This window comes from Cupressus sempervirens, chromosome 3 (assembly GCF_028749045.1).
Source record: "Cupressus sempervirens isolate cs-2001-9-10 chromosome 3, ASM2874904v1, whole genome shotgun sequence".
Lineage (NCBI taxonomy): Eukaryota > Viridiplantae > Streptophyta > Pinopsida > Cupressales > Cupressaceae > Cupressus > Cupressus sempervirens.
This window is the reverse complement of record NC_143120.1, coordinates 523,388,163-523,532,341: the sequence shown is the minus strand read 5'-3', so window position 1 is coordinate 523,532,341 and position 144,179 is coordinate 523,388,163. Positions and strand designations below refer to the sequence as shown.

At 34.4% G+C, this 144,179-nt stretch overlaps 1 protein-coding gene across 1 annotated transcript; it reads right to left on the bottom strand.

Annotated features, from left to right (window-relative positions):
- Positions 1-48,107: 48,107 nt before the first annotated feature.
- Positions 48,108-94,012, bottom strand: CLASP (CLIP-associated protein). Its single transcript, XM_089820668.1, has 22 exons — positions 93,025-94,012; positions 91,421-91,576; positions 91,167-91,229; positions 90,937-91,005; positions 90,562-90,736; positions 80,258-80,419; positions 79,309-79,406; positions 67,985-68,059; positions 67,774-67,842; positions 67,581-67,666; positions 67,377-67,494; positions 66,820-66,918; positions 66,245-66,641; positions 64,283-66,165; positions 63,829-63,930; positions 50,099-50,203; positions 49,871-49,945; positions 49,714-49,782; positions 49,566-49,634; positions 48,962-49,063; positions 48,654-48,776; positions 48,108-48,545 (listed from the first exon to the last, which is right to left on the bottom strand). The coding sequence occupies exons 1-22, from the start codon at positions 93,367-93,369 to the stop codon at positions 48,507-48,509; spliced, it is 4,479 nt and encodes a 1,492-aa protein (XP_089676794.1). The 5' UTR covers positions 93,370-94,012; the 3' UTR covers positions 48,108-48,506.
- Between the last annotated feature and the right edge of the window lie 50,167 nt (positions 94,013-144,179).

Sequence of the window (144,179 nt, the reverse complement as noted above, 5' to 3'; positions counted from 1 at the left end):
GATATAACAATAGACTTCCTTGGAATGTTTAAGGGATTCCAAAAAGAGATAAACCAAAAGTATATAATTCTAAGACCAGGATAAAAGTACAAACATGTGCCACCTTTTATAAAGAAAAAGGACCACATAATGCAGACTATTTAAATTAAATGACATAAAAGTGGCATTTTTATTTAGAATTTGAAGATGGTGTAAACTAATGAAATCTATAAAATTGTATGAATTTTATGCCTATGAATTATTTAATTTTTTTGACAAACAATTTATTCATTTAAAACAAATTGAAATCCTTTTCTTAACTGTGAAAAATATAGAGAGTAGTTCTCGTCATACAAATTTATGCAAATAATATTTTTCTACCCTGATTTCATAATATGTTATAGATGACATGTATAGCTAGTTGAAAAAATGATTATAATTTTTTATATATTTTCTTTGTTATAAGTACTCGAGGTCAACCTTATTATAAATTAATAGTTTTTTTCTCCTGTCAAAGCTTTCCTTTTAAATCTAGACCCTCTAAAAAAAATCCATATTCTTGAAGAGGACTTTCTTCTCTAGTGCTAAATATAAATTTTATTTTATTTGGATATGATTTACTATTTGTTTCATTTTTTTGCAATAGAATCTTCTCGAATGTTAAAATAGCTATACATATTTTAAAATTATAACATATTATAACTAATAAAAAAACTATAAATTTTATATGATGATGATATTGAAGCCAAGATCTATAAAAGGGTATTTCTAGTTTTTGAAGAAGATTGAGTTTTGGCAAAGAAATGAGGTTTGACCAAAATAGGTTTAGATGTCCTAAAAGGTGACACAAATATGAGCTTTTATCTATCAATTGTTGAGAAGTATGTAGAGATAAAAAAATTTATGTTAGAGACAAATAACACTCGCATATAAGTAGTAGAACCAAGATAAATATTCATACACCCAATATGTTATGAAGTGGAAAATGAAACATTAGAAGGTTATGGAGAAGTGATTCTTGCATCACCAAGGGATAATGAGAGTGAGAGATGGAGAACATTAAGGAAAAGTTTAGTTAAGTTAGGGAGAAGATCTATAAGGGGACAAGAAAGAGGAAAGAAGAAAAGATTGTTGAAGATATTGCTAAGAAAGAAGGTATCACTAAAGAAGAATGGGCTGAAATGAAAAAGGAAAGATAAGTTACCATAAGAACTAAGATTGAAGGTATTAGTAGTGAGCAGGTAAATGACCCTATTGAAGAGACAACTAGTACCCAAGATATTGAAGATGTTAAAACTGTTGTACTTGAGGCTAACATCACACTTTGTAGTGTGCCAACAAGATCAACAAGAGCTATGACATCAAAAAAGACAGAACCACAGGTAAAGAGTGAGTGACTAGACACTTAGATAGAAGAAAAAGGCCCAAGGCCCTAGCCCTAAAAATTATAAGGTCATATAAATGAAGAAGACAATAAAATGAAAGAAAATAGTTAAATTAGAAGAACAAGAAGAACTTGACATGATAGACACACCAGAGGAATTTTAGATTGATATTGAAGTAGAAAAGAAGAAGTGGAAATTAGACTTGAAGACCATTGTAAAAAGAATTGAACATGATGGTAAAATGCACTGACTTCATTAATTTTATTGGAAGTATGATGAAGATTGACATAGTTTGATTGAAACCTCAATATTCAATTAATAATTGAATTTAAAAAGGAACTTGGTAGAAATCAAGTGTAGCATCCTTGATCATTTATTCAATAAGTTAGAAGAAAAAAGAATGAGATATTTTGGGGAGAATAAAAATATGAGAGAAGATAAGGTGTGTGAAATTTGCACACTTATCTCATATGATAATATGAAGTAATGGACAACATCAGACCTAAGTTAAGAACCAAGATGAGACTAGTCAAGCTAATGACTGACATGTATGATGAAGTAGGAGTTGAGACTAATAAACTAATAATAGATGTATTTAGTGGTCCTAATCCTAAGAAGCCTAAACCAAAGAAGATTTCAATTGGAATAATAATTAATGAACCTACTGATAAATCCACAAATATGGATGATTGTTGGTAAACAGATTTTTCACAGTAGAATTTGCCCAACGGAGTGTGTGGCAAATCGTTCACAACAGTTGGATAGGCCCTTGATATGCGGCCTTCCTTTGCATTTAGAGGGGCAGCTCCCTCGTATGATATAACTTTTAAAGGGTTTTCAAATAAAGAATCTAAAACTTCAAAGATCAAGCGAAAGTCGTTCAAGAAGAATGCACCACACGCCCTCACAACCTTCTTGGGTAAACAAGAACGATAACAAAGGTGATCAAGAACTACGCTTGAAAGCAACCAGTATTACCAAGCACATTCATTATTCATAAACACTTGCACAATACCATGAGAATGCTTACTACAACTATAACAATTTTGATTTTAGAACAAGAAATCAAAAGCACATCTCATTTCATTTCCTTGCACCAAGAACATAATAGAGATTTTTGATTTCAGAGATATAAACTATACATACTTTCCTAAATTTATCTCTTGATCAAAATTTCAGCATAGTGTTCCCTTATTTTAAAACCAAAAAGTCCCCTTTACAAAGCCCACAAGAGCCTTTATATAGACACGGAGGTTAATAACCACCTTTCTATGGTTAGTAACTACCCCCCAAATATGTGATTTGGGTGAGGTTAATTAACCTCCACAAAATTAACCTTAGATGATGAAGAAGATCACTAATTGAAATGTATGACTTGGAACATGTCTTCAGATGGTTGAATTATTGATTTGTTGAGTTATTTGATACATACTCTTCTTTATGATCATCACCAAATTTGACAAAGAAACAATCATTCACAATATCAATTGCTCATGCACTGACTGTAGTCTAGATAGTGATACTACAACCTTGTCTTCCCATTGATATAGGTTATAGAATTTTCCATCCTCCATACTCGGCATGCATGATAGTAGATCTTGATAAGGTGAGCCTTCTCCTCTCTCTATTTCCTTCCTCCTACCTTCCAATAGTGAGGATAATTGTTTATTAATACGAAAGTGAGTCTTCAAGGCCCTATTAAAGTAGTTCCTGGGATATCCAGAGGAAGAGAATATATATCCTTCACAGCCGTACTAAAATCCTCACCCGATCTCTCCATCTTTTTGTTGTCCTTCAAACCAAATAAGAGATTACAAGCAACATGGAAGGTAAGCTTTTTCATCAATGGCCACAATGTAATACTCTCATTTCATTCCCAACAGTTGGCAAAATGATGTACAATAACTGATTCCATTATGCTCACAAATTTCTGCAAGGCTTCGGGCTTCATGAATTTCATGATAGTAGCTCTCATTCGCTTGTGATCTTCTACTTTGAGTTCAAACAAATTTTTCTCCCCGAGAATCCTCCTTGTTGTGATGGGTTTCTTGGAAAACAACTGCATGTCCTGGAAAAATTTCAAGGCTTCAACAGCGAGCCCATTCTGCGCATGTGTTGAAACCATTGTAGTCCATGTGATGATATTTGGCTCTACACTAGTTAATTGTATTTTATGGAAAAGCTTTAGAGCCTCAACATTAAAACCATTCAGGGCATAACCAAAAATCATCGTATTCCATGAAATGACATCTTTTCGTGACAATCTGTCAGACACACATTGTGCATCCTCTAAATATCCACACTTTGTATACATGTCTATAAGAGAACTCCCCCACCAAAACATCTAATTGGTAACCTCTTCTAATAATATAATTATGCACTTCCTTACCCTGCTTGTGAAATATTAAATCACTGCATACAGATAGAATGCTAGAAATGGTTATTGTGTTGGGTTTTATATCCATTGATTATTTCGTTTAGGAGTTCCAATGTCTCATCTCCATATTTATTTTGAGCAAAAATTGAAATCATCCTGTTATATGTTATTACATTCAGATTTACACCTGCCTGTTGCATTTCCTTAAATAGTTTCACGACTTCTTCCCTATTATGGCCATAACCTACAATCGTCGCAGTCCATGTCACCACATCTCTTTCAGACATTTTGTCAAACACAGAGCGGTCATAAGAAATACAACCACATTTAGAGTACATGTCTATGAGAGTATTCCCAATAAAGAGGTCCAATGAAAATGCCCTTCTAATAATGTAACCATGGGTTTTCTTGTCATCTTGGAGTGTTGAACACATGCTGCAATAACACTGGCAATGGTGACAGAGTCAAGGTCTACACCATTTAAACACATTTGACGGAAGAGTTTAAAGGCCTCTTCTTCGTGTCCTCTCTGTGTATGGCCTGCTTGTTGTCTACTACTTTAAGTGTTTGAAGTGTTTGAAGGTCCATGACTTTTATCAGTGTGTTCGATTTCCTTGACTATAAAAGATAGATCTGCCAACCTCGGTGCCATTTTTATGGTCATATGTAAACCCATTACTCAGAGTGATTCTCATATTAACAAGAGTATTATAAATAGTAGTTTACCACTGCAGGACGATGGACTCATTGGCAACTGCTCTCTCCATCCATGGATACAATTCAGCCCATCCTAGTCGGCAGGTTTGACATACTCAGGTGCTACTCTTGATGTAAAACTCTGCATTGAGGTAACTTTCTCCTCCCAACACACGGGTTCTTTCTTCTTTCTAATAGCAATATTGTAAATTTCTGTGAAAGTGTTGCTGCCAGTGGACATTCTGTTATTCCTCAACAATTTCCATTTTATCATCTACCTTGGGTGATTTCTTCAACTTCTAGTTCTTGACTTTAATTAAACAGAGAGGTTAATAATTGTCTCAAAGAGGTTAATGAATACATGTTTTTGGAGAGGTTAATTAACCTACTCCAAAATACGTAATTTGAATCCTATCATTAACCTTTTTGAGAGGTTAATGGATATGTGTTTTTGGAGAGGTTAATTAACCTACTCCAAAATGCACAATTTGAAAGTTATCATTAACCTATTTGAGAGGTTAATGGTTAATGATAAACTTAAAAATGCATAATTTGGGTCCCTCCATTAACCTGCAATAACTTGGGGCTCAGAAGTCGGATTTTGAAAATTTCAAGTGATGGGCAGAGCTGGGAACGAGCCAGAGATATGAAGATTCAAAAAGTCACAAAAGCTTAGAGATAATATAATCATTTTGATGACCAAAATGGGACATATTTCACACATAATTGGTGGATCAATAAGTTCAAAATTGAAACATTTGATGACCGAGTAACAATGATACAAATCAATTCTTTAGTATTGTGAGACAACCAAATTTATTTATAAATGGATGCCACAAAAGAAGATCTAGAAAAGGATCAACGTGAAGATAATATTAATACTACAACATCTATTGGAACCAATATGAAAGAGGAATTAGATATGGAAAGACAACATAGAACAATGACAAGAAACAAGAGCAAGAAGATGATCAAAAAAAAATCGACATAAGGACATGAAAGTTGATAAAATATAGAATTTATATCTATGAAAAATGAAGATAAATATTCATTTCCCATATTAGATAATTATAATACTAAAATGGAATTTCAAACCACCATGACAATACAAAGGAAAATTGGGAAGGAGAAGGAAATGGTTATACTTGTTACACCAAGATTTTTTTTTCAAATATTGTTTGAAAGTGGTAGTTTTGATGAGGATTTTTTAATTAGTGAAAGAGGATATGGATTAAGATGAATTTATGAAAATCTCATTATTTTCATATGCTAAGGCAAAGGAGAAATCAAAGAAGAATGTGAGGATGCTTGAGAAGTCCTTAGATGGACTTCAAAAGTCCTTACCTTCACCAACACAATTACACTGCACCACTATTGCAAAAGAACTAAATAAGGTAATTGAAGATTTTGATACTCATTTTTCTACATTTACAGAAATTGCTAAAGTTAGAGAAGAGAGGGAGTTTGAGTCTGCATAGTTCCATTGAGTATGTGTGAACATAGAAAATGATATCCTAGACATTGATGAATGTATAAAAGGTATCAAGTGATGCATGAGAAAGGAAAGAGGGTCTACATTACTTATCTTAGGTCAAATGAATATGTAATAGATGTTACTAAATCTATCAAAGAGGATGAGGAAAAGCGAGAGCAACTAGTAAAAGATTTTGAGCAAAAGGCACCAAGTGTTATAGAGATGGACAAAGCAGCCAAAAAAACTAATGATATTATTATTATACTTCAAAGGGATAAAGAAGAAATATTGAGAATATTTACTTTGTTGGGAAGTCTTATAATACCCAAGTAGGAATTGTCGTAGAAAGAACTTGAGACATTGGAATCTTCAAAAAAAAGCTACAAGTCATTCACACCTTTGGGAATTAATGGAGAAAAGATATAACCATGTTTTATTTGTCTTATTATTCAAGAAGAAAAATATATGAAGAGTTCATGGGAAACAAGACTATGAGGAGAAATTTTGTAGACTTAGTAAGGTATGTGGATTAAGTAAATTGGAACTACAATTACATTTTTTATTTGTAAATAGGTAACTCAACTTTTCCATTGATGTCAAAGGGGGAGTGAGTATATAGTTAAAAATACGTAAGAAAATAATTGAATATGTATAAAGGGGAATACGCAAATAGTATAGAGGATAATTAGACATATATAAGGAAGATAAAGTTTTGCATAGACAAATTTTGAAGTTTTGAGAATTTTGACACTTAGTCAAATTTTCACTCAGTGTTGTATCAATGCCAAAGGGGGAGATAGGGTAATTAGTTAGTTATTTCCATTCATGGAAATACTATACATGGTTAAGGCCTCTCATACTAGAGATAATATTTTGGTATGTTAATGTGAAGAAATTGTTGAAGTATAACAAACCAAAACAAATAACAGTCATAAGTTTGCATCAATGAACTTCATTAGAAGTAGATACAAGGAAAAAAAAATTGAATATGATAGTATAGTGTCTTTACTGATGAAATTATGTTCACTAATGATAATTTGATAGTTTGTATGAGTGTTTGATGAAAGACTAAAAGATAATTTGTTATCGCAGAGGCAAAGTACACGAGAAAGATGGGATAATTTGGCTAAGCCATTGAATTATCTTGACAAATCAAGGATTTAAAAGTATAGGGAAGAAATCCTATATGTTTACCCTAACTTATAAGATTGTGATGACAAGTTTTGGAAATGTGTTAGACATTTAGGCTGATTGAACAAAGAGTTAAGAAAAAGGGTATAAAAGAAGACAGTTTTTAGATGCAAAGATATACATCATTATGTTATGCTATAATTATGTTATGCGAGATTTATTTTCATTTTCATCCAAATTTCTTGATGGTTGGAGTAAAGAAGTGTTATTTGGGTATTTGGGCATGATTAGATACTAGGGATACACAAGTACTAATTAGATATTGTGGATATCAGTATAGTTAACTTTTGGCACTTTCTCTATACTACTTGTGATAGTTGTATATTGTTGTAAGGTCCATGAGCTTATTTTGTATTATGACTCCTAATAGGGTTGGGGCCTATAAAAAGGTCAAAGTCCTCTAACATTTATAGATACACTATATGTATGCAATATACTCCTAACAAGGTCAAAACATTTTGCAAGGCACTTTTGATAATTAGATCATTTTGTGGGTACCGTCCTCACCAAGGTTTTCCATTGGCCAATGTTTCCCTATTTAAAAAAATATGGTGTTATGATTTTCTTTGTGGGGTATTAATTTTTTTTTCTATTTATTTGTTTAAGCATATTTACTTTTTATTTTTGAAATTCAATATAGGACAAAAAAATGTTGGAATATTGATTCACCCCCCTTCTCATTATTTCCTATTTCTAACAATAGGGAGGAAGGCTTGAAAATGTTGACCTAAGTGTTAAAGACTAATCAGTAGATAGACCGATAAACTTAGTCATCAAAGGTGTTGTCATTGCTAGCAACACAATAAAAGGGATCATGATCAATAGAAATGCACAATTAGCAAGGCATGTCAACATGCGACCCTAACACTCAAAGAAAATTAGGAAAGATGAAAAGCCCATTGGAAGCTATGAAAAAATCAATCCACTTAGACAGAACATGCTAAGTAAAGTTCACACTAGAAAAAGAGAGCCAAGTGGTAGAAACTGTAGATAGAATAGCAAGGTGACTTGGTATGATGAGCACAAAGAAAGATAACCATGACTATGTAGTCATGTATAGGGTAAGAGTGCAATCAAAATCACACTGAATGAGGATGGGAGAAAGGAACAAGGAATAGTTGGGAGAATTAAAATTTAAGTTCTTTAAAACTAAAGCTAGTCACTAGAAACACACTACACTTGTGAATCTTGTATGAATATGCCACAACCTAACAAGGGTGACACACCACTACAATAGGTAACTGAGTGAGTAATAGGTAGGGAGCTCAAACTTTGAATTATTAGATCAATGCTTCCAATAAATGAAAGAAGGAGAGTATACAAGAAAATTAAAATGAAAGGGGGGGAAAGGTTAGATTTCCAAGTGAATATCCTGAGAGCCAGAAGTGCCAAGCTAAAGTGGAATCTCATAAAGAGAAGAAGAGTGATCAGAGAGAGATCATCTTCAAGGTATTAATTGTGATGGGAAGAGGAGAGTGAGCATAAAATAGCACAAAGGAATATCTTGTGCTCAAGTTGAGAGAGTAAAGTACACCAACAATCAAAACTTGAAGAGCCCAAGGAAGGCAAAGCACAGTTCTAAGATTGGTCAAGTAAGTGAACGAAGTATCTAAATCAAGCTAATTTTAGTAGCTAAATTGATAGGTCATTTTTCTATATTTCAATCATCTATACAACAAAAAATCCCATAGAGGGTGGACTCTAACAAGTTCTTTAAACAAATCCCCTAATAGGGTGACACTTTAACTTGTGTTTCAAAGTCCTCTAACTAGGATTCCCAATAGAGAAAGATCCTAATAGGTCTTATTCAAATCCCCTAATAGGGTGACATCTCATAGTGTCATTGTAATATTTTAACAAGGATAAGCTCTTGACCAAGCACACTTCAGAAAAGTGCAAACTAGTGAGGATCAACTCACACACCATGGTTTTTACCCTAGATAGGTTTTAATGAGATAAACATTATGTTGTGTGTTTATATTTTCATGTGATATGTTTTTACTTAACCCTGACCAGTTGAGTTACAACCTACATTAACTTGTAGAGAAGAAGTGAGTGTGACTTTAAAAAAAGTTCAAGATGTTTAAAAGAGATGCACCAAAGTTCTCTAGGGAAAACTACAACTTAATGGTGTAGAAATATGTGCTTACATATGAAGACTCTTAGAGATTCTTAATGGACTCATGTAGAGGTAAAATTGTTGAACCAACTAGCCCACTAAATGTTGACCAATTAAAGTAGAAGGAGATACACATGGCTACAATGGATGCTCTAGCGAGAACTGTTTTATGCTCTAAATATAAAGATATAGAGGAACTGGAGACAACCAACAAAACATGGGAGAAGATGAAGGTCATCCATGGTAGAGACAAGAATGTTATGAGGGTTAAGCCTAAAATTCTATGAGGAAAGTTTGACGACATGAGAATGCAAGAAGGTGAAGAGATTGAAGCCTATGGAAAGTGAGTGAAGGACATCATGGCATCCATCAGAACATGCAGAGGAGTAATATCAAAAGATAAGTGTATGAGAAAGATGCTAAGAACTTTGTTATCTAAGTATGTCATAAGGGTGTTAGTCATCCAAGAGATAATAATCATTGACATAATGGAGGTGTCACTTGATGCATTAATATAAAATTTTACTATGTTCAAACTTAAATTTTTTTAATAGCACTCAACCACCTAAGGTCAAAACTACATTCAAGGCATCAGTTGCACTAGCTACAATGCTAAGAGAAAGAAGAGAACCAAGATCATCTAGACATAGAAAGGAGTTGGAGAGACTATATGCTAAAGGAGTCAAACAACAAGAGCTAGATACTTTCTCCACAAAAAGAATGGTCAGAGGTAAAGGGAAGTACAAGGGTAAGCTTCCTTTCAAATTCTTTAACTATAAAAAGGTAGGACATTATGCTACTAGATATTTAGAACCTATTAGAAAGGAGACTAGTGATTAGAAATAAAATGACAACTGGAAAGGTTCTAGCAAGAAGTGGTCAAAGGAAAAATAGGAGTGGTGATGCATCACAAAGGAAGGTGTGATTGATGAAGAGTAAACCAATGACTAGGAAGATGACGAGGCTAAAGTTTCCTTTTTGCTATCACAAAAGAAAGGGTGGAGAGAGCCTTGATAAAAAAAGTGTCAGTATCTTGAAAAAGTAGATAATAGATAGTGGTTTCTCAACAAGTTCCATGAGTTTGAGGCCTATGATGGAGGAATGGTGAAATTCATAAACAACACACCATGCATGGTGGTAGATAGGGTACAGTAGCCCTAAATGAATCAACTTTCTGTGAAGATGTGTAATTAGTTGAGGGATTGAAATACAACCTATTGAGAATGACTTATCAAATGGACAAAGGCTACAAGTTCTATTTCAATAAAATGTCTTGCAAAATATTTGACAAGATAGGCAAGCTACTAGCTACAAGAAAAAAAATTAGAGGTAACATTTTCTACCTCAATATTTCTAGTAATACTTGCATGATAGCTAGAAATGATTATAGTTTGTTATGGAATATGAGGCTATTTCATATAAATTTTGAAAGCATTTTCAAAGAAGGAAGGAGAACTAAGTAAGGGGTTTACCCCCTATTACTAAACCTAACAATGTTATGTGTAAAGATTGTCAATTAGGAAAGTTGGAAACTTATGCTTTTCTAGCAAGTCATTTATGTTAGAATATGCATTAGATCTAGTTCATACTGACTTGTGCGGACCTATGAGGACAAAGAGTGTATCCAGTGATAAATAATTTATGTTGTTTATTAATGACTTTTCTACAATGACATGGACTATTTATCTAAAAGATAAGTTAAAAGCCTTTCACATGTTCAAAGGGTACAAGGAAAAGGTGGAAAGAGAGACTAGTAGAGCACTAAAGTGCTTGAGATCATACTAGGGAGGTAAAGTCACCTCACAAGAATTTGAAAGTTGTTGTGAGAAGCATAAAATCAAAAGGAAAATGTCAGCTCCTACAACACCACAATAGAATGGTGTCGCTGAAGGAAGAAACAAAACAAACATAGATTGTGTTAGAACATTAATGATCCAAAACAATTTTGCATAGATCTACTAGAGAGAAGTTGTAAGAATAAAAATGTACACCTTAAATTGGGTACAAGTAAAGAAATGGATTAAGAAAACTCCCTATGAGCTATGGTTTGGCCACACACCATCCATTAGCTACTTCAAGGTATTTGAAAGAATTTTTTATATCAAGAGAAATGGATACCAATGTAAGTTTGAGCCTAAGATCAATGAAGGTATCATTTTAGGACACTCTACCAAGAGCAAAGCATACTGATGTCCAAATATTTGGACAAACAAAATTGTAGAATATGAAAATGTAAAGGTTGATGAGTTCATAGAGAAGAATGGGGAAGATATCAAAAAAGAAGTAGAGGATTACAAAACAAATTATTATATTCCACTAAGTAATATAGTGGAATGGGTACTGGTTGAGTTAGAACCTACAAAATAAGTTGTGTCAATTTGAGTAGAAGAAGCTAGAATTAAAGAGCATAGGGTAGAAGCACCCGAAGGGGAAGCAGTGCTAGCCAAGTATGTGAGAAGACACCACTCATAAAACCAGACTATTGGAGACAAGGATGCTAGAGTAATGAGTAGGAGAAAGGCAAGAGATACAATATATTTACTCTCACACATAGAGCCTAGGGCTACTAGAGAATATATGAAGGATGAAGATTGGAGGAAGGCCATGGAGGAAGAAATTAACTAGTTAGTGAAAATGAATCATGGTCCTTAGTAGCCTGGCCAAATGACAAAAATGTCATCAACACAAAGTGGATGTTTCAAAACAAAATGAATTATGACAGAGAGGTGGTTAGAAATAAGGCTAGAATTTTTTACAAGGGATATGCCAAGAAGAAGGTATATATTATGGAAAAAACTTCACACCAGTGGCCAAATTGGAAGGAGTTAGGATACTCCTAGCATTTACTACACACAAAAATTTCAAAGTATACTAGATGGATGTAAAATCCACATTCCTGAATGGAGTTTTTGAAGAGGAAGTTTGTATCAAGAAACTTGAGGGATTTGAGAATGAACAGGAAAGAACCAAGTGTGTAGATTGAGATGGATTGAAACAAACACTAAGAGCATGGTACGAAAGGCTACACTCATGCTTTCTAAAGATTAGGTTTGTAAGAACTAGTGACAACTATAATATATACATGAAGAAAGAGATAGAAACAAGCATACTGATCACATAAATCTTTGTAGATGATATCATCTTTGGTGGATATGACAAGCTAAGTGATGATTTTGCTAAAGAAATGAAGGAGTTCAAAATGTCTATGATAAGAGAAATCAAGATCTTTGTTGGACTTCGAGTATCCATACTAAAAAGGGGTATCTTCTAATGAAAAGTGTTCCCCTTAATACCTCAAACACATAACATAAACAAAGAAATAACAAGAATTTATGAGAATAAAATATGGGCTTCTTATTATCATTGAAAATGCAGAATTATAGAATTTAGAATTACAATATGCTAACCCACTTGGGCTCCTTCATTGTAGTAATCTGCAAGACAAAGTTGTGAACTATCACCCAAAGTTGTCCTAGACAATGTATGAGCATTTCTTAAATAGATAATTTTATGTCGTTTGGGAAGGTTCTAGACACAAACTTAATACCTAGGGCTGACACACCTTGATAATACATATGGAGTCGGCCAAATACACCTTTGACATTTATTTTGGAAGTTTTTATCAAACCAACTTTAGAAAGGCCATAATTTTTGAACCATTACTTTAATTGGATATTATAATCACTTTTTAGAATCCTCAGTTTCTAATCTACAGACTCAAATCCATGCAAATTCCCATCCATCAAGATTTTGGGCCTCATCCAAGTATGGTTAGGCCTTTAATGGTGAGCCTAAAATTTTTCATACCAAAAATCCACAATAAATCCATGAATACTAATGATTTGGAACTAAGCCTCAACTGGTAGGTTGATATATCCAAGATGAACAACCACTACTCAAATTAGGACATTCTAAGCTCATATGACTGACTTACTGAGTAGAAAGCTTCCACAAATAAAAAATTTGCATTAACCCAACCTTTATTTAGATAATTGAAATGAAATAATTTTGGTTGGTGCAAGAATGCTCTTACACCCAGGATGCTCATGCATTAGACACTCGAGGTAATTTGAAAAGTGACCCCATCACGTCTTAGGTATTTAGACGAAAAACAAGATGGTTAACCTCCTCCCTTGCTAGCCATGATGAATCTTTTATTGACCTCCCTTTCCATTTGACTAGGTATTCTTCATAAGTTCTATTCCTTGTACTTTTGCTAACACAACTATCTAATATCTCCTCAATCTCCTTTTTAGCTGAACTAGCTACTAGAATATTACACTAAGCTTTTGCAACTTTATCTCTATCTCCTCCTTCATAATACTCTATCAAATCTAAAATATTTTTTATTAACGAAAATAGGTTTTGAAGGGTGTCTGCAACCCTTTACAAATCAAAATATTTTCAATGAAGCCTGAACAAAAAATATAATAGCCCAAGGGTGAAACAAGTCGCCAACCAAAATAAGGTGATTAGGGTGGCCTCACAGATAACATAGTACACTTCTACCACCAAAATAGGCTTTGAATGAGTGCCCGAAACCCCATGGTTATGAAAGAAATAGAAAATTAGTCTTGAACCATGTCAAACTACAAATAACAATAGGCCAAAAAGGCCAAGAGATCCAAACAAAAAGGGACAGCCTCAAAAAACCAGGCGAGCAATAGGTGATGAAAACCAAGTCTCGATATTTACATTTTGGTCTCATCTTTTGAGAATGTAAAGACATTCAAATCTGAAATGTTAAATATTGGTGAAATATTCAATTTAGCAGGGAACTCCACTTCATAGTCTTTTCCACAACCATGCATTTTCACTATCTTATATAGTCCAAACTTCTTCATTTTCAGCTTATTATATGAACCCATTGGAAAAGACTTCTTTCTCCAATGAACCATGACTTCATCACCAATATGAAAGTCCTTATACCTCCTTTTCACATCTACTTTATCCTTATACTGTGTATTCATCATTATAATGTGCTTCTTCACCTCCTCATGGATGTTCTTCAAATGTTTAACGAACTCTTCTTTTTCATCACTACTTATTTCTCCTTAATCCAACTGTCTCAATTCAGAAGCATTTCAAGGATTACTCCCATATATAATCTAGAATGGTGATTTACAAGTACTCCTATTGACAGAATTATTATATGCTAATTCTTCCTGTGGTAAAATTAGATCTCATCCTTTTGGTTTATCTCCAACCAAACATCTCAACAAGTTCCCAATATTGTGATTTAAAACTTATGTATGTCCATTAGTCTATGGATGATGTAATGAACTGAACTTCAAATTTGTCTTCAACTTTTTCCACTATGTATGCCAAAAATACCCAATATTTGATATCTCGATTTGAAACTATAGTTGTTTGGCAGACCATGTAGTCTCACCACTTCTCTGAAAAACAACTCTACCACATGAACAACATCACTAGTCTTCTTGCAAGAAATGAAATGTGTCATCTTTGAAAACTTATCAACTACTACAAAAATAGAATCTTTTCCTCACTGAGTCCTTGGCAATCCAAGAATAAAGTCCATGTTGACATCCTCCGACAACTTCTCTGGTACAAGTAATGGTTGATACAACCTAGTATTCTGCTTCATTCATTTTGCCATTTGACATACTCGGCAACTCTACACAAACTTCTTCACATCTTGCTACAACTATAGCCAGTAATATTTCTTAGTAACCAAGGAATTGGTCTCATCTCTCCCAAAATGTCCAACCAATCCTCCACTATGCTTCTCTTAGATGATATTCTCTCTCATAGAACTTTTGGAAATGCATAAATGACTTCCTTTGAACATTATATGATCTTGAATTACGAAATCCAAGCACTTTTTCCTTTCAAGTGTAACAAGTTTTGTACAAGCCTTCCAAGCTTTTCCAAAATCAAGATCCTTTGGATACATATTATTGAGTTCCTTGAACCCAACCACCATAACTTGCATCTCTATCAGCAAAATGTGTCTTCTACTAAGAGCATTTGCAACTCTGTTAGACTTCCCAATCTTGTGTTTCAAAAAAAATGTATAACTGTACAAAAACTCAAACCACTTCAAATGCCTTTGGTTTAATTTCCCTTTACTATTCAAATATTAAAAAGCTTGATGATGAGTATACAAAAAAAACTTGTTAGGAAGAAGATAGTGTCTCCACTTCTTCAATGCCTAAACTATAGCATAAAATTCCTGACCATAGACATAATGTTTTCTTTTGGTATCATTCAAATTCTCACTAAAATAAGCAATAGGTCTACCTCCTTGGCTCAAAATAGCTCCTACTGTAGTACCACTAGCATCACAATCTACTCGAAATACCTTGTTGAAATCTAGAAGTGCTAAATCCTTGTGTCTTTTGTTCTCTTTTGTGTGATTTATTATTTTCTGATATTGGTTATATTTGCATTTAACTATTATTTATGTCTATGGTTAATTCTAACATTGAGTACACTAGAAATTACAAAAATAATTCCAAATCCAAACTAATAATAGATTTCATAATGATAGTCTAATAATGATACAATCCTAACCTTAATAATGGGTCTCTGACATAGAGTTGGACCAAAGACTAAGAATTCTATGATCCAAAATTCAATAGTGATTGGAACAAGGAATGATTTAAACTTTGAAAATCTTCAAGAATAGGAGTAGTAGAACTATGAGGATGAACTATTGTTCTAGATTATACTTATCCTAAAATGTAGTGTTCTATTTTTTAGAAAGGCGGTAGCAATCACAACTTCTTAGCAATCACAACTTCTTGATATTGTAGCCAACTTCAATGGCTTCAATGGTCTATTTAATGCATAAGCAACCACAAACAAACAAATTATCACAATCTTAATTGAATCAATATAGTCAAGTCTTCAGTGTTGGGTAATTATAGGCTCTTAATAATAAGTATTATAATCGTGAACATGAAGCCTATAAAAATTTTTTTTTTTTTTGAGATTTGCATCATGTATGGTCACCAACACACTAACCATTTAAGAAGAATATCTCTATACTGAGTAAGTAGAAGCACCCAATGATGTAGATAGATATATCATTGTGTAGGTATGACACTACATCCTTTGAATCGATCCATCAAACAGTATGAGATTGGTTGTGATGAGTCCAACTTTGCCTAATTGTTTTTCTTCTCTAGATGGTTGTGAGTATGTCTTCAACTGGATTATGACTTGATAATGAGATTTTACAATAATACAAATTGTATCGTATTAAAATGGATGTTCATTATTTAAGACCTTTTAGCTGTTGTCTTTAAGCAACCTTATGGATCATGGATGGATTTGTGCTTGATCATCTCTTTCTCCTATTCTACTCTAGATTCTCCACTTTCACTAATGCAGCCTTTGAGACCTCAAGGTTGGCTCCCTATGGGCCAACCCTAGAACAAGTTGACCCAAGTTATATTGTTCTCCAAGGATTTTAAATCTCATTCCCAATTTTGTCTAGGGTATTCAATTTAAAAATTGGGTGATCCTATCAACTTACTTTGTTTTCATGCCAAAAATTAGTATAAAAGGAAGCCTAGGCACCTCATCTTCACATCAAGTAATAATAAGACACTACGCATCAACTATAAATCAAGCTCAAGTACTCAAGCATTTGTAATGTCCCCTTTTTGGGACATTAGAAATATTGAAGCCTTATTTAATATAATGTTAAAATTGACTCTGAAACATAGACTCAAAATATTAAAAGGTAAACTTAATTTATAAAGATAGAAAAAAGTCAAGGAGAAATAAGACAAATAATTAGAGGGAAGTTGAAGAGTCACAAAGGAATAGGACAAAATCCAGAGGGGAGTCAAAGAGTCTTAGTTTGTGTATTAAAAGGGGAAAGAGGCTCATTTCTGGATATGCTTAATTTATTATTCTAAATTTTAGTTCTCTCTTATGAGAGTATTTGGAAAGCTTCAGCTTTCAGCTAGTATGAAGACATAACCCCTCGTACTGATAGACAATGGATGCAAACCCGTTGTCTAGGGAGACATCAGTTTAGGTGTTTCATACGTGCTTACAAATTCTTATTCTAGTATTCCAATCTGATTGTTAATCTATATTTAAAATTGGGTTGTCTAGTGTTGGTTATTGTATTGCTATTATATAATGCAATAACATGTTTACGAAGTTGTACAAGAGTTTTCTGGTTTTATATTACTTGTTTGTGATGTACTTTCATATGTTCAAATCCTAAATAGTATCTTGGAAAGACAATTTTTTTTTTGTGGACAATTTGTTGGTTTTATTGTTGTATCATATTATATCTATCTATGTTGAGTTTGAATATTATATGTAAGAATAAGTTGGTTAAATATCTATTGGGATTTCTACTAGTTTTGATTGTGTCAAAATACATCTACAATTTTTTATTTCTGAATATATTGTTGATGGAGAAATCTAGCAAATGTCTGGTTAGGGATATTTCAGTGGTATCAAAGCTGGTTTTCCTGCTAGCCTATGAGATTGTACAAAGTTTGCTATCAGAAGTATCAATGTTTTTGCATTTAGAATGTCGGTAAGAAATAAGGGTTACTAACTTCTATTGTTGCAAATCGAAAGGCTATGAGTTGTGAAGAACACAAAGTTTCTATGACTAAATATTTCTAAGCGCAAGTTTATCTGCAAATTTGAGTGATTTATGCAACAGGACTACTAAAGTATGTTACATGACATTACTGTTGGATTAATTTTGTCTGGAGTTGATTCCCTCATGGATTTTGCATCACATTTTTAGTTAGCTAATCCTTTATAAGAGATTCAAACTATTGTGTCATTGTAGTTATGATTTCTAGTTTAAAGCTATGTGATAGTCAGACCACAGCTAGAGGTGTATCATGGCTCTAGCAAAGAATTTTTGACAATATGAATAATGACCTGAACACTATAGTTTATCCTTTTACAATAGCGGCAATCACCCACAAGGAGGTGCGGGTTGCAGTGTGGAACACGGGCACCTTAGAAGACTGATTGAGAAGCAAACCCATCCTCGCAGTACACCCAGATCACACACGGCATAGGTAGTAAGTCTAGAGAAGATAGAGAAAGCGTTGCAGTCAAGGTGAAGTCCAAATGGAGTTGTAGATGTCGGGAATGAAGTAGAGAGTGTTGCAGGACATCCCAGGTTGTATGGGAGTCAATACAGTTAGACTCGTGATAGATATCCACCACAGGTCACCACTACGGGAAGCGCTCAAATCATGAACTCTTGAAATGTTCACTCCAGTTGCTACAGTCACAAAAATTAAAGAGGTTAAAATATCGAGAGGTATCACTAAGATCTATTGTCATGTTAATCCTCTCAAAAGGGAAGCCTCAAAGACGAGTTGTAAAACCCTCGCGAATGTAACAACAATTATCGGGAATAGGTTAATTAAGTTTCTGGATGTGGTGAAGGCACATGCATGGTATACTAGAAATTTTTGCACCATCATCATGTTCAAAAAAAGTTGAATATGACAACTACTTGGAAGCATTAATTCTGGAGGTTATAATCTTAAAAATTGGTGCAACAGATGAATGTTACACATCAGAGTAATGCTTGTGTAGAAGAATATTAAGGTGAACAGCATGTCCAAAGAATTATAAAATCACTTCAAAAATACCTTTGAGTAGTTAAGACGGTGGTGTTTTTAAAACGAGCGTGTTAGAACATTGCGAGAGTTCTAGAACTATAACTTTGAAATTGTCATTACCTATTAACATGTGGAAGACAACGTTGGAGTTGCAAGGCACATAGAACAAAGGAAAATTGGATTTATTTTGACCATCAATGAAATCCTTAAGTTCTCGAGCTCAAAGTTCTAGTAGAGGGAGATTACAGTCAATATTAAAATGTTGTGTGAGGGTCTCAAACCAACTATTTTGTATCTATCATCCAAACATCTCTAGTTGGTTCAAGATTCTTTGAAGCTAGCCCTTGAAGCCCATGTTGGATAGAAAAGGAGTGGGGGAGCTCATCATCATACATCCAGTAGAAGTGCTTGGAATAAATTGCAGCGGGTTTGTTACATGACACTGTGGACGGCAGTAACGTTGTTCACTTTGAAGTATTAGAAGATGGGTTTGATCCAGTTATTCGCAAGATTATATGTTGGGTAATGGCAGTAATATTTTTAGAGGAAGAGTTTTGAATCCTCTTTGTGCCACACATTCATGGGTAAGGCATTCTTTTGGCATCACAACAACGAGTAATTGGAATATGGGTTGACAATTACAATGGGGAGTCACGATAGGTGATGCTTTCATTTGGCTTTCAAAAAGGACATGATTGTTTCTCCCTCAAACCATCGGAGGCTTCATCACAATCACCACCTATAGGATGCAAACAGGGGCAGCAGGGCTATTGAAAATAAGGAAAGAACTTTTCATGAAGTAGCTTTAGTGTGATTAGGAAGATCAGTTGGTGGTGTAGTTACTAAAACTTGAAGTTGTCATACCAAAATTTGCAATTACAGCATGTACTCAAAAATCTGAGAACAATATTGCTCAAATCAGTGAGATGCCAAGGGCAACAATTAACTTGCTTGAAGTTAAACTTGGATTTGAGAAATTAGTTGAAATATCAGGGTCTTCAGAGAAAATACACTGAGTTCAGAGTCTACCTCACTCACTCATTATCAAAGCATAAGAAATATCTGTGACAGCTTGAGCTGCACAACCAGATGGAAAAATTGAAGTATCAACTAGAAAATGAGTAGGGATGGGACATAGCAGCTCAAATTTAAAATTGATAACATATCTAAGTAAATTCCAAGAGGGACTAAAAAGGGTAGGAAATAAAGAGGCAGAAGTAGAACCATCAATGAATGAATTTAGATAGGAACTTGAGGAAATAAAGAGGCAGAAGTAGAACCATCAATGAATGAATTTAGATAGGAACTTGAGGAAATAAAAAAGAAGCTAAGGAGCTGAAATCAAAGGCAGATGAGTGCAAAAGTGTTATATAGGAACTGAAAAAAGTAAGCTAGTAATGTTATGGAAAACATTACAAAATAGAAGCAACAAATTACAGTGAAGGAGACACAACTTGAACAGCTAAAATCTCAAAAGTAGGAGTTACTTGAGAACTATGAATTTGAACAGATAAAACTTCCTACCTTATCAAGCCCAATGGAAACCAAGTCGTCAGGGCCCAACTACCTAGTGGCAAATTTTGATTACTCAAAACTTTACCTATCTCATCAACAAGATCTGAGATCAGCTGATCGAGATATAGGGGATAGGAGGGATAACTATGCCAAGGGAAAAGTAAGGAAAATCAATGAATATGAAAGGAAGATTTATGATAAACATGGACATCCACAACATGCTAATGACAAGCTAGCCTATAGAAGTGGAAATTCTGATATAAGAGTAGAAATTCTCAACATTTATAGAGGATATAAATAACTTCCCAACCAATTTCAGAATAACTTACCATTCAGTGATTACTTGGAGCTTCGTCTAGAGCAACAAAATAATATGGATATGACAAAAAGAAAGTATTTGGAAGTGGTGTAGGTTCTCCTTGCAAAAGATTAGTGCAAGAATGTGTATGAAGAATGTCTAATAGACCAAAGCCATCTAATAGAGGTTCTTGAAAAAGAAGAGTAGTCAACTACCATTGATTTGCAGCCTCCCATCGACCATGTCAAAAATGTTAGTTTTTATGTTGGTGATTTCGAGGCTAGTGTTGACAAACAGGTGGATGAGGACGGTTGCACACAAGGTAATAAAAGATTGGAAATTGTGTGTGATGAACCATATATTACCTACGTCCATGACAAAAATACAGAGGAATAATCCAATATAATACTACAGGACAATGAAATGATTTAGTAAGATATTAATGACATGCATACCTTAAGGAATCAATGGAAGGTTAGTAATGACATGGTTGTAGCATTGTTGGTTTGTTATAATAGCATTCACAAGATGGTGGAAGATCTCTACAAAAAGGCTCAAAAGGGAGTGGAAGCAGATTGGTTTGTTTCTGATTTGCAAGTGATCAAAGCAACTCTTGAAACTATGAAATCAAATTATTTGTATTTTCTTTCTGACAAGGATAACATTCTTAAGGTTGTTGAAACACATGTTGATCAACTGAATAAAGAAAGGAATGAGATTAAGGAGGAAACATGGGAGGCATTGAATGATGCTCGATTTTTCCTTCAGGAAGCAGAAAATCAAATTAGAATCGCAAATCACTCTTAGGAGTAGGAGGATAAAGAGAGGTAGGAATTTTTCCTAGAGGTGATTAATGAATTTGATATCATTCAGCAAACATATGCTTTGGGAGATTGCCCCAAGAAATCAAGTACCAAAGTTTCATATCACTTTCAATTCATCAATAACCTTGTGTTTGAAGTTGATGTTGATTGGATTTCCAATAATCCCCTATTTGAGGTAAACAAGGACTCTCCTTTTGACTATTATGAAGCAGATGATTCTGATCTTAGAATATGGAATCCTAGTACGAATCCTAGCTAGGAATATGAGTTATAGGATGGAAGTGGTGATTTGACTACAATTGTGCATCATAGGATCAGTCCACCATGGGTTCCTGATTTCACATCATGCAGGAGTTGGTTGGATTATTTGCATCAGCCCTTGGATTTTTTTGGTGTAGTTTTGAGGAGAGTTATGTGTTGATCATAGGGAATGCCCTTTCATCTTCATTCTTATTCATAATACCTATGTAATCAGAGATTCTCCAAATTAAAGATGACATTTGGGTCTTTGTGGCACCTAGAATGTTACACTTAGCTTTTTAGTGACTTGTTTATTACATCATCTATTTTGGTTGAGTTGTCTTCATCTACTAGGTTGTGCATAGTTCACTGATACATTTCTATCTTATCATATCATCTGGTTACAACAACAGGGTTTGGGATCCAAGTGTTGGACAGAGATTTTTTTGGCTTGTTGAGGACCTTGTTTTACTTCTTCTCAGCTTGAGGTCGGATTCAATGGTATCAGTGATGATCATAGTTATTCAGTTTTTAGGTGCAAAGTTTTTTCAGAGAGTTACATGGGATCCAAGGATCCGGTTGAGAGATAGATTTTTGAGTGACAACATGCTTCGCAGTGTGGCCAGAATTCTTTCCAATTTGGGCTACAAGGCTACCTGCAAACTCGTATAGGATCCTGGTACTAATCCCTTGAGGACAAGCAATTTTAAGGAGGGGAGATTTGTAATGTCCCCTTTTTGGGACATTAGAAATTTTGAAGCCTTATTTAATATAATGTTAAAATTGACTCTGAGAAACAGACTCAAAATATTAAAAGGTCAATTTAATGTTATAAAGAGGATAAAAGGTCAAGGAGGAATAAGACAAATAATCAGTAGGAAGTTGAAGAGTCACAAGAGAATAGGACGAAAGCCAGAGGGGAGTTGAAGAGTCTTAGTTTGTGTATTAAAAGGGGAAAGAGACTCATTTCTGGATATGCTTGATTTAGTATTCCAGATTTTAGTTCTCTCTTGTCAAAGTATTTGGAAAGCTTCAAATTTTAGCTAGTATGAGGACGTAGCCCCTCATGCTAGCAGATAGTGGATGGAAGCCCATTGTCCTAAGAGACATCAGTTTAGATGTTTCATATGTGCTTATAGGTTCTTATTCTAGTATTCCAATTTAACTGTTAATCTATATTTAAGATTGGGTTTTCTAGTGTTGGTTAGTGTATTGTTGTTGTATAATGCAATAACGTGTTTATGAAGTTGTACAAAAAAAATTTGGTTTTATATTACTAGTTTGTGATGTACTTTCATATGTTCAAATCCTGAATTGTATCTTGGAAAGACAGTTATTTTCTTATGCAAAATTTGTTGGTTCTATTGTTGTATCATATTATATGTTTATGTTTAGTTTGAATATTATATGTCAGAAGAAGTTGGTTAAATATTTGTTGGGATTTCTACTAGTTTCTATTGTGTCGAAGTACATCTACAATGTTTTATTTCCAAATATATTGTTGATAGAGAAATCTACAAATATCTAGTTAGGGATTTTGTAAGGAAACTTGCAACAAATAATATAACCATTTCCACATAACTCATAATAGATCTGAAATAAATATGCAATTAAATCCACATGCAAGAGAATAGACAACATACCCACAAAAATGTAACACAAGATATACCCTAAGAAACCCTCATTGAGGGAAAAAGCCAACCTCCAAAAGCATCCATCACCATGTATTATTCAGCAAAAACACCATCGCAATACAACCATGGAAGCCTTCAAAGCCATAGCCACATCCAAGCAATCCATGTGAACAAGCATGAATCCACACATCCCATGCCATGCTTTCAACCTTCACAAATGCTCCCTTGGCTAACCTGTCAAGCCTTGTCCTGCTCGGCTCTTGCCTTTTTCCCTTCTATCTTCTCACACCAAAAACTACCCTTGCGGTTGCTTATATAGTAGCAAGTCCCACAAAACCATCAAGTGGTCTTACATAAACCATTTGCTAAAATCATGTGCTACCTAACCCACTGACCTCACATTTAATATTGAAAATTTAATTCTTTTCCCTAATATTAAATAATTACATAAAATATTATCACAATGTTACAATACGATTCATCAAGTATATCCCATGGGAATCTTTACATGTTGCACATCCATCTAGGTGAAACATTACATAATAAAATAAAATAAAATAAAATCATACAATATAACAATATTATGCAATGTGTGCAACACTCATTATCTCAATAATCTCCCACTTGTATACATTGCATAGGGTCGATCCATAGCCACATAAATGAACAAGGGAACAATCCCTCCCAGCACATTCACCGTCATGGATCAAAGTACACCATGTGCTCCATCTTGGTACCTGCAACAAAATCAAAGTATCCAACATCACAAACATGAATGATCTCACCTCCTATTATACCATTGCCACAAAACATACATAGAAGCCATCCAAAGAGAAAACCACCCAACTTGTCACATTAGAAGATCATAAAATCTTGTACCACCTAAACTGTCAAGCACAAAAAACCTGATCCAAAGGTGATCACATGTATCCGTAGTTGTCAAAATATCCATAGCTAAAATAGCACCCACAGCAAGTGTCAAACCCATCCAACTATCCATACCTCCAAAGACATACCAAGTGAATCTCACATCATCAACATATCCAATCTATAACCTACAATCACAAGCCTCAAGAGCAATATCTGCCACATATATACCAAGAAGCTCCCATAACAAAAGATAATGTCAAATCTATAACTAATCCACTAACAACATCACAAAGAAGTGAATCCATGTAGTCTCAAGGACATTCCCAACACATAAACCAATAACCTGCAAGAACAACTCTCATAAAAAATCTTCAACAGTCTCTCAAGCTCTCCATAACCAATAGAGAAAAGAGATAAAAGAACAACCATGTCATCTCTTACATGGCATACATGAGCACAAACTAGTGATCACAATCTCTAACAAATCTCAAATCCAGTGTAAGTAAAACCAAACATCTAGGAAGATAACCAAGACCAAAGTGAAACCATGCAAATCATAACCTGTATCATGTCCTTCTACACACACCTCTAGATGTAAATTGTGCAAGTATGATCTCCTCCATAAAACCCCAACCAAGAAGCCACAACAACACCCCAACCATATCATATAACTAATCATGGATGTAAGTCTCTCACAAGAAGATATACCTTGGTGGAGAACAGTAGAGAACCACTAGTTGTATCAAGTTCTCTTAGGGTTAGTGTTGTGACAGTTGATACAGGACAATTTACTAGTAGCTCCTGTGTCACAATGGTGGATTTTTCTGAGAGTTGTGTGGTAGTACACGACACTACTCCGTCATCCACATAGGGCATTCGCAAAGTGTCATCCGGTTGGGAGGATAGCTCTCATGTTGATTTGTTTCCATCCCCTAGAAGCAAATCTGTCACTTTTTCCATGCAGCTGATTTTCGATGCCGACTGGTTGATTTCAGAGTCAGAGGGATCAGCTATTTGATTCAAATGTTTTTAGTGATGAGCCATTGACAAAGGTTGGAGCATTTTATTGCAAATACACAATGAGGAGTGCTCATCATTTTTCTTTTGACCCATGCACGAAGGACTTGATGATGAATCGGTGTGGGTTGGTTCCAGAATTATATCATCCTTTGTGGGATGGGTATTCACCATCTTCGGAAGGTGGGATTAGCGGATGCAAGCATCCAACTCAGCTGTTTGTGGGGGATTACTTGCAGGGAAAGCTGTTGGTTATACATCATGCTGATATGTATCTAACATGGTTTTCCACTTCTTTGTCACAGAGTTCTCTTATGGTTACATGGTTACAAGATGACTATGGTGTCAATTGGCATGATGGTTTGGTTAGTTATCACATCCATGGGAGTTTAGTGACAGTTGTAGAGAGATGTTATGTTATGGATGCTACCAGGTATTTTTACCTCTGTATGGTGAATGGATATGGGGTTCGATTGTTTTGGGATCTAGGTGGCGACATGTTTGACATGATGTACTGGTTAATTGGGGATCCAGGTGTTCTAGTGGATTATGTTGTGACTATGATCTGTGTGTTTCAGCTTTCTAACACATCAAAGTTCCAGAGATTAGGATTACTCTGTTTCCACCAAGGTGATATAGTGGTAGAGTCAGATTGGCTGGATCTACCATTGGCATCGGTATGGATATTGTCGGAGTGGTACAATGGTACAATGGTGCAGATACTATAGGAGCTAGTTAGTGGTATCTCAGTCAGCACACGAGTTCCCATTTGGGATCCAGGGGGAGCATCCCTATGCACATTATCATCTTGGGGTGGATATTGGTATATTGTCAAGCTCCCATCATCACTTGACAGTACAGACTCGCAGGGGCACTCGTGGAGTGAGGCATTCATTCTGACTGAGAGTAGTGGCACACGAGGCAATGGCACATGGTCGTTGGTGTCCCTTTATGGTGAGGCTTGGAATCTTGGCATTTAGTTATCAGGTACATTGATTCTATTGTACTGTTTCACCATTTTGAGTTTGGGAATATGCATACTGGGGTACATCGGCTGAGGAGTAAAATCGCATTCTCAAGGTAAGTATGGGATCTTGGCATTTGGTTTCTACAGGTATGAGTGAATTTCTTGAGGGCAAGCAATCTTTGAGAGAGGAGGCTTTCTAATGTCCCCTTTTTCTAAGACATTATTATTATGTGTGGCTAGCCCACTTCACCTAGGTTTCGAGGGAGAAAGGGTCCTTTTTAAGGTTCAGTTCGAGATTTGGCCTAGACATCTCCAGTTCCACACCCATCAGAGCAGTTTTAGCAGGTTGTCCAGATGCTTACTATTTTTATAAGTAAGTAACCAGAGCTTAGTATTTTCAGTACCTCAGTGCTGGGTTGGAAGCGTCTCGTCGAGAGCTTTCCAATGAGCTATTGCACATGCTTATCCGAGTTCATTTTGTCAATTATTTTAATGTCTGATGAGTATATGGGTTCCTGACTAAGTGACTATTAAAGTCATTTAACTTGTCACTTTATTTTAAAAAGTTACTATGTTCACTTAAGTGACTAAAGGACAAAAAAGGTACTTTATCCCACATTGCCTAAAAGAGCGTGCATTGCATTGGGAAAAGGCATTAAGGTACAACAAACTCCACTTGGAAGGAAATATATATGAAAATTATAATATTCAAGCGAATATTAATCTGAGAACTGGAAACAGTTGTTGGTTTCTTCTTCTAGGATGCAAACCCTTGGAGAAGCGTTTGAAGGTTGGACGCAAACCTAGCCTTCTTACAAGTTTCATTTATATTTTCAATATGATTGTCATTTTCTATTTATAAGATTGGATTACTTGAGTTGTTGCACGTTATTGTATTGTTGATGTATAATACAGTACCACATTTTGAGTTATTGAGTTAACTCCTGGTTTTAATATGTACCTCTGATTATTGGAGAAATAAAACAAGTTTTTCTAAGTTTCTTTGAATGCAAATCTGCGGGTTACAAATTGTTTTAAGTTCTGAAATTTATATCAGGCGTTAGTTTATTGTTTGGTTTTAAATCTGCAAGTCTATATCTTGGGTTTTAGTAGAATATCTGGAAAGGGATATTTTACTAGTATCAGAGCCAAGAATCATGCCATCCTATGGAATCACACAATATAAGGAGGTTCAAATTTTGACATTGAAGTACCATTTAAGTTTATGCAGTTGAAAATAGCTAAATACAGTTGAATACTATAGATTTATGGGCAGAGTTATTTCCAGTTGGATAAAATAATATTGTGGAAATTTATCCAGATGTCTTGAGTGGTGAAATGATAGTGGAGATTGACAACTTGGAAAGTATTAACTCCATTGTTGGACAAAAGAATTGGCAAGAGACAGATGTTCAAAAAATTGAAGTCTGTGAAGGTATGAGCAAGTTAGCAATCCTAGATTTTTGAATCAGTGGTTTTTAGTTCAAGTTCAAATCACAGGTGCAGAGGTTGAACATAGTCTCAGCTTCGCATTAAGAGTGGAATCACCCAAATTTCACCATTGGTCTTCAAGGTTCGATTTTGGAGTGTTATGTGAACAGGCAGTGGTAGCGTATAATGGTTGATGGATGATAGTTGGTTTTCATACCCGCTAAAGGAATGCTAGCAATTTCCATATGCAAACACAGCCAGTGAGGTGTTGTGAAGTGGTACCAGCCATCAAGTAGAGCCTTTGTGATAGGAGGTAGCCGCTATTCAATACCTGACAGGTATCCTGTGGACAGCAAAGTGGGAGTCAGGGGTTCAAAGAAATCATGGGAAACACCATGAAAGCACTGCAATGACTGACTGTAGTTAACGCCAAAATTTGTAGCTACAAGCGACACTATAGACCCGTGTGTGTGAAGGTCGCATTTGTGCAAAACGCAAAGGCCAGTAACGACTGAAGAAACTTAGATTCCAGTTGTAAACTCATGCCCAAGTTTGAATTCATTCATGGCACTGCAGTCACGGTTATTGCAATTGAAAAGGGGAAAACACAGTTTGAAACCCTCTTATTATACCTTACGAGAGTGTGGGCAATATAAGAAAAACATGAGCAGGTTGTTCTGGGCAGGTATTACCATCACGTATTCATTCAAACACCTCAGTAAGGAATTTCGCATAGTAGTGAAGTGTTTGTTTTACATGTCAGAAGAGGAGGTAAGAGCATTCGAGCAAGCTAACGAAGAGACCAAGGGAGAGTAGCGTAGTGTGGAAATACAAGAACACAAATAGGAGGGCACCATTTTCAATTCAACCGTAGATCAGTCTATGTTGGTGATTGCTACGCATGGCAATATATCTTCAACATTGGAAGTTACAGGAGGAAATCTTATGGGTCGAGGGTTAATATAACACTCACGAGTCAGGAGGAGTGCAGTTCGTAGGTCACAAAGATAGTATATGCATCACCAAGTCGTGTTAACTTTTAGTTAAATTCTAAGAAGGCTTCTGAAACAATTCCAGCATATCCAAATATTTGTTTTGTTGTTGATGACTTTGATGATACATTTCATGCAGTGGTCCTCATAGAAAGAGATCATTGTTACTGTGTAATCCTAAATGCTCAATGATGACATAAAGCAACAACGGATACTAGACTGTAAACATTGAGATTATTTGCACGAGTCCCATGTTGATGTCAAATATCAAATGCATTACTGTGTAAATGAATTTTAGCACAACTCTTTTGCAGGAAGTCTTAAGTGTTATATCATTTGCAAGACTATGAATTAATGTAATAGTTACTGTAGACACCTAAAAACCTTTAGAAAATAAAGTATTTTTATTTTCTGAAAAAGTCCTGATGACATCATCATTTATTAATTAATTAATTATTTAATTAATTAATTAATTTTTATGCCATTAAATCTCTTTATCTTAATTAAAAATATTTAATTAAGGAATCCCTCTCAAAAATGTTTAAATCTTATTTAAACATTATTTCCTTATTTATTAATTATTTAATTAATAAATTGACCAAAAATCCTAAAATAAATTAAAAAATTATTTTTTGCCCAAAACTTGGCCAATTTCCTTAATACCACTAACCTCTTCCAAAATCTTCTAATCCTTCTTTAATTTTAATTAAAGGCTAATCCCATCATTTCCTACCCCTAATCCCAACTCAAAATATTTAATTAAGATTAAATATTAATCCTCATGTTTATTAAAAAAAATTTAATAAATATCTCAACCCAAACCCTTGAAATAAATAAAACTTTATTTATTTCCTAAAAATCTAATTTATCCTCACCCTAAGAAGTTCTAGACTCTTCTAGAAAGTCTTCATCCTCATCCTAAGAAATTCTAGACTATTCTAGAAAGTCTTTATCCTCATCCAAAGTCTAGACTCTTCTAGAAGATGTCTTTAAAACTAATCCTAAACCATCCTAATCCATCCTCTAATCATTTGCACAAGCCTAAGCAATATTAAAACCCTCCTAATCAAGTCCAAGTCGAAATTGCTCTCATCACCCTCAAAATATCTCAACCATAAAACTTTATGAAGTCCACTAGGTCATAAATGACTCTTACAAGCCCTTTTATTGCTCTTACAAGTCATTATGAGGGTCTTTATGAAGATTTTATCCCTTGAGCCTCCTTTGTTGACTCATCCTTCCCCTTTCCTCCATCCTCTCACCATGTGACATGTGTCACTCCTTGATTGGCTATAAGGAAGCACAATCCATGTGCTCTCCTCTCATGCAATCTGAGCCCTCCATAAGCTTTTTCCCATCCTTGCATCTTAGCCCTCAATCCCTCAAGCCTCTTGCCTATAAATTGGATCCTTCCCCTTTGCAAAATAACACAATCCATGAAGTAAAGTCATAATGCCATTTTGAGAAGCCATTTTACATCAAAACCATACACTCACACCCAAATTCCAACTCCATTTGAAGCCCTTTTTGAAGCATAAGCTTGAGCATACATCCTATCTATTTAGACAAAGCTACTCAACAAGAGAGCTTCTCATTGAGAGAGCCCATTAATGGCTCATATTCTCAATTGAGAGTTCATCTTAGTCTATCTTGAAGTTTATGAATTTTTTTTAGTTTGTAGAAGCTTTATTTAAATTTGGTTTCTATTAGCATACTAACATTGCTCATATACATTTTGGCACGCCCGGTGGGACCCCGCATGGGTCATCTTCATTAGCTTTTTTAGTCAAGTTTTGTATGTCATTTGCTGATTTTGGCTAATTTTGCTTGTTTTTGTGATTGGTAGGATTGTATAAATTGGTTTTGTAGGTCCACATGAGCATGAAGAAGACAAAGGAACTCGTAGTCTATCTCATAGTATTTGCAGATTTTTCAAGCTTATAGGTGGACAAAGCACTTGGAATTCTTCTTCCTCTTCTTGTCTATATTCTTCTTGTTCCATCTACTTCTTCTTCTTCTTCTTGTGGGAGATCTTGGCCATTTTTTTTTTAAGGAAGCAAAATCATACACACTTCTTTTTAGTGCTTAAAATGAACCCCCAAATCATACTTAAATCTATTAAAAAATTAAAAATTTGCAAAAAAAGAAAAAATCTTTTAACAAGTGAAACTAAACCAATCTAATCATTTTCATCCTTGCAACATCAAGGTTTTAGATGCATTCATGCAAAGTTAGGAACACTTCATTTTTGGAAATTTAAAAAGAACTTCAAGTTTCCATTTCAAAAGGTTCAAAATCAACACTAAGTGCACACTAAAATCTAAATCAAACTCAAAGCATCAATCAAGGATAAAATGAACCTTATTTGCAAATATGTTAAAGTTCTTTTAAAAATCTCATGAAAACTAAGAGTCCTAAATGGTTGCCAAAATTGTCCTAAAAAGCTTTGTTATTTGTTCCAAACAAATGTCTTGTTGCAAAATCTTGAATGTTTTTTAGGTTTTTCATGCATCAAAACAATCTAGGATTATCATTTTTGGGCTTAAAACATGCAAACTAGAACACAAAATCTTGAATGAAAAACAAAGTCCAAAGAGTCATTTTCATTTTTGAGTCCAAAAACAATCTTGAATGATCTAAGGTTAAAAAAAAGCACTTCAAAGTTCTTAAAACAACACACAAAATCTCAATCTTGAATGCTCAAAGGAAAAAATTTGAATGTTTAATCACTTGTCTTTGAATGCATATTGCTAAAATCACTCTTGAGTGCCATGGATTAAAATCAAAGTTTGTTTTTTTTATGAATGCATGATTAAAACAACAAATCCAATCTTGAATGCCATAGATCAAATAATCATCTTTTGGAGCATAAAAAGAATCTACATTTTTGTAATCTTTTAAGTTATAAAAACAAATAAAAATGCTTTGAGTGAGTTTGTCATTGGACTCACCCTCTTTAATCACCCATCAATTTAACCATTGGTTGCAATCTCAGTGCCATCTATGGGGATGGCTCCACCTAAGAGGGTGTTAAGTGCTCCACAAAGATCAAACTCCACTCACTTGGGTCTTTAGTGGTTTTTCTAAGTTAGAAAATTCCTTGAATGCGCATTAATCTCGCTCACACTTCATTTGGGCATAAAAATTGGACAAATCTTGACGTGGAGGGCCTCCGGGCGCGTGCTTGAAAAATCGAGTTTCACATATCTTTGTTTTGGGCTTAAAAGAAACTCACACTCAATCTTGAATGCCTAACAATCAATGAACATTGCATGGTTTTGACGCATTTTCAATGACGCTCGCATTTCTTATGTTGACGATCTCTCGACTTCCATTATGCTAACAATGCTGTTAAATTGGAATGAACATTGTATGCCATAATCACAAGTGTCTTCAATCATAGCTTACAAAATTTAAATCATCAATCGGAATAAACGCGTGTCTTTTAAAGCCCAAGATCATGTATGTGGTCTTGTTTTACACTTTTTAGGAGGCCTGCTTGGGGATTTCATCACCCCTTGGGACGACCTCAACTTCAGCATTCCGGCGGAGTATAAAGATCGGGAGGTGAATCCAAAGACACCTCTCTTGGGATCAAAATTTTGTCACTCGGGCTAAGCCTCAAGGAACTTTATACCCTTGAGAAATGAAAGAGGAGAAGTGGGTTACCGCTCCTCTCGGCTGTGTGACATCTTTTTGGTTTCATCTACGGATTTGGGCCTCACGTACCTTGCGTATATCGAGGACTCCCTAGCTATAACAAATTTCATCCTTGTAGAAAGCTTCCTAGGATGTTGGTGTGTTTGACGTGCTTACTCAAAACTTTTGTCTGCTTATTTGTTCATAGCTTTTGAATGAATGTTTGCCAACTTTGGTCAAAATCCAAAAAAAGAAAACTCTTCCAGCTCAAGGCATACTTAGTGTAGTCATTGCCTTATCAGAAAATTATCCAAGCTCCCCCGCTGCAACCGAATCTATGTAGTTCTTTGCCTTAGAACAATCCCAAATCCAAAGTCCATCCAAATCATCCCCCCAGCAAGCTAGCAACCCAATCCAAAATCACGCCCAAGCCTTTAGAGAGTTATTGTCATTCTGCCAAAATTTGCTATCCAATCAATCCGACCAATACACCAGTCTCACCAAAGTTATCCCTCTGACAGAGCATTGTCTAGGGTAATCTAGCTTTGTCACTTGCATCCCTCATCACCTTGAGCTAAAGGTTGGGATCCACAAGTGGTCAATCTCGTGTCATGCCATAGGATCACTAGTCTATCCTTAAAGTTGACACAATCACCACGAATCCTGCACATAGGAAAGCAAAACTCTCACTTTTTGATAGCATACCATTGAAGTCTTCCACCCATAAGAAAGCCAAAAATATCCAGCCAATCCTCCTTAGGTCTGTCATACAGCTTTGACTCTCCCTAGGAAATCTTTCATCAGCCAATCCAAAATCTGTGCTTAATCCAAATCCAACCATGAGCTTCCGTGTTCATCCATATGCAAGACCCCATCCCCATCAAACTCACCTTCAAAGCATGAAGTACCAATCCTATCATGATGTGTTTGGTCACATTGTCCTTGCTCCCGCCACCTCCTATTCCAATGATGATGAAAATCTTATTGACTATGACGGGTATATTGAAAGCCTTAGAAACATTCCCCCAAGCACCCCCCAAAATCCAAGAGTTATTCCAAACTATCTAGTCATGCCATCTGATATTCCAGCTTCCCCTCTGTCACCCCATCAACCAAGCTTCCAATCTTCCACCCCCATCACACTAGCTATTCCTGTCAATCCACCTCCACCTTCGACACACGAGTCTCCAAGGAATCTCCTAGAGGAAATACAATAAAAGTTGCCTCCAACAGTCGATAAGCCATGTCATCTAATCCAACCATGTGAAGTAGTCAGTGATGAAGCTTCCCCATCTATAATATCACCTCCATCTCCCATAGCTATCATCCCCATACCATCCATCAAATTGCTTAAAATCCTTCCACTTCCCGCAAGCATCAAAATCCCACCACCTATCAAATCCCTCCAAATCCTATCCACATCGCCTCCAAGAATTTCCCAAATCTCTCGTAATGACCCTTATGCATCCATCTTCTACTCACCCATCTCTACTACTGAATCTCCCATCTATCCATCCGCTGCCTTTGAAGAATCCATCCCTTCACCTCCTATCGCACCATCCACTCCAAACCAATCCTATCAAGATCCTGCCCAAAAGCATGTTGACATCCCCCAAAGCATAAATGAAGATATCATCGTACCATGTCTTCCATCCATAGTGCAATCACCATCTCCTCCATCTCCAAAACCTCAAGCCATATCTCCTCCACTACAAGATATCTTGTCATCCCACCAGCTACATCAAGATCTTATCCTTCCATCTCCCCCGCTCCATGCTTCCATCTTACCACCTATCCAAGCTATTCCACCATCTATAATCTACCCTCTTGGTTCACTTACATTCATCCATGGTGGCCCTCTCTCAGCAGAAGAATTAAGAATAGTATCTCCCCATTGCAATACACCTAATAAATCACTTCTACCATTTTCTGCAAGCAAAAAGTTTCCTCAGCTTGTTCAAATGCTCAATCGATGGCATTATCAAGGTCAAGGTTTAGGACCACAAGAGCAAGGAATCAGAGAGCCTATTATTGCACAAAAAAATCTAGGATTTCATGGTCTTGGATATGTATCCAAAGGCTCACCATCTAAAGGTGTTGGTACACCACACCCCCAAACCAAGCCTATCTCCAAGCCCACCATGCCAGCCTCCCATCACTCCTTCAAGAAATCTTATGTCATCCCCCCTCCACCATCTTTGCAACCCAAAACAACCTACCATATCCCTCCTTCATCCGCTAAATCCATTTTGGGTCCCTATGTTCCAAAATCTACCATCCTCCATCCTCCTATTAGCCATCATAAAAATCCTATTCCATCCATTCCTATGCAAGATCAACAAAGGCACATATCAGGGCACATCATCCATCATCATCCCCCTACATGCTCTTTCATATCCTCTCCATCTCACAAAGCTTCTCCTAACCATCTTCCCAAAGCTTACCACAACAATGTAAATGCCAACTTCAAAATGCATAAAGCTAAAAATCCACATCCTAGGCAATCATATGTCTATTCTAAAAGACATACTCCAAAAAGGCAAAATCCAATCAAAGAATGCAAAACAATGGAAAAGCCTATGAAAAGAAAATCCAAAACCATGTGGATCCCCAAGAAAAAATTTGAAACCCAATGCATAATGGCATCCACCATTGCTAATCCCCCATCTAGTGACTCATGTCTCCCATCTCCTAACTCCATCTTGGGTGCCTATATCCCCAAGCATGCTTCCACAAATCCTCCATCACGCCCGCATCTACCATCTATCCCCCATATGCTCTTTTCACACCCGTCCCAACATGTGCCAATGTTGCTCTTGCAAGCATCCCCATCTCATGCTCCTTTCCAGCATTTTCATCCCTCCATCTCCTACCATCAATCCCATCTAATCCGATCTATTGCATAAATCACACATCCAGTGTACCAACAACTAGCAACAAAATTGAACATTCCAACAGCCAGTGAAAAATCCCAAAAAAGCCAAAATAGCTGAAGAAAGCCAAAATCATTCCAGCTAAGTCCAAAGTCAAAAAGTCAAAAAAAGAAAAGAAAATAAAGCGTCCACTAGTGAAAACTTGGCAATTCAAGCACCTTGGACAAGTACCATGATGAAAACTTGGCAAACAAGCGTCATGCGTAATCCCGCCATCCCCAGCTTAGCCTATCACCCTCATGCTTTTGGTCATCTCTTGACATCCAACTCCATCTTCCAATCTATCCACCTATCCTCCATTCTCCAGCTTCCATCTCACACCATCCACTAATCTTATGCAGCTTCAGCCAATCATCTCAACTATCATCCATCTCCCTAGCCCCTTCAACTTTTTCCATCCTAGCTTCAATCCTATCACATCCATCATAAGACCTCCTTCCGCATGTTATCTTTTGATTGGGGGCACTATATTCCTTGGAGATCTTGTCTTGTCCATCCTCCCTTGTCATTGGTATCTAGCTCTAGGCTATCCTCATGCAAACCCAATGTCATCTCTTTATATCCATCATAATCCTAGCTATCTACCATCCTATCCAGCCATCTCATCCTGCTCCTCTAGCTATCCTTGGTCACAAAATCTCTCATCATCATTGGATGCATCCTGCCAAATCCATATCTTTCGCTATCACCTCATCCTTAGTTTCTGCATCTTACACAAAATCGAGCTATCCAGCTATCCTATCATCCTGAGCCTTTTCCTTCTTGTAACTATCTTGGTCAGCTTCAGCTTGTAAATATCTTGGTCCGTTAGCTTGTACATCCTCTTTAGCTTAGTACCATTGTATCTATCCAGCATTCATGTCAGTTTGTCCTTGATCAGCATCTTGCACCCATCGCACATCTTGGTTAGCTATTCCAATGCATCGTTTAGCTAGATTTCCTATCACCAAAGTGTTATCTTTCTTAGTTCAGCTTGCCAGACGCATCACTCATCCAAATCCACCAGCTTAGGTGCTCTCTGATAGGTCCTTGCAGGATATAGCTTTCCTCATGTCTGATCTTGGTCCGTTAGTACCTCGTCCTACCCATCTCGTTGGCAAACAGTTCTCTTTTGGATTTTCACTTTCTTTTGATTTGGAATCTTCCCTATTGGATCTTGAAATATCTTTTCCAAGAAATCTCCTTGTTCCCTCCTCAAGGTTGCCACGATCTTCCATATCATGGTATACATGAATGGGGCAATCAGAGCGTAAGGTCTTGATCATGTCTTTTGCTTGTTTTCTTTTTTGCTTGTGGGTTCTCCAGTGTCGTTTCCACGCTGCTTCCTCTAGGATTCATGTGTGATGCTGGGGCAATCCTTGCATGTTTATTTTGAGTCAGTCCGTCAGTCCTCTGGATAGTTGGTGAAAAGGCCTTGATGTTCTTGGTAACCTTGGCAATTAACCAACAGTCCTATAGCAAATCTAGTGCTCAACTACGTGGTGGTACTTCTCTTTGAAGTATCCCCCCCGCTCAAAAAGCTTCAATGGTTTTCCTTCATCTCCATTATCCCCCATCTATATCTAGCATCCGTCTCTCCTACCCCAGCTTATGCATCAGTATCTCTTTGAATCACTCCTCACCTTTAGCTTTAGAGATCCACAATCCTAGTCTTAGGGATCCACTAATCCAAATCAATCCACCAAGCCTCATCTTTCGAGATCCACAATCCTACTCCTAGGGATCTTCAAAACCCATCTTTCGCCAATTTGACTCTTTGAAATCCTGTTGCATCAACTTTTTAATCCCCTCATCCATCTCCCCATCCTGGATTCCTTTTTATAGCACTCTGCTCCTTCATCCTCTGCAATCCCTGAGATCTTAAGCTTGCTTCCTCTTATGCATCTGATTCTCCTTTATCATTCTCCCATAGTGAGAGTTTGAGCTAATTCAGCCCCTTCTCTTTGCCAATCTGAGTCTCCTTGCTCATCTCAGATTCTTGTACTTTTCAAGAAGCCATCGAGCCTCGCTTTCTCTCCTCGCTACCTTCTTGAGGGGGCATCTCACAGTCCATTCTCTCCTCTTCTGCTCTAGCCTTGGGCATCTTATTTTCTTATCTTTGATGCCATGCCACTTGCGGCATCACATCAAAGAGGGGCAAAATGTAGACACCTAAAAACCTTTAGAAAATAAAGTATTTTTATTTTCTGAAAAAGTTCTGATGACATCATCATTTATTAATTAATTAATTATTTAATTAATTAATTAATTTTTATGCCATTAAATCCCTTTATCTTAATTAAAAATATTTAATTAAGGAATCCCTCCCAAAAATGTTTAAATCTTATTTAAACATTATTTCCTTATTTATTAATTATTTAATTAATAAATTGACCAAAAATCCTAAAATAAATAAAAAATTTATTTTTTGCCCAAAACTTGGCCAATTTCCTTAATACCACTAACCTCTTCCAAAATCTTCTAATCCTTCTTTAATTTTAATTAAAGGCTAATCCCATCATTTCCTACCCCTAATCCCAACTCAAAATATTTAATTAAGATTAAATATTAATCCTCATGTTTATTAAAAAAGTTTTAATAAATATCTCAACCCAAACCCTTGAAATAAATAAAACTTTATTTATTTCCTAAAAATCTAATTTATACTCACCCTAAGAAGTTCTAGACTCTTCTAGAAAGTCTTCATCCTCATCCTAAGAAATTCTAGACTATTCTAGAAAGTCTTTATCCTCATCCAAAGTCTAGACTCTTCTAGAAGATGTCTTTAAAACTAATCCTAAACCATCCTAATCCATCCTCTAATCATTTGCACAAGCCTAAGCAAGATTAAAACCCTCCTAATCAAGTCCAAGTCGAAATTGCTCTCATCACCCTCAAAATATCTCAACCATAAAACTTTATGAAGTCCACTAGGGAAAATAGGGAAAATACAAATACATGTCCGACTTCTAGAGTTACAGCGACATAGAACATATACAGGTTGCATGGGAACTGTTTGACTAAATTCCCCTTAATAGTATAACCAGTATTTTGACTTACAACTAAAACAAAGATCAATTCAATATGGCCTATTTGATATAATTTCTATCCACAGTGATCAACAGTTTGAACTCATAATTGGGATAGAGAATATTATAGTGGTATTTCAAGTGTGACTCTTGAAAAGAAATTTAAGTACATTGGTGGCGTTCAAGATCATTGGAGTTAAATGCCCAGCTAAAGCAAGTGGTCCTATTGCTGAGTTGCATTTAGATACTAGGAATGGCATGAGTACAATAGAGGACATGGAAAGCCCCTGATGAGCAATTATGAATTCATTGATTGAAAATTAAGTTTTTTTTTGTGGCATGTGATTTCTATCGGTCAACCGCAACCCTTGGAGGGAAATCTTCGTATTTTTGTGGCATTTGGGATCATGGGTGTTGACCACTCAACTGTAGTATGTTGTTGAGTTGGAAAGGCTCTCTTTATTGCCAATTGAAAATCTAAGTTTTCACACCAACTATCTGACCAAATACTTCAAGGGCAGTTTGGAATTGTTGTCCAAAAACAGTTTAGATTATTATATGGAGTTTACAAACTCATCCAGGAGAAGGTACGATCGAGTGTGGTTATAACACAATGGCATGAGCTCACGATACCTTGGCCACGTCCATCAAATCATTTCACACCAGTAATGAAATCTGTGATATCAAATGCAAATGCGTGAAAGGGGCCAGGATCATTTTTAAGTCCTCTTCTTCATACAACAGTGTTAGAATTTAAAACTCAGAATGGTCGGAGATCATTGCAGCATTTGAATCAGTTAGTTAATCATGTTTACTCCAAGTAGCCAGAAGCAGTGGGACAAGAGTATGGAGAAACTTAATCAAAGTTTGAAAAAGTTGGATGAAAATCAAAAAAGGATGAATGAACTGATTTTAGACCTTGCAAAACTAGATAAAGTAGCATGAGGTATGGTTTCCATTATTAAGAGGACTACATCATAGAACAAAGAGAAAGAGCAACACGAGGTCTCTATAGTATCTAGAAGCTTCTATGATGAATTTCCAGCAGTTAGTGACCATTATACAATTGACCTTATGGAGAGCAAAAATTAGATCTTGGAAAATGAATCAAAAAATCTGTTTGATGACAATGAATCCCAAGATCATGATGTGGATGGACACACAACCACCTTGGAAGTGGAAGAGTGTGAAGATATTGTTATAACAGCAGCTTCAGGCTCGTCAGTTGAGCCATCCTATGAGGTGCATAGCAACAAAACCCTAGATATTGAGGAGTGCCTAGATGATAGCATACACGATGTTGCTTATCATATGATGAGTGACATTGATTCAGCCTCATATCACAGTGTGGATGACAAATTGGAATATTTGTGTGGAATTGTTTCGTCACAAGGGGATTATCATTTAGCAAGCCAATTGAAAGTTAATGACAGGATGGTTGCCACAAACCATTAAGCATTTTGATGTTGCTCATCAAATGTTGGCCACCTATGGTTCGAGTACTCCTTTGACAGATGAGCATGGTGATAGTTTTTTTTCCCTTGTAGAGATACATGCACTCCAAGAAGTGATTGGAATGATGAAACAAAATTACCTACAACTACTTGTAGATAGAAATTTTCTTCACGAGTGGGATTGCATTTATTATGTTGCATTATAGGGAAATGAGGAGAAGGTTGATAAGCTCACTCATGAGCTTGAGGTGACTATCGACTCTTTTTCGAGTGCCCACTTGGCCCTTGAAGAGTCACAATTACAGATTGAGAAGCTTATAGAGGAGTTGACTTTGGCACAGCCTCCATCAACTACAGATATAGTACAGTTACATATAGAATCAGTTGATAAGAATTTTATATCCATGGGTTGTAGTAGGGATGTGGTTACATCTATCATAGATATTCCAGCTGGGACGAGTACCTTGGTGGAGAACAGTAGAGAACCACTAGTTGTATCGAGTTCTCCTGGGGTTAGTGTCGTGACAGTTGATACAGGACAATTTACTAATAGCTCTTGTGTCACAATGGTAGATTCTCTTGAGAGTTGTGTGGTAGTACACAACACTACTCCACCATCCACACAGGGCATTCGCAGAGTGTCATCTGGTCGGGAGGATAGCTCTAATGTTGATTTGTTTCCATCCCCTGGAAGAAAATTTGTCACTTCATTCCATGCAGTTGATTTTGAATGTCGGCTGGTTGATTTTCAGAGTCAGCGGAATCAGCTGTCTGATTCAAGTGTTTTTAGTGATGAGCCATTGACAAAGGTTGGAGCATTCTACCGTGAATACACAATGAGGAGTGCTCATCATTTTTCTTTTGACCCATGCACAGAGCACTTGATGATGCATCGGTGTGGGTTGGTTCCAGAATTATATCATCCTTTGTGGGATGGGTATTCTCCATCTTCAGAAGGTGGGATTAGCGGATGCAAGCATCCAACTTAGCTGTCTGTGGGGGATTACTTGCAGGGAAAGCTGTTGGTTATACATCATGCTGATATTTATCCAACATGGTTTGCCACTTCTTTGTCACAGAGTTCTCTTATGGGTACATGGTTACAGGATGACTGTGGTGTCAGTTGGCACGATGGTTTGGTTAGTTATCACATCCATGGGAGTTTAGCGGTAGCTGTAGAGAGATGTTGTGTTACGGATGCTACCGGGTATTTTTACCTCTATATGGCGAATGGATATGGGGTTCGATTTTTTTGGGATCCATGTGGCAACAGGTTTGACACGATGTATTGGTTAATTGGGGATCCAGGTGTTCTAGTGGATTATGTTGTGACTATGATCTGTATGTTTCAGCTTTCTGACACATCAGAGTTCCAAAGATTAGGATTACTCTGTTTCCACCAGGGTGATATAGTGGTGGAGTTAGATTGGCTGGATCTACCATTGGCATTGCTACGGATATTGCCTGAGTGGTACAGTGGTGCAGATACTACATGAGCTAGTTAGTGGTATCTCAGTCAGCGCACGAGTTCCCATTTGGGATCTAGGGGGAGCATCCCTATGCACATTATCATCTTGGGGTGGATATTGGTATATTGTTGAGCTCCCATCATCACTTGACAATACAGACTCATAGGGGCACTCATGGAGTGAGGCATTCATTCTGACTGAGGGTAGTGGCACACGGGGCAGTGGCACATGGTCGTTGGTGTCCCTTTATGGTGAGACTTGGAATCTTGGCATTCAGTTATCAGGTACATTGATTCCTATTGTATTGTTTCACCATTCTGAGTTTGGAAATATGCATACTGGGGTACATCGGCTGAGGAGTAAAATCGCATTCTCAAGGCGAGTATGGGATCATGGCATTTGGTTTCTACAAGTATGAGCGGTTTGCTTGACGACAAGCAATCTTTGAGAGGGGAGGCTTTGCAATGTTCCCTTTTTCTAGGACATTATTATTCTGTGTGGCCAGCCCACTTTGCCTAGGTTTCGAGGGCGAAAGGGTTCTTTTCAAGATTTAGTTCGAGATTTGGCCAAGACATCTCTAGTTCCAGACCCATCATAGCAGTTTGGCAAGTTGTCCAGATGCTTACTATTTTTAGTAAGTAACCAAAGCTCAGTATTTTCAGTACCTTAGTGTTGGGTTGGAAGCATCTCGTCGAAAGCTTTCCAACGAGCTATTGCACATGCTTATCCAAGTTCATTTGGTCAGTTATTTTAATGCTTGATGAGTATATGGGTTCCTAACTAAGTGACTATTAAAGTCATTTAACTTGTCACTTTATTTTAAAAAGTTACAATGTTCACTTAAGTGACTAAAGGACAAAAATGGTACTTTGTCCCACATTGCCTAAAAGAGTGTGCATCGCATTGGGAAAAGGCATAAAGGTACAACGAACTCCACTTGGGAGGAAATATTTATGAAGATTATAATATTCAAGCGAATATTAATCTGGGAACTGGAAACAGTTGCTAGTTTCTTCTTCTAGGACGCAAACCCTTGGAGAAGCATTTGAAGGTTGGACGCAAACTTAGCCTTCTTACAGGTTTTATTTATATTTCCAATCTGATTGTCATTTTCTGTTTATAAGATTGGATTACTTGAGTTGTTGCACATTATTGTATTGCTGATGTATAATATAGTAGCACATTTTGAGTTATTGAGTTAACTCCTGGTTTTAATATGTACCTCTGATTATTGGAAAAATAAAACAAGTTTTTCTGAGTTTCTTTGAATGCAAATCTGCGGGTTACAAATTGTTTTAAGTTCTGAAATTTATATCAAGCGTCAGTTTATTGTTCGGTTTTAAATTTGGAAGTCTATATCTCAGGTTTTAGTAGAATATCCAGAAAGGGATATTTTAAAGTGTCAATACCAAGTGAAACCAAGAAGATACACACCAAACTAAGAACTAATCCTGCACTGTCACCTCATCACTATCACAAGCTCCCACTGAACTATGTATCTAAGCTATCCATGACATCATGATGAAAAAACCATCTTTTAACCATGAGAATCATCCAAGGCATCAAATCATCAAAGAACTCAAAGTGCACATCATGAGCTCCTCAAAAGAAACCAAATAACAATGATCCTCAACCAAGAAGATATATCGTAATAACCAAATCAAGAATCCAAACCAATGAACATAAAGGATGTGTCTGTATATCCAATCATGTCACGCCAAAATCTATGGCACCATGATCACATCCATGAATCGAGCAACTAACTCTCAATATGTCCAACATGTCAGCATAAAATAGTCAACAACAATCCTCCACCATGACTATACCTAATAACATCTCATCCCTTCTAATAAAGAAAAAAATCAACAAATCATGTGACTTAGGGCATAGACAACCCAAATCCAAGCCACAAATTTGAATATGCATCAATAATGAAAGATCAAGGGGCAAAGACAACCCATAAACAAGCTATAAATCCAACCTGTAAATGTAGACTGCTTACAACAGTACACAACTTGTAGACCCAACAAATCATCATGTATATCCAAACCAAATTTTGATAATCGTATCATCATGAGACCAATCTGAAATATGAATTGAGTATACAATGACATCAAATCTTAATTCTCCAAATATCCAATGTCATAAACTCACAATGCTACCATAGTCAATATATATCATAAATTGTTTAGATCAATATATCACCAAATAAATCATGTCAAACCTGCACCAAATCTAAACCAATTTGTAGAGCTCTCCAAGAGCTTTCCATTGACTACTCTAAGTTCAAAATTCGACTTCGTATGCCCAAGTTATGCCCTAATCGGTGCTCAAAATAAATAACATCTGACTTTTGTGCTCTTAAAACCTGACAAAATATCAAAATCATAAAACCAAACCTACATCAAGTTGTAGTGCTTTGAATTAGCTTTCCGACGCCTGTTAGAAGTCTGAAATATGATATCCTAAGAGAAAGTTATGGTCATTTTACCAAAACAAACTTTTTACCATTTCCACTACAATTTTATTTTTTTGTGATGAAAATTCTCACAAAATTAAATTTGACAGCCATCATGAGCTAAAATTAAAAAACTTTTTCATTTCCTCTAAACACGGCCAAAATAGGGCATATTATATATCAAAATTTATGTAACATCGACTTGGATCTAATGATGAGGTTTGTTTTTACCTAGGAGGTCATTTCAACAAGCTCCCTCTAAAACCCTCATTTAAATGAAACATCCAAAAAATTCTTTTGACCAACAATTTCACATGTCCAAAATCTACTAATATCTCATCATAACAGCAAACCCAAAATCCTCAAGTCTACAATAAACAACTCATGTATCTTATCATTTATTTTATCCTCTCATGTATTCACATGGATTCAATCTAGGGTTACACTAATAAAACCATAGCTCTAATATCACTTGTAAGGAAACTTGCAACAAATAATATAACAGTGTCCACATAACACATAATAGATCTAAAATAAATATGCAATTAAATCCATATGCAAGAGAATAGACAACATACCCACAAAAATGTGACACAAGATATACATTAGGAAACCCTCATTGAAGGAAAAACCTAGCCTCCAAAAGAATCTATCAACAAAAATATCATTGCAATACAACCATGGAAGCCTTCAAAACTATAGCCACATCCAAGCAATCTATGTGAACAAGCATGAATCCACACATCCCATGCCATGCTTCCAACCTTCACAAATGCTCCCTTGGCTAACTTGTCAAGCCTTGTCTCGCTCGACTCTTGACTTTTTCCCTTCTATCTTCTCACACCAACTACCCTTATGGCTGCTTATATGGTATCAAGTCCCACAAAATCACCAAGTGGTATTACATAAACCATGTGCTATCTAATCCACTGACCCCACATTTAATATTGAAAATTTAATTATTTTCCCTAATATTAAATAATTACATGAAATATTATCACAATATTATAATACAACTCATCAAGTATATTCTATGAGAATCTTTACATGTTGCATGTCCATCTAGGTGAAACATTACATAATAAAATAAAATAATACAATATAACAATATTATGCAATGTGTGCAACACCCATTATCTCAACAGATATTTCAGCATTCAAGTAAGTAGATTTTCATCAAGCATCCAAGGTGTCCAAAGATCCAAGGATCTTTTATGAGCATTTTACTCTTTAAGATCTAGCGCTTTGTTAGGCATCAAGGGAGGAGATCTAAATTGAGGCATTTATCATTCTCTTCATTGATGCACATTTACATCCATGGCTCTGTGATGTGGTTTTGGTAGATCCATTAAATTTGTGGAGATATCCTATATCCTTTAGCAAATTCAACATTCAAACATTGCAAATCCTTATTGACAGGAGTTGCCAAGTGTAAGGTGAATATTTATATTTGTCTTTCTTTCATTTACACATCTTCATTTCAATTTCAAGGTTGATTCCTCAATCTAGGGCTTTCACCAAACAAACCCCCATCCACCCAAAACAAAATAAAAATAAGATTTTATGTGTGCAAGAGCAGGATAGAAAAATTACTACAAATGCAAAAAAAACATTCGTCAAACTATTTTCGAATAATTTAGGTAAATAATGCTACAATGCCCTAGGAACACGATGGCTTCATCCTAAAGCATGTTGAAAGCAATGACTTGCTCGACTTCTTGAGACCCTTTGAAAAATAACATTTTCCAAGTTTTTGGTTGTGAGCAAATTTGCAATCAAAAGTTCCCTCGCAATTTCAGACACATTTTCCAAAGAGAAATCATATTCTACACATTTCAAAGAGAGTACTTTATTTATTTCATCTTTCTGTCTGAACATGTTTTTGTATCTTAATTGGGTTGATTGCTTACATTCAGCCCCTAGACCTATCTTATACTTCTCATTTAATCAATTAAACTTTTACATTTACACATTTTTAATCAAAATTTACGTTGCATGAAAGAGGACTTCCTTGATGTAATTCAAGTTTAGCATTAGCATCCTTTATCTCCTCGGGTTTTGTAATCTAACTTGAATGCTATTGAAAGTTATGTTTTAAAACCCCTCTCTTGTATTGAATGACTTAGTGTGAAATTGGTAGTCACTTAATTCATCTCGTCTAATTGATATTGTCAAATTCATTGATTCCAATTCCCCCAAAGCATTTTGGTGAACCTGATTTGTGCCCTTTTTCTTGGAGTTCAATTGTTTAGAATTGGTTTTTAACCTTCTTTTGGTGAATCCAACACATTTCTTTTTCATTTTTGGAGTTATGATTTAACTGTATTCATCTGGTTAGTTATTTTCTTTTTTTGTTGGTAATGTTGGGCATGGTGTTTCTCCTAGCTAGAGGAGGCCAGCCTTGGTTGCAATATGATAACTATTATTGTTGGCCTTGTCAAGCATAATATTGTCGTGAATGTTGTCACTAGTTTTGTCCAACAAAATGTTAGTCATTCCTCTGACAAAGAACCTCAATGTTGGTCTTGTTCAAAACTCTCTTGTTGATCCTATTGTGGTTGGCTCTTCTTGTGCTCCTATCGTGGGTTCTCAAGATTGGCAAGAGAAGGCTTCTCTAGTGGAGGGGTGGATCCCAGTTATTGGAAAACACTACAAGAAGTCCCCTCCTCATTTTGACATGACACTACGCTCCTAGAAGAAAGGGGGCATAGAAAAATTGTACTTTTTTTCTTGTTTCTTTCAAGTTGAGATTCTTGGTTCTAAAGTTCTAAAGAGTTTCAAGTCCTTTCAAAACATGTTTTTAAATTAATCGAAAAACAATATATTTTGTTGAAAAGAATACTCAAAAGGCGACAAAAAATTAAAAAGATGCAGAATATAAAATATTTGAAAAATTTGTATCATCACATTATATAGGGGTTCGTGCAACTTTCTTTTGAAAAAAAAAAATGCCTCCAATTAAACTTCCACTTAATTTAGTTGAACTTAATAATCATGATTTACTGAAACCGCCTCACAAATGCAACAATAAGCTCTAATTTAACGTGCAATGCTCTTGAAGATTGTTGATCCTCATATTTGCAAATATGACACCTTCAAGCGCACTGAGATCCCCTCTAATTAGGTTAAACAGTGGCACTCTACATGTTTTGATACATGTAAGACTTTGCAAAAAGCAATTAACCCATGAATGAATAGCACAAAAACGAGATGATATGGACAAAAAGAATGTATATTCATATCAAGATGTAATCACTGAAATCAATACATAATTGATGAATTCATTTGCAATGTAGCTATGTTTGCTTATATAGGTAACAAGAGACCATGATCAATAGAAGATAACTTATTGCCCACGCATGATTGAATATGTCCACTAAAGATAAATGATCCTTCATTGTGCATTGGAGGAAGTGTAATATGTGGAGGTGATAAGTGCCCTAAAGGTGGAGACACTATGAAGGGGAATGTAATATCTACTATCGCCACTTAAAATATTGTTTCTCCTAAATAAATGTGCAAACTTCTAAGTGTTTACCGTATATACATTATACAAATGAATTTAACAGTAATTATGTGAATAATTAATTATACCAACAATTGTACTAACTTTGCTTGTTAATTTGTTCTTTATGATTGAATATTCTAACATTTCTTCGCTTGTTAAATTTGTTCTTTGTGATTGAATATTCTACCATTTTATTAGAACGCACAAAATGTAGTAATGACTGTGATCGATGTTAAAACATCAAGTCTACTAAAAAAATAACTTAACCCCACTTGAAAAAATTAGCACATTTGTTTATAAATATATCAGAAATATTCATTCACAATGATAGCGTTTATGTCTGGCTTATTTAATCACTAACAATACAGACATGGAATCAGCATTTGGTTTTGAATATAACTTAAATATTGCTTTAAAGCGATAGCATTTATGTCTGACTTGTTCGATTGCTAATGACTCTTTCCCAGTCCGCTTGTATTTAAGAATCCCTCTCAACTTGTTTTTTATTGCACTTCATTTACTAAATTGATAGTCCCGTGGGCTATTACCACTAGGTAAAATACTAATTAATGTTTGCCTTTACTAAAAACATGGTACAATCTGGATATGCTATGCCATTTCTTTGTAGCATGGTACAATCTGCATATACTACGCATAAACAATATATTTCCTTTATTGACTACATCATGTTTCCAGCTACCTAATTCGTTCAGAAAATTAGTCTAGCTTAAAATGTTTCCAACTCCAAGCATTCGCCGGAAAATCTCACCTTTTAAAAGTATCTATAATCAGCATTCTTGTTGCTTTTTGGAGACGATCTAAATTTAGTCCAACTTAAAAACTAGCGCCTTCATTACAATACTCTCATCACGATGTTAGCCTGAATGGTGATATCAATATACACACTGGCAAAAGTTGAGTGAAGAGATCTACATGAGATATCTCTAGACTAAATGAAGTGAAATGAAAAACTTGCTCCACTGTCAGAAAGTCGTTTTCTATATTTCAGTTACAGCCTGAGAAAACTCACAAAACTAGTAAGTTGAACAAATGAGCCTTTTACATAAAACTCAACATTCCAACATACAGAATAAATTATTTAAGAGGACCAGTACGTCACTGAACAGCAGCTGAATCCTAATCTACACGAAAAACTTTACAGAGAAACAAGAAAGTCTTGCTTCTAATTTACCAGCCAGGGTATGGAACACCTTGACTGGTTGATTCTGAACAAGATTGAAAAAATAATCCACTCAAAACAATTCTGTAGCAAATCGAATCACCTCACAGAAGTATACAAGGGACTAACCGTGATAGGGTACACTCTAATATAACATTTTTGGTATGCAGTATCTGAGATTCTGAAGTTCCAAGAGCTTTTAGGAAGGCATTCTCGTCAGTTTCTTTTCTGTAGTCATATTTTGGACCACAACCTATAGCTTTAAGCATGATTTGAATCCACAGTAGCACCTGATCTTGCCTGCAAATGGAGATAATCAATTTCAGAGGAACAAAAGAAAAGAAAAATCCTTGCAAAATCTTTATAAAGTATATTCATCAGCACAGATTTTCAGCTTATATATTGCACCTGTGAAATTCTATTTGCATAAATTGTTACAAGTCGCAGTTGGGTACTGCTCAGGCTTCCAAGATAAGGTAAGAATGCTTTTCCGAGGACAATATATATGTCCACTAGACAGAAAACGACCGTCTGTACAAGCAGAGAAATCAAAGACTTGAAAATACCCATTTTCGTCATTCTGATCAACATATTATTCAGGCATGAAGATAAAATAGCTTAAGCAAAGAAAATATTAACAAGGCAGAAAATTTACAGCAACTACATTTAGTAGCAACAAATAAATATATTTGGAAGCCTAAAAAACAAAAGCCTACCTTCCGAACATCTGCACTTTGGTTCCCAAAAGCATCAAATAAGGCAGGTAAAAATGAAGGTAACTGAGCCATAAGTTCCTCCGATGGAAGTCGACCAACAAGCTGTGGAAACAAATATTGTCGTTCACTTCTTAATCACTGAAACATGAACTGGTACAAATAAAACCATAGCACAATGTGGCATTGATAATGGTGCTTGCTTTTACAGCAAAGTTAGGTGACGGGTTTTGAGGGGCCTCTACTAAGCTAAAATGGCATTAGCATCAATCCTAATTCTGTGAAATAGAATGATGCTTTATGCAGTAGCCAGTTGACATAAGTGTGTGCCCACTGTAAAGAACTTTATATACACCATCAAAAATAGCTCAAATCAATACTTCCTGGAACATATCAAGCAAGCCTGTCTGGCCATCTCAGTCTAGACTCTAAAACCAATGTATTGAGAGTTCCAAATTCACGCACCTCAAATTATTTTATCCTCATATGGACCCCAACAGATTTACCAAGAAGAATATTTATGGCTTACTGTTCACAATTGGAAATGAGTAGATGTTTAAAACCACTACAAATTTTTCATCTACATAAAAACACGACTCTCACCTACCTTAGTTAAACAGCCGATACAAGTCACCAAAGTTTTATCATCTTCGCTGACCAAAAGAGGTACCACAACCTGAAATTAAATCAAACAATATTCAAGCTTTGAATATCTAACCAGACTTGATGTAGTAGAACAAAAGAATAGATCGTACTGTGAGGCACCGATAAGGATCATATTGAGATAACACAGTAGTTGCACACCGATCTGCTTCACTGGAAACCTGAATCAGACGGATGACATTTGGAATAAGGATAATAAGACATCATATAAAAGTATAATCCACCTAGTTTTCAACTTTCAAATTCTACCTTTGCAACTGGATCTTTTGTTGCATGCAGCAGCTTCTCCAGCAAAATTTCAACAGAATCCTCTAGAATATCTTTCTGAATCACAAAATAGAAAGAATATTTTTTGCTGAAATTAGGGCATCATATTACAGACATCCATAAAAAAATCCAAATTCTCACACTAAGTGGAACAACAATTTCTAGAATGTAATATAAAAAATCACAGATGCAGAATGAAGCTTGCCAGACCTGATTATTAAGCATTTCAACAATAACAGAAAGTGCAAGCTCCCTAACAGAAGAATCAGGATCATCGAGTATCTCAAGCACACTTGTTAATATCTGGTTGAAGAACTGCAAGAAGCAAAGAAGCTTGAATGTAATATAATAATAAAAATAGTCATACAATATGCACATTTTCAATTATGATAGTACTTTCTTACTACTCAGAATCATGCAAATTGAAGATAACAAGATATAATTTGCACTTGCTAAAATAGATAACAAAAATAATTGCTCTTGTATAGAGCAACTTATATGCTTTAATCACTGATTGCACCTCTTAGCAGCCCTTTTTATATCGTCTGGTTGAAAACATTTAGCAACATTGGAACAAAGAAGAAATAAGACAGCTTTAAAAAGTGTGCTCAAACTAAATGCTACCTTTTAAGAAAAAAACAGGATATGTAAACCTACAATCACTAACAAGCAGCTACAAGAAAATGCAGTGTCTCCAAATTTGAAATTTACCTGTTTTTGCATCGCACATAAACAATAATTCCGACAATAACGCACTAAATGAACTTTGTTAGCCATTAACAATTTTAAGAAATATTGAACACATACATCAGTAAGAGAATAAGCCTGAGGAGATTGAGATAGGCATTACAAATAGCTATCTAATAATCTATCTAATAACCAATCATTAATTTGTCTTGGTACGAAACTCAAAAGAGCGCTAGTAAACTGCCCAGCACAACTAAGCCCAAGAACATGCAACATTCACATCATGGCAACTTGTCCCTTCTCCCATAGGGAGCAAGAACATCCAACTATGACCAGTTCCATCCCTTGGGGTAATGAATTCGCCTTTGGGCCCACAAGAGGCTAGAATGTCCAACTATCACCAATTCCATCCCTTGTGGTGGCATACTTAGTTCAGGGGGACTGGTAAACTGCACCTCCCTTACATACTTCCTCCGACATACATATATATATATATATATCTTGTGGTGGCATACTTATTTTGGGGGGACCGGTAAACCGCACCTCCCTTACATACTTCCTCCAACATACACACACACACACATATATATAAGCAGACTGTATTAAGTTACTCAGAAATCAGTATCTATAAATGAACATGGGCAGATTGATTGCATAAAGCTATTAATCATTCATACCAAATTACATATATAATGTTCATGTTCTGTATGTCTGCATAAGATGCTGTAAGTCATATCTGATTCCTTTGACATGTCTTATATTGATTGATCATTCCATTGTTATTAAATGATTGATATTTGTAAGAATGATTGATTGATGGTTTGGTGATTCAAGTTATTCGTGAGTTATGATTAAGTATTTGTCAATTAGATGATTGAAAAGTGACAATTTAATAAATGCTACTTTGACATATTGATGGATGGTTATTGGATGAATGATTGATTTGATTGAGTGGTATGTGATAGCTGAATTGTGTTTCTTTTTAATCCCCAAGATGAAGTGATGATTGATGTGAATTTGATGATTGTTTGCTTAATCTGGCTGATAGATTGTTTGTTTGATTTCTTTAGAGATGATGGATGAAGGATGATGATAGATAAGTTCTTCAATACTTGGAATGAAATCTCCTTTGTTGGTGAAAGGGTCACCACCTTCACTATGAATTGAGTCGCCTTGCCTTCCAGGATAATATGCCATTCCCCATATTGATATCCTGTGAACGTCCTCCTAAAATGAAACCTTCATCCCTTTATACCTCCCAATGTGGGAGAGAGCCACACCTCTTCATCATGTCTTCACTTTGCAATAGTCACAACCTTTCACAATAATGACCCTTCAAAAGAGTCACCACCCTTCACCATTGTTGCCCTTTACCAGCTTTTGAGAGAGCCACAACCCTTCATCATTGCTGCCCTTCGCAAGAGTCACAACCTTTCATAATTGCAAGTTCTTTGAAAGAGTCCCAACCCTTCATCATTGCTGTCCTTTGAAAGCGTCACTACATTTCATAGCTTCGCCTTTTGAAAGAGTCCCTTTCTTAGTTTCTTCTTTTTTCTATTCCAATATTTTCTAACAAGCAATCCTTGTAAAAAGCATTACATGAGGGTATGGATGCAAAAACATGAGTGTAATGTCCCCTATCAGATTATTCCTATATTTTGCCTTCAAATCATAAATTAACAAATGGGGTACATATAAGAAATGCAGAATTACCAACTTTTATATCTTCTTTTATGTAACCAAGTTAGTTATCGTTTCTAATGTAATTGATGATGATTTTCTAAAATTTATGAAAGATTCATATAATCAATAATATTATAAGGAGAATCTTAATCCTTGCATAGTAGAATCAATAATATTATGAGGAGAATCCTAATTGTTAAATCAGCATTGCATGTTACATGCTGTGCATGTGGGATTCCTAATACTTACACCAACATTGCATGTTACATGATGTGCGTGTGGGATTCAATTAAACTATTTCCCTAACAAGTAACAACCAATCCACACTACAGAATCCCTCAGATAATCATATAAGGTGCCAGGAGCCTGTTCTTTCCAATCAAGTCCAAGAGCAATGAATGAACACCCAATCATTCGGCCTCTTGGCCCCACCTAGGAGTTGGTGTACTTGACGGGGGACTCAACGTTGATGCTACTTGCTTTGATGCAACCCTTAGAATCTTCTATACATCTATCTTAAGGAACCTCCCCAAATCATCTTGAAGGTCTGCTCTTTCTCTATCTTGTAACAGCTCTTAGTTCTGCTCCAACTCTGCATAGAGATCTAATTCTAACTCTGCCATAATCTTGTTTATAGATTAACTTTTCTTTTCTCCCACGAGTCTCTCCATGATCTCATAATAACATATAATCAAATTTCCAAAAAAAATAACTTTTGTTTTGACTATTGTTTTGGACAATTTAACTTATAAATCTGAGGGTTTCTGGTAAACTTGTAAATCTTGCGCAGATCATGTACAGTTTTTTGAATAAATGGTTGTGTACAGTTTTTTTTAATATTTATTGTATTGTTGGGCTTTTATTTTGATGGCATGCTTGTCTGCGACATGACAAAACTTCAGTCTTGGAATAGCTGTCGAGGGGAAAATGTGTTTGAGCCATTTGAAGGCATTTTCTTCTGAAATGGTAACAAGTTATTAAAATTATACCTTGTCTGTGCATTTGTCTGCACAATGAGTGAGGGTTTTTCTAAGATCTCTGTGACTGGATGTAGAGCAAGCAGTTTATTTTACGCTACTAATAAGCAAGTTAGGGTTTTTGCATAAATATAAAGAAAATCAACATATAATCTTAGCTTGTGTACATGAGATACAGCCAATTTGTTTTTACAAGTGAGAAAAATGAGGTGGAAAGATCATTGACCCTCGCATAATACATTACTCATAGGTATCAAAACCCCCCGGAATACAACAGCAAAGCAAATGTAACAAACAAAAAACTTAGCCAGATTATCAAATCGGCAAGCTTTATGATATACATGCTAATAATTATACATATCCTCAACATTCCTCTACTAGAGGTCGTTTTGTATCTGCTACGTATTTGAAGAGCTTATGAACAGATCAAAATCAAGCCCATCTTCTTCCATATATAGATATGTGATCTTAGCATTTTATATATATTGCGTTAAAAGTCTCAGATTTTATGAGCTAATTTTGGACAGATCGGTAAAAGAACACACAATGAATATTCACGAGTACTACTAACCATCAGCTAAGTCTGTCAGACCACAACTGAGATTTTTGTGTGCTGGTCAACAAAAACTTACAACTATTACTATGATTTCCATACATATAAATGCTTAAAATGGGGCCAAATCAATCCTTCGTTTGCTATGGAACTATGTGACAGTTGAAACTTCAATGCTGCCCTTCCTGATTTACAGTACTGAGGTTTATACTCAACGTTAAAAATAATTCAATTTCACAGTAGCGAACATGATTAGTCTCTATCTAGATTTTCCCTATAAAAAAAAATCATATTTCTGATGGGTTTTCATTTTTTTTTTCCTTTAAAAGAAAAATTCTCAAGGTTTCTATTAAATTACCCTTAAAATTTTATGATTTTGTAATTCGCAAAGTTGTGTGGAATTTTCCTTTGTGGGTTTGTAATTTTTCCCTCAAAAATTATCTATAGGGTTCTACCTTTTTTCCTATAAAAAAATACAAAGCTTTGTAATGTCAAGTTTTGATTGTTTTTTCACCTCAAAAATCATGTTAGGTTTTGATTGATTTTTCACCACAAAATTCATGTTGGATTTTAATTGATTTTTCACCTCAAAAATTATGTTGGGTTTTGATTGATTTTTCACCACAAAAATCATGTTGGGTTTTGATTGATTTTTCACCTCAAAAATCATGACTTTTTTTCAGCCTGTTTTGGAGCATTATGCTCATCTGCAAAGTTTTGGAGCATTATCCAAAGTACCTCTTGGTTCCCAAAACCGCAGATTGGAAATCCAAGAGCTTGTCACTTCTCCAATAGGATTCTGCAATCAATTCTGGCCAACGAACGAGAATCACCTTGATTCCCCTACACTTCAGGCTCCACTACACCTAGGCAAGTAGACCTTCTCCTCGAACCTGATCACTTGGTTCAGAGCTTTTTTAAAGCAAATTTAAGCTTTGGAGTTCTCCGACTAGCAAGGTCCTTGAACTCAATGAAACTGAAACTAACTGTTGAGTACTTGAAATAATTGAATGTTTTGTATAAGGTTTGTTAATAATGAATTTGATGCTTGTAGGAAGGAAGATATAGATTTTCTGACTTCAATAATAGAAAGACCAGTGCCTCTACTCATCCGGGCAATAAAGTCAACTTCAGTGAATTTTCACGTACAACTTTATAATGTTCTATGCACTCATACTGCCAACAATTAAATAATCAAGATGCAATAGATCAAATATTATGCAATCTTAAATTAGTCCAAAATGAACTTTAACTCCTCTGGTAGGTAGATAAACTAGACACAGATATGGAAACAATTTAACATTTCACAATATTTATGATGATCGAATTTTAAAGCCTAAATGACCATGTCCACTTATCTAACATTTAAATTGTATACAGAATTCAAAAAAATAATTACAAAAGACGATTCATCTGCAGTTCAAATCTCTACGCTATTTAAAAATAAACAAAAGACATTTTATTTTGTTATAAAAATAAAATAATTGAATTTATATTACAAAGTCATAATGTTGCTCCTTAATCCTCCATACAATAAATGTTTTTTGTTCTTATATTAGATGTTGAATATATCTTTTGTTTCTTGAATTCTCATTGCTTATATCTATTAAAGTGACTCTTCAAAAAGCCATGTCCCTCTAAATATATTTAACAAAGAATTAATAATATACAAATAAGCGGTAAACATATTGTTTAGGTAATTTAATACTCCCAATTTATATTTTATATCTCCAAAACCACGTAACTTCATATGCTCTTCTAAGCATGACTTGTGAGTTTGATTATTGTCGTCTCTTTAATACTATCGTTCCACATACACAGAGGATTTTCTAGGTTTGGTTTAAATTTGATGGACATCGACGGCACACTCATTCCACTTGTTTCAGAGCATCCATTTGCTATCGTAGTTTCCACTTCAGACAGCCTCTTCTTTGGCAACGATTGAAATCCCAAAAGAATTTCCTTGTGCACTGAGAAAGGATTTATTAGCATCGTATCCAACTCCCGATGGTCAACACCATGATACCATCTTCTACGCGTTGATTTTTAAAACATTGGCATATGTGTTCAAATCTAGGCACGAATAACAGTTGGAATTCTCACAATTTTTGGGGAGACTATATCTGTCAATGGTCACTCATCGCTATTCCCTTGATTTTCATCCATGATTGCAACTCTGTCCCCTTGCGGGCGCATTTTATTTCCAGAATGCTCCACTATTTGTATTTGTTCACTCTAATATTTTAAATCTCAATCTTATGAAGTTTTCAATGTCCCTTACGAGTTTGGAGATTCATGGTGAAGATGTGAATTGAATTCCAGCATCATCATAATCTTTTTTTTTTAAATATCTTTCACTGTGTATTGTCGATAGCTTGATGATAATGAAGTCCAAGTTGTTGATACTGGTGGGTTGTTGAGCATTAAAAAGGGCCTGAACAACATGGAGAAGATTCTGAATTAACATAAGTAGCTAGGGTAAAGTTGAACGTCCCTCAATATATCAAATCCTTGATGATTTGTGGCCTCTGTTGTAGACAATATGCCATCTATATCACCTCTTATCAGTGCCAAACTAGAAGCCCAATCTGGAGCATGTGGATGACCGTAAAGTTTTCTGGGTGTGTTCATGGTATTTGCAGCACTACAGACTTGTGATTTTTAATGATTGGAACCACTTCTACTTTGTTGTCAACCATCCAAGCACCAATTTTCTGATTAAACATCTCTTTCTACCTCCAGTTATTGCGACTATGTTCTCCCGAGATTGGTAAAACCATAGACAATGAAATGTCTGACTGCAGTCCTTAGGACAATAATCTTCAACAACAACAATGTCAATCCCTTCACACCAATCTCAAATTATACAAACTTCTCAATAAATTCATGAAAATATGATGCCCGTGTTTAATCGATCTTCAAGAAGTAATGTCCATCTACCTAGAGCACACATAGATCACATCTAGTTCATCCTTTTATAATTTATTGAAGAGCGTATACTTCCTTGAGAAAGCGCTGCTATGCAATAATATGTTTCTATCTTTTATCCATCTGCATTGATTGATGCATTGGTCACATTAGTCGTTTCTTTTATTCATCAGGAATTCTCAAGCCATGCTACTGATAGCAGCGTCATAATTTTCACCTTGTAGATATGCAACTCTTCTATAGAGTCTCTATCAGGCTGTAAGTTCATCATCAACTATTACCAATGGAAATGATATTCTTAGTGTTATTGACATCCATGAAAAAAAATTCTTTAAGTCTCCAACATCATAAGTGGAGGCCCTGATTTTTGCCAAAAATAGGGTTCCATCAGTACCATCAGCAATCTTCTCAGTAGACATCCTCTGCTCCAAACTCAGAAGGCTCCCTGAAGAAAAGCATTCAATGCAACTATTGCCACAACTTTGGGCACATGAAGGTTGAATGTCAGAATCGCTTAGCTGCCCTATTTAAGCAATTAGGTTCGCAGCCCACAGCGAACAGTGCAAAGCACCTTGAGCAGAGAGAATTTGTCTTTTTACACTTTTTGATAGCTTCGTGCTCTAGATATTTCTAGAAAAGAATGTTTTTGTTATTTACAATTGTTTCTTAAGGAAACGTCGTTCAGTCTCTTGTATAAATTGATCTCTTGATCACTGTTAATAACAAGCAAATAGCTTCCAATTACTTTGTAATATATTTTACCCCCTGCTCCAAACACTCCTCAAGATATAATTGGGAAGGACCATTTTGTTCCATACTTTAAGGTAAATCTCCTAGTGGCACATATTTGACTGCTTCTTGAGTCTTAATCTTATTACTACATATTTGATAATAAATTTGCTCACTATAGGATTTTATTGGAGCAATTGATGGCTCCCATATACCAGTCACAATCGATGTGAACATACTAGCTAAATATCACAATAGTAAAGGCAACTTGCCACAAAATATTATGGGTATGTGTTTGTTTGATTATAAGTTTCAATACATTCTTGCTAGTTGGGAAGGGTCTACCACGGATAGTCATGTTCTTGCTTCAGCTTTCTCGAGATCAGTTCCATTGGTAGTTTCCCCCTGGTATGTCAAATTACATTGTAAATGATTATATAATGAAGCTTACGAGAAATGTTACAACATTATAAACAAAATACTTTTTTTTAAGTAGGAAATTATTATTTAGTCAATGTTGGATATCCAAATGTACTAGGATTTCTCACCCCTTTTCATTGTACACTTTACCACCTAAAGGAGTTTTCAAGAGATAACCAAATAAACACACATTGGGATTTTGAGGCACCGTTTTCCTATCCCTAGGCATGTGATGTCTTATCAAATCATGACACAAACAAATATTGTTTTGGCATGTTGCATACTACACAACATCATTACAATAGAGGACAATGTTCCATCCGAAGTAGAAATTGAAGAGGATGATGGTTGTCACTGGATAAATGTACCAATACTTGAGGCATATGTGTTGAGCTAGTGAGATAGACATGATTGGGGAAAGTTTCGAGATGAAATAGCATGAAGGATGTAGGAAGACTATGAATCTCAAGAGTTGTAAAAAAAACAAATGAACATTAAATTTGCAGGTTGTAGTAAATTGGTAACTGTCACATCGATTTCTTAGTAACCTGCAATTGAAACAAATTCACATGCTTCTCATTATATCTTAATTTGATTGTATCTGTTTTTTAATGGATCTGTGATATTGTTAGATGTTATAACACAATCAATGAAAAGACAATGGAAATGATACTTTTGTTCCACTCTCTGAATGTAGTACCATTTTAACTGTATTTTAAGTCATATTAAATGGAGTCCAACCATCTATTTCGTAAGCTATATTTTAGCAAACTGTAATCAATCTAGAAGCAAATCTGCATATTCATTTGATTGCTTCTCTTCCTAATTAATTCTAGTCACTGTCATAAAGTCTATTTCTTTTCCATATTAATCCCTGCCATATAGTAGATTTCTAGCAAGTTTTACTGATTACCTGAGAGAGGGAACCATCTGTTCCACAGACTTAGAATGTGCATTGCTTTGCTGAGATTGTTTCAATGGCAAAAGCTGAAATAATCTTTCTACGATGCATTCTTTTGGTTGTAATTGGACTTCTTTGTTGGGACCATATGCCTAAAGGTACTTAAAAGAGAGGAAACTTTCGTATGACTGCTCTATTCATTTTCTGGTTGTCGTCACAAATCTTGGATATTGTAACTTTTTAACGATTTTGTATAAATACGTTGGACAAATTTATAGTAATGTCATGACTATTTTGGAGTTTTCAACTTGTTTAAGATTTTGTCTAGAACAATTTTAAACATTAAAATGATTTTTTAAAAACTCTAAAAATTGAACTTGTTCAAAAATTAAAAGTTAAAATAAAACTAAAACATTTATTCCAATTCCAATTCCAGGAACCCAACACAGAAAATGCATCTTCTCACTCATCTTCCAGGTGAACCAAACAGTTCCAGCCATGTTCCAAAAACCATTTTCCGGATTTAAAACTTCATTCTGTAATTCCAGCAACCAAATGGACTCTATGTGTTTAGTTAAATAATGTTGAGTGACCTCTAAAATGGTAGGCTGTATTTCATGACAGAGCGGCCTATATTTTTACGACCGAAGTGGGGATGGCAGGCAACAGAAAATGACCAGACAACCCCTAGTTGTTTGGTGTCCTCTGGTGATATTGGAACATGTCACCTTTATAATTTCAAATAAAAAGCTGCTGTTTAAAAAAAAAATAGTAAAAAGGAAGAAAATGGGAGTGTTGTAAACTTTTTAGGCTCTCCCACAAACCTACTTGCCCATTTACACTGCCACTCACAATTACCACAATGATTTAGTACTTGCAAGTTGCGACTGTGAACTTGAAGAGCAGGAGGAAAGTAGAAGGAAGTACACATAGTTTTTGACTAGTCACCCTTTTATATTCACGCTGCTCACACTAATCAAGATTGGCTTGAAGGCATAAAATTTAAACTACGTGTAGGAAACTTGTCATCCACTTCATGGGTTTTTTTTTTCCAAACTAGTCCTCTAAAGGTAAACTAGCCAATTGTCATGGCTGAGTTTTCGGCCAGTAGTGACATGGAGAATTGCCAGATACTAGAGGAGATTGTGCAAATCTATCTGAAAAGCTTGTAAGATGCAGTTTGGGCATGGTTCAAATGCTGGACAAGATTTTTGAAGTGTGGCTTTTGTCTTTCTAAAAAACATGAAAATGGCATGCACTGTGAAAGTTTGTGGTTTTGAAGGTCTTCAATTTGTTGTGGTGACTGGTCCTGAGCCCCTCAACCCCATCCTGTACTGCAACATGAAACATGTCGAAGGCACTGCTCCCAGACCCCTAAAAGGGGCACTGTTCTTTGAGCCCATTGGAGGAATTGCCCCAAACCTTTGCCAAGAGCATTTGATGCATTTTGTGGCTATGTTTTGCATAGATGTTATGTTTTATCTCAAAAAATTATGTGCCTTTTTAAGTTTTTGAGTTTTTGCTGGGTTAAAAACTGTCTTTGAGTTTGAGTTGCAAATTATAATTTAAACTGCACCTTGCTCAACCCCTGATATGCTTCCTCAAGAAGTTGTATACAACAGTTTACTAGACATATTTGATGACGTCCACCCCCCTTCCCTCACTCCAACCTATTATTAGTTCCTGTCACAGGCAGGTATACTTATGAATCCATTAAGATGCTAATATGCTATTATAGTTTACCCAATGAAATCTAAGAATTTTCCCAAGTTTATAGTCTCTATTATATTAGTTATTACTTCTTAAATACTTTTAAATATACAAAAAGACTATTTATTTAATCTTTGATTGGCTCCGACGAAAAAAGGCAAGCAGAAAAATATTTTTCAGAGGCTAAAATTACAAAGAAATTAAAACATACAACTGTACTCCAAATAGTATTGGCGTGGATCCAGAAAGTGAAAAGCGTCAGTCATTTGAATTAAATGTGCATTAATATACAACTTATCAGTCTTTATCTCGACCATTCTGTGTTTCCAAATGTGCATTAATATAACTTATCCATCTTTTCATCTAGATCATTCTCTATCTTTTTTATCATATTTTTCTCCATCATCGCCGTTGTCATGGCATCTCCATTCTCTTGTTTTAACCCCACTTCCTAACCAATGCGAGTCAAAATATTGAAAGCTTCTGTCCACTTGCAGCCATGATTTATGATACAGTAAAAACTGTCATACAATGACAGTACTTTCAATTAAACCTTCCTTTGCACAGCAAGCGAGGGTTTGGCGTCACCGCAGTTCTATTCCCAACATAGTTGTTTTTTATTACATCTGAGGTAATGATTTGTGCTTTTTGCTTTTGTTACTCTGTTTTATACCGTGGTCTGTGTCCTTCAAGGTTTTTGAAGACAGAATTTTTCTTGCTATAATTTTGTGTTCTTCATTTTTTTCATAGTCAATTTAATTTGCTAATTTTTATTATAATGGACATTCAGATGTTAATTTTAGCTTTAATTTCTTTCTATTTTCAAGAGTTTTATTGTCATTTTTAATTTTGGTATTTTAATTCTAAGATTTTCTTTAGTTGGTATTTTATATCTAAGATTGTCTTTAGTTACATTTAAAAGGCATTGCTTTAGTTGCTTTCTCTGTATGTTGATTTCTGTGTCATTTTCAATATTTGATATTTTTATAAATTCTGATGGCCTTGTTTGGTTTGTTTTATTTATGTATAATACTTAGAAGTTGTACCTTTTTTTAAGAAGTGCGTTTTCTTTAAATTCCTGTTTTATATTTTTGACAAGTAGATCTTTTATTTACAATTTCCAAAAGTTCTTTTAATATAAAAAAACTTAAAAGACTTAATTTCAGTTTTTCTCAAAACACAATTATTGCAATAACATATTCTGTAAATATTAATATTCAATTAAGTGAAGGGATCTTGGAATTACCTTAGAGAGTTAGATTGGACTGAATAAAAGTATTTTATATGATGCACTACAGTTTTAATTGCTGATGATCGATGTTGTTAAGCTTTATTTATAGCATTTTATCTGACTTCTAGATTTATAAAAATGATCTAATTTTTATGATTTATACTTTTTGATGTAACATTTTTTTAAAGGTTCTTGAACTCATAGATGAACTTTTTGGAGAAAACTACATGTCACTTTATAATTATTATAGAATATGTTATCGTGATAATTATATCTTTTCTATTAAGTTTTCTTATTTAAAATTTATATTTTATAACATGAATATTTATTATTTATGCTTTTTCAAAGTCTAATACTTTTTATTTTTTATTTGTCTTTCTATCTCTTCTATCATTATTTCCATTGTTGTCTTTATAAATCTTTTCCTATCTCTATTTTTATATTTATCTCTATCTATTACATATCTTTCTATATTTCTCTACATTTTTCCCTCTCTAACTATTGGCGGGAACTTTGACGCATTGTGTCTCTTGTTGTTTTTGACCCCTTAGGTTATCTAAAATACATCCATCCCTCCATCCCATACAGTGCCCACCCCAAATACACCATGGAACATAACTACAATGGTATTGAATTCCACATTGCTTGCTCTCATAATTATTATGAGGTTGTGTACAATGGGCCTTGTTATTTTCAGCAAGGGGTGGCAATAGTCAGAATTGATGTCCCAGATATTAACTATTCCAAGATAATGTAATAAAGAAATGAACAATGAACCCACTGACATCGGCAAATTTCTGGCCATAGTTACACTGCCCTGGAGGAACAGGGGTACAGAGGGGTCTTAATTTGGGGATGATGGGAAGATGATGCAGGGACGGTAGCGGGGGATAGGAGGGGTTCTATATACTATACATATGGTACTTAAAATGATATTTATGAAAAGATGTATAGCGATATATGATATAAAGATGTTAAAGAGTAAATTATTGAACATTGCATTAAATTGGAACATCGAATATTGAACATAAATAGTCGAATCAGAAAATAGTCAACTCCGGGATGCCCCCCCATCCTCAGCGGAGGTGGCAGAATCTGTTAGCGCCACTGCGGATGGGGGAACGGAGTCCACAAGTCCCCAATGCATCCCCGTCTCTAGGACATGGGGCAAAAGTGGGGGGACGCATCCCTGTGTTACTATGTTTCTGGATCAAACAGGTTGTACCTAATGCAAGATATATGTAAACGTTTATCTGCAATCAGCACATCACGTGCACTACTTCAGTCCTCTAGTGAATTTACCTTTAACTGTAGGTGTTGATCATGATGCAGAAGTGTATGCTCGCACAATGATGTGGAAAAACAAAATATTTAGAGCTGTATTGTTTCTTAGAAAATCATTGCTGACATATCTTTCTTCACTAAACCTACAATCAGTGCCTTCACAAAAATGGCATTTGACCTATCCAGTTTGCAGAGAGCAATGTTATATAAGTAAAGCCTAAATCACACAAAATCAGAGCTGCAGAAGTGTGGCATTTATAGATATGGACCAGACAGCAGACTGCAGGTAGTGCATACATTGTGGATAGCAACCAGCAAATGTAGTTAGGCAAGCAAACTGCCAAGTTGAATATTTGTCATTTTCCAGCATTAATATTTTAGAAAATTCTGGAGAGATTTTGAGTACATAAGAAAACAGATGTCTCATCAAACTCAAATTTGAAGGCACAAAGAACTAAAAAAATGACATTAACCAACTCCAAAAAGACAAAACATTTCACGGTAAACTTGCAAAAAATGACCACAATGGATATCTTCTGGCTTCTTTTACATTCGATTCTGTACGGCATTTTTGTTTGCATTTCACTTTTTATCCAAACAATGAGAAACTCACCATCAAGACTCAAGACAAGTTAACAAATTTCAAAGACGAGGAAATACACTTTTGAGTCTCTAACAAATTATTAGAATATACATCTGTAAAAAATTGCCCAACAATTGGTTCCATATCAGATAACGAGAAACTATTTTGAAGACCAGATAGAATACAAGCATTCCACTTTATCTTCTACTTAAATAAACAAGAAACCATATTCTTCTTTAAGCAAGTAGACAAACCTTGGACCAAATGGATGCATCATTTGTCCTGGATACTTCAACCAACATTTGAAGAGCTTCTCGTTTATTTCTCACAGATAATTCATCATTACCATTGCACATCTGTAGAAATTGGAACATCACAACCTATCAGGACAGACAACAAAGATGTTTGCATTGCCGATCATGTGTACCTCAATATATCATTATAAACTATGTCTCTAAAACATAGGTAGAACCAGAGCCAGTGTAAGATTAGTATACTTACAAGTTATTACAAGTCTGATATAAAAATCCTTTACGATACTATGGTGTATGGGTCTAAAGTCTTTTTTGTATAGGGCTTGATGGTAGAAATTTTACATGTACTGGGGGTTTAAACTTTATATCTTTGAGTGAAGGTGCATGGTTCCTCATAAGGTACTCTGTTTTTTTTTCTATATGTAATTAAAAAAATAGATTCATCAAGACATACCTGGTGGATAAGTGTAGGTATACTAGGTCCAGATTCCTGCAGAGGTCTATCTGCAATATTCTCATTTATCAACTCTTCCTCGGGATGTGGTTCACTGAATTTGGTGTCTAAGACTCCTTGCTGTGTATCAATCTTTGTAAATTCATGAGGTTCTAGACATGGGTTCCCAATAGAAGTCTCATATTCAAGCCTTGCATCAAGGTTGGGAGGAAGACTATCATCAATCCATGTCGCTAATTTTTCTTTTGCTACCTCTATACTATTTCTAGAATCCTTAGTTTTAACATAACTATGAACCTCCTCAAGATTGATTGAAGACTCATAGTTTTGATAAACATGTTTCTGCTGTTCTTCTGCCACAGTCTCCCTAGAAACATTGCTGCTAAACTGCATTGGTTCTTGAACAGAACTCCATTTCCTTCCACCATCGCTGTCAACAGATCCAGAGGAATATCTTCCATAAAACTGAGTTTTCCTTGTCCCTGTACCTGGATATCCTTCTTCAGAAGATGTCCCAACAATATCAGATTGGTCATATAAAGATTTAGAGCGTGTACGTTGGTTCTTACTTTGCATAAAATTCATGAGATCAACCTCAATCCTTGGTGTATATTGCTTTAGAGCTCGGCGCAAGGTGCTTTGCTCCTCAATAGAAAGGCCCAGTATAAAATTTAGGACAGATGTTGAATCAAAATGAGTATAAACAGATATAATGCCAGTAACAGCTGTCTCCTTGAGTTTTGTGTTCTTATCATTTGCTAGTGGAGCCAACTTTGCAAGCCATAGCTTTAGTGAACCACTTCCACTAGAAGTTTCCCCATTCATTCCTAGTTTTGTAAATGAGGATATAGCAAACTCTATAACAGCGACCTTGGCCTTTGGTGACCGCTGCTCATCAAGTGATCGCAACAAGGCTGGAAGAATGAGCTCAATACTATAAGTATTTCCTACAATTTCCAACAATGATGAACAAAGTTGCCTAATAGCCTCCTTGGGATCAACCAGCCGTGAAAAAACATGTGGTAGAATTCTTTCAAGGTAGCTATCAAATGGTTTTCGACAAGATGGAACCAATTCAGTAAGTGTAGAGAGGGCTGCCTGGGCTACTTTATGATGTGGATCATCCAAATGCTGGAAAAACAACTTCATGATCTTCTCAAAATTTTGTACCACATCCTGGACACCTTTTGGCCCTTGTTGTAATAGTTTTTTTATGTAGTTAAACGCTGCAACTCTAGCAGACCAATCTGCACTAACACTAAGTCCCTCTGTAAGGGCATCATTGAGAGACATGAGACCATCCATGTAGTTATACATTTCTCCAACTGGGAGTTGGTTATCTTCAATACTTGATCTATTGCTTGCAGATGACCTTCCAGTTCCATACTTACGCAAGAGTGGCCTCTGGAAATTCGGTATTGAATTATACTGTGAATCCTTGTGACTCATATCCTTATAAGGGGTATCTAGATATAGTTTTTCCATCTGGTGTTCCAATCTGAGAACACGCCTTGGTACTTTAATATCATTCTCTTCAAAAGAACTTCGCTGATTCGACCTCTCGTATGTCAGTGGAACTCTTTTTGCAGTGTAGGATGTAGTCAATGCAGATGACGTATCATTGTTCACACCACCCGGATAAGACGTTCTTCCAATGTCTACAGAAGCAGGAACTTGAGAAGGTGTCACATCAAGATAGTCACCAATTAAGGCACTACCACGAGCACCAGATTTATACATATTAGTGCTGGTAGATGTTCTGTTAGCAATCTGAGCCATTGTAGAAGCAGAAGCAGGAAATGGTGGATCACGAGAAGATGGAGGATCAACTCCACTGCGGATAGGAAAACTAGATGATTGTATCCTCCGGTAGCTTCCTCCCACTGTCAGTGAACTGTGGTATAAGTTAATGGGAAAAAGAGGGATAACAAAATTCACAAAATGATTCCCATTTGCACATACCTTCATTAACGGGATCCTTGAAAGCGGGCCTTGTAATTGTAGAACCACTTCCTTTGTCAGAAGAATCTAAGCCTCTCAACATACTTTCTATGGCACTGACTTGCTGTTTACTAGCTTGAAGAACACTTTCAAGGCTTCTTTCAGACGCATGTTCCGAATGTTTTCTTTGTGATGCCAGTGAACTCGCGTGCATGGGTAATGATGGTCCTGACGATAAACTTGCACTACGGTCCATAGCCACAATGGCAGAGGTTCCGTATCCTGGGACTGTTGACGTTGCCAAAGGCTGTATATTTGTGTTTGTTGATACTGGATTGCGCAAGGGCTGTGCAGCCCTATCACGAATTGATGGAGAGGCATATCTCTTATGAATACCACCTTCCTCCTCATTTATAAGCTGGCAACAGGTACATGCAGTGCATCAAACAAATGGGTTTTACTATTTGACTGAAAGTAATTGAAATTTGAAATGCTATTACAATATAAGGTAGTTACCATTTTAGATTTGCCTCACCTATATACTGATAACAGGAAGACAGAAACATTGCTATTTACACATCACATGCATTGCTTACCCTCTGGACTGTATGATCAAAACATAAAAAGAGGCGGCGAGAACGCTCTGGCCATGTCTTTGCAAACATTCGGTAACACATCCTTGCTGTTGATCGAACCTGCAAATCTAAATTGATTTTCAATGGTACTAAACTACAGTAGCAGACATAACTTCCTACCAATGGATCGCAGAAAGAACACATCTTAGGAACAATTTCTCATTTACAACAATGTGCTAAAAATCAGGGAACATTAGTAAAGCTCAAATCAGATAAATAAATACATTAAAAGACTTTTTTGAGCCCAATATGTTGAAATAAACACAGGATAAAGAATTTTAATGTCAATTAGGCAATAGGAATTCCAGAGCAGCTACATTCATTTTGTTTGAGACAAGAAGTTAAGTGAAATGATGGTCAAGTTCACAATGGAACGATAGCTTTTAGAGCCCAGAAAAGTCATGAAATGGAAAGGAAAACATGACCATAATTTAAAAGGAGAACATCCAAGATTAGTTGATAGGTTACACAACATTTAAGAAGGAAACTAAGATGATGACTATCATCAGAACCCACACCTCACTTATAGCATCCCCTACACAGCACTTTATGAGGTCTTCGTAAAGATCAGCTGCACGTTGTATTTCAGGAGCATCAGCCCAATATTCTAGGACCAGCAATGCATACTCACAACACCTGTAGAACCAGAAAGAATACATATAAAACACCAAAGCATTAGATGCAACGATTTTTCATGTACATCTCCTCAATAGTGCTTCTACCTGGCACGAAGAACAGCATTACGATCATTCTTGGCAGTATCAGCTATACGAGGAAGAATTCGAGAAACTTTGCAGTTACGCAGCATCTGAATGACCAAAATTGATGAAACTTCAAGAAATAGATCACAAATAACACATGAAATTCAATAAGAAAAAATATTCACAATATATGTTCATATAAGAGCAACCCTACCGTCTTTATGCAATTATCAGCAGATTCAGCAATAACAAGGACTGTTATGACAACAAGTTTAAAAAGAGCCTGGCACAAAAAAAAAAGAGGGTAGATTATAAAAGCTATAGCCATCAAGCCATTACATCAAAGTTAAATGTAAATCTAATTTAAAAACATAAGTGCCATAAAAATAAAATGTAAGATGCAGAAGACAAAGGATTGCACTTACAGGTATAAACAATTCAGCACAAGCTTCAAAATCTCCCAGAAGCTCTTTTGACAAAAAGCTCAACAAATGGCATGCCTAAATGAATTCAGAATTTTGATTAGTATTTAAATATGTAAAGAATGTGCGGCAGCATCAATTTCAGGGTTCAGGTAACTTTGTATTCACCAAAATGGAAGTATATGAACATAGATGTAATACAACATGCAACTAAAGCTATTAAAAATAGATCAAAAAATAAACTGATAAATCCATGATTTGCTAGTTTAACCACAATCCTACCTTCCAACCATCTTTTGCATTCATTTAAATAAAAATGTATCAGAGTTGGTAATTATTCATTTCCATTGTATTTATTTAAGTGTTTAATGCAAGGCGTATTCCATCCAGCATATATTCATAGAATCATAGACGATATTCATGCTAAAAGAATACTTTCAGCAGATATAAAATCAAGAAATGTGTGCTAGCATAAATCCTACAAGAACCTAATTTAGTCACCAAACATCAAACTGTTCCTTCATAAATTCAATCTACAAAACATTGTTAAGTTACAAAAGCTGTTTGCAAATAACCAGCAGGAAGCAGGGTTACTTTCAAATGGTTTCAGCCATGGAAATTCAAACTTTAGAAGTGTCCCATTTTTTGTTGTACATTTAAATTTTAATGCAGTTCATTCATTAAGTTAACAGATTGATTGACTCCTACAGAACAAGATGCGGGGTGTTTTTATTTTCTAATGATGTGTCTCTCTCTAAAGGATACATCAGTAAGGAAATGATAAGCCAATATGCTTAAGAATATGAAGCAGATATTAATTCTCATAAATATGCTTTCAATAATAACAGACATATGACACATTCTAGGTTGGAAATAAAATAAATTGCAAGATTGACATGGAAAATTGGATGGGGCTGACTGCAAGATTAATCAACGATATGGTTAATTCATTAAGTCCGTCAGCTTTCTAAATATTAACCACTAAATTCACCCAGAATATTTAGCCTTTGCCAAGTTCATGCATTAAAGACTAAGTTACCAAAATAAGTTATATTTCAGGTTCAGGTTCAGCAGTTCAGTCAGCAGATTTGGACCCCAAAAATTGGGGTTGGGTTCATCTTGAGTTCCTCGACGCAAAAAACATATACAAATTACAAATATATACATATTTACAACCTAATAATTTAATAGCAAAATATAAATATCTTTAAATCTTATGACCTTATACAATATTATTTGAAAAATTATAAATTATAAATAAATTTTATACAAATAAACAAACAGCTAAATAATATTTATATGACCTTATACACAATTATTAATTATAATGAAGAATTATAATAATTTTAAATAAATAAACAAATAGCTTAAAAAAAATTATATTGTACCATGGTAATTTCCCATAGTACATGAACTGAATAAAAATATAAAATTTAAATAATCAAACAAAGTTAAAAGTTCATACCAGGAGACCATACTGCCCACTACTTAAACCTGTGATTATTATTGATTGAAATGAAACCAATTGAATTATTACATATTTTATATAGATAGATAATCATTTAGAATAAATAATAAATGATAATTAATAGTTAATAATTAAATAAAACTATTGTTAAGTTGGTTGCTGGGAAGTTACTTTTTTCCTATATAAGTTTGAGAAGTATGTGACAGGAAACAAAGGCTTTATAAAGCCATATTGACCATTTTAATCAATTATTTTCTGTTGCAGTCATGGGTTGAAGTTAATAAGATTTCTTTGCTCACCAATTCAATATAGTATTGAAGCAACTACCATCCATGTGCCTGTTGGATATTTTAATTGTCATAATGATTCCATAGTCATTTCGCTGTTGTTCTGAGCATCCAAATCTTTTGTTGAGTGTGGAACTCATCCTTTGATAGCTAAAATCCATGCTCGATTGTAACAAGTGGATATTGAGGGATTCAAAATTTGTTGGCAGTATTAATTCAATGCTAGACATTTAAAATCTTTTCCAAATGGCAGAGGACTCCAATCAGCATATCTAATGAATATTACTAATACTTAATTAATATTTTGATTCAGGATATAAAGCAACAAAATAGTGGTGCGAATTTTATACACAGCTGCATTAAAAGGTATGAAAGGGTCTTAAAAATATTTGAAAATTTTACCTTTTTTATATAAGGAATTAGGGAGGTATAAGTATTGTAAAGAGTTGATGCAAACCTTATTTAATATAGAAACAGTTTTTAAGATCTCAACTTTTGAAGCTGTTTAGACTTTTTGCAGTTATAAGGTTATTGAAATGGAAAAATCAATCACCATTGCTTAATTTTAAGGGCACAATATTCACATATGGAAACTAGGGAACAGCTACTTATAATTTTAAACAAAAAGCTATGGAAAATTGTGATTGCATCTATTAAAAAACCATGAGAAGGTGCATTGTTCTCTTTGGGTACCATTTGGTATCCTTGCTATGAGCTGGACCATTGTGTTTGATTTGGCAGTCCCTTTGACCCCCTTTTGTGGTCATTTGTTGGACATTAATAAAATTTCTTATCTTACCTATCTTACAAAGTATGAAGAATGATGACTGTCAGGATGTGGGGTTTGTTGCAGATGTTGGACTCAACATGTGTCACATGTTCGTGTCATTTTTCAACTTGAAATTGTTATTTGCAAAAGGAAAATTCTGTCAAAAGTTCCCCCCAGCTTGGCGTAAATGTTGTTGAGTAGAAATCTAAGTCTTGTGAATCAAATGTTTGTGATGGATTATGTTTTTCTTCTAAAAAAGAGTTTTAATAACTTGTCAACATCTAGTGTTCTTAGATGCAGGTTTTGGTGCAGTCTCTAGTGGAGAATGCCAGAATTCATGCATGTATGTCCATCTTGCATCTTGAATCAATCAAATCAGATGCACCGTTGAGTTGATCTCTGTACAAGTGAAAATTGGAGATGTTTCAAGTGTTTACACCGGCTTGTTGAATTCTAGTAGATGTGCCTTTAGTCTTGACAGCAAGAACAAGTTTGTCAATCGTATGCCCTGGCTATCGTTGACAGCGTCAATGTTAAATTACTGGTGTACCTAAGATAAAAACATTCTGTGATCAATGAATCTTTGTATGGCTATTCTATCGGGTTATTTTTTATGTATAACTTTATGGTGATACTTCAGCTCAAAAGCTTGAGAATTCAAATTGTAATGGTCATCTACCATTGACTGTATATGATCAAAGCTTAATTGGCCATGAACATTTTTATAGACATTAAACTGCTACACTGGAAATTTTCTTCTTGTTATCATCATTGTACCATATACAATGATCTATATTAAATCTCTTAAACTAACGTTCTGCTAGGAATGATGAACACATAACACTCAATGGATAAGAGACTTTAGTGACTAGCTAATGTCTAATGTTTCTTCCTTCCTAAAGGGGGCATGTATCTTAAGGGGCTATAAGGATTCATGGCGATGGATTAATAAAAAGTTCTATGATGATTCAAACACCAAAGGCGAACACTTTCATCGAGTTTAATGTATGTGGCCAAATAATTTTGTTTAATTAAGTTTGTGCAATAATATTTGTTCTCCTGCAGTGCTTTGGTCCCATATTCGAAGAAAAACTATACCCCATCAAGTGCTACATTAAAAGATGAACTCTGTAGTTGATGGTAAAGCAATCCCATAAAACTTTCTATCTCAAATTACATGAAGATGATTATTTATAACACTTGATTTAGTTCATTATTTTCAGTTGTGTCAACCCACAGCTACCAAACCCAAGAAGGGTAAATCAGCAAACCACCTAACCAAAACCTCAAACCTGAATCTGAAATTGACCTGAACCAGCAACTTAGCCGATTTATAGTTATCATCACTCAATCAGATAGGAACAATGGATAACAAACAAATATAGATATCAGCTAAAATTTGTTGCCTCATGCCTTATTCTCTTTCGCAATATCGCTTTCCTTTGCTTTGCTCTTTCCGGGCACCATTTACTGATCTTGTTCTTGTAGCCTCCTTGATTGTACACTTTCAGTCCCTCAGACCCTTTTCATGGTCTCTTGTTGGACCTTAATACATTTATCTTATCTCATCTTATAGTGACCCATTTCATATCATAAAGTGAAAATCAATTCCAAATATTTAGAACCACAATATGACATCGCAAAATATGATCTTCATACTGAGATGGGTCATGTTGTGAGGTTTTCACACCATCGCCCCAAAAATTTTGGGGACCCCTTTTTTTATCGCCTTGGCAATAATTTTTGAAGTTGTCCAAAAAATTCCGATTTTAGAAAACTTTACGCCTTGGACGCCTTCAGGTCAAGAGGGAGGAGGTTAAATTTATTTTTCACCTGATCTTAGCTCGATTTTCCGGAACTGGCAATTTTATCCTTAGGCCGAACAAATTTCAAAGAGGACATTTTTTTCGATGGTTAGAGCAATATTTGGCGGGGTAAAGTTACAAGTCTTTGGGACTTAGACGATTTATTTCGAAAATTGGATATAATTGTATAGACTTGAACATTTTCATAATGGCTTTTTTTAGATTTAATTGTTTCAGAAAATCTTCAATTTTTTGGTGAAAAGAAAATTTTGTAATAGTGAAAGTAAATTGGAAAGGTCGATTTTGGAATGCTAGAAAAATGATTTATCTTTAATTTTATTTTTATTTTTATTTTTTTAAAAATTTTGCATTGCAAAATCGAAATGGACTTAATTGCAAATTTTTGCATTAAATTAGGTAAAATTGCCTTGAAGATTTTTAAAATATTTAAAGAGATTGGTAAATTAAAATTGAAAAATCGATTTTAGCTTGCTAAATCCGATTTTAAATGATATTTTAATTACTAAAACGTTATTAAATGGAAATTTTAACATCTCCAAGGCTTTCTTAATTTTATTTTGCAATTTTGGTCCTAACCGGCAATTAAATATGTTAATTTCACTATGGAAGACGTAATTTTAATGATGCATTTAAATTTGGACCATGAATGGTGGCCTAATTTTATTTTTGTCTCTCCCAGGGCAAGTCGGCCAACTTGGAGGATTAGTGAAATGTTGGTATAAGAGAGGCTCCCCCCTCTTTCATTTCCCATTGCATCTTCCTCCTCGTGTTGGGCGAAATTTGTGGAGAGGCAATTTCCAACCTAGGCGATTTTCGTCTTGGAGCAGATTTTAATTGTTTGGAGGCTTTTTTCTTCTTCTTCCATCTTAGGTGAATTTCTGCCCTAGGCGATTTTGCGGCAAATTCAGATTTTTCTTGCTTGGGCGAACTTTGTCGAGGCCTGAATTTTTTTTCTTGCAAAGGGGCTGCAATTTTATATCAGATCTGTTCATAGAGAGCGAGCTAGGGTTTTGAGGCATGTGCAAGCATCTAGGTTTTTGGCGCCTCCATTGTGGACTGTTTTGGGCAGAGCCTTTGATTCATTTTCAAATCTGATCCTTTGGCGTCAATTCCAGTCTTCATAAGGCAGCAAAATCCATCACATTTGAGCACCTTCATTTTGGGCAATTTGCATGTGCATGTTAGAGTTTTATTGGCAGCAACTTCTAGGGCATTTTGGACAGAATTTGGATAGTGTTTTGGAGGTCTGATTTATATCATTTATGACAAATTTGAGGGCCTGATTTGACAATTTTTATTGCAGCACTTCATGCCCTAGCTGGGTCATAACCAAACTCTACCAATTTTTATTGACATCTACTATTGGCACCTTTTTTGAAGGATATTGAAGGCAGATCTGAGGACATTGTTTTGTGCCCTAGATCAAGTATTTCAATGACAATTTCCAAAATTTGATCAACTCTGATTTGGACAACATAAAGGCAGATTTTCACACATTTTGGTGCCCTAGACAAGGAGTTTTAATAAGCATTTTCAGTATTTGCATAAGGTGGACAGAATTCCAAGGTCTTATTTCACTTGCCATGACTTCACATTCTTGCTTGGAGGACTAAATTTTCACATGCCGGACAAATTTCCAAAGGTGTTTTTTGTTGGTAGAAGGATGAACTTCATTCCGTGTTTGGAGGCCGCTCTAAGGGCAAGGTTGTCTCTCTCTTGTTCTTTCTTGGTTTCGTTCCTTTTCTCTTGCTTGTACTTTTCATCCACCACTTCATCATCCCATTGATAGGTTGGAGTTGGGAGATATAAGTGTAGTTTTCATGATAGGTCACTTGGAGAGGCAGAAATAAGCTAGACCACCCTACGAATGAAGTTGGGAGATATAAGTGTAGTCCATCCTAAGGTAACGACGAGGAAGAAAAAAGTGGTAGTCCCACCCCTAAGTTGAAGATTGGAGATTGATAAGTGTAGTGATAGGACTTGGTGAGGCAAAAATAAGTTAGAATACATCAATAGAAAGAAGGTTGGAGATTGATAAGGGTAGTCCATATCACTTAGAACGAAAGGGCTGAAATAAGTGTATAAATGATAGATGTTAGTGCAAGCAAGAACCCAAGAGGAACATATACAAAAACAGACAAGATATGATATCAAAGACCGCCTCCTTCTTGAAATTGAAGCAAGTCTGTGACACCAACAGTGGCACTATATACATGATACAGTTGAAAGACAAAGAAAGGATCAGGGTGCCAAGTTCCACCAGGATAATCAAGATGCCTACTTCACTCTCCTAAAACAGAATTGGGTACATGAAGGCAAGAAGGGAGTCACCAAGGCGTCAAGGTTCACCCGAACAGACTTCAAATCAAAGTATGGCGACCTCATTGTGCTGCTCAACTGAGTCATGGGTGTCTCACAAGGTATGCAATTCGAGAATTGGATGTATTACTTTATTGATGAAATTGTAAATGGAAAGGGCAAATTTGATTGGGCTAGAATTATATGTGAAAATCTAGAATTACAACTTAGGGCAATGCAAAACAAGAAGCAATTCCACATGGGGTCCTAGCCCTTCTATTTGATTGCAAGCCAACAAAGGTTGAAGTGCGAGCTTTGGTGAAGAATGAAATTGGGTGAAAGGCGAATTTGATTGAAGCTTGAGATTCAAGAAGCCCCGCAATTTCAAGAAAGAGCGGATTAGGAGAAGAGATTTGAAAATATTTGAGGCTAAGCAAGGCTTGGCTATTCGTGCAAGCTAGCTTGGTTGGATTCGAATGGGAAGGTTGGAAGACTAGGAAGGTTAAGGAAGGCAAGGATAATGGGGGAGGTTAAGTTCAATTTCAAGGTAGTGGCCAAGAGCAAGGCTCTCAAGTTGCTAAGTTCACATCCAAGGAAGCCATCGAGGCCAAGGCAAGATTACCCCAAGTGCATGAAGACCTCATCCTTTCAAGGTCAGGACATCAAGTACAAGCAAGTTCAAGTGGTGATGAGAAAGTTTCTAAGGACAAGCTCAAGCATCCAAGGCTTCGCCTTATCTCAAGGATTGAATATCTTTGTAAGATAAGGTTGATGATGTAGCACTTTCATGTGCATGCAATCAAAACATGCCAAGTGTCCTATGTTCTCATTGGTTGACAAATTATTGTAATCTTCTCATTGGCCCACAAAGTTGGTGCCCTCATGTAATTGGTTGAATAATGGTAACCCTAATTAGGGTTTGTAAGATATAATCTTGGCCATTGATTTTGCCTCTTAATCTCATCTATTCACTCTAATTTGGAGCCTCTATATAAGGCCATTTTGCTCTCATTTGTAATAGAGTTATGTTGGAGAATTGTTGCCAAAATACTATCAAAATTGTTCTCTATTCATTGTTGTGGCTTGCATGGTGGATATACATTATCATTTTGGTGTATTGCATGGTTCTTCTCATCTCTCAAATTAAAGTAGGATTTCATTTCATGTTGTTAGAGTAGAAGTAGATGGCTAATTGTATGGTGATGTTAGTGAATGTTTGAGAGGGACCTATATACTAGGCCACTAGCATCCTAGCGGCTTCTTAGGAAGCCTTGTGTGGTAATCTAGTCCAATCGCTCCTAAGTTCTACCTGCATATCATCTTTCCGCTTGTACTTCAAGTTGGGTTGGAAGATAGGTTTCAGTGTAAAAATCCTAAGAGTATCCCTTAGAATCATCGCACTAATGGAGGTAGCGCCATTGGCAAGCTTTCATTTGGTTAGATCCCCGTCCATTTCCTAGTTTCTCCATCCATAGGAGTAGTAGTAGTAGAGCAATAAGCATTTAGTGGTAGGAGTAGTTGAAAGTGAAAGTGATCAAGGAGAAAAAAACAAGTCAAGCAAGGAAGTACTACCAAGTTATCTTCGAATGAATAACGTAAGCCTGCCTACGTAATTACCAGCAAATCACATTGATATACTGAGTTAGTATCCACAATTGTAAGGAACATTGGAGTTTTGCTTATGTTCGAATGAGTATTAACTTTTCAAGAGAGGAATTGAAGATTTGATATTCTATATCAAGTATTCGATTGCTATATGTTATGTAGTGGTACAAAACTAACATCAACAGGTCATTACATAGATATGGTTTCAAGGCTATGTTCCATGGTGATGCATTCCCTATTTTTGGTCTTCCAGGAAACATCCAGGAAACTCTTCCCCTTCCATGCCCCCATCCCAGCCCCCTAAATGTGGAGGAACATTTTAAAAACCAATAGAAGTCAATGTTTTTCTAAGACAGCAAAGTAGAAACAAATTCAACTGGGCTTTAAAATTAACTAATGGCTCTAAGCTGTCACTAAGTCAAATCTACGTTTCATGCATGCATCAAAGTGTTGGAGTTGCAGGCTTATTTTGTGTCTCAGACAAGACATTTTCTGATTTCACCATAAATGTTGTCATTAAAAGTTATATAAAACATATAATATATTAACATATTTTTAAAAAATTATATATGTATGTCTTCTGCTGTCCACTATATTTGGCCCTCTAGGAAACGTCCTGGAAACGTTTTCCCCCATCCCCCCATCTCCATCCCCAAAACATTGTGGAACATAGTTTCAAGGTATACAAACTAACTTCATAGCTTCCATTTGTTTCTCAAATAGTTTGCAAGCATCCAATTACTGTGTTATAAAACGAATAATGACAGACAACTAGAGCATTAGAACATTTTTAAATACAATTGCTCAAAGAGAGTAGAGTTAAAATATAAAAGAAAGAAATCACCAATTCTCTTCACCTTCTAATTAGATATTTTTATGTTCTCTTAACCTTTATATAGTCAGTCTTGTCCCAACACAAAATATAGTAATGTTTAACTAAAATACCAAGCATAATGGCATCCAACAAAGTTAAACTCAAAATTAGAAAATGTCTCAACTAGCTAAATCATAATACCAATCACCCAGCCAGGCACTAGCCGAATGCAAATTAAGCAACTGGGCATGACAAAGATGGAATAAAAAGAAATTGAAGGTAACTCTTTCTGGCCACCCATTTTAATTTTTTGATACAAAACTGTCATAAAGCACAACCAGTAAGTTCACTGATTTTCAAAGATTCAAATGTTCACATGCTATACTTAAACTCCTCTTAATTAAACCTACATCGAAATTCAGCCATACGATATCAGATCCTATTAAAAATGCCATATTGCTTCCTCAAGAATTAAAATATGATTTGGATAAAATTCAGATGAGTAACCATTGATGAATAAACTCTGAAACCCAGCTATAGATTCTACACAGGCTCATGTAGTCTATGTATAGAGAAATCCATACAGAAACGGTAAACGGAAATTTTTAGCATGGAATAAAATCTATTCAATCTCAAATTGGCTTATAATGGACAAATTGTCTAACTCAGTGGAACCAGTCTGCCATCAGCCAACAAAATCGTCTAACCAAAAGCCAAAGTTCTGAAAGATGACACCTTCATTATGGCCTGAAGCCTATTTGCAATCTACACGGACCTTTGTCACTAACCTCAGATGACGTGTTTCCCATACTTCCACATTTTTAACAAATTTTAAACTAGCAAAAATTATATGTATTGGAATGTATAGCAACTGACAATGACGATAAAAACAAGATAACCCCTACTACAGGGTCGGGGAACTTCAAGAGGAATTTCTGGTAACAACTGAAAATCCCTAGGTAGCCTGTTCAGTAAAGCTTAAACAAAAATAAGGCTTATACAAGGATATAATCATATATAGTAGTGGAGCTAGCAGCAGGAGGGTAGGAAGACAGTAGATAGGAACTACTGGGTGCCAGTGTTGCAAAAACCTGGGCGTTGTTTATACTTTATAACAAGTTGGCAGAGGCCTTATCCCAGAAACTTTTCTCATTGCCCACATGACATCCTCTCAATTTCTTAGTATGAAGGTAGAGACAGCCTAATTGACACAAATATTGAAAATGTCCACATCCTCGTGGCTGCATTCACAAAAAATCTTATTGATGACCGGACATTTGAAAAGATTAACAAAATAGCATTAGAATGTAATTATAACTTTATACTTGCAGGAAATTATGCAGCAGATCAGCTTGTAGATGAAAAATGGCAATAACATTTTCAACTCTAGACCTTGGATACTCACCTGGAGTAGTCAACTATGGTTAGGATGTTCCATGTAATCCATTCAAGCCTCCTTCTACTTCTAGGACTATCTTCACAGAACTTTCTGAACCCCTATAATACTTAATAAAATCAGCTCTAAGGAGGTTATCTTGTAAGTAACATTTATTTTTTCTCTTCTCCATTTCATGCTCAAGAAAAGGCCCAAAAGACCCCCATTCTGAAGTAACAATCTTGCTTCTTTTAGTAATTTAATTGCAACCTCATTGTCCAATTTTCGTTTTATTTCTCCCTTATATCTTCATTTAGCTCTTATTTACATTGGATGATTTGTATTCTACTTTCTGCTCCTAACAAAGATTCTTAATTGTGTAAAAAGCTTTTCAGAGTTGTGATAATGCCCTCTTTCCTGTGTCTTGTCATCACTTCAGTTTGTCATTCTCTAAATGGTAATTAACGAACTGTTTTAAAATCTTTTGGCAACTTCTTTGCGAAGTGTACTCCATGGGTCCAATACCTGTGTTGGTCTTCCCATAAATATATTTTTTGCTCCTAAATCAATTGACCGTATAAACGCCAAGAATGATAAAAGAAGCAGAACTACCGACTTCAAAGGACCTTAGATAAATTACAAACTAAGGAATTATATTGCTATCACATCTTGTTACTCACTTCTCATTGTTACAGCTATGCTAAATCCTACATGATTAACAAGTAACAAGATGGCTAAGGCATGTATTCTACCTAATGTACAAATAAAAATTAGGAGCAATAAGCGATGTCAGTGTATAAACACAAATGGAGATAAAATTGATTCAAAGATGTCCAAACAACTTTTCACAAATAAGGCAGAAATATAAAAAATATGACACACAACCTGCTTTACAACACTAGAACGACGATCAGAGAGTTGAACAGTCAAAGGTCCCACTAGCTGTTTCAGAAGTGCTGGAAAGCATGCATAATCAGGAGCGCCTGGAGGAAAAGAGGAAAAATTAGTGGAAGATTATTCATGCATTTGTTACTTTACCTGCTTGACTTATTTCTATGCATGCAAGAACAAATTTGTAGATATTTTCTGCTCAGATGCTGTCATTGAAACTACAAAATTGACATAATATAATGTTATAACTAGGATACTTGAAAAAAATTCAACTGTAAACATCTAGCTTCAACAGTGTGTTGCAACATTTTTCCATCCAAACAGTTACCTGATATCAATTTGACCCATGAGAATATACAAATGTAACAAGAACTGTCTTCTAATAGAAACCACTTCTAAATATGGCATCCTATGGAATCTCTTATGATGAACAGTAATCCTAATAGGTAGTTTAATTAGTGATACTTAATACATAATAATCCTTAAAGATAACATAAAACTAAATTAACTATTGTAATTAACTTTTTTATATTAAGATCGTTTACATATTGGGTGCTCCTTAAGAGCAACGATTACAACTTATTCAAACTCCTTTTGAGCAATCACGCTAGAAACAACAATTGGAAGACCAAGAGTCACAACTTAGAATCCACTTCTTACAAATGAGACAAATACAACCAATAGAAGACCAAGAGTCACTAACTTAGAATTCCACAAAGATGTCCCTCTTGGGATTTGAACCAGGGTGTCCACAATGAGAACTCATTGATTCAACCAACTAAGCTAAACCCCTTGGACATATTGTAGTTAACTTTCAATAATGGAGATTAAGTGAATAAACAAGGTGGTGCTGACCAACAAATATAAAGCTTATAAGTATAGAATCAAAGTAAATCTATATAAACGCCAAGCTGACTGATACATTAATGCCAGACATACTAACCTCCATAAACAAGCCCTTCAATTCTTTGCATGGCTGTGATCCTTACCAACCAGTCCTGGTCTGCTGCAAGCATTCCAATAATCTTATCTATTTCCCTCAAAAGCTCTTTCTCAGAATATACTTTCACAGGGTCAACAGGCTTCTCGGTAACTTCATTATCCCCTGCCGTTCATATTAAGAATGAGTTACTAATCCTAATTATCCTACATATGTAAAACTAAACTTTAAAGACATCATCTCTCATTGAAATTATAACATACTCTAAAGAAAGAGATGAAGAACTGTTCTAATGCATGTCCCTTAACCAAACAGACCTAAGATAAAAATCCAGTTCATAAAGTATGCTCATTGTATTAAAATCTTAAAATCGCACTGATGCATATGTTCCTTCACAAAACAAGATGTCTGATTAAAGTTCAGTTCATCAAGTAGAGTCAGTGTATTACAATGTTAAAGACAGACAACACAATGCAAGTCCCCCAACCGAATCAAAAGATAAAAGATAATAAAATGTTAATTAAGACTTATCTAAGGGTACTGCAAAGAAGTACTCAAGATGATCTTTCAAAAAGAGCGGAAAAGAAAGGGAGTGACAGAAAATCTACATAATTAAATTCAAGCGCAAACTCATATAAAAAAATTGTGATCCAACTGCAACTTTGGGCTCACAGTAACATAAGAATCATAGCGAAGATGATTTTAAGAAATTTGTTTTCTACTCAGCATTATCAAGCCAAGTATCAAATAAATTTAATACTTGGGTGATTGATAGTGGGTCATCAAGACACATCACAGGTTTCAGAGAGCACTTAGATACTATGGTAGAAGAAATTGATGAATAAGTAACAACTGGGGATGACTCTGCACATCGAGTAAAAGGGGTTGGAACTTGCACCATCAAATTGAAAGCTAGCCTCTCTATTCAACTCACTAGGGCGTTATATGTTCCAAGAATTAAGAGGAACTTAGTATCCATATCTACCCTTGAAGATAACAGGTATAGGGTTTACCTTCAGGGGTGGGAAAATTCTAGCATGACCAAAGAACTTCACCATAAAGAAAGCTCAAACTATAGGCATGAGACTAGAATACCTATACAAACTTTGTACTGAGAAAAATCAAGCCATTATTCATGAGACTTCTAACTCAAATGAAATCTGGCATCGAAGACTATAACACATTCATTTTCATGCCCTAACCTCAATGGAAAAATTGGTAACAAGACTACCCAAACTAAATCAAATTCATAATGGGGCATGCAAAAGTTGTGCATTGGGGAAGAACACTAAGGGAACTTTTCAAAACAGTTTAAGTAGAATAAAAGACATATGAGAGTTAGTCCACTCTGACTTGTGGACCCATGTCTTTACTCTCTATGGGAGGATTTCTATATTATATAATTTGTGGATAACTACTCCAGAAAGACTTGGATATATTTCCTGAAGTGTAAAGAGTCAGAAGAAATCCTTAAAAGGTTCAAGGAGTTCAAAGCCCTAACAAAAAACTCTTTCGGAAAGAGAATTAAAACACTGAGAACAGACAATGGGAAGGAGTACACCTCAGAAACCTTGAAGGAATTTTGTAGTAATGTCAAGATTAAGAGGGAGTTTACTATACCATATAATCCACAACAAAATGGGGTTGCTAAGAGGAAAAATAGAACTATTGTAGAGGCTGCCAAAGCAATGTTGTATGACCAAAACATAAAAACCTCATTTTGGGCAAAAGGATCTAGAACAATTGTTTACATTCAAAACAGGTGTCCCCATTCACATCTTGATAACAAAACTCCTAAAGAGACATTTACTACTGTAAAACCTGACATAAGTCACTTAAGAATATTTGGTTGCCATGTTTACATCCATGTGCCTAAAGAGAAGAGGTCAAAACTAGAGCCTTCCAAAAGGAAAGGATTTTTTTGTGGGCTATAGTGAAACCTCAAAAGCCTACAAAACATACATACCTAGACAGAGACAAATAAAACTAAGTAGAGATGTCATCTTTGAGGACACTGCCTTCAAGAGGGCAAGGAGTTGTAATGAGCCAGAAAATTCAGAATTCACCCAAAGATATGGAGGAAGATCCTGCTCCTGAGTATCAGAGGGAGTATCCAAAAGCTATCAAAAATGAAAACCAAACTGCTCCTCACATTCAACGGGAGCATCAAGAGGAAAACCAAAATAATAACTACAAAAAGAGACCACTTTGGGCCAGAAAAATGATTGAGAAAGTGAAAAATCATGCAACACCCAAAGGAACTTTGAGAGGAAGTAAGAAGCCCAACAGATTCTCAAGTTATGTTGCCTTAATGAGTGAGATCATTATCTCAGAACCTATGAGTGTAAGAGAAGCTCTCAAACATCAAGAATGGAAAGATGTCATAATAGAGGAGTATCAATCCATTTTGAAAAATTATGTACAAGATATAGTACCTAGACCTAAAGAGAAAATTGTTGTCTCCTCCAAATGGCTCTTCAAAATCCAACATGTTGCAAATGGCAATATAGAGACACAAAGCAAGTTTTGCTGCCAAAGGGTTCTCACAAAAGGAATGTACTAATTGCAAAGAGACATGTGCCCCTATTGCCTAATACACTTCTATTAAGTCATAGTCATTGCAGCAGCTAAAGGCTAGACGATCCATCAAATGGATGTGAAAACTACATTCTTAAATGGGACTATTGAAGATAAAGTCTATCTAGAACAAACAAAAAATTTTGTGATTCATAATGCAGCCTCACATGTATGCAAATTGAAGAAAGCCCTATACGGACTTAAATAGGCTCCCCAAGCCTTGGTATAAAAGAATCGATAGCTATCTTATACAACTAGGATATACAAGGAATGATGCAAACTCAAATCTCTATTTCAAACTTATTAAAGGTGATATGCTAATACTAATTCTATATGTTGATGAACTGCTAATTACAAGGGAAGATCACCTTATTGTCCAATGTAAGGACTTGGCCTCAAAATTCGACATGAAGGACATGGATATTTTACACTACTTCCTTGGATTGGAAGTCTAGCAGAAATGTGATGGTATTCTTTTGAATCGAGAAAAATATATTTTGATATTTTGAAGAGATTTGGTGTTAAATTGTAGACCAATGTCTACACCCATAAAACCAACTTACATAAGTTGAAAGAGGTGGCAACAAAATCAATATTTCAAATCCTACTCTTTATAGCCTGGTTAACACTCGCCTAGATATTTGTTATGTAGCGAATGTTTGAGCCAGTTTATGTGTGAACCATGAGAGATACACCTTATTGCTACAAAGCATATATTGAGGTACCTTGTTAAATTGTACACCGATGTCTACACCCATGGAAACCAACTTACATAAGTTGAAAGAGGCAGCAACAAAATCTAGATTTGTAGATCCTACTCTTTATAGACGGATAATTGGATCACTGATGTACCTGGTTAACACTCACCTAGATATTTGTTATGCAGCGAATGCTTTGAGCCAATTTATGTGTAAACCACGAGAGATAGACCTTGTTGCTACAAAGCATATATTGAAGTACCTTCAAGGTACTATTGGATATGGTCTTAAGGATAGAAACGCTGACCTAGATCTACATGGATACTCCAATTCAGCTTGGGTTGGAAGTGTAACTAATCAAGAAAAGCACATCAAGATGTTGCTTCAGTTTGGTATCAGCTATGATTTCTTGGATAAGCAGGAAATGGTCTTCAGTAGTATGACATTCAATGGGAGAAAGAGAAGTAGTATGGCTTCAAAAGTTGATTGTGGGACTATTTGGTTAGCCCCTGAAACCTGCTATTATTCACTATGATAATCGGAGTTGTATTAAGCTGTCAGTGAATCCAATATTCCATGGTTGACCAAAGCATATAGAGATTTCTTACCACTGTGTGAGAGACATGGTAAAAAGGAATGTGATCCAGTTGAAGTATACTAATACAAGCAACCAAACAAAAGACATTCTCACCAAGACTCTCTCCAAAGTTAAGTTGAACCCTTCTGGAAGAAACTTGGTATGGTTAAAATGTAAGTTATTGAGATTGAGTCTCAAGTTGTTTATCTGTAATATATATATATATATATATATATATATATATAAAAGATGTTTAATGTGTAAACTCTTTTTGTCATACGTGTGACTCTATGACTTTATGGGCCCCAATATGTACATTATTGAAAGGTGACAATCTTTCAGATAATGAACACTTGTATCTAACATTGAAAGGTGAAGACTTTACCATGATAAGTTCTATATCAGTGACTTGATATTCGTGGGCATACCATGATAGTTAGTACCTCTTGAACATTTGATAGATATCATGAGACTTGATATCAGTTGCAGATCATTATGTTCTTTGTGAGATATCATGGTGGATATGCCATGACTTGTTGTGGTGGACATCATGAGATGTTATGCCAGTTCACATACCATAACATTGATATATATGTATATATAAGAAGAATGTCATGTGACTTGATATTCTTGAGCATATTATATCCTTGGATATCACGATCTGGTGATGTCTCTTTTCACAATAGATGAGCCCATTGTGATATATATACTTGGTTAGACCTTTATTGTCCTAGCTAAGAGGGAGTGTTAAAGTATGATACCTATGGTCAGATACGTGATTGATATTTATGCATACACACACAAACACATATATATATGTCAGTACATATATATGTATATATAGACTGAAAACTATCCATCATTCACATACCTGATTGTAACTCTCAAGTCCAAGTATATTATCAAATCTGTTTGTACAGATTACGAGTATTTCATGTTCTATTGATTGCATATGATAACGGATCAGATTAAGTCTAATCAATCTCTCCACATTCAGCAATCTGAGATATATATATATATATATATATATATAATTTTGTTAAGAATAAAGTCTTAACTAATAATCCCTATTAAGGCTCAGGTCTCTTCCTCGAATCGAATCGATGCTTATTAAAGGACATGTCCAAAATGGACTCATCTCTACCATGTCGAGACATGCCTATTCAAGTAATATATATATCCTTAAAGCGATCAGCCTAGACACTTTGAAATTCATAAATGTTATCTAGAGCAGATCAAGCATAATCAAAATTATATCAGACTTGCAATATTCAGTATTTGTAAGTACTAAATTTGCATTTCTCCTACATTTGGCATAAGATCGAGATACTCATTCTTCTAATTTAAGCCTGCACATATCAAATCTGTGATTAGTAAATTCAATCCTGACGTATAAAAGATATCCATTAGTCTAAATGTATCTCTAATCATTGTGTATTTGGCTGCACAACATTCATGCACATTCCCAAGCAGCAAAGAAATGATCTTGATAAAGAACTCTATGAAATGTATTCTTCTTGGTTAAAGTAATGAGTCTAAGGGCTATCATATTGTGAATCCTACCACAAAGAAGAAATACATCGGTAGAGATGTCATTTTTATTAGAAGAGTGAGCTAAGTACACCTCCCACTTCATTACTTCATCCAAATAGTGCTCCTATATTCACAATGGACGGATATAGTTGGGGATGTTAATAGTAAAACTAAGTCAACATCCATAAATGTCAAACATCCTACCATGCATAAGTGGTATACTAGAACCATTCGCAATTCAAAGCTAGATTGAGTTTCAGATACTTAAACTTCAAGACCGAGGACTTGTAGCACAGCTCGCTCTGGTTAAATCTTCAAATAATGAGTTCAATTGCTGATAATTTTCAACCATTAAATGTTCAGGGAGTACTAAAATCAAAGCCTTGAAAAAAGCCAATGGCTACAAAGTATTAATCCTCAGGTAAGAAAGCCATTGGATACAAAGGGATTTTCAAAACTATGTATAATATTGACGGTAGTATAGATAAGGCTAGACTTGTGGCTAAAGGTTATGCCACATAAAGATGAGATTGACTATGAGTAAACATTTGTTCCCAAAGTGAAGGTCAAAACCATCTTTAAAAAACTTTATTTTAGCTGCAGAATTTGGATGGAAGCTATTTATCTAATGGACATAAAGAGGAAATTTCTCATTTCTCAAATAGAGCTCAAGGAGAAGGTCCATGTGACCCAACTAGAGGGATAAATTGCACTTGGTAAAGAAGACAAAGAATGTAAACATGTTTAGTCTCTCTATGGTCTCAAACAAGCTCCTAGAACTCGATATGTTAATATTAATGAAGTTTTGCTACAACATGGTATATAGGCATCCATATGATCCAAATCTCTACCCCAAAGGAAAAAATTGTCATTATTAATGTATATGTTGATCATCTAGTTATCACATGAAGCTCAAAAACAATGTTTGAGAAAACTTATAGGAAAGAGCTCGAGCTCCTTCATTATATTCTTGGCTTGGAGGTATGGAAAACCAGTCAATATACCTTTGTATCTCAAAGAAAATATGCCAAGATACTACTTGAGGAGTTCTAAATGATGCATTCCAAAGCCGTCTACACCCATGGAATCAGGATTTCAATTATTTGTTTGCGATCCATCTCCTTGCGTACATGCAACTATCTATCAACAAATGATTGGAGGTTCTATTCAATTGAATTGGACTACACCAGAATTTAGTTTTGTTGCTAGTTAGCTTTCAAGATTCGTGCAAGAACCAAACAGGTGTTACTGGAAAGCAACAAAATGAGTTTTAAGGCATATAAATGGTAGAATGAATCATGATTTGGAATATCAAAGGAAAGATCAATTCTTCTAAACAAGACACCCAAATGCAAATTATGCTAGCTTTGTTGATAGAGAATCCATATTGAGGTATATTTTCTTATTAGGTTCAGATCCCATTTCTTGGGGAATTATGAAGCAAGCCAGAGTTGCTTAGTCTTCAATAAAAGCAAAATATTGTGCAACAATTTGTGAAGCAGTTTGGCTACATCACACATTATAAGGATTGGGAGTACGTCAAAATTAACCCACAATCCTTTATTGTAACAATCAAAGTGTTCTCAGGCTTCTTAGCAATCCAGCATTTCACGAACGAACTAAGCACTCAAGGTTGATTGCCACTTCATTTGAGAACACATTCAACACGTTCATTGCCACTTCAGCTCCAATTTTGCTCTGTTCTGGAATAACATGCTGACATTTTCACCATACCTCTTGGAAGTGCAACATTTGATACTCTTGAGTCTTCAAAATTCAACTATAAGTAGTTTAAGACAATAATGTAATAAGGGAGGAATGTTGGCATATTCCATCATGTAGTACAAGTTGTTTGTTTTAGGTTTGTTATTGTTTATTATCAAACTTAGGAAATTGTTATTATTTGATGAGAACATTAGTGTCAACTAATGCACGTGGTTCACAACTATTTTCATGTACGAGTTTCCTCCACAATGCAAATGTGAATAAATCTGTGGCATTCAATTCAATTTGAAACTCTGATACAATCTCCACCTAATTTTTTACATTCAACTCAATTTGAAACTCTGATACAATCTCCACCTAATTTTTTACATTCATTTTGGTCTCTACTCCCCTAATGTGGTTTTAGACCATTCCACCGCATCAACAGAAGGATAGTGCAAGTGATCCCAACCTTAGAAACCTGTTAACAATTAGAGCTAAATATCTGGAATCTTGATGGTGTAAGATGCCACCAGCAGCTAGACATCCATATTCTGGTCACTAGTATCCATGTTCATATTTCAAAAGCTGACATTATATACCCCTTCGTGTCTGAACTATATTTTGAATGGTAACTTAATCGAAAACATAGTAGAGGCTGGTTTATAAACCTTTTTTTCCCCTCCAACTTCCTAACAATGCATCATTTAGAAAACTCAGTAACACTTGTTTCTCTTTCAACATTTAGGTAAATTACAAAGAATCCATTGAGAGTTTCATTAACTACAAATGTTCTACTTGTAAGTTAAATGTTAGGGTTTTAAGATCTAATATATTTCTAATATCCTAATAGAAACCTGTAATGGTTTTACTATATCTATATTAGATTATTATTAATTAGAAAAAGAAATTGCATTTTGACAAAAGTCCCACATAAAAGCGTGAAAGTCAAGCATTATTAAAAAGGTTTAGTCATGAAGCTTAGTTAGAAACAGTCAATTTTTGAAGGTTTGTGTGGCTTCAAAGGCTTTAATTTTGGGGAGCCCCCTGACCCCAAAAGGAGTGCTGCCCCTCCACCTGCTGGGCACATTGCCCCTAGATGTATCACGTGGGCCCACTTGCCCTTGACCCCACTGCGTCTGTTGCCCCCAAATGCCCATAACCATTAATTGCTGCAGGAGGCGTTGCCCCTCAACCATGCTTGGTGCTGCCACCTTAGATCCCCAGTCTCATTTTCATTTTCTATCTCTATGCTATTAAAATGCTTACAAATTAAATCATGGTAGTTTTTTAAATATGTTTTTCAATACTCCGTTTTCACCTTTAATTTTTCTTATATTTTGAAAAAATCTTATAGTTTTCGTTTGCTGATATTTCCCCAAAATGTTTTTGCTGCTATGGAACTCTGCCCCTTCTTTCTAGAGAAAATGTTATTGACAAAATTGCAAGGATACCTCAATGACCATGACAAAATAAAGATGGCTATCTAAAGCAAATCTTTTTCAGGAACAGTTCAAGTGGACCACAGCAGAGACATCTAGAAAACCATCACAGTCGGCAATTGTTAGTGTAGTGATTGATGCTAACAAAATCAAACTGCCGCTGTTGAAATCATCTTTAGGCAATCTCCAGTTCACTGGAAATCAGCATTTCATGTGCAGAACTTTTTTAGAAATGCTATTCCAGATATTAAGCACAATTTTTCACAGAAGAAAGACTAATTTAGGAAGATAATTTTAGAATTTTATTTACTATTTAGTTACTAATTTTGAGGTGGAGTAGCTGTGTTTAGCTTAAGTTGTACTATTCATAATTGCCCAGGTTTAGCGCATTACTTTATCATTTTATCACCCGATTTACCACTGCATAATTAGCTGCACAAAAGGTGACTATGTGTGGATTCTTTTATCAATTATTTTGGAGAGTTCAGAACTCTATAAGAACATTTCCTATTGCTAACAAATTGATTCAGGACATAATATCAACATGTTTATGGAAATTTTGTTGATCGCCCAATTTCAGATCTATTTATGACAGTTTACTATCTGATGTGAGTTGTTCATTATGTTGAATAATAATTAAATATTATATACTGCAAGTATTTTTTCTTAGTGCAAAAAGAATTTTGAATTGGCATATAAGAAAAGTGAGATTAACTTAAAATCTTCACCAATTTCATCTACTGCAGACATCAAGAAGCAAAACAAGGATGAAGATCTGTCCAATGCCAGTAGAGATCTTTCAAACCAGTAAACTAGATTTGATGCAGTGACTAGGTCCACAAGGTAGTCAAGCAAAATCAAGTGAAGATCGAAGTCATTTTTTATCCTGCTACAAAAAAAACAGCAAGTAAATAAAAGAGGCACCATATGCTGAAAGTCAACAAAAATTTAGAGGCCGAGTTTGAGGCTAATTTAACTGTGGGTACAGCTCTTTTGATCTGGCTCAAACTGGAGTTTCTACTAATAATTTAAATTGACTTTTCTAGGTGCAACTTGCTACGACTATAACTTTTTTGGCCGACAAAATACAATAATATCTAGTTCTTAAACAACCCTAAGCTGTCTTATGTTTGTTATGATATAATCAGTCTATTACTGGATATTGCATTGGTGGCATGTTCTTTGGAATCCAATTTTGATCTTCTCGTATAAAAATGTGAAACTGCCAAAACCTAGACCTCTGCAATATTTTAGGTTTTCTTTTTTCATGCCTCTCCAGAATCTATTATCTAACTTTATATTACTGGTTCCATTTATATTAAAATAATGAGATTCTATTCCTAGCTACCATAGTGGTATATGTTTTTTTTGAAACAAGTAAGATAATGAACAGCTCATTTTATGTGTTTTAATAGAATGCTGGAGCCACAAAATATATGTACTGGCACCAAGTTTTTGAAAGGGTTTTATAATCAGAAACATTTAAGCGTGAATCTCCAGATCCAAGAAACAGAAACAGCACACCAAGCCTTCTAAGACGTTTAAAAGTTATATACACTTTGAAGCACAAACCCTTCAACACTCTATGTAAACACAGCTGTTAAACATTTAACCCGAGAACATAGCCAAAACCTACCATACAGTGCTGTGGAAGAATTGACTTCTTCTTTAATAATATTAGCAAAACACTAAAAGTTAGTCATGACTTGTAGAAGCCAATAAAAAGTTGGCCATTTCACAGTAAACATAAGATGAAGCCACACCAACACCACTAACCAGCAAGTGATGCTTCACGAACTGCAGCCTTTGCCTTTGGACTGTTTCGCTTGTTGCCCAGAAGAGGGAGACTTGCAGATGACTTTATTTCTGAAGATGCACCATTACCACCCAACGCATCAAATGGCCGCAACTTTGGTTCTATCTTCTCTAATCTGGCATTTATCTCCTTCACCTGAACTAAACAAATGTTAACATGGCAGCAACAGAAATATCTAATTTAATTTGCTCTTGAAAAAATATGAATTTTAATAACATAAATGATAATGGTAGTATCCCAATGCATCTCCAGCCAAACAAAGCACTAAGCAAGGATTATCCAACATATGTGCCTGGCAAGAAAGGAAAAAATTACAAATATATTATGTAGAAGACCTGGCTAGGACGAAGACTATGTCGTTGGAGCTCTTCACGGAACTGAGGTCCTCCATGCTGATACATTTCCTGAAGAAAGACAGTAACAGTATATCTTATGGAATAATATAAAATAAATTGCCAGTACAACCTATTCTGAACAAACTTACAAAAAAAAAGTGGTGAAGTGCAAAATGATAAATACAGTTTGATGTACATGACGCTTAAAATCCAAAAATGTGTTACCCTACCTCAAAACATAATATAGCTGCTTCCCTGGCATTGCTGTTTGGGTCATCAAGTAATTGCAAAACCTGAAATACTAAAAAGCATTAAGACATAGAATGGTGATACAGCAAGGGATGACGAGAGTTAAAAATAACCAAATGACATTACATTGACAAGGTCACTGAAGACTTTGTGATTAAAACATTGGAAGCATGATTTTAAATATAAAAAAATTGCAGAACATGATTTCAAAGACAATGATGGAGAATTTCATTACTGATGGAAGCAACACACGCTGAAAAGGAAGCTCAGTAGCAGCAAAAAGACTAATGGCATTTGCAACAGTTCGAGCAAACTCTTCACGAACTCGCCAATTCTTGTGTGTCCAAGCATAGCTCCCTGCTCTCTCCACAATTATTGTTGGAGATGAAACCTAAAGACAAAACCTGTGTTTTTTAAAACCATGTAATGAACAAAACCAATTCTGCAATTTTCACCACTTCAAAACAATGCATTAGACTGATTTCAAACCACACAGAATGTGAATTTTGAGTTACCAGAACCATCTTCTACCCAAAATTTATGATATTTCTGAAAACAATCTTTGTCAATATGGCATAGAATATCAAATGCCATATTAAAGTAGAAATGTTTAATCAGGTCTGTTTCAGATCATTGATAAAGGAAACAAATGAAGTTTAGAAGGGTTTCTGAAATATTATATCTGCCTCCAAGCCTATACGTTCTAATTTATTAACAACTATCCCAGGCGCATAACTCACATAATCAACTGAAGACATGGATAGAGGTGTGACATGGCAGATACAGGAATGGGGGCAGGTATGTTATTTTGATATAGGGAACAATATATATAAGATCCAGCGACATTATATTTAAACATAATAATCAGGAGGTAGGAGTGTCAGCTTGATGACCGTATTAAACTTTGGCAGCATTTATTTTTGCAAACGCTGCTATGAGATATACAGGCTATGTTACATCACAGTTGCCATGCAACATACAAAAAAAATTGATAATCATATCAGGTGAAAAATATAGCCCAATTGATGAGGATGTTGCTCTGTCGTAACATAATTCCCAGAGGACCAGGGTCAATCCGTGGGTAACCCTACCTAAATGTATTCAGCCTGGTCACCCTGGTCATTGCAGCTCAACCAAAGAAGAAATCTAGCGCCATTGTACACTTATAAAACGTGTTGTAATCAGGTAATATCTTATTATCGGTTGTGTTTGTGTGTGCGTATACATACATAACTTAAATTATTTAGATGAAAAAAGGGTTATAACTTCCGGTACTACATGTTCTAAACATACCAAACTCCAGTAATCCAAGGAGTGAGAAATGGTCCAATTCAGTGCTATAAGAAAATCCAACACGTGCAAATCTGATTTAAAAGCATTAAACGAAACCTCAATTTGCACAACAAAAACCCTCCTATCACCAGGAATATTGCAAATGACAGGGCGCGGATAATTATAAGCAATTTATATTGGCTTCTGAAAAAATGTACCTAAAGCAAATATTCGTGGCACTCGGAATTATAAGCAATTATCTAAGCTTCTGAGAAAAGTAGCTTAACCAAATATCCGTGGCACCGTAGCACAGAATTCATAGTAAACGCTATTTTCATCGTTCTCGTGACGAATAAACATAAAAGCCAATGATACGCATATCAGATGAAAAATATGCGGAATGTTGCAATTTTAGGTATATACGGTTCCGTCAAATTCGAGGCAAAATAGAATCTGAAAAGTATAAGATTGATTTAGCGGTACCAATCTAAACCTCAATTTATACAAGCCTCTCCCCAGCCTCTAACAACATAGCAAATTATATGTGCTCCATTCATATAATGTTACCTCCATGAGAGCGAGCAGCAGCCTACGAGCCGCATCACGCACCGGCTGCTTCCCATCGCCGAGCCGTTCAACAATGGCAGGAAGCAACGCATTAAAATGTAGCTTCAAATGTTCCCCTGACAAAGCCGCAGCAGAGGCCAAGGCCTGCAGAGCGCCCTGACTGACCCGGAAATTGTTATCCTTCAAAAGCGCGAGCGAGGCATCCACGAGATTGCTTACTTCCGCCGCATTCAGCGCCTTCGTCGAATGTTCCAGAAGCTGCTGCAGTCTCTCCACCCCTGCCATCCTCTCCTTGGTGTCCTTCGCCTGCACCATTTCTATCGCTTCCTCCATTCTGCTTCCCATTCACCAACATCTGGACGCCACGGATCCACCTACTCCAGATCTCCCAGCCTCTGCCTAAATGCACAACTCCATTCAACTGCAATCAAACCCAATGCTCCCCAAATCCTAGGGTTACCAAAATTCAGACTTCAAAACTTGGATCTAACAAAAATCGACGAGAACAACCCCCTGCTCTAATCTGATCCAGAATCTTAGGGCATCAGTTCATTTCAATCCGCCATGACTCTTGCACTTCCTCCTCGCCAGCATTTGCTTACATACGCAGACCTCTCTTGCTCTGCACTCGCCCAAAAAGCAAGAAAGAGGGGAGCTCTAGAGAGAGAAAACAACAAGGACAACAACAACAAATTGGCATTCTTTTTCACCAACAAAAAAAAACGATTATTTCCAGCCAATCTTCAAACCCCACCTTTTCAGAACTCCCCAGTAGGCCGTCAAACGCACTCTGGCAGCCTGTCAAAGTGAGGTTAAGATTAAATCTTTCTTATATTTTTTTAAAGCTCTTAAAATGGTTGCTGTGATAAGATGTTTAATTTGGCTTTCGTAATCAATCTGCGTCAAAAGGCTGGCTGTATGCTTCAATTTAAAGCTGCCTTCTCGCTCCTTCCCTGCGTGTATTGCTTTTGCCATTACTCCAATGTGTAGTTGTATAGTGTTCTACGGGTATTTTATTGGTCGTTGGTAGTTAGCCACGTACGATTTGTGTTGTGTGAAAAAAGTGAAAGGGTTTTGGGCTAGTCGTGGAGTTAATCATTGTGACTAACGAATGTGAACCACTTTCTATTCCTTCAAAATGAATCCATGTCGATCAAACTTCGACGCCAATCATTACATACAAATGTGAGACAACTATTTCCTACGCCTTTTCATGCCGTTTCTTCTCTCTCCAATGAAATCGGACGTCCACGACAAAGAGCAAAGTGAGTCCAAAACTACATATGAATTGGGATGATCTTCATTTGTATCACTTTCGAGAGAAATCAAAAGGTTTATGTGGTTTATTTATAAAATAGTGGGTGGGAAAACATAGTTGTTTATAAGGTAGAATTTTAATCAACATTTAATGAGATAAAAAAAAACAAGGAGTTAAGTCACTAATAAATGAATGTGAGCATTTAATACATCATCATTTAAGTAAAATCATTGAGAATATTTGGCATAGTTATTCATTCTTAAAAACAATGAGTTGATAGGCAAGAGCCTACAACACGATGGTAAATTGTGAGCTTCTTATTGGAGAGGTCTTGGGTTCGACTCTACACAAACTTAATAACTAATAATAAATCACATAATAATAATAAATCTTGACTTTGGCCTCTTACCAAACATAATATATATATAACAAAGATTTGATAATGTCCATTTGTATAGGATGAATAACCAACCAAAGCATGTCATAATGTGGCAAGAATTCAAGCAAAATGAGTTTTGCTAGAGATGTTTAGTAGAGTAACTGGTCTCTAACTTCAAATGTCTTTTAAATCTCTAAAGTTTAGTTTTAAATTTCATATTTCATTTACTAATAGTATTACTTAGAGAAATGGAGTGAAAGACCTTAAGATAGACTTTAAAGAGATCCTTACTAACCAAATCTCATAAAGAATTCTAGAATTCATAAGGGAGACCATCACAACCTAGAGGCTTATCATTAGCCATGGAGCAAATAGCTTCCATAGATCCTTTAAAATTAGGTAGAGTCTTAATCGACATTTAATGAGATTTAAAAAATAGGAGTTGAGCCACTAACAAAAGGATGAAAGACCACTTAATTTATTATCAGATTATAATACTTGGCATATTATATTCATTCCTGAACAACAATGATATTATTATCAAGATTATATTTGGATTTAATGATACTATTTGTTTAGGATGAATAATCAACAAAAGCATATGCTAAAATATGAGTGAGAACTCTAACAAAGGTTTTGCTAGAGACGTTGAGTAGACTAATTGGTCTCCAACTGTATATGTCTTTTAAATCTCTAGATTTAGGTATAAATTTGAAATATTAACAAGTGACGCGTAGCGTCATAGTTCCTGCCATATGCGTGATAGAAATAGGTTATGCCATTAGGTGATATGTTGACTAAAAAATAGACAATAAACATTTATCCCTTCAGTGTGATTATAAGTTTGGATCTATAATACAGATGATGTTAAATAGATATGTGAATATCCTCATTGATCAAATGGAAATCAAAGTCTTAAAATAGCATATTTGAAGAAGGAGAATATCATAAATAAAAGTGCATCAATAATTTTACTAGAGGTATGTTTATGATCTTCATAGGCAAGGGAATGACAAAAACAGCCATAAATAAGGCATTTAAATCATAATGACATTAAAAACTTGACAGTTGCAAGAGGACTTTACAATAGACGAATACATTGAAATTTTTGAAAGCAAGGGAAACTTTTCATTAAAAAACAGTTTTAATGAATCTAATAAAACTTAAAATAAGTGCAGATATGCTTAACATTTTAAAGTTTAGATTATTTTATATGCAAGTTTACTCAAGTAGGGCAGAGCATAAACCAATTTAAATGTAGAAAAAGCATATTCCAAATACTTAATTCACAATGTCTTTAATTGAGTCTTTAACTAGGTATTTTTTCAAAGTAAAAAGCTTATTGTCTTGAATCTATACATACAAATTTGGTTACTTTAGAAACAATATATATACATATAATTGAGCCAGATATTTTGACTTAACAAAACTTTGATGTAGTGGGAGATACATAAAAGAAATTTTTACATTCAATGTAATAGGGAGGTGTATTATTTTGGTGGCCAAACGTGCTACCTACAAAATTGGTAACATTATCAGTGCATTGTAAATGATGTTTAATAGGGAAAAAGTAATTGATTTTTGTAATTAAAAAGAGACAAGTATAAAGAATAAGTACCTTTGTTGTTTGATGCCTAGTTTAGTGATTCATAAGGACTACACGGGTGATGTTATTGTACTAGTTGAGAGTGTATGCGCCAACCGCTGAAAAGTCTCGAAGCATAAATATTACTTCTGATTTGTCATCAATGTATTGTTGATAATTTATGTCTTTAAGAGCAGGAAGTAATTGTTGTACAATATTGTCTTCGATAGAGCAATGAACTAGTTGTTGGCTATCATTTGTGATAATTGCTTTTAGGTACAATGAATACTTGTATCGGACATGTTCTTTGCATCGGTTGCAGTATCCTTTTTCTCCATTCAATGCTCCATAGCTTTCAAATCTGCGACTGCATTTTGAGCAAAAAGCATGGAATGGACTTGAGTATGTATTTTCTACAATCAAATTTCCCATGACCTGTTTATAATGTGCATGTATTAGTATGCTTTAAAACATGAAAGGTAAAAAGATAAAGTAAAATGACAAAGGATCTGAAATCACTTACCTCAACTGAAGTCTACAGCAGCCCATGGAGTGCATCTAATGTTCTTTTGTTATGTAGGTTGCAAATAAATGTTGTTGGAGTTGTTCGTAGAGCTGGTTTTTGATCAATTTTTTTAGCTATGTTTCTAAAGAGCAGTGATGGTATTTCATTTCTTTCAAGTTGGTGGTGTATCTGAATATATTGGGGTGCGAAAGCTGGATGCATGTATAGCTGCTCACAAGTAATAGAGTTAGTTTTCTAGTTTTAGAAGTTGACATAGTAAAATCGTAAAATGTAATAGAAAGAAGGAAATAAAGATTTATTTTCATAGATGTATCAATGAAGTTTCTTGTATGAGCTTACTAATGATTTGCTCATGTTGTTGCTTCCATCTTTGATTTCAAGCACATTTTGAGTACCTTTTTGTATGCTGCTAAAATGATAGCACCAATTGTTCCAGTGGTGTAATCAGTTGTGCTTGTCAGTAATTGCTTCATAGTTGTACCAGGAATGAATTTGTATTCATGCAATATAGCTGGTATTGTTTCAACTATGCTGGACTCTTTTAGAATTAGTATGCAATCACTATCTCCTTGATCAAAATCTGATTTTGGTTCTATGTCAAAGTCTATTATGTCTGCTGAGAAGATTGATGTTACTGATATTCAATGTTATAGTAAGCTCTCCTTTGGAGTCTGTAAGATCAGCACATAGTACTTCACATGTTTTATTCACTTTGTCCAGGAAGGCTTTGTAAACCACCAAGACATCACCTTTGAAAGTTTGGCCTGCCTTTTTTGCATTTAGATCTTCTATTAATGTACATGGTTCATTGTCCTCTTTTGTCTTGCAACAGTTAAAGGAAAAAAAAATTAATGTTCAAATCTTTGGAAGCATGTAAAGGTTGGAAGAATGAAGAGATTGCAAAGTTTAGATTTAAAATACCTTTTGATGGGTTCATGTTGATCTTGTGGTGGTTCACTTGCTAGTTGCTTTGGTGGAGTCATTGCTGTTGTACACATAACCCAAGTTAGAATTAAATTGCATATAGGTGAATGAATGTTGCAAGATGGTCTATCTAGTATGCTTCAATTTTGTTGATACAGCATATACTTGCTGGTGTATTTGTCCATACATGGTCAATGATTGGTTTGTTTATGTTGTGTTTTTGAGCTAGCATGAATTGAATATTATATTTTTGCATATGTTTTATGAGTGTTGTTGAAGTTATGTTTTGTGTGAACATGTCTATGTTGAAATCTCCAACAATGTAAAACTTGTTTTTTGATATGTAGCTTGTAGCTATTTCAGTAATTAGTGTTTTGATTTCAGCAATTGTTGTATGTGGTCGTATGTAAACATTAGAAACACTGAGTTGAGAATTTGTTTGTTTGAGGGTAATTGTTATAGCTTCAATATTTTTAGATCTATGTTCTATTGAATTGGTTATGAGGAGATTGCTTGAAGTAAGTATTGTTATACCGTGTATATGATACATTGAATGGCTATTGTATCTTCCAAAAAGAATATCAATGTTGCGTGGGAGGAAAATAAGTTCCTGTAGACATATGATATCAGTGGACATGATATCCCAATCATTTGAAATATCATTTGCATGAGCATGTAGGCTACGTGTGTTCAGTGTGCATAGCAATATGTGTTCATTGTGAGCTGTACAATGTAGTTGACTTTCAAGTTTCCATGTTGCCTCTGAGTATAGCCGAGACATTTCATGATGGATTTTTTTGTGGATTTTGAAATTTGTTGGAATCAAAGGTTTTAAGAGATACAACGAATTAATTGTTCTTGTTCTTGAAAGTGATGTGTATGTTAAGCCATGTTGTGTTATGTCACTAGGATCAAATGCAAGACCATCCATTGTGAGACCTTGGGCTCTATGTACTGTCCTAGCACATGCTACTTGTATTGAAAATTATTTTCTGATTTGAACTTGTAGTGCCTGCCCCTGGTTCGCATTTTGTTATCATTGTTGAACTCTTTTAGGGTTAGTTTTATGTTGATGGTTAGCAACATTGTTTTGAGATTATCAGATATTGTGTTATGGATTTAGTTTATTATGTGATGAGATTACTTAGACTCTACATTTCATGTATGTACGATGATTATTTTTAGTGTTCGCAATTATTGATGATGATTATTACATTGCTTCCAGTTATTAATGATGATTAGTAAGATGATTTATTATCATATGTGTTTTCTTATGGATACTTACCTCGTACTTGCATGTGTATGGTGCGGGTGTTTTCTTTGTGTGTTTGCTTTTGTATGGCGTGTCTGATGTGGTTAAGGAAGGGAGTCGTAGTCACCTGCTAGTCGGGATCTACACGATGCACCACTTCCTGCCATTGCCTGTTTAGCTTATATATTGTGCTTGTACATGCATGGTTTTTATACAGGTTGCAGGTACCGGGTATCGACTTCCCTGAATTGCCAGGATGAGCGCACCCTATCACATTATCTCAATGATAAGAGAGGGGAGATAAATTCTCAAGTCCAAATCTCAACTCTTTAAGCCATTTGTTCTAATTGGAAAATTAGGACAAGAATCTGAGTTGAGTACCCTCCGAATGCGTAAGATGATGTAATTCGTGATTTAAACCCTTGGTTTGATTTTGTATGTATTTTGGCTATGATGGATTTTCATATTTTTCTTTTGTGAGTCTTTGGAGTATTTTCTATTAATTAAGCCTAATTAAAAGATTTTATTAATGGTTTAATTTAATAGAAAATTAATATAATATTTTAATATTTATTTTATTTAATTAATTGAGAAATTAATTAAATAAAATAATTAAATTTGAAAATAAAAAGTTAAAAGTTTAAATTTGGAATGTGACAATATTTATTTTAATAATAATATATTTGGAGTTCATTTTTGAATAAATGACTAAATAATATTATTATTAAAGCTAATAAATATTTTAGCAATTAAGTTTTGGAAAATGAAATTTGAAAGTGGAAAATATATTTTAAATTATTAAAAGATTCTAGATTTCATGTGCTTAAAATATAAATATATTAAGATTGAAAAGTGGAGATATTAAAGTTAGTGCATGAGACTTAATAAATAAATTAATTAAATTGGAAAGAGTAAAGTAAATATTATATTAATGATTGTGCATTATTTGAATATTTGCTCACATAGGAGTTTGTGAATTTTCGAGAGTTGTCATGTAGACAACACAAGAGTTTGCACTCTAAAAATGCACAAGTTGTCTACACTTAGAAGTTAGCATTTTATTTGAGCACATGGTGTCTACAACCTTAAGACTCGTCTAGAAGGTTGGAGAAGACCTATGCTTGGTTGTCATGTTTATCTTCTAGTTGTTTCTAGAGACACTCTAGATGCATCTTAGAGGCCTTTAAATAGAGGCTCTCCTAGTGTGTTTGGACAAGCTTAATGGAAGCTACAAGCTACAAGCTTCAAGCTAAAAATGGAAGCTTCAAGCTTACATGCTCATATTCTTCTTCATACTCATATGCTCCTTCATGCTCATATGTTTCTACATGTTCATATATTTTTACATGCTCATATGCTTCTATATGCTTCCATGCTTCTTCTAGCACTTCTAGTAACTTGGAAGATTCGGTTGGCTTGGATCTTGGAGGAATTGTGAATGATGGAGAAGGAAGGGATTTTCTATGGATTTTTGAGGCATGGCAGATTACCATCAGTGTCTCGGTACACTTGTGATATTCACATATTCTCTTTGCACTATTTCTCTTCCTATCTTCATCGTGTCTGTTATATGTGTCTGAATACTCATTGTGGTTGAATCTACAATTTGAATTGGAATCTAGATATTTTATTTGGTTGAGAAGAAAACAATAGAAAACCCTAGATCCAATTAAGGAGAAATAATTAGATATGAGTCGGGTTTGGGTTCGAATTTATATTAAATTAGAAAGACAAGATTTGGAATTAAAATAGAAATTTTATGGTGAAAATTCGAATGATTAGATGTAATCATTCTATCAATTATATTTTTAGATGCGTATGAATAAACCCTTTTATGGTTAAATTTAGAGAACAATTATTTTAAGAGGAAATTCTTAATTCGTCACAAATTGTCTTGGCGCTGCCCCTTGGATAGACCCGAACTCAGTCATTCATAACTTTTTATCGTGATCGAATTTATTCGATCGCTCCGATCAGAATTGGCACAACTTGGCCCTCTCCAACATATTTCAATTTCAGCCCGATCCAACAGTTCATTAGAAAAATATGGCCGTCGTACTGAGACTATTTTATTCAAGGACAGATATTTCTCCATTTCCCATAACCAAGAGTTCTTTATGCTTAAACTTCACAAAAATAATATATCAAAGCATGAAATGAATTAAAGATATTATTGCAATCTTCCCTTAGTAGAATCTTATTAATATGCATTAGTTTTATATGGTTTATTATCTAATCTAATTAAATCAAATTTAATTAAGATTAGTTAATAGTAGAAGAAGTGTAATTAATTATTAGTCAATCTAAGTAAATGGATTTTTAAATGAGAGAAAATTAAAAGAAAAGAGATTTTAATATAGTTTATATAGTGGACTTTTTATAATGTATATTGAATACTATTTAATATATATTAAACAATTTTAGAATTGTTTAATGAAAATGATAATGTTAAGAATTTGGAGATTATTCATGTTAAAATCTACAATGAGTCTTATTGGTTTGTGATAGGGATCTTTTTCAAACAACGTTTATATAGACAAAATATTATTAGAACAATTAGAAAATGGAGTCTAATGATTGATTTTAATATTGATTAAATAATTGTAAGATGATAATTTATATTATGTTGATTTAAATTTAGAAACTCTGAATGATATTGGATTACGACTGAATTATTATGTTATTAGTTAATACGTTTGAATACCTTAATAGAATTAAGAGTTAGCCAAATATTAACTAATGAGTTTATGGAAGGATTCTATAAATCAAATATTTATAGTTTGAGGAGTTTATTATTTATTAATGTTTGTAAGAACTAGCAAACTATTAATAAATAATGGTTGAAATAGATATCAACAAATTTGATTAGAGTTAATCTAGTGGAGATTATTTATTGATTGAAATTTTGTAAAAGATAATAATTTTTGGAGTTGGATTATAATTGATTTTAATCAATTGATATTCATTTAGTTGTCAATATAATTATATTATGCGATAGAGTTTTAACTTGAAATGATTATCATTAATACGAAATCGTTAAGAAAGATGAATGTAGTCATTATGGATAAGATTTTCAAAATAATTTGTTAATATTATTATTATTAAAATATTAATATTTGTGTATTGGATTGAAGTTGACTTTGACGTACAAACTATTGTTAGTCAACTAATACTCATTGGGTTGATGGTTTAGTTGTGAAATTATTAATTAAATCAATTAACTAGAGCTAATTGGATTTAATTAATAATTAAGTTATGTACTAGAGATTTAATTAATATAATTCTTTTAATGAGATTGTAGAAATATTGATATGAAGTTGATAGGTCTTATTCTTATGACTTGAATTATGACTTTAGATATTATATGGTTGTCAACGATGGTGACAATTAAATTAAAAGACTCAAACTTTAGTAATACTTAATTAAGTTTCTATTTGAAAACTAATAAGATGTTAATAGGTCATAGATGGTGTACCTATGTTAACAGATTGAAATAAATAAAGTTATCTTCTTATTATTTGAAGATTGATAATTGGTCCTCTTATAACGAATAATGATCCTAAAAAAGTTGAAAGGTTAATCAATTAGAATATGGATCATGGTTAAATATAGAGAACAATTTAATTAAAGGTCAATGATGATCGATTTAGTGAATATTTATCCTTAAGTTATTCTTAGAATGTAATTCTTAATAATGGAAGGATAATGCTATCGGGGAACAATTGGGTTGACTTGTAGGTCAAATGATGAAACTTAAGATACTTGAAAGTATACTTGCAAACAGAAAATTGGAAACCCCTACACATTATTCAACTATGTGAATTTAGTAAACCAAAACATGTGTTTGCATTGTGTATTCTATATGCTTCTTGTTTTGAGTTTTGGGTTAACTAGTGTTGACCAATCCTAGGTTGTTACTAGAGGCTCGAGGGTTATGAGATGTGATGGCATGTTGATTTTATTTGGTCTCGATCTTTATAAGCCCAACCATGGTAATGTGATCGTATGCTCTATGAACTGTTTGTATTTACTGTTTGTATTTGTTCATCAGTCTTCATGTGTGAAGCTGAGATGTATGTGTATGAGACACTTGAGCTAATCATTTTTGAGTCATCGATCAGTTATCCTTGGATTACTTTCTAGTCACCATGATGGGACTGAAATGTTGATTTATTTCTTGATGATGTCATGTTGTGACATGTTTGACTCAACCATTTTGGAGTCTTCGATCAGTATGATTTTGAGATATTCTTGGTTTCTTGTTGAGAACCAATGGATATTGTGATTTATTTTGAGATATATTTTGGTTATTGAGAACTAATGATTATTATGATTATCAGTGATGCCTTCAGTTGCCAATAGAGAACTGTTGTGGTCATGATTTTCTATGGATGTTTTTCCAGATGCTCATGAAAATTGATGATTCTTAACTTGGAGATTTGATGATTCTTATTATGGATATTTGATGCTTTTATGCATATTTGATGATTTTATTATGGATTATCTTTTTTGATTTTGAGATTTATGATTCCATGAGCTTAGAGTAGGTTGTCTACTTGTAGTGTCGGGAAGTGGCTTGCAATGGGGGTCGGGGCCCTAAGTGGCTGCCAGGGTAACTCATTGTAAGTTTGGTTAATAAGTGATAACATTTACACACTAAATGAGGATTAAATGAACCTAAAAAGATAATTGTTTTGGTTGCTTGTACAGGCTAGGATGGGAGTAGTGAGAACGCATGGTTGCGACCTTACATTCCGTAGTATGCCTCGTTAATATGAGAGGATACTAGTGGCCGCATGAGATCAATATAGACCCGTGGAGTTTAGCTAACTACCAGGGTACGTGATAAATGTGATGACACTTTTCCGCTTGTAGAGTAGGTTTCCTACATGTCATTGTGTGCCTCTGGGAATTAGATGTCGATTTTGTGTGGTGGAACCTTTGAGTTAGTATACTTTTAGGATTCTTGGACTTATAGAGATTTGTGCTTTGTGAATTGATATCCTATTTGGGACTTGAGATTATCTCCTCAACACGGTGGGAGTGGACCACTTAGGTTCCACGCGGTCGGGTGGTAGTGTTTTATCACTCTTATCATTTGAGATCCGTCCGAGACACCGTGGCTGAAGCTTTCTTGGTTGGTATTTATCTTCATTATGATCTTGGAGCATTATGATAGATGATATACCTTATGATGGATGCATTTATTGGTATGTTTCTTATATTGATGATTTGCATATATTAGATGATGGTATCCTATGCTTTACTTTGCATGTTAGTAGGATGTTTTAGGAGTGACATTCCTACTATGTTAATACCGATGATCTCTTCGGTGCTTTAGAATGTTACGCACGAAAGGATGGCTAAGATCCACGATGGTCTAATAATGCTATTTATGGTTGGGAGGAACTGTGCACTTAGTTATTTATGTTTGTGATATATGGTTATCTTTTATGATGTATGTTTATATTTTTTGTGATGATGTATCATGTATGATATGTGATTTCATTTATGTAATTGCATCATGGATTAATATTGGATGATGATGTACTTTATTTATATGGATGTTTACTCTTTTAAGCTTTTTCATACCTTGTAACTTGTACAGTGGATGATTGAGCTAAACTAAAATATAACTACAAAAGGACACTTGTATATTGTTTAAGAACATTGGATGTATCATTGTTATTTCATAAGGATGTGATGTTAGATGAATAGTTAGATTAGATGTAATCCAACGTTAAGAGATCTTTAAAGAATGTAATATGTTATGTATATTATGTTTACTTTCATTTGACTTGTTACTATTGCTTTCGCAAATGTTATGAATGGTTTATCTTTCATGTTTTAAAAAAAATTGTTTGGCAAACTTAGTGAAATTTTAGATTAATTCTTTGGATCCCTTGGCGGAGCATTACAGAACTTTTCCAGTAGTTGATATTTTGGGAATGGTTCTTACAATTCGAAGAATCGAAACCCAATCTTTTTGAATGCCTTGAATGTAATATTGGCATAATTTGTTTCTTTGTTCCTGGCCTATTTTTGCATTGTTGAATTGTATCCAAACTATGTCAACTTGTTGTTGTTTGGTATATGCCTTAAATATTCTGTCTGACCCATTTACTAGCCCATCCTTTGTGTTGTAGTTTTTTGAAAAAAATTCGACAAGAATATTTGGCTTTACAACTATTTGGACTAGTAGAATCATTGTCAGTGTATACAGTCGCATTGCGTTAAAATTTTCATCTTCGAAGTCTACTGCATCTAATATAGTATAATCTCCAAGAACTTTGGAAAGCATATTGTTGTTGTGTGTAGCCACATCTTTTTTTTGTAAAATAGATATGGAAATGTTGGATCGATAGGTGGTGGTCGTAGACAAGTTTCATTGAGATAGTCTATATCATCTTATGTATGTTGCCCTAAACGTATGTTATTTAGAATCGAAATAAATTTCTCATCTTTCTGACGCATTGTACTGTTTAGTGAATAACATTTCACATTATCAGTCCAAAAATTATAGGGCATTAATTCTATTGTCGATGGTTTGTTATCAAAAATAGTTGAGTCAAGTACTGGAAGTGCTTAATAGAAATCCCCACAGAAAATTGTGTCTAGATTGCCCAAGTATGATGTTGGCAATTGCATTATGTCGCACAATCATTTGTCAATGTAACGTAAGAAGGTGGAACCTACTAGTGAAATTTTATCTACGAGGAGCACATGTAATTGACTATAATTCTTCGACATTGTATCCAATGTTTTCGTACTGAGTGGGATGAAATCTGATTTGTTAAAAGGTATGTGAAAAGTTGAATGCAATGTACTTCCACCTATATTGTATGTCGCTTTTCTTGTATATGTAGTTATTAAGCCTTTAGGTTTGTTTGGATCGTTGTCAATGAGATTACTGTAAATGCGAATAAGCACCTGAAAAATGGCTACTGTTGTAAAAAAAATTCCAGTTCCAGCACCTCTGGTTAGGAAAAGATGCAGAGGAGTTTTTATGTCCTTAAGCTTTTTCATCACAATATCCTTGACGATTGTTTGTTGCTCTCCATTCAACTTTCTCCTTAAGTTATAGTACTCATTATTGCTCATTATTTGAGGGAGTTGTATAAGCTTAAAAGATTTTGGACTTGTATTTTTGGAGCTGTCAAAATTTTTGGTTTTCATATCTTCATGCATGTCATATTTTTCGTCAAGTGTTTCAATTATTGGTCGTTGGCAAATATTGTCTTTGGTTTCTTCGCTATTATCTATTTCATTAATAGCATGATCAATATCAGCCCATGTTGAATTTGTGTTGTGTGAAACCTTCACTCGATTCTGCTGAATTATATCTACATTATGCATATTAGCTTTTTCCCATGAGCCATACGTTTGTCTGAATGTATCTTCAACCATAATGAATGGAACATATAGCAATAATTGTTCTCTACAATAGTTTTCTAGCTATAAATGTTTATTGAAATTAATGAAACGTATAATGTTTGGTTTAGCTTTTGGTTCAAGCTTAGTTCCATCTTTTTTATAGCTTGATACAAATTCTGCTAGACATAAATTAGCAATAGCTTGTGGCCGGCATAGGTAATATTCAATTAATGATTTGCACATCACAATTTCGGAGTTGTCATGTTCTTTCTTTAATTACTCTATTGATTTTAGTACAAATGTACGATCATTATGTGACCGTGTGTCAATAAAGATGCATTTTCTAGAGCTAGAGTGTAGTGGTAGGGCTAAAACTAAATGAGCTGCTTGTTGAACAGACATTTGTTGTAAGTTTAGTAGAGCGTTTCCAATTCTGGCTATCATTTTGAGTGCATCTATATTGTCTCGTTGATGATTTTAATGCCCCGCCAAGGGATCCAAAGAATTTCACTAAGTTTGCCAAACAATTTTTTTTAAAACATGAATGGAAGCAATAGTAACAATTCAAATGAAATTAAACATAACATACTTAACAGTTACATTCTTTAAAGATCTATTAACGTTGAATTACATCTACACTAACTATTCATCTAACATCACATCCTTATGAAATAACCATAATCCATCCAACATTCTTAACCATATACAAGTGTCCTTTGAAATTTACATTTTAGTTTAGCTCAATTATCCACTGTACATGTTACAAGGTATGAAAAGCTTGAAAGAATAAACATCTATGTAAATAAAGTACATCAACATCCAATATTAATCCATGATGCAACTAAAGTAAATGAAATCACATATCATACATGATACATCATCACAAAAGATATAAACATCCATCATAAAAGATAACCATATAACACAAACAAAAATAATTAAGTGCACGATTCCTCCCAACCGTAAATAGCATCATTAGACCATCGTAGATCTTAGCCATCCCTTCGTGCGTAACATTCCAAAGCACCGAAGAGATCATCGGTATTAACATAGTAGGAATGTCACTCCTAAAACATCCTACTAACATGCAAAGTAAAGCATAAGATAACATCATCTAACATATGCAAAACACCAATATAAGAAACATACCAGTAAATACATCCATCTTAAGGTATATCATCAATCATAATGATTCAAGAACATAATGAAGATAATTACTAACTAAAAATACTCCAGCCATGGTGTCTCAGACGGATTTCAAATGATAAGAGTAGAAAATACACTACCACCCAATCGCGTGGAACCTAAGTGGTCCACTCCCACCGTGCTGAGGAGATAATCTCAAGTCCCAAACATGATATCAATTCACAAAGCACAAATCTCTATAAGTCCAAGAATCCTAAAAGTATACTACTCAAAGGTTCCAACACACACAAAATCGACATCTAATTCCCAGAGGCACACAATGACATGTAGGAAACCTACTCTGCAAGCAGGAAAGTGTTATCGCATTTATCACGTACAAGTTACCCTGGCAGTTAGCTAAACTCCACGTGTCCATACTGATCTCATGCGGCCACTAGTATCCTCTCATACTGACGAGGCATACTACGGAATGCACGGTCGCAACCATGCGTTCTCACTACTCCCATCCTAGCCTGTACAAGCGCTCAAGGCATGGGCAAGAACATCAAAACAATTATCTTTTTAGGTTCATTTAATCCCCATTTAGTGTGTAAATGTTATCACTTATTAACCAAACTTACAATGAGTTACCCTCGCAGCCACTTAGGGCCCCGGCCCCCATTGCAAGCCACTTCCTGACACTACAAGTAGATTACCTACCCTAAGCTCATGGAATCATAAAATCACCACAGTCATGTACAAGCAACTGTAAAGAAAATTCAAAAGATAATCCATAAAAAAGAATCATCAAATATCCACAATATAAGCATCAAATATCCATAATAAGAATCATCAAATCTCCAAGATAAGAATCATCAAATCTTCATGAGCATCTGAAAAATATCCATAGAAAATCATGACCACAACAGTTCTCTATTGGCAACTAAAGGCATCATTGATAATCATAATAATCATTGGTTCTCAATAACCAAAATATATCTCAAAATAAATCACCATATCCATTGGTTTTGAACAAGCAACCAAGAATATCTCAAAATCATACCGATCGAAGACTCCAAAATGGTTGAGTCAAAACATATCACAACATGACATCATCAATAAATAAATCCACATTTCAATCCCATCATGGCAACTAGAAAGTAATCCAAAAATAACTGATCGATGACTCAAAAATGATTAGCTCAAGTGTCTCATACACATACATCTCAGCGTCACACATGAAGACTGATGAACAATAACAATCAGTAAATACAAACATTTCATAGAGAATACGATCACATTACCATGGTTGGGCTTATAAAGATCGAGACCAAATAAGATAAATCATGTCATCATATCTCATAACCCCCGAGCCTCTGGTAACAACCTAAGACTGGTCAACACTAATCAACCCAAAAATTCAAAACAAGAAGCATATAGAATACACAATGCAAACACATGTTTTGATTTTACTAAAATCTCATAGTTGAATCAAGTGTAGGGGGTTTTCAATTTTCTATTTGCAAGTATATTTTCAAGTGTCTTAAGTTTCATCATTTGACCTACAAGTCAACCCATTTGTTCCTCGATAACATTATCCTAAGAATAACTTAAGGATAAATATTCACTAAAACTAATCATCATTGACCTTTAATTAAATTGTCCTCTATATTTAACCATGATCCATATTCTAATTGATTAACTCTTCTTTTAATGTTACTTCAACTTTCAAAATAAATCAAAGATCATTATTCATTTATAAAAGAACCAATTATCAATCTTCGAATAAGAAGAAGATAACTTTATTTATCTCAATCCATTAACATAGGTACACTATCCATGACCTATTAACATCTTATTAGTTTTCAATTAGAAACTTAATTAAGTATTACTAAAGTTTGAGTCTTTTAATTTAATCATCACCATCGTTGACAATCATATAATATCTAAAGTCATAATTCAAGTCATAAGAATAAGACCTATCAACTTGATATCAATATTTCTACAATCCGATTAAAAGAATTATATCAATTAAATCTCTATTACATAACTTAATTATTAATTAAATCCAATTAGCTCTAGTTAATTGATTTAATTAATAATTTCACAACCAAACCATCAATCCAATGAGTATTAGTTGACTAACAATAGTTTGTATGTCAAAGTCAACTTCAATCCAATACACAAATATTAATATTTTAATAATAATAATATTAACAAGTTATTTTAAAAATCTTATCTATAATGACTACATTAATCTTTCTTAACAATTTCGTATTAATGATAATCATTTCAAGTTAAAACTCTATCGCATAATATAATTATATTGACAACTCAATGAATATCAATTGATTAAAAATCAATCATACTCCAAACCAAAAACTAATATCTTTTTTACAAAATTTTAATCATTAAATAATCTCCACTAAATTATCTCTAATCAAATTTGTTGATAACTATTTAAACCATTTATACTATTATTTATTAATAGTTTGTTAGACCCAACAAACATTAATAAATAATAAACTCATCAAAATTATTATTAATCGATCTAGAGAACTTTACATAAGTTTCATTAGCTAACTTTTAATACCATTAAAGTATATCAATAATTTAGTTAATAATATATAACGTATTAATAATATCATAATAATTCAAATTATAACAATGTTATAACCGTGACTCCATGTCAATTAAATCTTAATCCATTATCATTAAAGTCTCCTCATTTAAAAACGTAATATAAAATTACCATCTCTAAATTATTTAATATATATTAAATAGTATTTAATATATATTATAAAAGTCCACTATATAAACTATATTAAAATCTCTTTTCTTTTAATTTTCTCTCATTTAAAAATTCATTTACTTAGATTGACTAATAATTAATTACACTTCTTCTACTATTAACTAATCTTAATTAAATTTGATTTAATTAGATTAGATAATAAACCATATAAAATTAATGCATATTAATAAGATTATAATAAGGGAAGATTACAATAATATCTTTAATTCATTCCATACTTTGATATATTATTTTTGTGAAGTTTAAGCATAAAGAACTCTTGGTTATGGAAAATGGAGAAATATTCGTCCTTGAATAAAACAGTCCCAGTACGAGGGCCATATCTCACTAATGAACCATTGGACCGGGCTGAAATTGAAATATGTTGGAGAGGGCCAAGTTGTGCCACTTCTGACTGGAGCGATCGAATAAATTCGATTGCGATAAAAAGTTATGAATGACTGATTTCGGGTCTATCCAAAGGGCAATGACATGGCAGTTTGTGATGAATTAAGAATTTCTCCTAAAAGGTAATTGTTCTCTAAATTTACCCATTTATCCATCTAATAGGTTTATCCATACGCATCTGAAAATATAATTTGATAGAAAGATTACATCTAACCATTCAAATTTTTAACTTAGAATTTCTATTTTAATTACAAATCTTGTCTATCTAATTTCACAATATAAATTCGAACCCAAACCTGATTCAGATCTAATTTCTTTTTTAAATTGAAGCTAGGGTTTTTCTATTGTTTTCTTCTCAACCAAATAAAATATCTAGATTCCAATTTCAAATTGTAGATTCAATCACAGAGAGTATTCAGACACATATAACAAACAAGATGAAGACAGGAAGAGAAATAGTGCAAAGAGAGTATGTGAATATCACGAGTGCACCTAGACACTGATGCTAAATTTTCCATGCCTCAAAAGTCCATAGAAAATCTCTTCCTTCTCCATCATTCACAATTTCTCCAAGATCCAAGCCAATCGAATCCTCCAAGTGACTAGAAGTGTTAGAAGAAGCATAGTAGCATGTAGAAACATATGAGCATATGAGCTTCTCCAATGCATGTAAGCTTTGAAGCTTCCATTGTAGCTTGTAGCTTGTAGCTTCCATTAAGCTTTTTGCTTGACCAAACACACTAGGAGAGCCTCTATTTAAAGGCCTCTAAGATGCATCTAGAGTGTCTCTAGAAACAACTAGAAGATAAGCATGACAACCAAGCATGGGTCTTCTCCAACTTTCTAAATAAGTCTTAAGGTTGTAGACACCATGTGCTTAAATAAAATGCCAACTTCTAAGTGTAGACAACTTGTGCATACTTAGAGTGCAAACTCCTGTGTTGTCTACATGACAACTCTCGAGAATTCACAAACTCCTATGTGAGCAAATATTAAAATAATGCACAATCATTAATATAATATTTACTTTACTCTTTCCAATTTTATTTATTTATTTATTAAGTCTCATGCACTAACTTTAATATCTCCACTTTTCAATCTTAATATATTTATATTTTAAGCACATGAAATCTAGAATCTTTTAATAATTTAAAATATATTTTCCACTTTTAAATTTTATTTTCCAAAACTTAATTGCTAAAATATTTATTAGCTTTAATAATAATATTATTTAGTCATTTATTTAAAAATGAACTCCAAATATATTATTATTAAAATAAATATTGTCACATTCCAAATTTAAACTTTTAACTTTTATTTTCAAATTTAATTATTTTATTTATTTAATTTCTCAATTAATTAAATAAAATAAATATTAAAATACCATATTAATTTTCTATTTAATTAAATCATTAATTAAATCTTTTAATTAGGCTTAATTAATAGAAAATACATCAAAGACTCATAAGGTAAAAATATGAAAATCCATCATTGCCAAAATACATACAAAATCAAACCAAGGGTTTATATCACGAATTACGTTATCCAACGTATTCGGAGGGTACTCAACTCGGATACTTGTCCTAATTTTCCAATTAGGACAAATGGCTTAAAGGGTAGGGATTTGGACTTGAGAATTTATCTCCCCTCTCTTATCATTGAGATAATGTGATAGAGTACACTCATCCTGGCAATTCAGGGAAGTCGATACCCAGTACCTGCAATCTACATAAAAATCATGCATGTACAAGCACAATATATACTAAACTAAACAGGCAATGACAGGAAGTGGTGCATCGTGTAGATCCCGACTAGCAGGTGACTACGACTCCCTTCCTTAACCACATCAGACACGCCATACAAAAGCAAACACGCAAAGCAAACACACACACCATACACATGCAAGTATGGGGTAAGTATCCATAAGAAAACACATATGATAATAAATCATCTTACTAATCATCATTAATAACTGAAAATAATGTAATAATCATCATCAATAATTGCGAACACTAAAAATAATCATCATACATACATGAAATGTATAGTCTAAGTAATCTCATCACATAATAAACTGAATCCATAGCACAATATCTGATAGTCTCAAAATAATGTTGCTAACCAACAACATAAAACTAGCTCTAAAAGAGTTCAGCAACGATAACAAAATGCGAACCAGGGGCAGGCACTACAATGATCATCACGTATTTTTTTGAAAGCATTTGTCATAGACCTATCAACTTTTGCTATGTATGAACTGCAATACATTGCAGCTGCATACGCATTAAGAATAAACTATGCATCTTTATTGGCTTTCCATAGAAGAGGTATCTTTTTGCCAAAGCTATTATTCCAAATTTGTGAGGGCTTTCTTTGGAGAGAGATTGTTGGTCTTTGAATTGTTGAGCTCAGAGCAACTATGTAATTTTTTTCAGTTATGTCTATTTCACTCAGGAAGCTGTCAAATGTGAAAGATGTATCATACGTTGCAACTTCAAGTTTGCACTTAATTTTGTTGGCTATTGAGCTTATGCTTTTGTCTTTTTCAGGCAAGGGCTCAAGTATTATTGTTTTTCTGATTGGTGAAAATGGAAAGCTATGTCTACAATGTTTATTTATTGATCTTTTGCATTTCTTTGTATGACGATGTCTATGGAGAATAGCAATATCAGGATCAAATTTTTTTGTTTCACATGTAAGATATGTATTGATGAAATGTGTAATACTTTCATTGCTTTGTTTTCCATAGACAGGTGCATCCTTCACCCATATGAGAAAGTGATTGTGTTCATTTCCACGATTCTAAAATTCTGTTACTGAAAATAAATCTAATACATTTCTAAAAGAAGATTTGTCTAAAAGTATCATTTTCTTTAGGGCATTTATCCGATGTCTATAGTATTGCACACAAGTTATTGGATCCTTCTTAATTAGTTCATATGTGGTAAGTTCTTTTGTCATATTTGATATGTTATGTGTTGTTGACTGGTGATTGTTATATAGTTGTTTGAGCATCTTCATTAAAGTGTTCCAATTTTGTTCAACACTTGTAAATGTAAAGAAAAATGTTAGAGGTCCTAGTTGTCGTATCATAGTGAAGACGTCTTTTTTTAGTTGATGTGCATAGTCTGGAGATATATGAATTCTCTTGAAGTCAACGTACCCTATATCTGATTTTAGTATTTTTTCTAGGTTTGGTTTGTGTTTAACATCTCTTGCTAATAGCTTCCTTCTTTTTAGTTGTCCTTTACGAATTCTTATCCACATTATGGACATGACTTGATCAATGAGTATTTTTATTGTTTTGAAGAAAAGATTTGTTGTGTGATATGAAAAATGTTTTAGTGAGTGCAACAATTTCCACTTTGCAATTTTTTGATATGATAGTTGCTGGTCGATGTCATGGTCACATGGATTACCAAAAAATAGTGTTGGAAAATTCATTTCTTCTGCATAATTATCTTTGAATATTCCAATTGGGCATTGGTTTTGTGTAGGTGCAATTTCCACTAGTTTGTCTTGTAGTTTATGTATGTTTATAGATTCTGTGAATCCATGTACCAAAGTTTCACAAGGGTCATTCTCAACATCACTTTCACATTCAGTTTCAGTGTTATCTATGTCATTTTTTTCAACAAACTCATTATTTGTTTCTAGAACTTGTTTCCAATCTCTATTGAGTTTAACATGTTGCATTTTGTACAATGTTCTTGTTAGTAGTTGTTGAAGAGCCTGCATAATAATTTTTGGTCGCACCATTCCCTTTTGAAATGCATTTTTGTATTCTAGTCTTCTTTTCAAGGATACAACAATTGTTGTTGTATCAGTAGTTGATAAAGGCAAAACTCTTTGTGTAACATTATTATCTACAGGAACATTGATTATTGAACCGGTTAAGCCAACTTGAGATCTTTTGTGTCCCAATTCCCAAATTTGTGCACATGCAATTCGCAATGAAACAAGACGTTCTTCTAATTGTGTTAGCATATGCACATACTGCATTGGCTTGTTCATTTGAATGTTATATGGTGTAGCGTATTGAGGAATCTTGTATTTCTTTAATGCAGTATTACAGTTGTGACAAATGAAATTTGATAATGTATTACAATTTGATTTGACTAATCTAGAATAAGTTTGCTTTTGTTCAAGCCAAAATTTTTTAATATTTTTTTAAAAATGTAATGTTTGACAAATACTACACATGTGTATTGGTGTGTTTGCAATTGCATTTTGGAATACTTCAGTTGCAGATAATGCTCTTTTCCTTTTTTTAAAGAGTTGTTCTGGATTGTTGTTTCGAATGCTTTTTTTTCAATCTTTGAAGAGAAGTTGTTTGTTTTGTAAGTTGTTTTTGTTGATTGGTGTCTCGAATACTATTTTTTATTTTTTGGAGGCAAGTGTTGTGTTTTACGAGCTCCTTTTGGTTATTGTTTGCTTGTTTATGGCTTTGATCTATGCTAGTTGTAGTTTTTATGCGTAGTTGTTGCTGGTTCTGCAAACTTGGTGTCACTATTTCTATTAGTGGTTCAAAATGATCAGAAAGTGGGTTAGCATCATGGAAAAGAAGCGAGTATGGTTTATTCGCTAAAGATTCGTTGAAATGCAAAAAAAATTTGCCCGTTGTAGATGACCAAATGCGTATTCCTATATTCAACCATTTCGACAACCATTGTATGCAGAATATATCTCCCTAAAGACCTTGTTCATTATTACTTATGCTAGGATTTGCAAATTTTTGCATTCTTCGCAAATATGTTTCACGGTCCCTAACTTTATGCAATTTGTAAAGTATCTCTGGATATAATTCATGGTTGTAAGAATCAATTGCCTTTGATACTTATTTTTTTAGACTGTTCAAAAAGTGTTCAATAGTTCCTCTGCGAAGATCAGTTGATGTACACTGATTCCCAAGCAAAAGTTGTAATGAATCAAATGAGCAATCTCCAACATTATATGTAAATGTTGGAATCCTAGACAATCCTTGTTGATTAAGTACGTTGTCAATGTTGAAGAATGGCTTTAAGCTTTTGTTTTTGTAGTTCTCTATATCTACAGTTTCAGTGCTTTCTATTTTCCTTTTTTCTGGTGGCACCATCTTTTGTAATTATTTTGGCTTTGGTTGTAGAATCTAACTCTAGCTATTATCTTGAGGAAAACAAAATACTAAGTTTCTTATATCAGGAAAACATAGATATGACTATTAGATTTAGAAAACATGACAAAACAATGATTTAAAATTCAAACCAACCAAACACTTTAATTACAACTTTTTACATGCGATAAAGAAACCAATAGTTTACCTGGTGCCTGTGTATTTGCAACCAAATGCTTTGGATGATCTGAAATTTGTTACAAGGGTAAGCAATATCAACTGTCATCTTTGTACAGTATTACATATTTAATCAACAACATAAAACACTTGTCTAAAAGTAATGGAGCTAAGATTCAAGATAGAAATGTGGGAAAAAATAGTAAAATAAAATAAGGCTAAAATATTATTGAAATTTAGTTGATAACTTTATGGAAATATAGTGTAAATATTTAGTGGAATACATTAGAGGTCATAGAAAATGATAGAAGATAAAATGAATATAAAGCATATAGAGATATATGTATGCATAAATTGAAGAGAAAATAATAACAAATATTCTAAAAATTGTGAGGGAAAAGATGTGAAATTTTATTCCATCTAAACAACACATACACAAATCTAGTATGCCATATCTTATAGGACAAAAATATCGTAACGTTGTTCATAAAGAACAGTTAAGATTAGAGTTCTAATTATTAAGTAAACTAAATTGTATATAAATATTTATATATATTTAAATAGTTGCTGGGTTGATTAATTTTTTATTTTTTTATAATAATTTGTGTCCTTTTTATATTTAGTTTGTTAAAAATATTACCCTTATCAATATATTTATAATCAGTTATAAATAAATCAAATTATAAATATATCTACACACCTCAATGAGTGTGTGTGTGTGTGTGTGTATTCATTTAAAAAATATATACTTATATTTCTATCTTATCAATTCATTTGATTTTTTATTAGTCCATTTATATTTATATTTCTTATTAATATTTAAGTATAACTATAACTATATCAAAAGTTACATTTTTAATAGTTAAATCATGACCAAATTATTAAGAAAGACATAAACATAATTCAAGAATCTATTTCACATTTAAAAAACTAAAGACCAAAATATTATAACAATGTTCATATAGAATAATTAAGATTAGAATTCTAATTATTAAGTAAGCTAAATTAAATATAAATATTTATATTTGACCAAATTATTAAGGAAACATAAACATAATTCAAGAATATATTGCACATTTAAGAAACTAAATACAAAAATATCATAACATTGTTCATATAGAATAATTAAGATTAGAATTCTAATTATTAAGTAAACTAAATTAGATATAAATATTTATAGTTATTTAAATGTTTGCTAGTTTGATTAATTTTTTATACTTTCTTTAATATTTTGTGTCTTTTTTATATTTAGTTTGTTAAAAATATTACCTTTATTAATATATTTATAATTAATTATAAATAAATCAAATTATAAGTATATCCACACACTTCAATTAGTGTATACCTTATTTATTATTAAAGTTACAAGTAAAACTAAATTTACAAAATTAAAAAATAAAATAAAATGATAGTAGTTAATTTTTTTTCATTTTGAATATATAATAATCAATCTACCCTATTATTCAAGTTGCTCAAGAAATTAACAACGTTTTAAAAGGAAAACTAAATGTAGTAGAAAGGGCTTTAGCTCCTTACGTGACTTAGAATATGGACTGACACTATAAACCTTCTAGAGTCAGCCTCCTTCACTATTGACTAATTTTTTTAATGGCCAACTCTTTTATTAGGCTTCTAGTCATCCTTTTCTAAATTGTGGCATGTACATGACTTAACCAAACATGGGCATTTGATATATCATCGTAGACTCTTCAACATATTATTATTGGATAGTAACATCGTAATGGTAACACTGTATCAGTATAATAGATATTGAGTATCAATAGTACATTACTTTAACTAAATAGAGAACTAGATTATGGATTCCGTGGTAATGGCCTTTAAAAACAAAGTGTATGCAGCCACAAAAAATTCAGAACAAATCCGATGATGGTGAGTATCATTTTCTTGAACCCTAGACAGTAATTCAAATTTTATTTACTAAAATTTAAAAGTATTAAGAAATAGTCATTATCAACTGTTAAAATTTTAAGGGCAGATAAGCATATGGCCTGGCTTATCAACACATTATAGAAAGTTTGTTCTAACTCCAGCTAGCAATTTAATAAAACCTTGTTTACAATTTTTCAGTAGCATGAATAACTCTGGTTTGTTCATTCTACACTAGTTGTCTGCCTTAAGGTTGACTACTGGAGTAAAATGAGGGAGAAAACTAGTTTTATCTAAATATAAGCTTTTCTATTCATGTTCTGATGGCCAAGATATTCTTATGGCCGTTATTATTGTAGAGGTCTCCAATTTAATGGCAACGTTGAAGCTAAATGACAGCCTGTGCCTTCTAAGTATTAAAATATGTACTGTTGTTGCAGCACAACATTGGAAATGCTTATATTTTATGAATATTCAAGTATAGCGATTATGCCCACCATTTAATGAATATTTGGCTGTCAATGTAGGGCAAGGTTTTATTTAACTTCTTGAATTGCTCATCAGTTGGAGAATTGTTTGGGTGCAACAATTGTTTGGAGGGAAGTGGATGGGAGGGGTCAAGAGGCCAGGTATGCGACCAATTTTGGGTTTCATTTTCAATGCTATTCATCTCCTAAAAATGATGATGAGTATCACTTGCTTATTCATATGAGACAAGCTATGGATGGTTACGGGAGCTACCACGAGCCCTTTGTGAACAGTTCTTCATTTTATGTGGTGCCAAAATTTTTAGCTTGGATTAGATCATTTTTCCATTTCCATGAGCGAGTGACGTGATTTTTGACATTTGCTAATGTGCTTTACCTCAAGTTCAAAATTTTACATAGAAGACATATTTGAGAGACTATAACTTAGATGCTGTGATGAATTGTCATAATTGTTTTGTAATTTGAGACCTTTTTTAGTTATGTAAATGCCTTCTATTATGAATGCTTTTGTTAAAATATATAGTTATAAACAAATGCTCTGTTGTTAAGTTTGATGGATCAGATAATATGGAAGATAGTGAGTATTGAGGGTTGTTTTTTAAGTGAATGTTGGAATTTTAGACAATCCTTGTTGCCTAAGTGCGTTGTCAATGTCGAAGGACATTTCACCGTTTTCTAGAATTAAAATTTCACGTAGTGGCCTTAATTTTTTAATTGGACTTATAAGGAAATTAGTCTACAGTGAGGTGGTCATGAAAGCTAGTTTTTTTTTTTGAAATGGAAGAGCAAAATTATAAAAAGGAAAACCTCTAACAAAAAGGAATGTAACGCTGAAATTATACCTTATAATAGTATTAATGTATAAACAGAACTGAAGAAAGTAAATAACAATAGCTTTTTTTTTCAATAATCTTATCTGAACGTAGAAGCTTTTGTTGATACAATGCCTGGGACAATTTACCTACTTCAACTGATTGTACCAAAACGCTCAAAGGGAATGAAGTAGCACCTGATAAGCTGTTCAGAGAAAGAAAAGCACAAGTAAATGTCAGGAAAAAATATCATTGCATCAAATAATTAGTAAAGTAAAAATGGTAAGGAAAAAATTATAACAAGTATATGTTTAGAAATAATTGAGAATTGATTAAATTAAGAAAATGTATAAATAAATATAGATTAATTCATTGAATAAATTGTTATATCTAAATTCATATATATATATATATATATATATATATATATATATATATATATATATATATATAACTTATAAAAAAATATAAATTCCTATAAAAAATTATCTTAAAATTAAAGCAAAAAATAAATTAATCTAAGTCTACTTACAAATGAATGCTCTCCTATATGATAAAACTCAAAAGCAAAAAATAAATTAATCTAGCAAGAGTGAAATGAGACATTAATTAACCTAATTTTGGACAAAAAAAAAGAGTGTTTGATTTAATTTATAAGAAAAATATTTTAAATATATTTATTCTATGTAACTAGTGTTTTTAAATCTTAAAACTTATAATGTTCAATCATTTTCTACATCTAAATGTATATTTTTATAATAGATGTTATCAATTAATTAATTAATTAATATATTTTGTACCTTAATTTAATTTTTAAGTTAAATATGAAATACTTATTGTAAATAGTTTTAGATACGTTAAAAAACATTATACAAAATGTGAAATAAAATATTTTTACGATATTTTTTTTTGTTATATATAATTTTTTACAATAAAATAACAGATTTTAATAGATGTCAATTAAGGTTTTGTGCTAAAAAATGGCAAAATTCAGCACTCGAGCAAAAAAAGCAAGGCAAAAGTCGATCAATCAAAACTATAGCAAGAACACTAAATCAATACATTATACTGAAAACAAACACAAAGGAAAGGGCAATATACAATCTCCCGCGGGCAAGCAGGATCTTCCTCATTCAAAATACACAGTGTCAAAGAATTCCTAGGCTGAAAATCCTTTGATAGCTTTAAAGAATCTAGCCAGATTCCATGCACAACCCTTTTTTACTTTGGATAGTTTGGAAAACCAACTTAAGACTTCAAATTTGAGGATGAAGGCCATTATGCCCATATAGAGAACCTGTACTTTTCTTAATTTGGGCATATTATTTGAAGAGGTTGAGTGGTTGTTATAAATAGTTTTAAAATTACCAACTACACAAACAAAAAATGTATAGAGAAAGCACCTTTTTTGGGGGTGCATAAAAATATACCAAAAATAACATATTGAACAACATATTCATCCAGAAATAGAAACAGTTCCAACAGAATTAACAAGTTCTAGAGGCCCACGCATGATTCACTTTTCATCTTTGATTGTTGAAAAACATAGCATCCAAACCACCCATTTTATTATAGTCAGGGAAAACTGCGACGTCTCAGAATAAATATCTTCGATAATAATTTTCAGAGGTATCCAACAGCATCCATGGAGGAAAGGGGCTGCTATGAAACCAATGCAATTTTTTTTAAAAAAATTGAAATGCATCGAGCTGGGAATGGAACTATTGTAGAACTCGAATTTAAAAACGTTCTGGAGTGCAAAATGCTATTATTTTTAGCATAAAAAATTACAAAACCTAACCTAAATTTTGATTTAGTAAATGAGTTGACCAATGCCTTAATTAAAAGTAAGCAACAAACAAGTCATTCTGCGTACCCTTAAACATTATGAAAAACTTCAAACAATGGCGTCGATTGCTCTATCGGGGTCTACACCAAGAGAAACACAATCTCTACAACCCACAATTTCCCAAAGACAACAAAGATAAAAGGACTATCATTGAGTAGTTTTACAGGATGTCTCTGCACTCGAATTCACTTATTCAACTAACGCACTGGTTTTTGCATTGAATTGTAGATAAGAACAACACTAATGACCATTTATTAGACATAAATATTTCTGACAAAGCTTTTATTACACATAAATATTCTGACAGAGCTTTTTGGCACCGCCTCATCCTGGAATTTCAGCCTAATTTCTATTGAAGACAAATATTTTTTTCCTTGCCTAATTTCCTGCAACCAATGACATGGCTAAGAAAATTGTATTTCAATATATTTTAAATACATTTTAATTCAAAAACTTCTAGTGCAACTTAAGGTTAGAGAAAATAGTCAAAATTCATTGGTTCAAAAAGAAAAACTAATAACATAAATAAATGAATGCATAAGTATTTCCCGCCTTTAGGCAAGAACTAATAATATTACTTAGAGAATTAGAGTGAAAGGCCTTGAGATGGACTTTATGGAGATCCTTACCAACCAAATCTCATAAGGGAGGTCAACATAACTTGGAGCCTTGTCATTAGCCATGGAGCAAATAGCTTCTTATAGATTCTTTAGAGTAAGGAATTGCTCATAGAAACTGTGTTGAGAGAGTGAAAAATAATGAGAGACTACACTCAAATAATGTTGTAAGACATTAGCTCATCTAAAGTTTCATCTTGAGCTTTGAAATTTTTTGTAATAGCACACAAAAGCATGAATGATAACTATTGGCTTATAACTGGAAATTTTAGCATCTTATAAATAGAGAATGTCACACATTAGAAATATTTATCAACTGTCTTACATTGAATATTTAAGTGTAAAGTGTATTAAACCTTAAACATTATAAATAACCTTTCCCTATGGCTTGTTAAGAGTTACATACTTAACCAAAAGAGTTTTGAAACTACCCAATTAAATTATTGGTTATCAAAACTAACCAAAGAGTTACATAACTATTCTACAAAATGCATTCCATGCCAAGAGTATTGAAACTACACAATTAAATTATTGATTGTTGTGTCTTCTATTATCTAAAGCATACCCACCTTCTTCTAAGTCCCTAATCAAATTGTAAATATTTTGAGGAATTATTTGAGGGGAAGAGGAGGGTAAGTAAAGAAAATATTTTGGTTTAGAAGGTATAATTGGTGTTCTAGTAGAGTTTTAATTTGACTTGTTGATAGATAACACATTGGAAGGAATAATAGTATAACCCTTTTGTTGGTAATATGGTCAGTCAGATTTCTAGAGTGTTGTCATTTATGGCAACATACATTTAGTATTTCATTTATGTCTTTAGAGTTAGAAAATTGTCTAAGTGTTAGACAGTTTGCAACAATACAGAGATAGATGTGATGTGTACGGATGACACACTTTGAGTTAGCTCATGCATAATTGAGGATAGTTATATATTACAATGTCATGATGACGTAAGTCAGTGCACAAATGTGTATAGATAGTATAGTGCAAGTTACAGTTGATTTACTAGTTCAAGTATTTAACAAGACAAAATAAAGCATATCATAAATATGAGTTGTACGACTTAAGGAATTATTTAAGTGACAAAATAATTACCAAGTCATGATGAGTGAACATTAAAAATATTAATCCTTAAGTGATTTTATATCAAGTTAGTTGTATGGAGACATGAAGGTCGACTAAGCAGAGATTTGTTAATTTGAGAGATATAAGTAAAGATCTTATATTGCACAAATAATGTGATGAAGTTGTGTAAGATGTGCGATATGTGAACTATTGTGAAGATAGCTTGAAATATATGTGAGCCTTATGTGATATGATCAAGTGTGAGTTTCAACAATGAGAAAGTATTGTATGTATACCTATACTTGTGAAGAACTTGATTATGTTAGGGCAATGGGCTCTTCTTGCACACATTATATTTGATCTACCAACTATTAACAAGGTTGAGGCTTTTAATAGAGCCTAGTCCTCTAACAAGGACTTGACACAGTATATGTACTTCATAGACTCCTAACAGGGTCAATATCCTTAATAGGATTCTTTTGCTTAGTTAATCATCCACTGGGTATCATCCCCACCAGGGTTTTCCCTTGGCTAGGCTTTCCCTAGTTAACAAATTGTTGTGATGTGGAACCTAATAAGACTCAAAGGTTTATTTGGCACAATTTTCCTTCATATTATTTTTATGGGGGTTTGGGGGTAGCGCCCCAGGTGCGCTCCCTGTCGCAGTAGGGGGGGGGGGGGAGGGTCAAGGGGGCCCCTGCGGGGGTTTTTAGGGGTAGCGCCTCCAAAGCCAAAAATGACCTTATATTGTAAAGGCATCGACTACTATTTTTCTATTATTCTAGCCCTATTTGTAAGTGATAAAAAGCTTGTACAAAAGGCATAAGGTTAGGGATTTTCATAAGTTATGATGCAAAACTTGGTTCTTGCGGTGGTATTGAGTTGTAAGGGATTACAGATTATAATCAAGTTGTAATAATGGGATCATAATAATGATGGACTTTTTGTTGGTGGATGTAGTCCAGGGATTGGGTCAACCACGTTAAATCTTGGTGTCTTGTGTTCTCTTATGTGTGATCTACTATTTTCTGATATTCGTTATATTTGCATGTAACTGTTATTTCTGTCTAAGGTTAATCCTAATAAGTGGTATCAGAGCCAGAAGATCATCTTTTTTTTTTAGTGATTCTCTACAGAAGGTCTCATAGTTGAGTGGGAGCTATGGCAGGTGAGTGTAAGCTAAAGGTGGAGAAGTTTAATGGGCAGAACTTACAATTATGGAAGATGCAAATGGAAGACTATCTTTATTAGAAGGATTTGTGGAAGCTATTGGAAGGAAAATCCAAGAAGCAAGGAACTATGTCAGATGAGGACTAGGAGATTTTAGACAGAAAGGCACTTGGAAGCATTTGATTATGCTTGGCACCATCAGTGACATTTAACATTACAAAAGCAAAGACAATGAAAGAGTTGATGGAAACCCTAGCGAAATTGTATGAAAAGCTCTCTACTTCAAATAAGATATTTCTCATGAAGTGTTTATTTAATATGAAAATGGTATAAGGTGGATTTATTGTGAATCATTTAAATGAGTTTAATAGTGTTACTAGTCAGTTATCCTTTGTGGGTATTAATTTTGATGAAGAAATTAGGGCTCTCTTGGTTTTGTGTTCTTTGCCTGAAAGATGGAATGGCTTGGTGATGGTTGTGAATATTTTTGTTTCTAGATCTAATACCCTAAAATTTGATGATGTGATCGGTGTTATTTTGAGTGAGGAAACTCATAGGAAATCCTTAGGTGGATCTATGTCAAGAAGTACTTTGAATGCACAAAGTAGAGGCAAAACGACTAAGAGAGGAAACAATTTCAGAAATCAAGAGGAAAGTAAAAGGGGAAGAGGTCTCAATCCAGAGGACCAAGAGATTGTTGGTACTGTGGTAAAATAGGGCATAAGAAGAAAGATTGTTGGACTTGAAAGAAAAATGAAGGAGATAAACTAGAAGGGAACAAGGAGGCAAATGTGGTAACTAGCAAACCCGAAGAGGATGCTTTGCTTCTATCTTTAGAAAGTATTAAAGATTCATGAGTTTTAGATTTTGGTGCTTCATTTCATGCTACACCTCATAGAGGTTATTTTATTGATTATGTCCAAGGGGATTTTGGGCTTGTTTATTTGGGGGATAATGAACCCCGTCAGATTGTTGGAAAGGGAAAAGTTAAGATTAAGTTGTAGAATGGGAATCATTGGCTACTACATGAGGTAAAACATGTTCCAAGGCTGAGTAATAATTTAATTTTAGTAGGATAACTCGATGATGAGGGTTGTGTAGTTACTTTTAATGATAAAAATTGGAAGGTTTTAAAAGGTTCCCTTGTAATAGAAAAAGATGTGAAGGTAGGCACCTTATATCTTTGTACAAGTTATATTGTTCCTTATACTTTGATTGTTTCAAAGAAAAATAAATGTTCAGGAATAGTTGTTGTAATTGAGTAGGGAGAACAAATAATTGTTATAGATTTTGTTATGACGCTATGATACAATAGACTTGGGCACATGAGTGAGAAAGGTATGAAAGTACTTCATTCAAAGCAAGTTTTACCAGGTCTGAAATGTGTTAATATGGATTTTTGTGAAAGTTGTATGTATGAAAAACAAAAGAGAGTGAGTTTTGTGAAGATTGGGAAGGAAAAGAGAAGTGAGAGATTAGAGCTTGTGCATACAGATGTATGGGGACCAGCTCAAGTATCTTCCCTTGGTGGCTCTCATTATTATGTTACATTTATTAATGATGCAACTATAAATGTATGGGTTTATTTCCTTAAACAGAAATCTGATGTATTTCAAACTTTTAAGAAATAGAAATGCTTGGTTGAAAATGAGACTAGAAAGAAATTAAAATGACTCAAATCTAATAATGATGGTGATTATTGCAATCATGAATTGGAAGATTATTGCTCCACTAATGGTATTTTAGATAGAAAATTGTTCCAAGGACTCCATAGGAAAATGGAGTGGTTGAATGCATGAATAGGACTACAATAGAGTGCACAAGGAGCATGAGGTTGCATGCAGGTTTGCCCTTAAACATGTGGGTAGAGGCTATTAATACTAGTGTATATTTGATTAATAGAGGTCTCTCTACTCCTTTAGGTTGTGGTATTTGAGAGGAAGCATGGACTAGTAAGAAGATGAGTTATTCTTTTTTGAAAACCTTCGGTTGTGAAACGTTTGCTCATATAGATTCTGAAAATAAAACCAAGTTGGAAGCTAAGTCAAAGAAATGTGCATTTGTTGGATATGGCAATAATGAATTTGGTTATAGGCTTTGGGATTTTGAAAATCACAAAATTGTAAGAAGGGGGGATGTCATATTTAATGAGAAAGTGTTGTACAAAGATTTGTTGCAGCAACATGAGAAGAAAGAAAATGATTATGTAGTATTAGATGATACTCCAAAAGTTGATGTTCCAGTAGTTCCTCATGATCTGCAACAACTGCAACAACAGATACCACACACCCCAGTGAATGTTAGATGGTCAACAAGGATAAGTAGACCACCAAAAAGATTTTTTTCTTCCTTGTATTCTATTTTACTTATTGATGATGGTAAACTAAATGTTATGATAAGTTGTGCAGGTGGATACTAAGATTCAGTGGGAGTCTATAATGAAAGATGAAATGGACTCTTTGCTGAAAAATAAGACATGGGATTTATGCAAGTTTCTTGCAGGTAAAAAGGCTTTGCAAAATAAATGGGTTTACAAGTTAAAAAAAGAGGATAGAGGTAAGAAATGATTTAAAACCAGGTTAGTTGTAAAAGGATTTGCATAGAAAAAAGGAATTAATTTTGATGAGATATTCTCTCCTGTTGTTAAAATGACTTCTATTCGCACTCTTTTAGTTATTGTGGCTATTGAAGATTTGCATTCAAAGTAGCTTGATGTTAAAATAACCTTCCTTCATAGTAATTTGGTAGAAGAGATATATATGGCACAACCATAGAGATTTGAGTTCAAAGGTAAGAACTTAGTGTGCAGATTAAAGAAAAGTTTATATGGCTTAAAACAAGCACCTCGACAATGGTATCATAAATTTGACAGGTTTATGCATGAGCAGTAGGTGTTATTCAGATCATTATGTTTATTTTAAGAGGTTGGATGATGATAGCTACAATATTTTGTGTTTATATGTTGATGATATACTTGCAGCTAGGTCTAACATGGATCATATTAAGGGGTTGAAATGCCAGTTAGCACATGCATTTTCTATGAAGGATTTGGGGCAGCAAAACAAATCCTTGGTATGAAGATTTGTACAGATAGGAAGAACAAAAAATTAAAATTATCTCGAGCTGATTATATTGAGAAGGTGTTGCAACATTTCTCTATGGAGAATGCTAAAGCTTTCTTCACACCTTTATCTAGTCATTTGAAGTTGACTAAGGAGATGTGTCCCAAGACACAAGAAGAGGAGGATAAGATGTCTAAGCTACCCTATGCTTTAGCTATAGGAAGCTTAATGTATGCTATGGTATGTACTAGGCCAGATATTGCACATGTAGTGGGAGTTGTTAGTAGGTATATGAGTCATCTAGGAATTGAGCATTAGAATATAGTTAAATGGATTCTCAGATATTTGAGAGGAACATCCAATAAGTGTTTACACTTTAGGGGCTCTACTACTGCTTTTACAGGGATATGTTGACTGAAATGTCCCTTTTCTGATTTTATATGATATTTCAAGCCTCTAATTAGATCTTTAAGATCAAACAACCAATCTTTCAAAGATCCACCAATTTCTCAATAGACCCCAAATCGGGTATGCCGAAAATAGTGCCAAAAACTTCACAGCTTCACATATTATTAGTAAATATGAAAGTGGACATATTTATAAAAATTTTAGTAGCATAATAGCCTACAAAATGAAGTTTTCAGATCTATATAACATTTACACAATAGCTCCCAAACGGAGGATAAAAACAATGCTCATTGGGCTCCCAAAAACAATATAGAATAGCCCGAAAACACCACAGAAACACTAATAATCTATCATAGAAGTATAATCATGACCAAATACATATATTTAGCTCTATTTTAACATCTAAAATTCTGACATACAGCAGCAACCCAAACTGATATGAAATACTCAACTGGAAACACCAAACTCTTACAAAAACACACCTGAAAACTCACAAATCTGCACTATTCAGCACAAAGGAAAACTCTGCATGAGCATGCAAATGGAATGGCTTCAAAATCTCATCCTTAGCCTTCCTAAAAACTTGTAAACTCCCGTTCTTGGGTCTCCTTCTCCACAGGTTTGGCAGCCTCTGAAGAATAACAAAAAAATGAGCAAAAATCAAGTTTTGGAATGAGCCCAAAATGCCTCCAAACCCCTTAAAAGAGGGCATAACCCTAACTCACGTCAAAGAGGGGTTAATAAAACATATTTTAATAATAATTTTCATTTATTAGCCCATTAGCTTCCAAAGTTCATCCCCTTTTTCCGAAACTTCACCTTTTTGGGCCTGCCTTCCTTAGCAAAGATTATTATTTTTAATTATTTGAAAAGGGGACATGACATTGAATTAGATTTGGTAGGAGATATTGATACCAAGTGAAGTAATATAGGTTATGTATTTATTGTTGGTGGAGCAACAATGAGCTAGGCTTCTTGATTACAGTAGGTTAATGCTTTATCCACTATAGAGGCAGAGTATGTTGCTGCTACAAAGACAACCAAAGAGATGATATGGCTTCATTTCTTCATGGAAGAATTAGGGTACCCATAAAGGGAAACTTATTTGTTCATAAATAGCTGGAGTGTTATTCATCTTGCAAAGAATTCAACTCTACATTAAAAGACAAAACACATATAACTGCGACACCATTTCATTTGGTTAGTTTTGGATGATGGACAGGTAAAGTTGGAGAAGATACATACAAATGAAAATCCAACAGATATGTTTACAAAGGTAGTGGCAAAGGAGAAGCTGAACTCCTTTTCAGCTTTTGTTGGTCTTCTAGACTGAACATACTAAAAGAACAATAGAGTCCAGGGTGGTTTAATATTCTAGTGGGAGCTATAGGTTTAGTAGTGCTATGACCAGTCTCCAAGTGGGAGGTTATTATTGTGGAGTCTGATCAGTCTCGAAGTGGGAGATTGTTGTGATGTGGAGCCTAATTAGACTCAAAGGTTTTTTCGGCATGGTTTTCCTCTAGATTATTTTTACAAGGGTTTGGGGACAACACCCCTATGAGGTTCTAGGTGCACTCCCTATTGTAGTATAGGGTGGGGTCAAGGGGTAACGTCCCCGAAGCCAAAAATGACCATATATTATAAAAGGTGTTGACTACTATTTTTCTATTATTCTAGCCCTAATTTTGTAAGCGACAAAAAGCTTGTATAAAAAGGCTTAGTGTTAGGGATTTTCATAAGGTGTGATGCAAAAATTAGTTCTTGTAGTGATATTGACCTGTAAGGGATTACAAATTGTAATTAGGTTGTAATCATGGGATCATAATAATATTGGACTTGTTGTTGGTGGATGTAGCTTGGGGATTGGGTGAAACATGTTAAATCTCGGTGTCTTGTGTTCTCTTATGTGTTATCTACTATTTTTTAATATTGGTTATATTTACATGTAACTTTTATTTATGTCTGAGGTTAATCCTAACACAAATGATGGTGCTATGAGTTCTCTTTGTGTATGGTTACAGTTATTGTTTAGCATTGTTGGTTTACTTTCATACACAAGTTATAAAGTAATTAAAAATATTCAATTGTGGGAAAAAGTTTGTAGAATTCACCCCCTCTCAGTATTATCTATTTCTAACAATTAGTATCAAAGCACAATTACTTTAAAGAGGCTTAATAGCTTGAGTAAGATCCCTATGGATATGGAACAGTTAAAGAGAAATCTTGAAGAAGCCCTTGAACAGATTGATCTTCTTTTAGAAGAAAGAGACAACCTAAAAGACAGATATGAAGATGCAAAAGTCTACATTAGTAAACTGAAAGACAAGATAGATGATATGAAATCTAGTAAGGAATCATATGTGCAAACTAGTGATAATGATGAAGAAGGAAATCTCAAGAAAGAAAGTGAGATCTTGAAGCATGAGTTGAAAATTGTGGAACTTAAGTTGAGTCTTAAGAAAGATGGTAGTAAGAGTGAACCTGATCTAAAATTTGAGAATATAGACCTTGGATCTCAGTTGAGTTGAGTAACATTGTAATTATATTTTATTAAGATTGAGTATGCAAAACTAGAAAAGTGTGATACTATTGTGAGAGGAGAATTAACACAAGCTAAGCAACAATTAGAGAAACTTTATTCCAGTAGTGAGAAAATTGATGAACAAATATTTCACTAGAGACCTTCTTATGATCAGACATGCCTTGGTTATCTTATTGGAGAGAAATCTACCAAGAAAGTTGAAATTAGAAAAGAACCAGATCTAGTTGTTGAATCCCCTAAGGAATTTGATTTAAGTAAGATTGAACCAAGCATTACCACTGAAGTATCCAAAGAGATTGAACTAGTTGATTTGTTTGTGAAACATGATTAGCCCAAGAAAATAGAGCAAGTTGATAAACCTAAGCAAGATGAACCACCCAAGGAAGTCAAACATGAATTTAGAGGTAGATGTTTTATATGCAATGAAGTTGGTCATATGAAAAGAGATTGTACAGGTAAGTCTTTCAAACCTATTACTAATTTCTATTGTTATAATTGTCATGGTCATGGACATAAATCAATAGATTGTAAGAAACCTAAGTTTGATAGTTATAATGCAAATAGTAGAATGTTTAGGAACACTAACCCTATAGGTAATGAAAGAGGAAGATCACTAAGCAAATCTAATGATGGAGAAAAACACAATGGAGAAAGGAAACAATTTGTATGTTACAAGTGTAACAATCCTGGACATATTGCAAGGAATTGCAGAGCACCTGTCAATCAAAATGGAACCAATCAAAGGAGAAATGTACCTATATGTCAGTTATGCAATAAATTTGGACATGCATCGAGATATTGTAGAATTAATAGAAGAAACTTCAACAAGAATCCCAGTCATAGAAGGAACAATAATAGGAATGATAGAAGGAATGATAACAGTTAGAAGGAAGCAATCAAGGAACATGTTGATGAATTCAAAGAAGCATTTGTGAAAGCTAAAGATCAAAAAAGTTCTTATATAGTTTTGGAGGAACAATATTTTGATACACCTGATGAGAGATTAAAGTCAGAAATTATTTTTGACTCATCCTATTTGAATTAAGAATTTGTAGTAAAGGTAGAGCGTCAATTAATCAGAACTAATGTTAAAGAGAAAATTAGAAGTTGTGCAGTTAATAAAAGGTAGAAGACATAGAAAGAAAGCTATGGTTGAGTGTGCAAGCTTAGATATGATTGCAGGAAGATGTAAGATAGAAAACAAGTTTATTGGTGATCAGTGATGGATTTTGAATTTATAGTACATACGAATTTAATGTAGAGTCTGATTTGAAGTGATTAAAAGATTGCAAACAAGATTGTAGTTATATTTGATCATGTGAAGAGTTTAGAGTGTTAAAAAAGTGATTTGACAGTGATTTCAAGTGCAAAGAAAGGCATTTGAAGTGTAAAGTTGTAGAAGCCCTAAATGCAATATTTCAAGGTGTTTTACAAAGCTTAGATTAAATTATAGTGTATACGATTAAGAATTATGGAAAGTCAGATAATATATGATGTAAGTGATAGGCCGAGGTATAAGTTCGAGAAACACCCATTTGTTTCTTTAGTGGATCATCCATTAGGAGCATTTTCGTAAATCCCATCGAATTTGTTTCATGTTGAAGATGTTCAGACTTATATTCATTGCAATTTTAAAAGTATTGGAGATGAGGACATACATAATGATTTAGGAGTCATGTGTAACAATGAGCTAACCCTTAAATCCGAGTACGCGCACCAAAGTGAGTTGAATTTGATCAAGTATATGTTCTACAAAGAGTTTGACAATCATGAGTAGACCAAAATCATTCTGAGTAGAGTGCATGATGAAGTGTTTTGGATAGGTGATGCACCAGTCACAATTGACAATGACCTAATTCACAAGGTCACATGTTTAAGCAATGGAGGATGCAACCTAGTAAATGATAGAAACGTGAGAAAGACAGTTGAGACTAACTTGTACACCAGGTTTGATGGAAGAAACATGAAAGTTGACATGATTCAGGATAGAGGAGTTAAAATATTGAGCAAAATTCTTGTATATAAATTGAATCACACTTCTAGAGTGAACTCAGTGCCAACAAGATTTATCCATGTAGCATATGTGATGATTGTAGAGAAAATAAAGGTAAACATGTGCGAGATTGTCATAATACAACTTTTGGACAAGATTGCAAAGATAAAGAAGGCCAAGAATGCCGTCTTCAGATTTGAGTCTTTGTTGACACATCTATTCTTTTATGCAACAAGACAATTCCCTGGAATGACAAATTGGGATAATCATGAACATGTAGGATTTGAGCAAATAAGCCAATCAAATCCACAAAGCCTTCAAATCCTTGCATGCAAAAACCTATCACAGAAGAAAAAGACGAGAAGAGGCAAGGGTTTTGCTAAAAAATGAAGATAGAAGAAAAGTTGCTCTCAAATGAAAAATGCATAAGAGATAATGAAGAAAGTACAATGCTCATCCTTATAAAGGTGAGATAGAAACCCTAAACTAAAAAGCTAGGTTGCACAATATAATTAATAAAATATTAATTATATGCACCTACAAGATAGCTTAAGCAAACTAGAGTAATAGGAAAATTAATTAATTAAATCAAAGTGATTTAATTAATAAGTGCAAACAAATAATTATTCTAACACCCCCCCTTAAGCGAAGCTCAGGAGGTAAGCTAACCTAGCACAGCTATGAAAGTAGAATTAGGTCCCAGCAACAAGGCCTGATCAGGTACCTAATTACAACAAAATCTCTATAAAGAGGAGAAATAGAGAAAACCATATGGGAAAAACCCTACTCCAAAAAGAGATAGCAAAGAATGTTCCAGAAGAAGGAACAAAGAGATCAGAAGAGAATCATTGAAGTATGAAGAACCGCAAAACTCTGTCAAAATGTTGATCTGTAGAACCTCCATGGAAATAGAAGGCACGAACCAAGCGTGTCTATATGGTAGATGATCCATCTCACCGAAATGCATAGGTAGCCAGCCACTGCAATCGCCTAGTATGTAGGATTAGGTACTAAATACATAGCTCACACCAATGAATCATCAACCAAAGAAACATAGAACAACAATATAACCCCCCGTTAATGCAGGTGAGGTGACAAGCAGCTGAAAAGGTGGGCCAAAAAAAAATCTCCTACAACACAGGAACCAGACACATCGAGAGTGAGGTACAGACACCAATAAAGGCACGTGTCATTGACACTGCATGAGAAAAAAGAGAAAGAGGGCCTATAAGCGGCAAACAACTATCCCCCCCATGGCACTTTATATAATAGTGCGAGTACAACGAATCACAATGATGAAAAGGATCCCGAAACGCAAGAGTGGCACTTTATCTCAATGCGTTGCATAAAAATGCTTACAATGAATATCAACAATGATCAGAAAAGACATAAGGCTGAAACAACAGAAGGTAGAGCCCAAAACGAAGCAACTGAAGCAACGAAATCGATCTCCGGACCTGAAACAATCAGGATATCCACCAGAATGCTAAAATGCAAAAGACTGAATAGGATGTGCCTAGAACAAAATCTAGAACAACAACTAGTAGCACTGGAAACAGCACAGAAAGAGCTTTCCAGCAATATAAAGAAGTCCAAAATCAGAGATCGGATGCTCAAGATACGCCTTCCGGAGTGCAAAACAAAGCATCCAGCTTTGACTGCCAAAATAGGCAACCAAACTATAGAAACACTTAAAAAATCCTATACCATCATCTCCATCTCGGAACCAGCTTTTTGACACATTTTTCGGATCAAAAAAATACGTCCGTATGCTCGAGTTATGGAAGAAAAACCTCCAGGGCCTCTGAAAATGCATGAAAAAATTATTTTTTTAATAAAAAAATAAAAAAAATAAAAATAAAATCCCACCACCCCCGCATCGCTGGCGGAGCGAAGGCCGGGCGGTGGTTGGGCGGAGGGAGGGCTGAGCGCGGCGGGGCCGCTGCGGGCCACTGGCAGATCGCCAGCGGTGGCTGTCAGTGGTGATCGCTAGCTGCTCTGCTGCGGGTTACTAACCGCCGCGGTTAAAAATCGCGCAAAAAATATATTTTGCAATTTTTTTGATTTTTCTGCCTCAGAGTGCGTGCAGAGGGCCGTATGGTTCAGCAAGCAAAAAAAATTTGCCTCCCAGATCAACGTTGTCCAAATCGGACAAATTTTATATCAAAATAGGGGTTTTGACATCTTTTGAATCCATCTGTGAGGTCTGTTTGGCCTCAAAATGCTCTGAAAATCAGTGACCCCCCTATTTTCTTAGAAAAAGCCTGAAAAAACACCAGATCTAATCCGCCAAACCCTTGTTCTCCCTTTTTCTTGAAACACTGAACAAGCTACAGCAGATCTGGCTCTGATACCATGTAAGATTTGAGCAAATAAGCCAATCAAATCCACAAAGCCTTCGAATCCCTGCATGCAAAAACTTGTCACAGAAGAAAAAGATGAGAAGAGCCAAGAGTTTTTCTAAAAAATGAAGATAGAAGAAAATTTGCTCTCAAATGAAAAATTCATAAGAGATAATGAAGAAAGTACAATGCTCATCCTTATAAAGGTGAGATAGAAACCCTAAACTAAAAAGCTAGGTTGCGCAATATAATTAATAAAATATTAATTATATGCACCTACAAGATAGCTTAAGCAAACTAGAGTAATAGGCAAATTAATTAATTAAATCAAAGTGATTTAATTAATAAGTGCAAACAAATAATTACTCTAACAGAACATACTATAAAGATGGTAACACAATGTTATAGGTTGAGATTGGAAAATGTTAGAGATAGTGACATTCACAAATGATGAAGAAATTTTAGTATGAGATGAATCAAAGATTTAGAATCCCTCCCTTTATGATGGAGAAGTACAAGGATGGGATATGCTTCATGGTGGAAATCAATTATACTTGTATGGAAGCAGTAGAAACAAGGGTAAAATTTATTGAGCCTATGGGACATGAGATGAGTGAAGAATTCATAGAAGGGTATGCACAGATCATACTACAGTAAAAAAATGACATTGAACTCCCTAGATGGGGTACCTATGAGGAGAAGGTAAGGGAAGTTCATTTTGAACTTCACAACAAATATATTAAGAAGAAAGCGAAGAAGAAGATAGATTCCATTATCAAGGAATTTGGTATGACTCGAGAGGAGTTTAATGAAATCAAAGGTATTGCATTGGAAACAAAGAACAATGGATAGACTGAGGTAATAACAGCAACACCAATTATTATTGTTGCACCATCTAAAGGGGTAACAATTGTAAAAACCAATGCATAGACACCTGCACCTTATGCAATAGTTGTGCAAGTACAACTAATCAAAGTTTAACACGATCAACCAAGGAGGCAATCAAAGGATGACACACCTATTACGTAGAGGAAATCTAAGAGATTAGTGAAGACAAAGTAGGAACCTTCACCATCCTCCAAGAAAAGGTTCAAGAAAACCACAAGTGGACCCAAAAAAAGGAGAAAGACACTGCAAATCAGTGATTTTGAGGATGAAACTAAGAAGAGACTAGTGGAACAAGTAGCAAAAGAAGGAAGAACTCTAGCAGGAAAGAAAGCATGGTAACCAAAGGTAGAAAATTTGAACATGTAGATAATTAATGATAACAATTTTGTACAATTAAATAAGTATTATATCCTGTATAATTATATGGATAGGAAGAAATTAGAGAATGTGATAGTAAGGAATATGATTTTGAGGAACAAAATATTTGATAGTATACAAGGAAATATCTTGGAAGATCTTTGTAATAGATTACTAAATAGAAAAACGAGAGTGGTAGAAGAAGATGCCAAGCTAAGAGAGAGCATGGTTAACAAATTGTGTGAAATAAACACCAAGCAAGACTTGGACAAAATCTTGAAAGGCATTGAACCCCTACTAAGGAATAAAAGAAGAGTTATTCTTCTTATGGGAGGAAACTATGAGGAAGTAAGGAAAAAAATAGAGGAAGCCATTATGAAACACGACTTTAGTACCTCCAATCAAGAATGAGAGTGCACAACCACGACTAGATAATCCAGTTTATGTAGAAGCCAATACTCCCATTGATGGTGAAGAATAAGCTAAAGAGACACAACAAGAACCATCACCTCCTTACATAGTTATGGGTATTGAATCCATGCAAGTGGACAATACACACATAATAGTAGATGCAAAAGAAAATCTATTTGCAGGTTATGGAACATCAATTATTGGCAATATTACTGACTATACTAGCTTTGATGAAGAAGATGAAGAAGAATAAAGCAAGAGGAGAGAAGAGGAAAAGAGAAAAGAAGAGAAGAAGAAAGAATAAGAAGAGAAGAAACAAGAAGAAGAGGAAAAGAGAAAAGAAGAGAAGAATAGAAGAAGAAAGAAGAGGAAAAGAAAAAAACAAGTAGAAGAAGGGAAGAGGAAAGAAGAGCAAAAGAGAAAAAAAGAAGAAAAGAAAAAGAAAGCAGAAGAGGAGAAACAAAAAGAAGCTAAGAAAGAAAGACTAGAAGAAGAAAGGAAGAAGGTTGAGGAAGAGAAGAAGAGTATAGAATTGGAAGCAATTGTACTCATTCCCACAACTCCAGTAGCAACAACAACAACAATATTATCTAATGGCGATGATGACTAGAAAGGACCAATGAGTTCTTTGAGAAAATTGTTCCAAAAGAATAAATCAGTTAAGTCTTTGAAGAAGACATTATTAGAAGTCTTAGAGAGAATGCAGAAGACAATTCACATGACTCCCACAAATGCAGACTTACAAACTAAGGCTAAAGAATTGGTGAAGTATTTTGAGGAAGAATTCACAACCTTGTCTAAACTTGTTTTAGTACAAGCACATGTCAAGCATGATGCATCACTGTTTGATATAGTATGCATGAATGTGAGAAATGACATTAAGTCATTAGATGTATGCATCATGGGATTGAGAGAAAAACATTGATGAAGGAAAGAAGTTGTATGGATGGTGCGCACTGTTATACAATTACCTGCCAAATTTTGAGAATAAAATCAAGGGTCAAATGAGTGAGCTTCATACACTCACCACTAGGTTGCAGTTTCCAGAGGCCAACATTGAAGATTTTGGAATTGAAGTAGAGAAGATTCACAATGCAATTAGAGGTACAAAGACTGATAAAGAAAAGGTAATCAAAAGGTTTTCTACCCTTAGAGAAATTTTGTTACCTAATATCAACATTTTGCAAAGGCAATTAGGGGAGTGTCTTGCAACAAAGGCCTCCTATGACAAATTTTCTTATATTGACTTGAGTGTAGTAGAAGTGACATCCTATGCACTTTGTGCACTCATCAGTATCTCTAACACAGTTAAGGAAAACTGGAAGAAAGAATTTGAGAGATTGAAACGTGTTTATACATACTACTTTTCCATATTACCAAGTTGATTAGCAAAAGGCTACATAGTTTTGTATATAGTTTTGACACCTTTTCCATTGATGTCAAAGGGGGAGAAGTATGTAAGGAAAATTGTATATGTGTATGATGTTTAAGGAAAAGCGTATGTAAGGAAATTGTGTATGTGTATGTAAGGGGGAGTATACCTATATACCATTGTAAGGACTGATAAGGAATGTAATGATCCATCAAAACATAAATAAAATATTTTCTATTTTGAAGGCAATTTTTGTATTTATTTATGTTTTGTATGACATCATTTTGGGACTTAGCCAATTTTCTCAAATGTTGCCATCAACGCCAAAGGGGAAGATTGTTGGCAATATGGTCAGTCAGATGTCTAGAGTGTTATCATTTATGACAACATACATTCAATATTTCATTTATGTCTTTAGAGTTAGAAAGTTTTCTAAGTGTTAGATAGTTTGCAATTGTATAGAGACAGATGTGATGTGTATAGATGACACACTTTGAGTTAGATCATGTGCAATTGAGGATAGCTATGTTACAATGTCATGATGATGTAAGTTAGTGCACAAATGTGTATGGATACTATAGTGCAAGTTACAGTTAATTTACCAGTTCAGGTATTTAACTGGATAGAACAAAACATATCAAATATATGAGTTGTAAGACTTAAGGAATTATTTGGGTGACAAATTAATTACTAAGTCACGATGAGCCAACATTACAGATATTAATCCTTAAGTGATTTTATATCAAGTCAAGTGTATGAAGACATGAAGATTGACTAAGTAGAGATTTGTTAATTTGTGAGATATAAGTAAAGATCTTATCTTGTGCAAATAATGTGATGAAGTTGTGTGACATGAGAACTATTGTGAAGATAGCTTGTAAGATATGTGAGCCTTATGTGATATGATCAAGTGTGCATTTGAACAGTGAGAAAGTATTGTATGTATACCTATACTTGTGAAGAACTTTATTGCTTATTGCATGCTAGGGCAATGGGCTCTTCTTGCATACATTGTATTTGATCTACCAACTCCTAATAGGGTTGAGTCTTTTAACAGGGCCTAGTCCTCTAACAAGGACTCGAGAGACTATATGTACTTCATGGACTCCTAATAGGGTCAATATCATTAACAAGATTCTTTTGTTTAGTGAATCATCTAACAGGTATCATCCCCACCAGGGTTTCCCTAGTTAACAAATAATGGTGTTATGAGTTCTCTTTCTATATGGTTATATTTATTGTTCAACATAGTTGGTTTACTTTCATATACAAGCTATAAAGTAATTAACAATATTCAGTTGTGGGCAAAAGTTTGTAGAATGCGGATTCACCCCCCCTCTCAGTGTTATCTATTTCTAATACCTTTGACATAAAGTTATACCAGTCTAAGATTTAGTTGACAAATCACTATTACTAAAATTTTGGTTATTCTTGTGATTCACATCTATAGATGACCCCTACTCTATTTTAGGATGTGGGTCTCATTTGTGTGCATAATAGTGAAGTTATAATAAGGACATTCAAAGAGTTGAACTCTAATCTTATAGTCAAAGGATGAACACCCATAGAAAGTGTTGGGTAAGATGGATTTATGACATGTTAAGTGTGTCTCATATGACTAATTTAGATACCAACAAATCTTTCATATCTATAGAGGCATTGAATTCAATGCATGTGTATTTTCATAAGTGGGTTGGAAAAAAGTATGTCTTAATATAAAGAGCATTTTATAAGGAAGACATTATTTAGGGAAGAAGTTTTAGCATGGAAAAGGTAAACCTCATAATTACATTCATATGGGGACACAAAGAGCTCTCTCTTGGAAGACAACAAATTCTCCAGTATGTGATCTTAAAAAAATAAAGATTCATATATAAGTCAAGGATTATGTTTGAGATGGATTTGACATGTTTGAAAAAAAAAAAAAACACTAAAAATAAATGAAAAAACCTTTCAATATTTCTAACATTGCCAAGGAAAACCCTATGTAGCACCCAATTTTTTTTCACCTATACTTTAAACAACCTTTAAGGGATGGGGTGTTTTAGACAAAATAACAATTTAAAAGCCACATACATATAATTACCAATTGTGTGTTAGGAAGAACCATACTCAAAGATATTTTAGAATATATGAATTTTGAAAACCCTTAGCGATGAACATTTTGGATCACTCTTATGGTGGCATCATTCTTACAAATTATTAAACCACAAATACTAATAACAATTATTAAAGTGATGAAGTTCAAGGCCATTTAAGGGGATATGTTCATGTGCATGTAAAAAAAAGTCCTATAATTTATGTAAAAAATAAATAAAGAGTCATATTTAAAGAAATATTACATATGAGGAGTTATTAGATCTAAGAAACTCAAAGTAGAGACCTAAACCTTAAATCTCAATTTCACATTTTAATTTTTATAAAGAGAGGTTCAAGTACCAAATATTACACTATGTCCAAAGCTTTGATGATATCAATTGAATTCTACCTATGAACTTCAATGTTGGGCTAAACTTCTCTTAGAATAAATGGGAGTGTCAAACCCTTAAAAAGATCATAACTAAGTACATTTTGATGAGATGTACTCACTTGTTCACATAGAGAAAATGAACAGTTCATATTACAAGAACAATTAGCAAACTACTTGATTTGCAAATTTGATGGATAGGAATCTAACCACTAGTTTGACTATTATGGAAGTTACATCATATAATTTACCCACTACACATTTTCAAAATATGTGGCTTAAACTCATAAATACACAATAGATGGCAAGAAAACATGACAAGAACCTTTGAAACTTGGGTATGGTTGTAATTTGAAGAAGTGGGATCAATAGGTCTACTAAGGGCCATGGGTCTAGCAAAGGTTATAAGTCTAATTGGGGCCATAAGTGTAGCTAGGGCTCTAGGTAAGGTAATCCAAGTGCAACATGTGGTGACAACAAAATGAGGGTCTTCATCCTTTAAGGTGAATGTGGATATGCAAGAGTTAGACTCATTGAAACAATTGATGGTGTAGTCAGCCAGTGCATGTGTAATTTACATTGGTCTGAGAGATTGAGTTTGAACTAGATGCTTTCCCTTTGTCATGATTACCTAGAGGATCTATAAAAATAGTATGATCAGAATTGGATGCTAGTAGTGATGGATCAACAGTGATCACACCATCGTCAATAAGGTCTTTGATTTCATGTTTAAGTTGGAAACATGAAGTGGTCTTGTGTCCTCTAGTGTAATGGTAATCATAGAATTTGTTGTCATCTCACCAAGGAGGTTTAATTGATGGTTCATCTTTGACCAGAGGAAATTATAAGAAGTTATTGCTTAGTAATTGTTGAAGTGAACTCTCAAGTGGTATCCCTAGGGGTGTAAATTTGTTGTGTTTATTTCTGGGGTGTCTTTGTGATCTACCTTGTGTCAAGGCCTTAGTTTTCTATTGTTGAGGTGATGTTTGGTTGGGAGTTTGTGAGTTTGTAATGTTTGCACCTTTAAGAGTCATTTGAGGTTGTGTTGCACTGATCATTCATGCATCCACAATACCATCATTGGTTACATTCTTGTTCTTGGAGAAAAACTTCACCTTGTCATTAGACAAGTTTGTATTGGTGTTTTCCTTGTTTGTTTTGAGAATGTCATCATGGATGGGGCATCTTTAAGGGTAGATCCCTTTTTCATTAACTTAGTAATGGTGCTTGGACTTTTGATCTTGAGTTTGTACATTAAATCGGGAACCAGGTTCTCAATGCATAGATTAACTTGTTGATCTTCAGGAATATTTAGTGAGCATTGACTAACAAGATTTCTCCAAAGTCATAGGAATGTTATGAATCGTTCTACCATCTTTTCTTTCATTGAGCATATATCAAACAATGTCACCTCATTTGTTATGTTGAAGGGGAAGTGGGATATGAATTTTTCTACTAATTTTGACCAAGATTTGATATTACCAGGTAGTTTGGAATACCATTCAAGTACAAGCCCACTAAGAGAATGAGGGAATAGTCTCATGAGATAAGTGGACTTGTCACTGAGTTCATTACAAGAGGCACAAAATTCTCTAATGTGGTCAATTGGGTTGCCTTTTTCTTAATTTTTTCAAATCTTGGTGCCTCAAAATGTTTTGGAAATGAAGAATATACAAAGTTTTATCAAAGGGATTAGGACATAAGTCCCTTTCTACATATAAGACTTGCTTCTTCTAGAATCTCAATGCCTCAACTTGTTTGGCTAATTTTTTGAGCTATTGTAGTAAATCCTCATTAGGATGTTGAGTGTGAAGCCTTTCTTCAAGTCTTTTATGTCTACAAGTAGATCGTTTGATATGGTGAGAACTATATCTGCTCAGTTTTGAAATTTCTATATCTGAAGACTCGGGTGATGTGTTGCTTGGAGGTGGAGGTTCATTGGCACCTCAAAGACATAAAGGTCCTTGTTGTGGTACTTTTTATGGTATTGATTGTGATTGTTGTATCATGGATCGCTTGTTGTGGTTGTTGTTGTGTCATTTGTTGTGGTTGTTGTTGAGATACCTATGTTGGTTGAGTGTGAGGCCATGTATGCAACTGTTGTTGTGGAGGTATTTGTTGAGTTCATTGTGACACATGTTGTTATTGCAAAAATTATTGTTGATAGGAAATTTGTTTGTCTAGGTGTCTTTGATATTCCACCTATTATTTTAGTTGCTCTTGTTGTTTAACAAATGTGGCTTGATGTTCTTGGAATTGTTATTGGTACATTGCATGTAAGTCAAGTAGTTTTAGAATAGGTTGTGTGGTAGGGACTCTAGGTTTTTTCACCACTTGAGGTTGTTGTTCTTGTGGACGTTGATATTTCATATGCATGTTAAGTGGATTTTTTACTCGGTTGTGCATTAGCAATGTTGGGTCCTTGCCCCACTTGATGTTGGTGTTGTCTTCGAAGTTCATTATGTCCTTTAGAGGTTAACATCATGTTAGGGTCTTTGTTTTGATACTTTTTGATGTTTCACCTTGAGACATCATATTGATATGGAAATGGGCCACTTTCCTTTGGGGAATGGGTGAAATATTGATAAGACTCTTCCTTTATGTGTCAATAGGAGTTTTTTTAATAAGTGTTGATGTTTCACATGGTGTACTCATAGGGGGCTCCATTGTATTTGATGTCATAATAGTTGGTGGAGTTAGGATCAAGGGTGCACTTTGTTGTCTTTCCTCCAAGGGAGATACATTTAGTATCTCTATGGTGCGAATCCCCTTAGGAACTTCTTATTGTTGCATTATATGATTGAGGTCAATTCTCAACATCCTCTTGGGGTGCTTTGGAAGAGTCTTGTTGCCATTGATTGATGGAGGTATGTCAAACAAGGGGTTGATATTAATGTGTTAGAAAGTACTTTGGAGAATCTCAATCATTGATTCTTGGTGAGATCTCATAGGTGTTATCTTTGTGTTTGAAAATTTCAAAGGTTGTTTTCCCTTTTCTAAGTCTAAATTAATCATAGGTTGCATGTTATCAAACATTGGATTCTCTTGATATTTAGACTTGGGTCCTTTCGAATTGGGATTAAATTTGATGATTTCTTGGGCTGCCAATGGGGTTAAAGTTCTTTCAAAAAGTCTTGTCTTAGCAAGCCCTAGCCATTTCCTCATCACAGATGCCATAGTCTATGTCAGAGTCATTACTTAGGTTTAAAGTACCTTTTTGTATGTTCGAAGGGTTGAAGGTACTTGTGCTAGGTTTGTTGAATTTGAATGAGTGGGTTTCTTCATCCTCTAGTGTTGTAGGTACACTTCCACATCTGGGTGGTATGGGTACGAATATGGGTTCAAAATCAAGTCTCCATTGAACCATTCTATGTGTAGGGGAAGTGTTAAGAGGAAACTTCATTTTAGACATGTTGTTGGTTGGTTTTCTTGTGTCTTGAGAGTTGTTGTTTGGCAGATACATGCTTAGTGGGTCCATGAGTAAAGGTTGTGAGGCTTCGATTTGATCTGTGTCAAGTGTTTGCTAGAGTTTCTTAGTCTTCTTCTTCCTTGGACGCAATTTGGTTGTGTTTGTACTTCAAAAAATAAGGGTTAATACAACTCTTTTGGTCTGTGAACTACTTGTGTTCTTGTAAGTGCTGGCATGATACCTAAAGATGTAGATGATTTTCTAAACCCTAAATGGATTCTCTACCTCCCAAGTGTGCACCTAAACTACCAACTACACTCTAATAGTACTAAGTGCACCCTAGGAGTGTACACTTAGTATCCAGAAAGGTGCAATTGGTAAAAAAAGTGTTTGGGTTATAGATATGCAAAGTATGGATGATCTAAGTGTTTTTAGGTGTATTCTAGGGTTCAGGGATGCAGTGCAATCTATTAGAATACAGTTTAGGGTTCTAGAACCTAAGATGAACTTCCCAATTACCAAGTGTTCTTGGAAACTACCAACTATGCACTTGAGTTGTCCAGTTGGTAAAATAGGGGTGCAGTTGGTAAAATGGGCCAAAACTTAATAATTTGGAAGTGGGTATGCAAGATATGAATTTGTTTTGGACTTTTAAGGGTTTAGGTGTGCTATGAAACCTAAGAAAGTGCAAAATGACCTAGGGTTATGATATCCAAGATGTAAATAATCTAAGGGAATGATGCACAAATGCAAATGTGAATGACGTTTTGGATTTTGACAAGGGGTATACAGATGATTCTAAGGTATGCAAAATGTAGATTAGGGTTGGACTTTGGACTTGGGAATGATGTTAAAGGTTGATGTATACAAATGTGGATAATGCAAAGGGAAGTATGTTAAGGTTGATAATGATATTTGGAATATGCAAGATAGGGATGTGAGATCAAGAAAAATTGGTGGATTTTACAAATGATTTTGACAAGTTGAGGGGATTTAATGTTGGAAGAGATGTTAGGGTTTTGGATAACACAAGATGGAGTGCTAATGCAACTAGGGTTAATAAGAATGATATTTAGGGAGACTCAAGATATGATAATGCTATAACAAGGGTGTATGCAAGGT

Bases quoted from the DNA above. Each gene is read 5' to 3' on its own strand.
- CLASP (XM_089820668.1), bottom strand. From the start codon at position 93,369: ATGGGAAGCAGAATGGAGGAAGCGATAGAAATGGTGCAGGCGAAGGAC. The intron at 80,420-90,561 runs GTTAGTGGTGTT...TATGAACGGCAG, and splicing joins TCGTGAAGCATCACTTGCTG to GGGATAATGAAGTTACCGAG. The intron at 49,946-50,098 runs GTCTGGCAAGCT...TTTGTGATTCAG, and splicing joins TTGAAATGCTTAATAATCAG to AAAGATATTCTAGAGGATTC.